The sequence below is a fragment of the Quercus lobata genome, chromosome 7 (assembly GCF_001633185.2).
Source record: "Quercus lobata isolate SW786 chromosome 7, ValleyOak3.0 Primary Assembly, whole genome shotgun sequence".
Lineage (NCBI taxonomy): Eukaryota > Viridiplantae > Streptophyta > Magnoliopsida > Fagales > Fagaceae > Quercus > Quercus lobata.
This window is the reverse complement of record NC_044910.1, coordinates 40,767,413-40,911,591: the sequence shown is the minus strand read 5'-3', so window position 1 is coordinate 40,911,591 and position 144,179 is coordinate 40,767,413. Positions and strand designations below refer to the sequence as shown.

Here is a 144,179-nt window from a genome sequence, read left to right as displayed (position 1 = left end):
AACTGACCTTCTCGAATTGTGCCGAGAGCGAGTTTACTTAGACAACTCCTTCTTGCTCTTGCTTGATTGTCTTTTAAATTCATTATAATCGTTATCCAACTCATTAGGGTTTAGTTTCCAGACCCACTATCTATAAATTCATTGTATTGGGCTCATTGGACCAATATCCATTTACACTTTGGGCTTGGGCTCCAAATCGTGTCCTTACAATCCCCTTAAGTTTATGCCATGTGTCCACTTAAGTTTTTTAATCTTTGTGCCAATTGATTAATGAGTGCAAAATACTAAGAATTTAATATTAATGAACTATAAATTAAAAAAAAAAAAACTAATCATATATACTCAATAAAAATAACCATACAATAAAGATCACTACACGTTCTATTTTATTAAAAAATTTGAAAAAAAATGATAATAAGTAGTATTAAATTTAGGCGAGAATTTTAATATGTGACTAATTATGTTTACTTTTTTAAAAAATAATTTAACTAATAATTTATAGTTTTGTGATAAAACTGTGTTTAATTTTTTTTTTAAAGGAAAACTGTGTTTAATTTTAAATGTATCTATACATATGCACGTGTTACATGTTTTTTTTTTTTTTATATAAATAATTTGACTAATTATTTATGTTTTTATAATAAAAATTATGTTTAATTTTAAATGCATTAATGCATTTGCATGGGTTATATGCTAGTTTTAAATAAAAGTTGTGCTATGGACAAGTTTTATTATATTGAGCTTACAAACTAATGCATCACCAATCATAAAGAAATAATTCAAATATTCAATATTAATCACATTCATTGCCACATTTGTAGTATTTTTAGCATTTTCATTAAGAAAAATGTTAACTAATACTCCTTTTGTCTTACTTTATTTGTTTTGTTTGAAAAATCAAACTTTTGAAGGGAACATCATTTATTGTTTTGTTTGTCTTATAAAAATATATAAGTTTACAAAATTACCCTTAAATAAATTTATCAGTTTTTTTTTTTTTTAAAGAGTTATTCTTAATGAGGCAACTAAAAAGATGCTCCAATTAGATTGAATTTTTTTTTTAAATATTTGTTATTTTTTAAAAATATTTTTGAAAATAAAGTAGGGGTATAATAGGAACATTAGTAAACTAATAACTTTTATTTTTGGAAACAGGACAATATTTTGGGACATTCTAAAATGGAATAGAGGACAAACAAACCAGGACGGATGGAGTACCTTAATGACATTGATTTATGAATTATTTTAAAAAACATTTTATGGAAAATGATAAATCAATTCCCTTTTTTTTGTGTCAATTTTTTATATTTTTCATGAAAGTGTTGTTAAAATTTTATAAATATAGTTTAGGCACTCAATAATATGACCATTTTATTAAAATAAACTATCTAATTTGGTTGCATTATCACGTTTGTAAGTTTTATATAATAAAAATTGTAATATTTTTAGCATTTTTTTAAAATAAAGGGTTTGGTTTACTCCCAGTATTTTTTAAACGGGAGATCTCCTTTTATTTTAATGAGAAACTGTTACATTATCTACTAACTAAATAAAATATAGGAATTAAAACTCACTAATTCTTATTATTATGTATTTAAAACAAAAAGAAATCTTTAATTAAAAAAATATTAAAAGTAAGCTAAACAATAAAATAAGCGGGAGAATTTGGTTGCAGTAATAACTTGTAGCCTAGTACCTATGAAAGTTACTAAAACTTTATATTGACTTTTTGCCAAAAGTTAAATCCGTGGTGCACTATTATTATTTTAATAATTAAATGACGTTATAACATTTATGATAAAGTTTCTAGAAATTTGAAACATTGATAAATGATCATAGAGTCTATTTATTTTAATTTATAATATCAACTATATTTTTTTTTTCAAGGAAAAAAAAAATTCAACCTTGTTTTCTTCGCTTATTTTTGACCTCGATTATTGGGATGGTTGGCTGTGTGATTGCACCTGCACCTTACATTCATTATAGCCACGCATACCCGTGGACTTTGGGTTTGGGGAGACATGTAGCGGGCTTGGCAATGTGTTTTGGGGCAGACAACAAGTGCTGCTGCCTGATTATAACGTTGTATGCATATTCGTGTTAGCTAAGTAATGTGTCAATGACAATGACATTGGCATCAGCTTGTCCAAAAATTTGTGTCTAATTTTTAGGACAAGAAAGTTAACAACCTATTTTTATATTTAAAATATTCACTTTTAAAAACATTACATGTTATATTATTTATTTTATATTATATTTTATTAAAATATCAAATTTTAAAAAAAAATTTAGTTGTTTCTTTTTTTTCTTCACACACAATAAGCATCATCCACTCTTTTATTTCATTCTCGGAGATACATAAATAAATGATATAAAACTAAATATAAAATGAATATTGCCGGTGTAAAACTACACACTTACTGTAACAATAATGTATTTTACACAACTTTGCATGAGCTTAGTTGGCTAAAATGTGACACTTATTCTGTTATACGAGCACTAATGTGAATGCCCTTAGTCTTAACTTAGTAGGTTGTAGACTATGTGTATGCTTTAAGTAACACATGTACATACACTGCTGCCTACGTTAGGTGAGTTGGTACTTTTCTAATCCTTAGAGGTTTGAGGGGTTCATAGACCTCAGTTTGAATGGTCCCGAAATGAGGAAAGATGGAGTTATACTGTCGATTGTCAAAAAAAAAAAGAAAAAAAAAAGAAAAAAAAAAAGAAAGGTAACACATGCAATAATAAGCCGTGAGAACCTTGCTAGGCTTGGCCATGGGCAAGTGATGAGGCGATGGGACTTTCTTGGGCAAGACATGGCTAGGTTGGTATTCTGTTTTAAGTTTAGGCCTTGGCGTGTTTGGTCAACTCATCTGCTTGGTGTGCATGCCCTAAGGTGGAGTTAATGGGCACATGCTTGGGTTGATACGTGCGCTTACATGGCCTTATTGGTTAGATGGGCTGGTAAAACAAATGGCATTAAGAATGGTAGAGCAGTTACCAAACAGTTTCATGTAGAGACAACCTTGCTGGTGTGTTGATAGCGTGAAAATGCTTTAGGAAAGCAAGCAATTGTGTCCCAAAGTCAGCTTTTAAATTGGTGCAGCAATTCCAAGGAAAACTACCTAAGTAATTACCATTCACAATTCCTAAAAACTGATATGCGTGTTAACATCATGTAAGAGGGAGGCAAAGCATGTCTATTTAAGCCTGTTTGGTGGAGAAGATTGAAAAAGTGAGAAGATAAAAAATAAGAATGATATGGAAAAGTAGATAGGTGAAGAACATTTTTATTTGATTGATAAGAAAAATGGAAGAATAAAAAATAAAATTTATATAAATTTATTCATATACCTTTATTAAAAAATTTATGCTTAATTTTTTAATTTATTTTAAAGGTAAATAACCAACGAAAAAAAGAAAATCACCTCACTTTATTAAAAAAGAAAAATCATGGCTAGTATAAAATAAATTTTTTTTTTTTTAAGTCCAACTTTTTAAAATTTATTTATAAACTATGTCCCGTTAAACCCAAAACAAGGAAAAGAGAAAGAAAGAAAGAAGAACCCAAAAAAAAAAAAAAAAAAAAAAAAAAAGGGAAGCAATGTATCACACCTAGGGAAAAAAAAAAAAAAAAAAAATCAAAACATGAGGCAGGGGTAGTTCAGTCATTTGACTACAACTACTCTTCTTCTATTTATTTTCTCCTTAAATTAGAAAGATAGCATTTTAGGGGGCTCGAGGAGAAAACACCTGAGTCCCGCCAATTTTCCCTCCTTAAAATCCACCCAATCAAACACTAAAAATAAAAATACAAATTTTCTCTCCTATTTTCTCTCATCTTTGAAATCCACCCAACCAAACGCACCCTTAAGCTCAGAGAGTTTAGAGGGAAACAAGGTATTATGTGTGTGTATGTGTTTTTTTTTTTTTTTTTTTTTTTGTAATTTTTGGTGGTTAGTTTTAACAAATGCATATTTTGATGCAAGGGAGCCTCAATATCATATGTACCTTTTGGTAACATGAAAATTTTTGTTAATGTTCTCCTATAATTTTGATGTGTGTTAGGCACTTTTAATTTTACCTAAATAGATGGTTGATTCCTTAGTGTTTATGTCGGGATATTGGCTTTGACTAAGAGTGCGTGTGTATAAGCTGTTGCAAACAATGTTTTGGGTTTTGAAAATGCACTTTTAAGCTCTTAAATCGCCTAACCAAATAGACTCTAAAGTATGACATACCTAGCTCCATAATGAATTAAAAACTTTGGCTTATTGGTTGAGACTAAGAATGACATATCTAATGCTATTATGAATTAGAAGAATTAGGTGAGAAATATGCAATTGCGAAAACAATATTTTCCTCATGCATCCGTCATATGTATTATCTCTCTCATAATATGTTGTGCACATGTTAGATAAATGTTATACCTTCTTCTACTAAAGGCAACTTTAAATTGGTACAGTAATTCTAAGGACAATTATTTCTTTCATTATTATGGGTGTGTTAACATTAGGTGAGAGAGAGAGAGAGGCAAAGCATGTTTGCTAAGGCTCAAAGCGTGTTGAGAGAGTAACAAGGCATTATGTATATGTTTTTGTAATTTTTGGTCGTTAATTTTGACAAATGCATATTTTGAGTTCGTATTCTAGCAAGGGAGCCTCAAAGTCATTTGTACTTCTTGGCAAGGCAATAAATGTTGTCATTGTTCTCCAATAAATTCGATATGTGCTACACACCATTAATTCACACAAATGGGATTCTCAACCAAAAAAAAAAAAAAAAAATTACACAAATGGACTATTGATTCCTCAGTGTTTTTGTTGGGTTCTTGGTTGAGATTAAGTATGATACACCTAGTGTCATAATCAACTAAAAAAATTGGGTTATTGATTGAGACTATGCATGACGTACCTAATGCCATCGTGAATTAAAGAAAAACGGTGATAAATATGCCACTATTAAAGAAATAGTGTCTCATACATTAGATATACGTATTATCTATTTTGTAACATGTTTTGCACATGTTAGATAAATGAGATATCTTATCGTACCAAGGGTCCCATTAGTCTCAATACGGCCGGGAACATGATAATTTTCACGTTTGCTTACATCTAATTGATTCATAATAAAACTAATATATATTAACAACGACAACAATAAAAGTAATACTTTTCAAATCACAACCGACCATGACAACAATAATGAAAAATATTGTCTTTCCAATTTTTTATGTAAAAAAAAAAAGTCTCTCTCTACGACAATTCCCTTGCCCTCTTGCATGCACCAAAATATTGATAAAATTACAATTTTATACAATAATTTATCATCCCGATTATACTTAATCTCCTAAATGATTGAAACACATAAATAACTCCTTATAGTTAAATTTTGCATTATATATGAAATATTTTAACATTGAAAGGCCCATTTACAACAAAAGGGGAAATTGAGTTTTAAATGTTAAATTTCATTAGATTTAAACAGCAAAATTGGTTTGGAAAAAAGAAATAATAATGAAAAAAAAAAAAATTATATATAATAGAGTGACAAATTTCAGCTTCTCTCATAAGGGTCCCACACAAGCAACCATTGCGTTATGACATTTACTTAACGGGACGTCACAAAGCCGTGACGGCCCATCCCACACGAACTCACGGTCCGTCAAAACACCTCTAGTCCCCCGTTCCAATTCATGATCCATCTCCGCTAACGTCGTCGTTGGCGAAACCCCCCACCCTTAACCCTAACTGACGGTCCCCTCTAAAATGGCTTCCTCCTGTGACGACTTCTCTCTCCTCGATGACGATCACGATCACGCTCACCACCACAGCCACCAATCTAACCCTAACCCTAACCATCCTCACCCTAGCTCTCATCACCTCCACCAAACCTACGCGCCTCACCGATTCTCCACCAGAGCGACGACTCAGATCCACGCGCCGCCGACGCAGCAGCAGACTCAGTCGATTATATCCTCCTCCATCGCCGCGAGTCCGCAGGGAATCAACGGCGGTGAGCAGCAAGAAGGGGATGAGGAGGAGGAGGAGGAAGAGGACGATGGCGAAGATTACAATGACGCTGGTTTTTGTTCGAATCCGTATGATAATGGCGGTGCTGAGCCGAATCGGGTTAGAGTCGATGTGCGGAGCGAGAAGAGGAAGGATCGCGATGAGCTCAGCGATGGAGCTAACAATTACGGGTATAACAAGAAATCGAAGCCCTCCGGCAGTGCTGGAGCTTCCGGTGGAGAGTATCGAAAGGACAGGGAGGAGTGGAGCGACGCGGCGATCGCGTGCCTTCTCGATGCGTATACGGATAAGTTCACGCAGCTGAATCGAGGGAATCTGAGAGGGAGGGACTGGGAGGAGGTGGCGGCGACGGTGAGCGAGCGGTGCGAGAAGCAGACGAAGAGTGTGGAGCAGTGTAAGAACAAGGTGGACAATTTGAAGAAGCGGTACAAGCTCGAGCGCCAGAGGATGACCAATGGTGGCATTTCGGTTAGCCACTGGCCGTGGTTTAAGCACATGGAGAACATTGTCGGGAATTCGCTGCCGGTGAAGGCTGCAGCCGGCGGTGATGACGACAAAGGCGGTGGATCTTCCGCGACCACGCCGAGGCAATCAAAGAGGTAGTTGTGTTGTTTGTAAATGGCAGTGTTTGTCAATTTGGTTGCCTTGGCCTTATTGATTACAAAAAAAAAAAATGATGCCTTTAATTGATAAGAATGGTGGGCACAATGATGAACATGGAGCTAGATTGAAGCCATGCTTAGTGTACAAAAATATTAGTCTTACCAGCTCAGGATTTATTAAAAATAGGATAGGATTATAGAATAAATCTAGTTATTGTTTTAATTTAGAACTCCATGCTTAGCTTATAATATAATTACGAACAATTGAAACGAAAACTAATTTGAGGAGCTTGAATTTGCCATCAAACTGTCCCTTTAAATATTGTTTGTACACAGTCGTGATCTTTAGAGATTGGGTCTTGGTGTGATGGCAAGTGCCTTCCACCAAAAGAATCAGCCTCTCCAAAAAAAATTGGTGGTGAGGTTGCCTACTAATAACCTCTGATAGACCCCATAAAAGTGGGAGTTTTGTGCACTAGGTGCAACATCATTGTGATATTTGGAATGTTTACAATTAGCTACCAGCAATCACATGGCAATTTAGAGGTGCTTGCTTACTTTCCAGTTTTGCCTATAAAAGTGGATGAGCTTAGATGGACATTGCAATAGCACCTAGCAGCATCTAATCTTAAAGGCTGGAATCCAAAAGCTTAACTGGCTGCCTATCTTGAAAAGTATACATGGCTGGTCTTCTTGTGCTCCTAAAATTTATAGTTTCCTTGTTTGTTGTTTAACTACAAAGTGGTTGCAATTGGCATCCTGGTTGTGGTTGATGAACTTGTTGGAAATCTTTATCTGCCTGTCCAATCATATTGTATAATTTCATATTGGTTGTAGCTTTTGTTTCTAACTAAATGTAACTTTCACAATTTCTGATCATACTTTTGTTGACGTGGTTGATATACACCAATGGAATTGTTTTTACATGTAATTAATTTGTGTTGTCATGTAAGTTTACATTTATAGGTGCTTATAAGATAGGAATTCTTTGATCCTTGACTTCATGCTTTGAGCTTGTCACATTCTTCCTGAAACTAAAGCAGGGATAATCTAATTATTCTTGTATCACCATGGTGAGTTCTGTGCATCATGAATCCCTGTATCTTCTCCTACTTGATCAGTTCATGGGAGTGGTCTTAAAATGTAGTGAAGTGGAACCAAATAGAAGGGTTTTTTTTTTTTTTTTTTTGAGAGAACCAAATAGAAGGGTGATTTGATTTTACTTTCAGTGTTTCATCTGTATTTTTGAGCTTAAATTTGTGTTTGGATAGATTTGAATTGCACAATTCCTTATGTGATACTGAGCCAATCTTTGAAGTAGTCCTTCCTGTTCTGGTTGTAAGGTGATCTAAGTTCAGGTAAATTTTATTTGTAGAGTTTGGTTGTTTAGTAGGCATGGACTTCCATTGTAATTGGTTGTATCACCATCATTAGGATGGGTTTAATGTAAAGTTTCATTTGTGCATCCCAAGTTTGATTGTTTGTATATTTAATGTTCTCTATCTCTGTCTTTTATCTCGAATATTGGTTTCCTAGTTTATATATTAATTATGTCAGTTTGAATAAAGAGCTATATGTGTGCATTTGTCTTTATGAACATCATAAGGTTAACGGTACCATTTTAATACTCTCTATATATTATATCAAATTTGCTGTTGCAGATCTGCAATTGCAATGCCTGGTCCTGTGGGTCCAATAAACAATGTCAAATCAAAATCAATGTCAAATCCTAGATGGCGGAGAGTAGTCTTCAAAGTTAGTGGTGTTGCTCTTGCTGGCACTGGCCCTAACAATATTGACCCAAAGGTTTGTTGTTGTGGGGAAATTTTAATAGCATAAGCATGGATATTGATTTTTTGTCAAGTAAATCGTCCCATCTTACTATGTTATCTGTGCTGTAACCTAAATTTAATTGTTATTTTTTTTTGACAGGTGGTAATGTTGATTGCAAGAGAAGTTGCAATTGCTTGCCGCCTTGGTGTAGAGGTATTAATTTTCGCATGATTATTCTTTGCAACACGGGATGTTTGCTGATGGTTTGGGTTTTGACACCTAATGTACTTATTTTTTGTAATATCCCAGGTGGCAATTGTTGTTGGAGGTCGTAACTTCTTTTGTGGAGATACATGGGTAACTGCAACAGGTTTAGAAAGATGTACTGCATACCAGATAGGGTAATGTTGCTTGGTGATAAAAGCTTTGCATTCTTGATTTATAATGTCTTTTCCTTTAATTGTGGTTATACCAGAAGTGAAGCATGTGAGGTGAAGTTTTAGGAAATTTTTTTTCTTTAACTTTTTATCTTTTTTGGGTGTGTGTGTTTGTGTGTCTAGTAACGATAATTTCTCAGAATATATGATATGCAATCTTATTGCATTTTTTAAAGAAAGTTTAATGAATTTGGTTGAATGTGCTTTGATGCCCATTTTCCACTGCTTGTTCTGTTGCTGAAAGTTACTTGTTCTATTTATAGAACTAGAATAAAACTGTAGATGGTGTCTCAAATGACAAAGCTTTTAAAAATGCACTCAACAAGATATTGGATTTTTCTTTTGTTTTAGGACTGTTTTGTTAGCAATATGTGACCCTTTGTAAAGCTGAATTCTTAATTCTCTTACATCTGTTTCATGAATGGTCCATATGTACATTTAAAAGTTCAGCATGTAACATTCTTATAAACTTGTTCAGCACAAAGTATGTAAAGGTATAAACTTTTTCCAGCACAAAGTATGTAAAGGAATAAACTTGTTTCAGCACAAATCTCATACTTGAGCAGTTCTCGCAAGGAGTGTTGAACGGGCGTATAATGTTTGAGGGTTGGTTGTTGGGGTGTGATATGATTGAGGAAAAAGGGTTGTTGTCAATGTCATTGATTTTGCTCTCTCTCTCTCGCTCTCTCTCTCAGTGTGTGTGAGAAAGTGGGGTTTTTCTGTTGCCTCATGATAAGGTGGGATGGATAATACTAGCATGTTAGTAAGCTCAAGGAGGATTTATATATGACCCAGTTGATATTGCCTCCCTAACACCTCCTCAACTTCATCTCCTCCCCTTATAAATGCTAGGTGAAGGGGTGAGGTCGTGAGTTCAAGATCCATTGCCTCCTTGGCAATGAGGAATATTATATTTTTGAGTTAATGTCTTAAATGCTATGATTTTATCATGTGACCGCCCTCTCCTTTTTCCCTTTACCCTATATGTTTAGTATATTCTGGTCTCTCTCTCTCTCTCTCTATATATATATATATATACATATACATATATATATATTTGTGTGTATTTTTTTCCCTCTTGAAGTCTCATGGCATGCTATAAGTATATTAAAATGATTAACATTAACATTGTTTACTCTAAAGAAAAACTCTATTACCAAATTTTCAAGAAATTTAAAAATACTAAAATTAAAATTATATTACTAGAAGTTTAGTTTCATTAATTTTTTTATGTTATTTTAATAATCTACCATTTTATTTTAAGAAACATTGCTGAGTCTTACACGTACATGCTTGGATTGTATGGTTCAATGTAGTATCACATGTACAACATGCATTTGTCATGCAGTACTTTATACCTAGATTTAAAATTATTATGGCAAAAATGTTCTTTACACTTTCTAAGTTTGATGTTGCTTCGACTCGTCAGGGTGCAACCTAGTGGTTGGAGGCTTGGGAGTTGGGATGAGTTGTAGACCTAGACATCTTGGGTTCGATTCCCCCTAAGAGTTGCTCTGGATTACCTAGTACATGGTTTTGGTGGGTAGGGTCGTGTATTCGTGATTTACTCCCTAGGGGTGGATCCAAAGGGCCATGTCTTGGTGAGGTTTCACATCATCAAAACAAGTTTGAGGTTGCTTTTAAATTGGTCCTTTACTTTCAAAACTTACAATTTACACCAAAGGCCTTACAACAATGTAAATGTACCCCTTTGTTATGGTTTGTTAAATTTTTGTAGTTAGCTAGCCTGAAAACGTCTTCCCCCCTCCCCCTATTTTTCTGTCCAAATGATGTTGTTTTGAGTTCGTTAAGAGTAATATCCCAATGGATGTTACTAGTGCCTAAGGCTGAGCGCTTCCCTCTTGAGGAAGGGGTGGCGTGGTATTCCACGAGAGAGGTTTTTGTTGCAAAATCATGGCGCACTATCATGATAGTGTGATAGGCGCATATTACCAAAATTGGGGGACACCATGGCCTCTCTACTATTCTAGTCTTTGCAGCCAGAGCGAGGGGTTGTCCCTACATTTCTCTTACCACCATTATTCATAATTATCTATAAAAAATAAAGATTCCAACGGATGTTTACGGAATGGGTACATTGATATTGTTATTATGCTCAAGTGCGTAATTATTTGTTTTCTTAGTTAAGAGACCAATTTATAAAATTATGTTAATATTTATTGACACAATTAACTTTAAGTAATATTTTATTACGGAAGTTTTTGGAAATTGAAAATACTACTTGGATTAATTACCAAAAGTTCCAAGAAATTAAAAAAAGAGTTTTCTTCTCACCAGCCCCTTCCCCCAACCTAGGGAATTTTTTTTTTTTTAAAGAGTTTTCATCATTTATTATAATAATCTATTATGATTTTTGGTTTGGGTAAAAACTCAGTTTTTCCTGTGTTTCTCATCGTAATATTTGTTCTTTTATTTTTGCTGTCTATTTTGTTGTTCAATTTCAATCTTACTATTAAACTATTTTCTTTAATTTATATATGATTTTGTTTATCAGTTCATTGCATGGGCATATTGCTACTACAATAATAATTTTTAGTTGCAATGAAGAAATTGTCTCCGATTCATTTTTTAAACACACACATCTTGCATGTTCTCTATTGTTTGTTTTCTGTGTAATGAAACTATGTTTTATGATTTTAACTTGTGATATGCACCAGAATGATGGCAACTGTGATGAATTCTGTATTGCTCCAGTCAGCATTAGAGAAGTTGGGTGTTCAGACGCGTGTACAAACTGCATTCACAATGTTGGAGGTTGCTGAACCATATAGTAGGCAAAGGGCCATCCGGCATCTTGAAAAAGGCAGAGTTGTAATTTTTGGTGGCATTGGTTCTGGTTTTGGACACCCAACCTTTTCCACTGACACAGCTGCTGCTGTTCGAGCTTCAGAAAGTATGTCTCTATCTCTTCCAAAGTTATTGTATTTGTTTACTCAATTAAAATTTAAATTGTACTAGTGTACATTCTCTCTCTCTCTCTCTCTCTCCCCCATGTTCACACACACACACACACAGATATGTAAACTTATGCTGACACAACAGACATGCACACACACCCCTTTGTATCTTTTGTGAATGTAGTTTTCTTTTTCTCAGTTCACGCCGATGCAGTCCTCAAGGGTACCAATGTTGATGGTGTGTATGACTGTACCTCCCGTGACAACAATTTTACCTTTGAGCACATCTCTTTCAGTGATTTGACCGCCAGAGGTGCCACCTCCATGGACACAATGGCACTGAACTATTGTGATGAGAACAGCATTCCTGGTTTGTGTACTTTGTTGTACTTGTTCTGGTTTAGGGTTCATTTTTACATTGATTCATGCATTTTTGAGTTCATTGGGTTACTTATCACAGTGCATCATTTTGAGGCATAGAAAATTAGTCTTATCATTTTAACAAATGTCAAGTGTGCTCAATGTTATCCAACTGTTAATTTTTCTTGTGTGAGTGGGTGAGTTTCAAAAACCTAGATGTGTTGAGTTCTCAATAGTAATAGAGTGAACTGGAATGTACTTTTGGGCTATCTTTGAGAATTGAATCTCATACCAAGTAAATTATATTTCTTTATGTACAGTCGTGGTCTTTAATCTTCTAGAGCCTGGAAACATCTCAAAAGCGCTATGTGGAGAGCAAGTTGGTACACTGATTGATCAAAGTGGAAGGATTAGCTAACATTTATGAAACACTGGCCTGATGCATTATTAGGTCTTGTAACCTCAGATGTATGTCAAGTCAGTAGACCTTAGAAGAATTGGCGGGCACCTTAATTCAGCTGCCAGCTACTATTTGTTGAGGCTTGAATGGTTCTCTTAATTTATAATTTGCCACCTAAAGTATACATGAGTGGTGTTAAGGTTCCGACATGCCAGATGCTAAGCACTGATTATTTCCAGTGGTTGCTTTGTTTGATACCTGCATCTTAGTGAGGTGCTATTTCTCCTGTATTTTTATAATTGTAAATGTTGTTAACTTAACAGCAGCATTAGTTGGAGTAGAATAGTTTAGTAACGGTGAGTGTACTGGTAGTGGTTTTGAGAGCAAGATATACAGTTCAAAGTCATGAGTCACATTATAGATTGAAATTGTTTTACTGTATCATGTATTATGAAATTCTGATATATTTAATGTGCTATTAAACTGCTAATAATGCTTCATATTGTTATATCATTGGTGTTGAAAGTGGAATACAAAAATTGGGAGGGTTAAGACAACTGCTGTTAGCATGCCTGCAATTGCAAATGGCACATTCTTGTAAAAGAAGTAAATAGTTAGGTAGTATTTGATTTCACTTACCCTACTCCAGTACTAGGTATTAGGTTGTCTGTGGAAGAATATGAGTTATAATGCTCCTCTTCGTGTTGGTAATGTTTTTCTTTGTTTTAAGAAAGGTGGAAACTAGCCTAAGTGTCTTCATGAGTGTTTTGACCTTATGCTCAAACACAATTGAAGCAAATGGCATGTGTTGTCTGGAAAAGGGAAGAGATAAAATAATGAAGATGAAGCAATAAAGCCATTCTTGGTGAAACCAATAGATGCCAGCTGCCTCCAATAAGTTATAATTAGACCGTGTAACTAACATTATTGGAACTTATAAATGTTGACTATGGTCAAATGTTATGAATTAAAATAAGGTCCGGTTAACAGGGTGTTTTTTGGGCATTTGCTTAGAGATTATTTTAGAAAAGTTCTGATATTATTTTCATGAGAAATACTCCCTTTGTCCCACGTCTTTTGTCCTCTATTTTATTTTGAGATGTTTCAAAATATTGTCCTGTTTCTAAAAATAAAAGTCATTAATTTACTAATGTTTCTATTATATCCATATTAATTTATTAATTCAATTTTTTGATAAATTTTTTTAAGGGTAGTTTTGGAAATTTGTACATTTTTAAAAGGCAGATAAGACAATAAATAATGTTCTCTTAAAAAGTTTGACCTTTCAAACATGACAAAAAAAATGGGACAGAGGAAGTATAAAAAATGAAATATAAAAAACTAGAAAAAAAAAAGTTAGTAGTTTTTTTCATTTCCATGGAAGGTTTTCAAAAATATTTTATAAACTAATATTCTTAAGATATTTGTTAACTTTTTTCATTAAAGAAAAATGTACAAACTGATGTAGATAAAGAGGCTAGGAAGTAGGACCATAATGGAAAAGATCTTTTGAAATCAATTTAATGGTTCAGATTACATATAGAAAATAATCTTATTTTCTTGGCTATTGCTAAAAACTTAGAGGAGTAATTAGGCCATTGGTCGTGCAAACAAAACTGCTTGGACTACCACACAACTCTTGAGACTTTTGCACTGAAAGCAATAAAACTGCTTGGACTACTATAACTCTTGAGACTTCTGAACTCAAAACAATAAAACTGCTTGAACTACCATCACTCTCGAGACTCTTGCATTGAAAGCAATAAAACTGCTTGGACTACCATAACTATTGAGACTATTGCACTTGAAACAATAAAACTGCTTGAACTACCATCACTCTCGAGACTCTTGCATTGAAAACAATTAATGATGAAACTAAATTACATTACAGAGGACTAAATAGCACTATCTTGTTGGGTAATGGACAAGACCATCAGGTCTTTCTACCAGCAACAATGGAAACATAAAACTTACAAATATTACAAAGAAACAACAAAATAGGGTCTGATAAAATAGTCTGCTGACAGCCAGAATTTGCAGCGAGATAATGCAAGTAAAAATAGGAAGATTAGCATAGAAACAACCATGGGATCAACAACTGGTAAATACTGAGGCAATGCAAGATGAGCATCAAGCCAGCCCATCTTCTGTGGTAGCAAGTGAAGGAGAAAGTGAATTGCGCGATTCATCATAATCCTCTCCTAAAGGAGATTGCTCCACCCTGATGTCCTCTATCATCTTTGTCACTTCCACCATTGTTGGCCTCTTTTCAGGCTGTGGCACCACACAAGTTAACCCCACATGAAGCATTGACACAAGTTCTTCCTCAATGTTCTTATACCTCAAAAGTTCTTGATCAAACACTTCAGCAGTCCACTCTTCCTTCACAACCGACCGAACCCATTTGGGAAGATCCACAGCCAGTTGTTCCTCTTCATCCATTCGAGGCCGAGTTGGTGAAGGGTATTGAGATGGAGCTTTCCCTGTTAGAACTTCCAACAATAAGACCCCAAAACTATACACATCTGCCTTTTGAGACAGCCTCTTGATTTCTGCTTGTTCAGGAGCCCTGTACCCTCCTAATCTTGCAATGGCATGAACCGGGTTCAAAAGCAAGGAAAGCCCAAAATCAGAAATGCAAGCTACACCATTCTTGTCAAGAAGTACATTCGAAGATTTCACATTCCCATGTGGTATTCTCGATCCTTCGTACTCTTCATGAACCTTTGCAAGTCCTCGAGCCGCTCCTAGCACCAAGCTGATCCTTGTAGTCCAATCCAAAGGAATTCTCCCCGGACCCCGATTCCCTAATTACACAACAACATAAAGTCTTAGTCCAAAATTCCTTAATCACACATTATACAAGATCAAGAACTACACTGATACACACAAATCAAGTTAAATTCAAACATTAAAACTATAACAACATCAAACTAGAATTACTAACCATGAAGAAGCGAATGCAAGCTCCCATTAGGAAGATAATCATAGACAAGAAGCTTCTCTTCCTTGGCATAGTAATAAGCTCTAAACCTCACAATATTTGGATGCTTAAGCTTCCCTATCAAGTCCATATACTGCTCAAACTCCTTCCTCGCACAAGGGTTCGCATCCTTGAGCCGCTTCACAGCCACGGTTGCTCCATCATCAAGCACCGCCCTATACACCGTCCCCAAGCTCCCTTTTCCAAGCATCTCCGCCGAAGCTCTAAGCAAATCCTCAAGCTCAAACTGCTTCCTCCTATCGAAAAACACCAACTTGCTTTGGTCCGTGGCGGTAGTCCCATCACTATCTGCACCCCCATTATTTGCATACACTTTCTTCTCACTCCCATAGCTACTCCCACTCCTCCTCCTCTTCCCACTCTCACTCCCGGCTATTGAGCCCGAGCTATACCCTCGATCCCTAGCACAATAATGCGCCACCACGAACGACACCACCACCAACAAAGCAACACAATTGGCTATCACAATAGCCACAATCACACCAGTACTTAACCCTTTCTTAGAAGGCAATTCTCCTCTTGCTTGACTCATTACAGGCGCTTCTGGTAACGAGCTCGGGTTCGATGGCACCGTCTGACTCTGAGCCGATGCAGTCGCTGGAGATGTATTGGAGAACGAACAAGCAGGCAAAGGACTCGACCCACATAGCCCTTCGTTCCCAGAAAAGCTTTCTCGACCAAACTTTTTCACCAACCCATCAGGTACATTTCCATAGAATTCATTGTTGGTCAAGTTCAGTTCTTTGAGGTTAACAAGAGAGACAGAGAGATCAGGAATCGAACCCGAAAGCACGTTGTTCTGTAACCGTAGCGTGAGGAGCCGAGTCAAATTGAACAACTGCTTCGGAATCGAGCCACGTATGTTGTTATCGGAGAGGTCGAGACGGAGGAGCCTATTTAGCGAGTCGATCTGTGTTGGGATATCTCCAGAGAGGTCATTGGCAGAGAGGTAGAGAAGTTTGAGGTTGGTGCAGTTGGTGAGAGGAAAAACGGTGCCGTTGAGGCGGTTGTTGTGGAGGTCGAGGAGTCGAAGCTGGTCGAGATGGGCCAGAGAGTCGAGAGGTCCACGGAGGTTGAGAGATGGGAGTGAGAGAGAGATGACACGGTCTTTGTTGGTGGAGCAGCGGACACCACGCCAGGAAGAAGTGCAGGCATCGAGGCCGGTCCAGTTCGAGTCGAGGTTGCCGTGAGTGTCGGTTTCGAGACGAAAACGTGTGAGAAATTGTGTGTCATTTGGAGGAGTGAGAGAAAGGGAAGGAGAGATGAAGAAGAGGAAGAAGAAGAAGAAGAAGAAAGGTAAGGGAAAGGGATAAGGATAGTTGTTCATTGTTTGAGGTTTTTGGAGTGGTGTAGGCGGGAAGAGTGGGTATGCCTAATGAGATATGAGAGAGTGTGTTTTTTTAAAAATTATATAAGTTTCTTTAGCTACTCTCTTTGTCTCTTCTTCTCTCCCTCCTCATCTTACCTCTATTTTGTTCTATTTGTTTAAAGAAGTTCAAATTTGGGAGCTTAAGGGAGAGTTAAATGGTAGAGGCTCTAGAGGGGATCAGGAGGATGTTACAAACACAACAGTTTACATAATAACTTTCATAATTGTTGTGTAATTATTAGGTGTTCTCGGAATATTACTAAGATTTACCATAAATGTGAGAGGAGGGAGTATCATGTCACTGTGTTTCGGGAGTGCCAAATAAATTTTCTAATTGTTGAGTTGACATGTTATTATTTATTATCACATGTATTCATCGCATACACTATTTCATTATTCATCAATTACTATTAACTACTTGATCCTTTAAGCAGTTGTGAAATATGTTGCCGACTCTAGAGTTATTTACATGCGTTGGTTTCTCATATGGGGCTGGTATGATTAAAGGGTGGGGAGAGAGAGACAAGGTGTGTGTGCTTATGATATCTTTTTTAGCTGGACTTTTGAGAATTGAGAGAGTATGATTAAAGGTGACAATAGGCTATGGGGATGAGGGTGGGGTGTGTTGGATGAATGATTGCACTTCCCCCACTACTCTCAAAAGGGAATGAGTGGAACGTTTTTAAATCAGCGTGTTTCCCTTTCTCTTTTTCTTTACCAATTGAAAATTTTGGGTTCTTATCCCAACCAAAAATAAAATAAAATTGAATATTGAATATTTTGGGTACCACTAATCTTACACTTTTGCATGGTAGCCTAGGAGCGCTTCCTAGGGATTATAGTGAAGATCACGCATAACCTTACTTAAAAAGAAGATTATGGGTTCATCCAAAAAGAAGAAGAAGAAGATAATGGCATGGTTATTAAATTAAATAATTAATCACTTTGCCATGTGACTCATAAATTACTATTAATCCTGCAATTTCGAAGTGCTCAACAAAGTGCCTACGTAATTGAATTGATTCCAGAGTTTGACTGAAGCTGATATTGGTATAGAATTAAAAGGACTCGATTGTCACTGTGTACTAATCCCTTTTATATCAGACTCTCAATTAGCTGCAGAATTCACTGCTTTATTGCTTTTACCAACAATCAATATCTATTGCAATTGTATTGATTCTCTCTGGTGGCTCTTGCATTGGTTTTTCCTTTCCCTGAAATCTCAGTGCCATTTTATCTAAAATTGAGGTAGAATTGGTTGACAGTACGAGCAATTTTAGACATATAGTATTTTTACAACTTTTTAAGACGGTAAGTTGTGCTTGAAATAATATCACTTTTACGTGGATCTTTTATTAATATTATTTTTTTATGCATCGATCACAAGTTCGAAACAAATCATTGTGAACAAAATATTTTGAGATTTATTAATATAAATCCATGCCAGCTTGTGACAGACCTATTGAACAATGAACTTGAGTTTGATTCATGGGATGTGAATGTCTCCTATGTCTAAAATAATGAGGGTAAATATACTTTTTATACTTGTTTACATTCACTATTTTACATCGATATTTACAATTGATTCAAAAATATCTACATTCTTAAAATGTCTATATTTTAACATATGAAAGTGGATGAAAAAAAACAAGTGTAAGAGTATAAAAACCCAAATAGTAATTCTATTTACTTCTGCACGCGGATGAGTTTTTATGTATAAACACACCTAATGCACTTACTCATATATCGGACTGAGATTCGGTGCACTGTGCGATACTCTTTTAAGGGATGAGATTGAAACTTAAAAAGCTTATTTCTAATTTTAGTCACTAAATTTAAACCTTCAACTTTTTACTTTTAAAATTTTTTCACCTTCACCTTTTTGCATTTTCACTTCTCTCTCATACATTAAGTGTTAATTGGACGGTGCACCGAATCCAAATCCATCAATCCCCTCTAGATGATTGGGCAACCAACTGTTAGCTCTGAGAAAAGTACCAGTTTATTACCCCAGATTTCTTATAGTTTACTCACAAATTTGACAACAATATTCCCATGACAGGCAGCATTATGAACTTTTACCATATATATGGCAGAAGCTCTCTGTCAAAAGCAATATTGCTTTACAAATATGGCTTTTCTTTGAGCCTTTCAGTCACCTGAATGAAGAATGATCAAAAGACATCTTATTCATATGCTATAATTTTGTTTTCCTGATCCTTATATTTAATACTCATCATCAGCCATTATAAGTTCTCAACATGTGTTTCTATCGAGTATACTATTCCTCAATAAGAGCCAAAACGAACTCAAATTTTTTGAGGCAGATATTTCACGTGAGTATATGTTGGTGGTATATATTTTTGCTAAAAAAAAATTATTAGCTAACTATAATTATGGTGTAGGACACAATTTACTATTTAATTATTGTAATTTATTAATTTTGGCATTTGATTTGTAACTTTCTTTATTTTAGGTTTAGGGTTATTATTTCATTGTTTTTAGGTGCTCTTAATGTTTTTTAGTTCAAATTTGGTTCATGTTATGGTTAGTTATTAATTAGGAGTTATTTCATAATATATTAAATAGGCCCCTAATTCTATAAACGTTTTTTGAACAATTATTCAATTAATAAAATTCAGACTTTTTGTCTCTCTTTTTTCTAGTGGATTCCAGAATTCTTTCTTTTTGTGGATTCAAGAAACCCGTGTGAATTTAATGTTATTTTCAGAAGCAAACGTGTTTTGTTTCTTGTTTTTTAAAAGTAGACGTGTTTTGCTTCTTAACGCTTTTGTATCCTGCATCAAATTATTATGTTATATATATATATATATATATTTAAAAATAGGAATAATAAATTATCATTGAGAATTCTCTATAATTCACCTCTTAATTTCTATCTTTCAGGCAGAAGTTATTAACCTATAAGTATTGGAGTGTTTAGGTCGATGTCGTATTGGTGCCACCTAAGCCATCCTTTTTTTCTGTTTTAGGCATTTAGAGATCTTTCTTCTGCTAAGAATACCATACCATTGCAAGTCAGCCGAGCAATTACTGATTCATTATCACTCAACGTAATGAAGCACCTTCTCTAGCGTTGATTACAAGTATCATTACACTTTGGATTCATATCAAATATGAATAAAGTGTTGCCTTTTCCCCATGTGTTCATTTCCTCTAAAGGTTGACCATGAAGAATATATGATCTACAACTATATGATGAAATGAGTGTTAACCAAATGTTTGTTCAATCACTCCAATTTTCACAAACCTCTCATTTGCAAAGAAAGATGAAGATAATTAAAAACTTAAAAATTTGACAAGAAAAGATGATAATTTTGGAGTAAGTCCCAAATATGCAGTGTTCAATCCATATTGGTAGTTGAATTTATATTTACCACCTTAAACTTTGTTATTACCAGCAATATTAAAGCTTTCAAATTCATATTTCAATACTTTACAGTCACTCATATATACACACGCATAAGTGGTGATAATTTCACTCTATGCAAAACAGCTGAAATCATGTTTTGAAAAACACGGCTTCACAATTATAATGAACAATGTGCACTATGCAATAATAATTAGCATACATGTAACAAGGTGTGTATATGGTACCATGTTACATACTGTATGCAACAATAATTAGTGTATATATAACACCGACAAGTTGTTACTTGGGCTTTGAGTCAACATTTTAAGTTAAGCCTCGCCTCTGTTGAGCTGTGGACCACTAAATTGGCATTGCTACTTGCCCAGTGGAAAAACACATGGTTTGACACTTTGAATCTATGATACTCATGTGCAGCTTCCCTCCTGATAATTTTTAACCCAAAACAGTCGGCAACTTTTTTAAGTTTTCACATAAAGAGTTATAGGGAAAGGGGAAAATAAAAAAGAGAAGGAAAGAAAAAGCATAAATAATTTGATTTTCCTGTTGAATTCCATTACTTTCCATATCGTGGAAGGAAAAAGTGCACAACTTTAAGTCATAAGAAAGCAAAGTTTGGTCTACCAACCCCAGCATGATGATCAGGAATATTATCATGTAACCAGACAAGGGTAAACAAACTGCTCCATAAAATTGACACTTAATTTTCTTTATGTAGAACTTCCAAAACCACTTTGATAACATTTATTATATTCAGCAAGAATACAATGTCCTGCACCTTCAACGTTGATCTACTATTGGGGCCTGCCTGATGCACCGAAAAGCTATATATCTTTTACATAGTGTCCTTTTTTTTTTCTTTCTTTTTTATTATTATTTTAAATATGATAATTATTTTTTGGGATGATTTATGATTATATTGCTATTGCTGCGCTTATCTATATTGTACAAAATATGAACTAGTTACCTTTTTTATATATCGATAGTTAAGAGTGAGGATATAACGTGCCAATTGAGTTACAAGACTCTTGACTTGAACTAATTACTTAAAAGAAAGGAATTCGGAATATGCATTATTTCACAACTTAGATTAACATCATAGCGTCATGTCACAAAATAATGCAGTATATTGTTCAAGAGGGCCATTACGCTCAACCATAGGAATAGATGATTAATAATGAGGTGTTGGTTTGAAAAATATAAATCAAATTTAAGAATATTACATAGTCTTGCACTCTCTCAATCAAAAAAAAGTATCTAATGTTTCGGATGTGTATAGTATCACACTCATAATAACATATGAGACTCACGCAGACCTATAAGACCCACATGTTATTATGAATGTGATGTTGCGTGGATTTGAAATACTAGATATCACCTCGAGTCTTACTCACATAAGTATGTGCGGCTTTGGATTTTCAATTTTTTTTTTTAAAAAAAATACTAAAATATGGTCCTCACTTTTTCAATTCTCACTACATTCAAAAGAAGCCAAGCCGAAGTTACTTCAACATTCTAAACAGGTTGACCAAGCAGCACTGCAAACCCTCATAATTTTGACCTCTCCAGCTGGAGAATCCTCTATAAAAGTCTTCTTCTTCTTCTTCTTCTTCTTCTTTTTTTTTTTTTTTTTTTTTTTTTTTTTGTTTCTGTGATAAAATCATTTGTTTAAGTTTTCTTGATTTTCAACGCCACATGGTAGGGCTCATTGGTGGTACACACCTCAATCCTTAGCCTTCATCTTCACGACTCACAAGTATAGTAATGCTGTCGCAAAAAGTGAAGGAAATGCTTCAGCTTTCTCTTTTCTTCGATTTCATTACGATGCGTTTTGCCCTTCACTAACCAAACATGCAAAAAGTGGCAAAAGCAGAAATTGAAGGCGGGATTAGCGTTCTAATTTTCTGTCGCTCATTCACATAGTTAGTCAGCACAACTCGATCAAGAAGAAAAAGTGGACAAAATCAAAGTGTACTACTGCTTGAAATACGTTAGTAATTATGATTACAATTATAATTATTATCATTTGTCCCTTATGGTGGATCATTGGAATATGAAACGAAGTCCAGGAATTTCATGTTTAACAGTTTAAGAAGTTTCTTGATCCAAAAAAGAAGAAGAAGAAGGTTGAAGTAAGTGGATTTTAGTTAGTTTGTTCAACTACTAAACTCTGTTTTCTTTGAATAGGGAATCTAAGTTCAAATCTCGCCTACATAAAAAATGAATTAATTGATATTTTAACTTGATCCTTAGGCATTAATGACTTTTTTTGCGTGGATTAATTAAAGAGAGTGCGTCCTTGTTTTCTAGAACAATCTCTTCTCCATGATGTATCTGTTGCTTTTACTTCTGAGTGAATTTCATAGTCTTCCTATCAAATAAGAAGAGAGAAATCATCATGGAATAAATATTATAGGTTCAAATCTTTTCATATTAGTTAACCCCCTCCAAAAAAAAAAAAAAAAAACCAAAGCAGAAGGTTGAGTATGGAATTAAATCATTGGCTTAAGATGATGTTAGGAACTTCAGATCCTGTATCAAGAAAAAAAAAAGGAACTTCAGATCCATGTGATGGAGTTAGGAACTTGAGTTCCATGTGATGAAGTTCTGTAAAATTAGGTAATTGGCATTTTGGAGTTTATTTTTAATTTTAATCCCAAGTCATTTCAGCTTTTCTGGGTTTCTGATCTGTCCAGCTTGAGACTTAAAGAGTAAAGACTTGCATCTTAAAGCCTTAGGCTGAGACAAAATGTGACAAATGAAGCTTTATGCACTTTATATATATCTATAGTTTCATGTTAATACTTTGGCCCTTCGTTGTTTGATCCCAGCGGGCAATGCCCTAATGGGGATGTTGGTTGACTCTTTCGGTTGTTACTTACAGTTAGTAGGGAAAATAACCAATTGGCTAAAATAGTGTGATGCTTAATAATAAGTTAGGTACACGAGTACCTAAACATTTCTACCTTGAAAAAAATGAAGCACAAAACTAAGCTCAACCTCAGGGCTCAAGTGGCTTCTTGTTTTTGGGACGATAGGCTTTCGGTTGAATTGCCTTTTGTAACCCAATTTTGCCACTATCTATTTCACACGACAATATCATTTTCTGAGCAAAATATTAAGACAAGATAGGGCAAAACAAAAGTATCTAGTACCATGGTAAACTCTAAACTCTCCGGAACCAAAAATTTGAGCAGGAAAATTGCTTGTGTATAAATTGCCCATGTTCTATTCTTTTAGGTACGTATCAGTACCTCAAACATTATGGTCATCATTATGTTTCTTCTTGGTGTAGGTGAGATTGGATCCTAGTCTCTTATTCATTGATAATACCATTAAGTTTCTTTTTAGTGTAAATGAAATTTGAGCCAAGTACCTTATTCGTTCTATGATGATTGGTGTGTGGGTTTTTTTTTTTAATAATAATTTTTTAGTATTGGTGAGATTCAATTCTAGAGATCTTATTTTAATATCAAGTTTAGACATTAATAGTTTTTAGTTAAATGCCATTTCATATCTCAACTGTCTATTTCACACGACAACTTGATCTTTCAAACTAAATATTAAGGGAAAGAAAAAGCAACCAAAGACTAAAAAACAAAAAAGTATTTAGTACAAGTACCTGACTCTTGTCCTAGGCACTCACTTGACAAATGACACCAGAGAAATTTTGCTAAAATAAACCAAATTAGTGTATAAGAAATCATAAGTAGGTGAACATTAACATAAAAACTCCCATTAATATCACATGGCTCTTTCTACCAAATATGTCATCTCTAATAAACTTTCGGTCCTAGAAGTTACTCAAAAGTGAAGACAATATGGTAACCATTCTTTGTCTTTGAGGGAACCTCACCATTTTAGATTCTTCTCTCTCTCTCTCTCTCACACATATATACATACACACCCAAAAGGAAAGTCTGATTGTTAAATAAGTAATATATTCTTTATAAAGAAAAAAGTAATTTTGTAAAAAATAGGAGTCGAAGGTCTATGCCTAGGTAAAAGGCTTGATGACCTTGTGTAATTATCTTCCAATACTTAAAAGAAATGTAGTTTTTCAGGTCTTTCAAGGTTGAGAGGGAGTGAGAGTTGTGTATCAAAAAGGAAAAAGTTTACCCTTAAACTAGTTTGAAGGAATTTCCCTCCAATCCACTATTTGATAGTTGAAAAGACTATCTACTTGTATTTTTAATCACAGACATTTTTAATGAGTTAAGTGACTCTTTTTTTTTTTTTTTTTGATGAGAAGCAATGTGACATTCGAGATGACATATTTGGTTGAAAGAGTCATATGATATTAATGGGAGTTCGTATGTTAACATTCACCTGCTTATGATTTCTTTTACACTAATTTGGCTTATTTTAGCAAAATTTCTCTAGTACCATTTGTCAAGTGTGAGTGCCTAGTATAAGAGAGTTGAGTATTTGTAGTAGATACTTTTTTTATTTCTAGCCTTTGGTCAATTTTTCTTGCCCTTAGTATTTGTACTAGACATTAGAGATGACGTTTGTTTTATAATTTGCCACATAATGGATTAGAGGAAATTTTATAATTTGCCACATAATGGATTAGAGGATTTTTTTATTTTTTTATTTTTTTATTTTTTTTAAATCTAAAGAAAAACTTAGTTTATAAAAAGATTACTTGCATGTGACAATTTATGAAACTATCTAAACCGGAGGAATTTTTTCTAATCCATTACGTGACAATTTATAAAACAATCTACACTTATTATTTAAATAAGTTACATGATTCACTAAATAAATTATGCAACTAAAAGTACAAGTGAATGGTTTTATGACGCATTGGGTTAGAGAATTTTTGGAAGTAAACTTTTTCGTAGTTCCTACCATAGTAACTTCTTTTAAGAAATCTACGTGATACAATGTGGAACTTGGGCCTGGCCCAACCAACAAAATCCACCATTTAAGCAAAAAGATGCTTTAAAAATGGGCAATATTTAAGCCCAACTTTATTTTTTTCACGACAACCATTATCATGTAGAGTGCATCAAAACTAAAGCACGATTGGTCACCACCCCAATTCATATTTCCCAACTCAGTGACGAATGACACGTGTGAAACACAGATATTTCAAGTCCTAGTTCGCACACACATGTGATGACATATGAAAGAAGGCAACAGAAAGACAGGTTCCTAACCAAAACATGTCAAGCATTTGTCATAGTCACATAAGTCAATTTCAACGGACGAAATGGAAAATTAGCCATAATTTCCCAACTATCTAGTTAGTAGTTCAGGTTTACAAACTATATTATTTATTAGCATCTCGAGTCTAAAAGACTCGATTTTGGCCTATAAATTGATCATCAAAGACTCGATTTCTATGCTCTAATTACGTCCAATGTGGCATATTTTTTCAGGTGACGATTACATGGAAATCGAGTCTCTAAGACTCGATTTATAACCCTTATAAATAAGAACAAATAGACCATAACATCAGAGGACAACCAGAGAAAAAAAAACCAGAAACAGAAAAGAGAGAGAAGATCGAGATTGGAGAAAAAAAACCATCAGAACATCGGAGAAGATGGATATCGGAGAAAAAAAAATCACCAGAACCCAGGCCGCGTGAGCCCAGGTCGCGTGCAATCTAGGCCGGCGCGCGAGCCCAGGCTGCGTGCGACCTAGGTCGGCGCGCGAGCCCAGGCTACGTGCGACCCAGGTTGCGCGCGACCCAAGCCTTCGCGCGAGCCCAGGCCGCGCGCCAGTGAGGTGAGCTCTCTCTCCCTCTGATCTGAGTCTCTAAGTTTGGGATTGTTGTGTTCTGGGATTTTTGAAATTTTTTTTTGGGTATTTTGGCCGGTACATGATACTTCAAATTTTTTTTTGAAATTTTTTTGGTTTATAAATCGAGCCTTAAAGGCTCGATTTCTAGGTGGTTCCCACGTGGCAAAAAAATTCCACATCAGATATGATTAGACCATGAAAATCGAGTATTTGAGACTCGATTTATAGGCCAAAATCGAGTCTCAAAGACTCGAGATGCTAATAAAAAATATAGTTTTGAAACCTTAACTACTAACTAGATAGTTGGAAAAATTAAATTAGTTACCTGGATTCCCCAATTTCAACTCTAAACTAGGTTTTTATTTATTTATTTACTTAGTGCAGAATAACTACGAGAATATTTACAATATACAGCTTAAATTATAATTACTTTCTCATTATGCACCTGTCACCAGCCGTCACTATGCACTACATTTATTTATTTTTATTTTTGGGGTGTTTGATGGAAGAGAAATGCTATATTTCTAGTTGTTTAGGACTCATTGCCCATTGGTGTATTTATCTAAAGTATGTGAGTTCCAGTTAGCTTAATTAATAAAGTTTCTGATGGTCGAATAGGAGATCTAAGGTTCAGTCTTCACTTACACAAAAAACCGATTAGTGTCTTGATCTGATGATAAAGAGCATAATTATTAAAAGTAAACATCATAAGTTAAAACTCAAAAAAAAAAAAAAAAAAAAAAAAAAAAAAAAAAACCAAGGCAGACCCTCAAGGTTATTACATTGGAGAAAACATTGTCGACATCAATCAAAACATTGTTGGGTTAATCACACATAGATAGAATTAGCTATAACCCAGAAAAAACTAATTGCAATAGTAACGTCACAGACAAGATGACAAGGGAAACCCCCAAAATCCCTCAATAGCATAATGCCAAAATGTATAGTTCTATGCAACGTAACCTACAATTCATGCAGTAACAAAACTTTGACAAAACCTAGTTATCTTAAGTCATTCTTCTAACAGGACACATGATTGAATAACTATGTCTATATGGGATGTTGTCACATGTAAAAGCATAAACTGTATAGGACCTAACTGTAGAGGATATTTCCCTGCTTGATAAATACACCACCATGGGCCATTCTAAGCTCTCAAATACTTCACATGCATACCTGAGACCTCAAAAGAATGGCTTGCATGTGGTGGCAATTTGCCAGAGGCGGAGCAAAGAAACCCCCCCAGGACGTTCCTCCAGGTCACTTGGCTGTAAAAGTGGGAGAAGCTAGCAAGAGGTTTGTTATAAGAGCGGATTACCTGAACCACCCAGTAATTCGACAGTTGCTAGACCAAGCTTATGAAGAGAATGTTCATAACAAGAGTGGCCCTCTTGCCATACCTTGCGATGAGTTTCTTTTTGAAGATATAATCCAGTCCCTTGGAGGCAGTAATAATGAGAGTCAATTCACTTGCCATGGGGCCGTGGAAAAGCTGGGATTGAGCTCATTGAGGGACTCTAGACCACTTCAAGGAATTGCAAGAAAATCAACATGCTAGAGATACAGCTACAACAGTCGGGGAACGAGAAATACAGCAGAGACTGCCTCCTGCTGAACCAGGCTCTGTACATTAAAGACTGACAAGCAGCAGCATTGTTAATCAATTGCTACTCAACAGGTTCATAACATATTACCGAATTATATTGAAATAAAGGATTACAATTTTATGCCTTTCGCTTTTTTTTTTTTTTTTTTGATAGGTAACATATTTATGCCTTTTACATTCAATGAATGTTATTCAGAAGAAAAAAAACATTCAATGAAGGTTAAGATTTTTCATGAGAAATAAACAGCTATTGTGATGCACACAGGAAGACTGGAAGCTACACATATTAGTTACATAGCCATGAGCCATACAATAGAGCAACAACTCAAATCTTTTTCTAATCAATTAGATCACCGTCAAAATTTCTGTGATCAAGTAAAAAAACGAGAAAGAAAACATGTGGGATAAAAAGCTGATAGGGTGCATCAACATTTGCCTATGTTCCCATAAACTTGTTTCTGAGCTGTGAAAATATAGTGTAAACTGAAATATTTTCCAGCTAACCAAAAATTAAGAAAGATGTAAAATCTACAACATAGTTTATAGATTAATCTATACCATGAATTTATATAGGAACCTAAGTGAAAACATGTGACTGGTCACTTGAACTTGCAATAAATGTATAGATCTGTAATATAATCCAAATCTAGAAACAGGTAACTCTAATAGATGCTTTTTTCAATTAATTTTAGTATTTGTATTGAATTAGACATACTGAAAATGCTTAACTCTCAAATTTAAAAAAAAAAAAAAAAAAATTGTAAGTGGTCCCAAACTGAAAAATGGAGGTACTGCATGATCTGTTCTCTTACCAGAACATAAAGAGAAGAAAATTGATTGGCATGTACCAACAGAACTAAAATAGCATTTCTGGAACTGAAATATATATACCAAAAGCAGAATCTATTACCTTCTTCATTATCCAATGTCTTTTAAGCTCCCAAGCTTGCAGTTCTAAAGAGCAGGCAAATCAAAAGGTTCGCTACAGCCAAACCCTTTGACACCAACACCATAATGGATGTGAAAGAGGATTATATCACACCTTGAAGCTTCCAACCACAAATTTCAAAGTACCAAAACTTCTCAAATTACTTAAAAAAGGGAAGAAAATAATTCCCTTATAGTTGTATAATTTTCAAATGCAGCCTTTTGAAGTAGGTAGAGACAAATGAAGAAACAAACTGTCAGTGCAAAAATACATAAATTTCATAGAAACAGATGCAAAAGAATATGTTCTGTACAAGGTATAAAAAAGACATGAGCTGTAATTTGTATTGCATAATTATCTTTCTATTTCACTCAAATCCAGGCTAGATGCAACTTTGGTACAGGGTAACACTTGATTACAACACCACTTAAATTTCTCTTTCACCTTCTCATATGGACAAAAGTTGATGTCCAAATTGAATACACCCACTGAATGAGATTGTATAGATCAGTGTGACTTGAAAGATACAGCTAGAAAGGTTGTGCCTAGTGTGTGAAGAGCCATGACAGGTTCCAGACGCACTAATTAGCATTAAATTGGTAAGTACTTCATTGTTGTAGAATAAAACAGTCTTCACCTTCACATTACTTTTGTTGCATGTCAGTCTTGATTAAGTTTCTAACAGAGAGCCTGATTTAAAACATGGACATTTAGCAGACTCCAAACATTGGCAACAATACCAGTGGACAAAGCACGAAATGCTTGTTTTGCAGCCATGCGGCGTGCTTCTAGAACTTTGGCATCACTGAAGAGCTCCTTGAGCGCTTTCTCGAGCTCTAATTTTCCAGAAACCTGAATGGGCAGTTACAGTTAAAGATCACAAAAAAAATTTAATAAAATTCACAAATGAAAAACTTAAAGAACAATTGATTTTCTGGGAATGTAATGATTCAGATGCCCTTATGGCTAGTTTAGATGAAGGGGGAGGGAGGGGGAGTAGAGTAGAGTTTGCAGGAAATTGTGAATTTCTGGCCAACTCTACTACTTCCCCTTTGTCGAAATTGGCCATTAATAAGATCTAAGAGCTTTCTAGTAAGGAGACCGTATTTGACTGAGCTATCTCATATTATGATTTCAGCATATAGTAGCCCTTATATATTCAGATTGAAGTTCAGCACCAATACAGTTCAAAGTATCTTCTTGAATTATTTCATAACTTTCTCAAAGAATTAACTGAAGCAGGAAATACGTGTGTTTCAATGTCAATAGATCCTCTACTTCCCACTAATTAACTCAGGAACCATCCATGCGGATCACTTCCTTACATCAAAATCCCCCAATCTGGCAAACAAAAATCATCCACAAATATCTAAGTCAACTGAAAAGTTGTAGCCCTGTACGCTACAAACAGAAGATGGAACAAATCATGTTAACAAATAACCTTAAGCCTATGAAGATTAGTACAGACTCAAAAATCAATTGAATACTCACAAGACACCTCATATCTCTTTATTTGTTCTAGATTTTCAGAGCAGAATTATTATTTAATATTGTCGAAACATTATAATCATTTTGGAGATTGAACTACAAAAAGAGTTTGAAAAAATGATCTTAAATAATATATATTAAAATTTGAAATATAAAATATTAACAAGGAGAGAGTTCAGCAAACCTGCAGAACTGACAAAGGATTTAATTGTTGCATTTCTAGTACCATGTGTGAGAAATGCCCAACATGACGACCTGATATAAACAAAAAAGAATAGCTTCTAAAATAGTACCTTAAAACATGACAATTTAACCCAAGAACGTATGAGCGAACAAAAGTTTACCTGTCAAAACAGCACAGCCAGCTGCAGCAGCTTCAAATATGTTATGGCCAGCCAAACCAGAGAAGAAGGAACCTCCAACTACAGCTATTGGAGTTAACCTATACAGGTATCTCAACTCACCTACAAAACAGATTCAAAGAGGACATAGCAATATTATCATTGTGGACCAAATATCCTTTAAATCAAGCATAAAAGCCTACCCATGCAAGGTTTGATATATGCATGGAATGGTGCCTCATAAGGTACTAAGTTCAGTATCATGTTATTGACTTCTATGCAAGCCTCAATTGCAGTCACGACTGCCAATTTCATGAACACCAACAGGCTCAACAAAATGTCTACATTGGCTATTCTTCAAATCTACGTACAGAAAATTGGGGGGGGGGGTGTGGAGTGGAAGAGAGACCCAGGATGACAAAATTCAACCCAGGTCTGTCAAAAACAAAACCAGGCACCAGTTGATATAAATATATGAGAATGGAGCAGACTAAGCTTTCATTGTTCACCTGTGGTGCAGTGTAAGCCTCAAGAGGAGCGGCAGGCATGGGGTACAGAAATGTTTTGATTTATTAAAGAACACAGAACACCAAATACAGTGAAAGCAAATTATATGAAAAATATAAAAGAAAGATCTTCATTCCAAAGCATCTCCCATTATACCTAATATGCAACATAGGATTTGAAATGAAACCTATCCTTCCAGGTGCACAGCATGTGCCCCATGAATGACCCACACTTTTTAAGTGTGAGTTTAGGAGAATTGCTGATGAGAGAAAGTAACTTTGGGGCATTATCCTTGAACATATCCTTTGAAGCAAACATGTAATCCTTGGGAGGTTTGTGACTTACATTTTGGATGATGTATCTAATGGAGAAACAAAGGAAACCCAACAGCAAAACCGGACAAAAGTTGGCTCAACTAATAAACACTCATCATTAATTTGGGGTTTACATGAATAAATCCTAATTCATCAGCTGCTTCAATAAAATGAACCATTTCACTCCTGGTACAATTCATTCTAATGCTCCTTTTGTTTCCACATCAATATATTTTCTAAAAAAAGTTTTCCGGTGTTTAATGCAACTGAAAATGTTAAGTCAACAAAAAAATGTTTTCTATGGTCAACAACTAGTTACACCAAAATGGTGGAAAATGGTTTAAAAATGTAAACCAATTTCCAGAAAAGCCTTGACTTTATCCCTACCACTCTTACCCCTTTCAACTCCTTTATGGTTGATGGTCACTACCATCTCCCTCCACCCCCCCTTCCCCAACTACCAATTGGCCATTGGTTGCCGGCCGTTGCCACCACCAGCTGCCACTCTCCAGCCACCACAACCTATCACTGACAACTAGCTGCCGCCTTCACGGCCATTGAACTCTGGCTGTAACTCAACCTGCCTGCTGCTACCACTCGCCCACCATCATCAATCACCTGCCATTGCTGCCTCCACCACTTTCCTCTCACAACTGTCATCATCATTGGGAATTTTCAGTGTAATCAAAAGTTAGAAAATTATTTTCCAAGTTGCAAACAAACAATGGAAAACAATTCATTTTCTCTGAGACCATTTTTCATTGAGAACATCACCAGTGGGAAAACATTTTACACTAAAGTAAACGAAGCCTTGGTTGAAAGTCGACAACCCATGCTTATTAACTCCCTCATTTAACCCCCAACTAGAGTTCCCCTCAGCTAGGCCCCAAACCATTCACCAAAGTATTAAGTTCTGTTTTGTCCTTTTTTGTCTTCCCATTCATCTGTCTAAACGATCTTATTTGAAGAAACCTTATTTACATCATGTACCATGTGGGAAGTCTCAGTTTTTTGAGATCTTTGTTTGCATATTGTACTTTGATTGGGGGAGGGTGTCGTTTAGTTCCATTTTTTTGAATTTTTGGACCTAATGAGTGTCCATTTGTAATTCTTTAAGGGCAACTGCATTTGAGTGTACCTTCTTTCTAATAAATTATTCTCTTATCCAAAAAATCAAGTATGTACCAATCATGCAACTCTCTAAAAGCATCTTACTTCATCTAGTATGCTTCAAATCTATGAGCTACATACTAATAATTAATCTTACACATGGTTAGGTCTGGATAATGGAGAAATTGCTGTAGACTTCAAAAGCATCTTGACTAAAATGGTGTTTTAAGGTAAAGCAACATGGGTGAGATGCTTTCAATTCTTGGAGCACTTTTCACAGAAGTAAACATGCATTGTAGGGAAAAAGTAAAAGACAACAAAAGAAGTAGAGGAGAAAGAAAATACAAACCTAATGTGTCCACAACGTATATATTAGTTCCTGGCTTAAGGTTCTCCTGTCGAGACCTCAAAGCTACATTTTGCCCTGCTTTCTGCAATTCCTGCACCATTTAAGGCAAACGCATCACACACACAGAGAAAGGTATGTTAAGGTGTAGACTCAGATGTGATAGATCCAATGCAGCTATGCATTAGAATATTAACTAAATTAGAAAAAGAAAAAAAAAGTTATTCTATTTTGAAAAAGATAAAATCTAACCCATGTGGACCATAAATTCAAGAAGAATACACATGTTACTAATACCATGAAAACTTCTAAAATAGATTTCCAAATTGCATTACATTATGTATCTACACATTGGTAATCAATTGCACATGATTACTTTTACAACCCAGATTGTTAATGTCTTTCAAATACTGTTTAATGATTACTGTACTACCATGAACTCAAGTAGTATCTGGGTTTAGAAATTTCATCCATCTCTTATAACAAGATTGTTGGGAACTTATTATGAATGACCACCAGGAGCAATTATAAAGAGGGGAACTACAATCATATTGTTAACTGGCTTTGCATCAGAACCATACTTGAGCAATTTCTAGTCCATGTTGTGGATTGCGAGGCACAAGTATAGTGACTATATCTGGATGCATTTCCGTGAGCACTCTATGAACTCCTAGCATTACTGCAGAGAGAACCAATGGCACTTCAGCTTTTATTTTCAACAAGTAAAGAAAACTAAAACAACAATAAAAGTTAAAGGAAACTGAAGACCACTATAATACATCTATATGTTATGCCCCAGAGATATTAATATTGAATCTGTTAAAGTTGAACATGGTAACTAAACAAAAAGAAGTCAAACGTCAAGAACAATTAGTTACTTCATTTTGGGTGGATTTGTTCTACTTTCCCAAAAAATGGACCTACAAAATATGAAAAGAAAAAAAAATGAAGGCAGCAATTTGAAAAATTGGCAGGTAATACAAATTGAGTAGATAGAACACGTTGACATTTTTGCAATGAGAAAAAAATTCTATCCTTAGTGACATCAAACTACCCTAATATGTCAATTGTACCAGTTGCATTACTATCATGGACTCCTAGACTTATAAGTTAAATCAAACTTTTATAAACCAACACAGCTATTAATGTGGTATAATAACACCACAAAATGGAGGTGAGGTCTTTACATAAATTTGACTGAAAAAGGACAAATGAATTTAGGTCACTGTACTATGTTAGTATTGGAAGCAAATGACTGGGAACTGACTTTCTTCTTCACCCCTATGTATGGAAGAGGCCATCCAAACCTGCCTGTGGGCAAGCTGTAACTTCAGATCCTGTATGCTTCTTAACTCTCCCTCTGAAGCATCAAATTCTTCTACCGCTGAATGGAAAGAATACAACACCAAATTAAGATAGACTATATTCATCTTCTTCAACTACTTTCAAAATTTAATTATTGGAAAATTGCAAAAGATAAAATAAGGGATTCAAATGGTAGCAACTGAATTATCAAAAGTACTTCAAAAGAAGTATAGTCCAACAATAATCAATAAAAAAAATTAGGGGAAGACCACTTTTAAAAATCAACATTTAAAAATACTAAATGGATTTCAACTCATATTTGATGAGCATACCATATTTTAGGTCACCGGAAAATTTTATGATATAAGGAGAGGCTTGTAGTAGTTGGAAGTGGATCGCTTGCATAGTGCTCTGTGTCATACAACAAGATCAGCAACAATGGAATACAAATTACTGTCATTAAAAATAACGGAATACATACCAAGGGGACAATCAAAGAAAACTTTGACAGCATCAACGAAATCATTGGAAGAAGCAATGGTCCTGAAAATTTTTTAAAGGATTTTGAAGACATTCGAGCATTCAACAATGCCAGCACTATCTGAAAAGCAAATAGATGGGAATAAGTTAAGAGAATCACACAAGGTAACTGAGAATGCCTGCTTTAATTACAGAGATGCATGCATGTGTGTCTATATATATATATATATATATCATGAAAGGCATATGATCTCAAAAATGACTTTGTAAGATACGCAATTATGCACACATATAGAATAACGTTGCTCAAGAAAAACACAATATCTTTAAACAAATAAAGGGTGGTCCTAGATCTAATTGAAGAAAATAAACATATATTACATGTGTGAATATGAAGGACTAACTTACACCATTTTCTGAGGCACCCATAATAAGATTTGGCCATAGTTCACTCTCTATTAGGATGATTGCATTTGGCTTCCAATAGTCAAGGAAAGCACCCACTGCAGAAGGAGTATCAAGTGGGGCAAACTGGTTCAACCAGAAAGTTTGAGCACATTAAAACAAATGTTACATCAATTTTTGGTTAAGCTAAAGCGAACAAGTAATGCATTAAAGCTTAAGACATAGACATCAAATGCAGTCACAAACAAAATTTTCAAGCCATGTTGCCGTTAAAGCCCTAACTTAAATAGGCAGCAGTAGCAAGAAGCAGGACACCAAAACCTAGCAAGAAAAGCTCCCTGTGCAGCCACAGCTACCAAGCTATTTTGATAGAATGGCTCAGAAACTAGCTTAAAAGGCATTGGTGTTAATATTGTTCCCATTCAACCTTGAAGTTTCTATAGATCCTTTTATTTCATTTGGAAGATAGAAATTTTTTTTTAAAGGTCTACTAACAGAAAAATTAAGGCTGAAGCAGCATCACCATTAAGTTCTAATTATTTCAATAATAACATCATGTGAAGTCAACAGTTTTCTGGGTTTTGACCATCATAGCAGTTGAAAATATCAAGAAGCTAAACAGCATGGTGAAACATGCAGTTCTAAGCAACCCGATGCTTTATGGCCAACAAGAACAAGACATGTTATGCTACTTCTTACTTAAGCAAAGCAATGAAATGCCACCGACTTGTCAAGTCACATAAGAACAGAAATGTATTACAGAATAATCTATAGAAATATCAAAATGAATCTGCACAAATTCAATTTTTCATAGTGAAGAGAACAAAGTAAATGTCGACTTAATATCCCGAAGAGTACCTGATATATGACACCACTTGGAAGCCGTTTACTTATTACTTCGCTGCACCAATAAAGGGAATTCATAAATTTAAGTACACAAAGGTCAGTCACGCTTATTAGTGCGGTTCTTCATGTTAGATTAAATTATTGAACTCGCCATTTCCTAACGGCTTAATAGCTAATTCATCACTTCAAATATGCAAATCAAGAACAATCCCTAGGAAATTTATTTGGACTTTATAAGCTTTAATTAAATGGCACTCTACCAAATCAAATTCACAATAATAAGCTACAATTAATAAATTTTTTTTAAAAAAACCATAATTTCTTACAATGCAGACACTGTTGTAGTAGTCATCAAAACGTTCACATCAGGCCTCTGCTTCATGCACTCTTTGATTATCGGAATCGCCGTAATTCCTTCACCTACAATTTCAAATTCCAAATTTATAGTAGTATGGTAATTTGATAAACCTTTAATTTTGACAGAACCTAATACAATTTTTCAACAACTCATTGAGCAGCAGCATATAGAGAGTTTGAGAAGTTAGGGGAACCTAGAGAGACGGCGTGGAACCAGAGGAGTGGGCCGGTGGGCCGAGAGAGAGAAGGAAGGCCCAATCGCTCGGTCCAGCGGAGAGAGTGTTCGCGGCCACGAAGTCTGCGCCACCGTAGGTGAAGATTCACCACCGGCTCTGCACCGTAGCTCACTGCTCTGTATATTCTGTACGCTAACTTTCCTGCTGCCTCCGTTGCCGCCATTTCTCTATTCTCAAATGAGTCAAATTCAATTTTTTTTTTTCCCCAAAATTGTGTTTTTGATCTGAATGAGTGAGAGTGTGACAGAGTGTGTGTGGGGGTGTGGGTATAAAAAAAATTGGGTGGGCTCGGTGGGCCAAGGGGGAAGTTGCCTGAATGGGGCCTACTAGCCAAATCAACTTTAATTTACAATTTACACTCACCTTCGTTATCTGATTTTATTTTATGTTTTGGTGAAGTAAAACATTTTTGTGCATAATACCACAAATTGGAAATAACCATTGGGGTCTCATTCTCAATCTTGATTGTTATGAGAGAGAGGGTGGGTGGGTTGGGTGATTTTGTAGGATATTAGTTAGGGTAAAATACAATTAACACTCTTGAAATTTGAGTTAACATCAGTCGGGTTCAAAATTTTTCAAAACTAATCAATTTGATCCTCAATTAGTCTGTCCTCTGCCACCTTAGGCAAGCTTGCAATGAACCGAAATGTGAGAGGCAAGGAAAGGCAAAAAAGAAAAAAAGGCAGCTTTCAGCAGACACAAGCTCTTGAGACTTGACACTGACACTAGGAAGCTTGCCCCTTGAGACTAGGTCCTTCATTTGGAACTTCCCTTTTCCTTTCCACATTTAGGGTCTGTTTGAATATAACTTATTTTGCTGAAACTGAAAACTGAAAACTGAAAACTGAAAACACTATAGCAAAATAATTTTTTAAATGTATGAATAGTACCGTGAGACCCATTTTTAATTAAAATTTAGGTAAAAAAAGATGTTTGTGGGTCCCGTGAACAGTGCACAGGACCCACAAACAGTGCTATTTCAGACCAATATGTGGCCGTCCAAGTGCTAGTGGGTCCCGTGCACTGTGCACGGGACCCACTGGCAGGTTTGTCCCCCACATGAAACCAACTTCAAGTAAAAAAAAAAAAAGGACAAAACGTGAAGGAGAAAAACGCAACGTGGATAAGTGCAATCCAAACATGCACTTAAATTTCTCGTTGCTTTCAATCACTATGAGAGAGAGAAGAAAAATGAATAACAATTTAGAGTTCAAATTGGTCAATTTTGAAAAATCTTGGACATGATTGACATTAACCTAAACCTCAAGGAGGTCAACTGTATTTTACCTTATTAGTTAATTAACTTATACTTTGTTCTAGGCTTGTTTAGACCATAAATTTATAAATATTAAAAAAAAAAATGGTATCCTTAGAGAGATGTTCTTGCAATCCATTAGCAAACTATTTGAGCATGACCAAATATGGTATTAAAAAAAAACTATTTGTTCGTGCCTTAAAGCCTTTCTATTCTTAGAGCAACCGCATTAGTCTTTGCAAAATTTCTATCTATTTTAGCATAAGAATCCACTTTTTCTATTTTACATAGTCACTTTTACAAAACACACACACATCAAATTATCTATTATACACTCTACTTTATTTAAATAATCATTTTATTCATTTTTTTTTTATTATTATTCCACTCTCAGATAACTCTCACTTCTCACACTGATCCTCTCACCTCTCTCTCCTCTCAAACCTCTCTCTCAGCCACTGTTGCTGCTCTTCGCCTGCATCGCCACTGCTGCTGCTTCTTCTTCTTCTCTTATCCCAAACCAAAACCACATCATCTTCTTCTTCTTCTTCTTCTTCTTCTATAAACTACCCAGCAAAATAACACAAATCATATCCAAATCTTCTTCTTCTTCTTCTATAAGACAAAGTGAACCTGTTAAGTTATTGTCCTGCAAATACAGTGTGTATAGTCGTTGGAGTCTGAGGAGTGAGGTTGGGATCTGATCGGAGATCTGGTTTCTGGCGAGGGTGACGATTTTTAAGTGGTGGAGATTGGAGATTGAGTCAGGGAAGTTTCTGGAGAAGTTGTTGAGGAAGAGAGATTTGAGGTTGAGGAGGTCAGTGAGGTCTGGGATTGGTCAGAGAGAGAGTTTCCTTTGAGGTTGAGGACTTTGAAAAGGGAAAGAGAAAATCAAGGAAGAAGGTCAGCAACGAAGTGAGAGAAAAAAAGAATTAAAAAATCATTTGCAAATGAACAGTAACTATAGATATATGCACATTTACTATAGTAATTTTGGATATATATAAACTTATGCACCCACTGACATGGGTGTTTTTTTGGTTAAAATGTGTAAAACTAACCATTTTTTCTATTTTGCAAACTTATGCAAGCACTAATACAGTTGCTCTTATGGTCTTTCTATTGTTTAGCTCGTAATCCCCAACATTTGAAAGGCTAACCAGTCTATAATATAGCCCTTCTCTCATGGTGGGAAGGTCGAAAACTACACAAACTCTCTATTAATGGTTAGGCCAAGATTTTACTTTGGGGAGGATAAAATTTATATGCGCTATATGTATGTGTGTTACATAATATAAAAGGCAATTCATACTTTATATTAAGTAATATTTTAATGAAATAATACCCACAAAATAATACTCCCTTTGTCCCAATTTGTTTGTCCTGTTTGAAAAGTTAAACTTTTTAAGGGAATATCATTTATTGTCTTGTCTGCCTTATAAAAATGTATAAGTTTACAAAACTACCCTTAAATAAATTTAACAGCTTTTTTAGAAAGAGTTATTCTTAATGAGGCAACTAAAAAGGTGTCTCAATTAAATTGATTTTTTTTTTTAAATATTAGTTAGTTTTCTTTTCAAATAGTTTTGAAAATAAAGTAGGGGTATAATCACTACAAAACATGCGGGTCTTAGGCCATGTTTTCAAAAATGCGGCTATAGCCAGCCTATAGCCGCGTTTTTAGAAATGCAGCTAAAGTTATTCATATGAAGCTGCGTTTTATAAGTGCGACTATAACCCATGTCTAGAGCCGCGTTTTTAGTGTGTATAGCCACATTTTTGGGGGTGGAGCTATTGCCTTGTTTAAAAAATGCGGCTATAGGACCTTCCTTTTTTTTTTTCTTTTTTTTCTTTTTTTAAATCTTAACCATGGCCACATTAAAAAAACCCTAGCTCCATCTTGCCTAAAGCCGCGTTTTATAGATGCGGCTTTAAATTTAGTCTGAAGCCATGTGTTTAAAACGCAGCTTTAGTTTGGGATGGAGCTGCATTTCTTAAACGCGGCTTCAGATTTTGCCTATAGCCGCAGGTTAAAAACGCGGCTTTATGCAAAGTATAAATAAAACCCCTAAAACTATCAGACCCTTTGTTCGCCTAATCGCCTCGCTCTCCAATCACTCTCACTCTCACTTTCACTCTCACTATCTCTTTCATTCACCAGCAGCCTCGACTTTCCGATCACCGGGTCCACCACCACCGGTATTAGCGATTCCAGCACCAGAACACAGGTCCAGCCCAAATTGTTCCCTTTCTCACTCTTCTCCACCCTCTTGTCCATCGGAAACACCTCCGATATCAATTCGAGCACGAACCTCACCGGATCGAGGCACTCAGCTAAAGAGAAAGGCATTTGAGCTCTCAACGACTCCAACTCCTTCTTCTTCCCAGTCACAAACCTCCAAAACCCTAGCGAGTCCATTTTCATGCAAAACGAGTTCAGCACAAGCAACAGCCCTTCGCTGTCGTCAACCCCGCCGTTCTCGTTCTCATCGCCAAGCCAAGGCAAGTCCTCTCTCTCTCAACCTGAATTTAGCTTCAGATCTTCATAATTTATGTGAATATTTCATTCTTTGCGTTTTTACTTTTTTGATTCTATTACAGCGATCCAATTTTATTATTATTTTTTTAATTTTTTAAAAATTCTCGATCTACATTTCTATTGTCAATTCGTGAATTGAATAAATGAATCGCCTTGGAATTTGGATCTGATTGGAATTATGCAATTCTGTTACCTAACATCAATGTAGTTTTTTAGTTTAAGTGATAATGTCCGCTCATGATAATTGCACTTTATTAAAGTACAAAATAAATTCGTTAAAGTTACAAAGTAACTTAGAAATCTTAAAAGGAAAGGCAGTAAAAGTCACGTTCGTTGTGGATATATATAAAGTAGGTTATAATGAAGGAAGTCTTAATTATGAAGCATAATTGCACCAAGGAGAAATGAAGCTTGAATGAGCAAAGAAGTTATTAAAGAAGCAACTTGCTTCCTAAGCAGGTTGCTTCTTTAATAGCTCCGTTGAATAGGAGGGCAAAGACTTTTTTTTTTTTTTTTTCGATCTTGTAAATGCATTAAGCAAGTTGCTTCTTTAATAGCTCCGTTGAATAGGAGGACAAAGACTTTTTGAAAGGCAGTAAAAGTCACGTTCGTTGTGGATATATATATAAAGTAGGTTATAAAGAAGGAAGTCTTAATTATGTAGCATAATTGCACCAAGGAGAAATGAAGCTTGAATGAGCAAAGAAGTTATTAAAGAAGCAACTTGCTTAGGAGGGCAAAGACTTTTTGAATTTATTTTTATTTTTAAAATTTTTCGATCTTGTAAATACAGCTGATAAGCTGCGCGTCTGGGTCCTGCGTTTTTTTTTTTTTTGGAGAAGCGCGTATCAACTTTTCCAGTGGGTCCTGTGCACAATTTACGGGACCCACAAACCTCTTTTTTCAACAAAACTTTCATTAAAAATGGGTCTCACGACACTATTCACACATTTAAAAATTATTTTGCTACAGTATTATCAGTTTTCAGCAAAATAAGCGGTATCCAAATACACTCTAAATGTATTAAGCAAGTTGCTTCTTTAATAGCTCCATTGAATAGGAGGGCAAAGACTTTTTGATTTTGATTTTTTTTTTTTAAATTTTTCGATCTTGTAAATGCATTTTTTCCCCCTATTTAGAGAGAGAAATGATCCCCAAGATTTTAGGAAAAGTCGTACAAGGCAGGTCACATACAGTTAAATTCAAGAGCCAAGTTCCAGAGGTTTTGTGCAGAACAGATTCACATGGTGATTCAAAATAGTAAGTTAGGAACAGTTTGAAAGAATTTAGAAAAGTAGTATCTCGAGTTTTTAAAACTCGAGATCCATATTAGAACTCGAGTGCTAAAGACTCGCGTTCTGAGTGGGAAAATGCCACATAGATCTCGAGTCTTTAAGACTCGAGTTTTATGCAAAAAATTTCACCTATAGTGGCGTTTTTAAGCCTTATAGTGACGTTTTAAAGTCCTATAGCGGCGTTTTTCTGCAAAATTTTTTTTGTAAGTACCAGGTTTAGGGTGCCCTATAGTGGCGTTTTTAATCCTTATAGTGGCGTTTTTAATCCCTATAGTGACGTTTTAAAGCCATATAGCGGCGTTTTTTGCAATTTATGGAAATCGAGTCTTTAAAACTCGATTTTCAGCGCACTTTTTTTTCTCCAAATCGAAACTTAAAAACTCGAGTTCCAAGATGGAACTCGAGTTTTAGATACTCGAGATGTTATTTTTCAAAATTGTTTTGAAATATGACAATTAACTAAATTTTTTAATATTTATTGTTATTTTAAAAAAAAATTCCCAAGTTCCATATATCATAGATTCATAATCAAGGGCTTAGGTCAACTCTTACATAATATAGCATGAATTGTTATGAGTGTGTAATATTTTTCTTTGTTTTTGCAAATAATTAAAGTTTTGATTAACGGATGCCCTTAGGACATTTGTTATTAGATTTTTTTTAGAATGCTACTTTATGAGAAATATAAAAATTTATCAAATTAAGAAATCACTTGTTTTTTTTTTCTTTACTCATAAAAAATTTAAAAATTTTTTTTATTTATAAATCAATACCCTTTAGACATCTGTTAGCTTTTCCTAATAACAAATATGCATCCTGCCCCTCTTCTGCAGAGAGATTGAAGGAAGAATATATAAATATATATATATATATATTTATTTATTAACGGTATTCCTACTTTCATTTCAGTCATTGGAAAAAACTAACTGTTAGTTTAATTGTTAATAGTTTTTCCCCATCACTTACCAAGCAAGATTACTCTGAGCAAAGCATATTGCAAAAGGTTGACCTCTTGCTCTTAGGGTGTGTTTGGTTGGGGTGAAAACAGGGAGGATGGAAAATAAAGAAAGGAAAATAGGATGAAAAATGCTGTTTTCCACTGTTTGGTTGGGGAAGGAAAATGGGGAAGACGGAAAACCCGGGAGAAAGTTTTCTCTCCTGGGCCCACATTTTTTATCCTCCTAAATTGGGAGGAAAATCTGGGAAGAAAAGTGCTTTGAAAGCACTTTTACACAAATACCCTCTCCCACCTACCCTTATTCATGACCTGATGACCCATTCACCTACCCCACCTAATGACTTTTGCTCACAAATCATCCTTATCACTTTTGCCTCTTCTCATCTTACCTTCACAACACACCAATGTCCAACAGTCCAGGTTTTCTTCTCTTTTTTTTTTTTTTTTCAACGTGACCTGATCAAAATCCTTTGCCCAATTAAATTTATATATACACTATTGTAATTTTTACATTATAAAAATAAAAATAAAAATAAAAATTTATATATATGACGTGGTAAATTTTATATTATTTAATGAGTACAAATAAATCTATTTCTTACATATTATGTAACAAAGGTATAATAGTCAATTTATATAAATTACATTTTCCATTCTTTTCTTTTTCTCTCCAACCAAACAAAAGAGTTTTCCACCCTCCCACTTTTCCACCCCTCCAACCAAACACACAAGAGGAAAAACTAGATATTTTACATCCTCCCACTTTTCCACTCCTCTAACCAAATGAACCCTTAGTCTCTTACCAAGGTTCAATAATAGTGTAATAATTAGCTCAATTTGATGAAGCTCACTTAAAGCACAATCCTCATGTAATTAGGGCCAATCAAATAGGGATCGATCATCAATGAAAATACAGTTATAAAATATGGGAAAAGTTAATAAATACTCTAACAATAATATAAAATAAGGTTGATTTGGAACTTGGATTTAGGTTTGGATTTAAATTTTAAATTAATAGATTTGAAATGCCTTGATTTGAAATTCATTGATTTTTGGAATTATTTCAAATCCAAGCATTTTAAAGGTTTAAAATCCTTTGTGGATTTTTCAAATTCAAATCATTGACATTTTTTAAACTATCCAAATAAGATATTTGGATTTTAATCACCCAAATCCAAATCCAAATGCCCAAATCATGTCATCCAAACGCACCAAGATATTAGTTTAGAAAATATTTTTAGAAACTTTTTATGATAAAAAAAAGACAATTGATTATGTTGACAACTTCTCATATATTTCTCATGAAAGTGAAATCAAAAGTTTACTAAAATAGTCCATTAATAAATGCCCTAAGGATACTCATTAATAGGACACATAAAATATTAGTGGTCCTCAAATTTTTTATTTATTTTTTATTATAAGATTTTTAAGGACAGTGGTCCCCAAATTTGATTAAGGACCAATGGGATGGTGAGTTCCTTAATTAGTCAAATTCGTATTGTTTTAGTAATTAGTCAAGTCCGTATTAATTTGAAATTAATCAATGAAATTCAAAATAAACAAATTTTGTTTAGGAAAATGGGAAAAAAAGATATATAATTTTGTTAACAACTTTTTACATTTTTCATGAAAGTGGAATCAAAATTTTTCTAAAATGATTTATTAATAAATGCCTAAGAATATTTATTAAATGGACACATAAAATATCAGTGGTCCTCAAATTTTTTTATAAAATTTTCAAGGACAGTGGTCCTCAAATTTGATTAAGGACCACTGGGAGGGTGAGTTCCTTAGTCAAATTCGTATTGTTTAATTTGTTTTAGTAATTAGCCAAGTCCGTATAATTTGAAATTAATCAATGAAATCCAGAATAAACAAATATTATTTAGGAAAATGATCGTTGGAGATGGCCGATGGGCACGGGTTGAACCAGCCAATCGGGCAAAGGGGTTTTCCTCACTAGGCCCGCAAAAGTAGTAATCATTGTCACCTGTCAAAAAACAATTCCTAGACCTCATATATTATATCTATATAAATAATTTTTTCCGTACTTTTTTTTTGAGAATCTTTTTCCGTACACTTGATTATGCAATTTTTGTTTGTAATTAGCTAATTATACGACTTTGTACAATAGGATAAATTGATAATATCCACATCATATCCATCATATGTCATCTCGTGCCTTCGAATTTTATTGTATTTTCGGTATAAAAAATGCGAAAGAAGATGTACAATTTTGTTATACATTATATATGGTCCCCCATTTCAAGAGACTTGCCCACTCACCCTTGGCCGCTAATGATGAGAAGCAACTTAGGTTAGAAGGACCATTTCAAGAGACATGCCCACTCACCTTTGGCCGCTAATGATGAGAAGCAACTTAGGTTAGAAGCAGGGGCAGAGCTACGTGTTAGGGTGCAGGGGGGGGGGGACGGGGCGGAGCTACATGTTAGGGTGGTGGGGGGGGGGGGACAGGGCGGATTTTGAATTTTTTTTTTCTATATAGAAATATTTAATATTTTAATAATTAGCCTTCAAAAATGAGACTTGCCCCCCCCCAACTATTTGAGTTGGTCCAATAATGTTCTTAAAAAAAATTGTCCAATTTGTCTAGTAGTTATAGAGAACATATTGTTTCTCAAATTCATTTTTTATGGTAAAATGTGTTTTCATATTTTTTAAAGTTTTGGATCATTTATGTCTTTGAACACTTCATTAATTTAATTGAATTTTTTTTACTCACAACGATAGACAATTTGGTAACTTATATTGAAAATGAAAATTGTAAAGATTTCACTATAAAAGATGGTGAAAGATTAATTTAATTCTATGAAACGTTTAATTTTAAGGATTCATTATGAAAGCAACTAATTTTGTGTGTGTGTGTATAGATACATTTGTTTGTGTATGTGTATAAAAGTTTGTATAGACTAATAAATTAGCAATACAAATTGGCCCCCCCAAACAAAAATTTCTGGCTCCGCCCCTGGTTAGAAGTGTCATAATCTATAAGCATAATAGCAAGAGCATCTAGTTTAGCCTTGGTTAACCACGGATGGTCTCTACCAATTGGATGCTTGGCTCTAGACTCTAGAGTATGGTTTTAAAGAATTGGATTGGATGGCCCGGCCAATTTAATTGAGAATCAAACCTTAAACTGGTCGAGTAAAAAAGCCAAAACCAGTAAAAACCAAGAATTGAATCTTTTTTTGATTCTTTGATTATTTCGGTTTTTAAAACCGTGCTCTAGAGTCAATTAGACATTGAAATCAAATGTAGTATAAGAAAAATTGATGTTGTCTTCTATTTATTTTTATTTATGTAAAATCGATGTTGTCTTCTATTACTTGTTTAATTTTTGCTCATAGTATTTTATGCAGTCTCATGTTGTGTATGATGTCATTACTCGTTACATTAATAATTCCTCAAGTTATATGTGTTAGTGTATAAAAGTGATGAATAAGTGGGTTCCAGTTAGCTCAACTGATAAAGTCTCTGATAGTTGAATAAGATATTTAGGATTCAATCCGCCTACACCAAAAACTGATTGGTGTCTTGGTCTGATGATAAATAGCTATTATTTGGAGCGGACGTCATAGGTAGAAGCTTTTTTTTTTTTTTTTAAGTGATGGATAATGACATTATAATATGATATACACCGTCACTCGTGCAATAAGCTCCAATTAATGGGTGGTTGGCGTTGCTTTACTTATAACGTTTCAGTAGAAAATATATTTAACGTTAAGATAGTTATTAAATAAAGAGTTGTGTCTTTTAAATTTAAACTTACATTAAGAGCTATGTCTATTACCAAAAGACAAGAAGAAGTCTATAAATATTGGGATCTCAAATTTATTTGATATGTTGAATTTATTTGATACGTTGAATTTATTCTTTCTATTATTACGTTGGTAATTCACACCCTAATGGGATTACCATTCACACCATTGAGACCAACAATACGTAGATTGAAAATGAAAAAAAAAAAAAAAAAAACTCACAACTAGAAACTCAAGGATAAGCTCATGAAGAGAAAATCAAATATAAACTCTCGGTAAGGAGGGTTTTTTTTTTTTTTTTTTTTTTTTTTTTTTTTTTTTTTTTTTTTTTTAAGTTTAGGCTCAAGGAATTAAGACCCTCTCAATGTTATTGAAATGACTATCTCTCCCTGTGGAAAATTTGCAAAGTGGACCCTTTTATAGGTAGGCTAAGGTTAGGGTTGATAATAAAATAAGTAAGGAAAAAACTATAGCAAATTTACTGGAGCGAGGGTCAAGCAAATTAACTTTAGCGATGTATCTGTTTTGAGGTCTTAGATGATCTGCATTCTACTGAAAGAAGTTTCACTAAAAAAAATTATTATGGCATAAAAGATATTGAAAAAGATCATTAACTCATCATATTTTAATAGATCATAACCTTATCATTTTTGAACAGATATTATGAACTAGCCTTAACCCTAGCGCAATTTTATTAGTACAACTCAAATTTGATATGTTTTGGCAATAGAATTTATCAACATATCTTTCACTAAAAATGTTTGTCATGGTGTAAAAAGATATTGGAAAAGATTATTAACTCATCATCTTAGAGCAGAAACCTCATCATCTTTGAACAAATTATGAAATACAAGCTAGATTCAACTCTAACACAATTTTATTAATACGACTTAAATTTGACATGCTATGTGATTTATCAACATATCTAAAAAACCCGAACTCTAAACTTTCTGCCATTCCATTTACGTAATCAGAAATTCCTGCGAGGTCAAAGAATTTGAGAAACAACGATCAAATCAAGGGAGAAAAAAAAAGTAAAACCAATCGCTATGAGATTTTCTTCATATTTTTTTAATACTATTTTATTATGTTGTTCCGTGGACTTGCTAATAATACAAATTTAATATTACGAAATATGAGGACCAATGACTAAAAGAAAAATGCATTTAGATTAAGGCCCATTAATATCTTTAACAAAGATTGCTTCATTTGCTTGTTTATTTCAACTTGTCACATGCTCTTTGATTTATCAACATATCTAAAAAACCCTAACACTAAACTTTTTGCCATTTCATTTACGTAATCAGAAATTCCTGTGAGGTGAAAGAATTAGAGAAACAACAATCAAATCAAGGGAGAAAAAAAAAGTAAAACCAATCGTGATGAGATTTCTTCATATTTTTTTAATACTATTTTATTACGTTGTTCTGTGGACTTAATTACTAATAATACAAATTTAATATTACGAAATATGTGGACCAATGACTAAAAGAAAAATGCATTTAGATTATGACCCATTTAATATCTTTATCAAAGATTGCTTCATTTGCTTGTTTATTTCAACTTATCTTTTCCTACATAAAATAATATAGGGATTCCTAATAAACAGTAGTGGCTCTGGGATTTTTTTTTCAGGGTGTTCCTTAAAAAGTATAAATTATACAATCTAATAAAAAGAGAAATTCATATATTGACAACAACAACAATTAAAAAATCACGCAAATACATAAATTTTACAATTGTCTTCTACGAGTTTTCATATTTTGAAATCGATACATGATAGTCTCATTATCAATACTACAAGTTGTATCTCTTTCAATGTACACAACCAAACAATCATTTATCCATTGAATATAGAACATATTATGGAGCAAAATTTAATTTTATTGGCATTAAAAAAACTCAGGGTGTTTCCAAATTTTTTTTAGGGATAGACAAATAAACTTTTTTAAATTATTATATATAAAAAAAAAGAAGAAGGACGAGTTGTTCTTTTACACTAATTGTTCCCAAAGATTTGTCACGTACTCGGGTAGAACTACTATAAAAAAACCCACCAACCTAGCTAGTTTCAACCCAGTATATCCACCAACCAAACTAAAAAAAAAATATGGAGCAATTAGCTCTGGGATTAGTCATAGCTCTAGTGCTATGGATTGCATCGATAGTGCTAATAAGAGAGAGACACCGCAGATTAGAGGAGATAGGTCAGCTTCCACCAGGGCCTAAATGTTGGCCAGTGGTTGGAAACATTTTCCAACTGGGTTGGTCACCCCACGAGTCATTTACAAAGCTGGCTCGTGCTCACGGTCCTATCATGACACTTTGGCTAGGGTCAATGAGCACGGTGGTGATCTCGTCCGATGAAGTGGCTAGTGAAATGTTCAAGAAACACGACGTGGTTCTTGCCGGCAGGAAGATTTACGAGGCCATGAAAGGGGACTATGGTAATGAGGGCTCTCTGATTACGGCTCAATATGGACCTCACTGGCGTATGTTGCGTCGCCTTTGCACCACCGAGTTTTTCGTGGCACGCCGCCTTGAAGCCACGCGAGGTGGTATACTAATTAATCACTTAATCTGATATGTAGAGTGTTATATATTCATCTGTTTATATTTTCTAACCATTATGCTAGTTGTTCATATGATCATGTACTGTATTTTTTTTTCTTTTTAGGTTGGTTACTCGTAAATGTACCATGAATGTTTACTTTTGGGTTTTGAACTTGCCAATTTTTATTCATTTTAATTAATTAATATGAAAATGCTACAACGGATAACATTTGGCTATATAAAACTGTATAAGTTATTGTTTATATATATATTTTTTATACCTTCCAACAGGTGTACGTGGGAGGTGCATCGATCACATGGTACTCTTCATGGAAGAAGCTAGTGCATCTGGTACCAAAGCCATCGACGTTGGGAGGTTCTTCTTCTTGATGGGTTTCAATCTTATAGGAAATCTTATGTTTTCAAAAGATTTGTTGGATCCCAAATCGGAGAGAGGGGCAAAGTTTTTCTACCATGCAGGCAAGGTGACGGAGTATGCTGGGAAGCCGAACTTGGCTGATTACTTGCCAATTCTAAGGTGGGTTGATCCACAAGGTTTAAGGAGGAAGACCCAATTCCATGTCGAAAGCGCCTTTGAGATCGCGGGAGTGTTTGTCAAAGAGAGGATGGAAGGCATGGAATGTGGAATTACTGAAGAGAAGAGGAATAAGGACTACATAGATGTGCTTTTGGAGTTTCATGGTGATGGTGTGGAAGAGCCCTCAAGTTTTTCTGCAAGAACCATCAATGTCATAGTCTTCGTAAGCCTTCTTATTATTATTTTTTTCTAATTTCAATTTAATAGTTAAAAGAAATTTATATTATTTCTAACTTAAGATATCATTTTCATAATCTTTATTTTGTAAGATCTAATTTCCATGTAATAGCCACAAATATTGCGTATGTACCTAGGTTATTGACTTCGGGCGGGTTGGAAATGTTTAATAATTCTAATGAAATTGCTCCAACTTTAATAAGATAAAAATAAAATATAAAGAAAGATTATAACTATGAGAGTACTAAAGAGAGAAATAAGTGAAATATAAAAAAAAAAAAAAAATACATTTTGCGTGAAGTGGGATGGGGTAAGTTGAGACGGGAGCAAAACCCATCCCTATCTCTGCCAACACCGTGTCACTTTTTTGAGACATAAAAAATCTACATAGGACGAAATAGATTAAGACCCATCATGATGTGCAAGTCATTTTGGTCATCCCTAACTATGAGAATATATGTAGAATTTTTAGGGCATGTGGCAAGGGTTTTCATACTCGGATGCTAGTCAGAAATCCAGTTAAGGGCTTTTGCTTGTTTGTTTATTTATTTTTAATCAAGTAAAATTTTATTAAAACACAAGCTGAAAACCAGCACAATTACAAAATTCACACAACCCAAAGTACTTGAGATACAATCACAAGTCCCAAGAAGAGACCAACAACAGATAGCAATATCAAAACATGAAAAAAAAAAAAAAAAAAAAAAAAAAAAAAAAAAAAAACACTTCATAACCAGAAGCAACCGAGCTGTTGTTTTCTTTGTTACCCACTATCTTTACCACCCCCGCCCCCCCCCCCCCAAAAAAAAAAAAAAAAAAAACCACTCATACAAGCAGACATGCACAGAATACTAATTAAAATTACTACGTTTTCAGGAGATGTTCACTGCGGGGACTGACACAACGACAAGCACTCTGGAGTGGGCAATGGCAGAGCTCTTCCACAACCCTGAAACCTTGAAGAAAGTCCAAGCTGAGCTGAGAAGCACCATAGATCCTGATAAGAAGCTCCAAGAGAATGACATTGAAAACCTCCCATACCTCAAAGCTGTCATAAAGGAAACACTAAGGCTACACCCACCTCTCCCTTTCCTAGTACCACACATGGCCATGGACTCTTGCAAGATGCTAGGCTATAATATTCCAAAAGAAACACAAATCCTAGTCAATGTTTGGGCAATTGGACGAGACCCCAAGACGTGGGATGAGCCTTTGGTTTTCAAGCCAGAGAGGTTCATGGAACCAAATATGGTGGATTACAAGGGGCACCATTTTGAGTTCATACCCTTTGGTTCTGGGAGACGAATGTGTCCAGCTATGCCACTTGCCTCTCGTGTGCTTCCACTGGCTCTAGGGACTCTCTTGCACTCGTTTGATTGGGTTTTGGCAGATGGGCTTAAGCCTGAGGAGATGGACATGACCGAAAGGATGGGAATAACTCTCAAGAAAGCTGTCCCATTGAAGGCTATACCAATTCCATACCAACGTGACCGTGTTCACAAGTAGATGATGTGTTAAACAGGTTGTTTGGGCTGAAAAATCGCAGCAAGCTAGCTACCCGCATTTTTCTTATATTAGTTGTCTGTGTTATGGTTTTAAAAACTAGAATGGTGAAAGAACCGGAATAGGAAGTATTTATTGGTTTTATGGTACGGTGAAAGAACTGGAATAAGAAGTGTTTACTGGTTTTATGGTCCGACCGGCGTTCGACTACCAGTCGAACTGATGATGTTATAAATAATAAATAAATAATTATTAATTATAAAAATAAATAAATAATTTTATAACTAGTCATTTTAACTAAAAAATTAAATAATAGTAAAACATTAAATATTAACTTACCAACTTTTGGACACCATTTAACAAAATTCAACCCAAAAAAAAAAAAAGGTAAAGTGCAATAATTACAAATTATTTTTAGTTATTTTTTAATTTGTCAAATAACGAAAAGTAAGTTACCAATGGGTAACGATATCATTGCCCACTTGATTTTTTTTTTCCACCTATCCTACACTTAACACATTTATGTCACACCCGGCCCACACGTTTATTCAAACTTTCAAACAACAACTCTGAACTTACTTTCCTGTGCTATGTTTTTCTAAATTTTTATTTTCCCCTTTAATATTCTCTCCCTCTCTCTGTCTCTCTCATCAATATGGGTATGTGCAAGTGCAACTGTGCAAGAGCAACAAACAAAGGTTGAAGCAGATAGATCAAATCATTGTAAATTTGCTTCATTTTTGGGCTCCTTCCTCAATACAAAGATAAGAGATTTGATATTTTTGGGGTCACTGTTGGTGTCTTAGACTTCACCACTTTAAGCTTGAGAGCATTTTCAAAATCAAAATCTCTCCTCTCAAATTTGAAACAAAATCTCTCTCTCTCTCTTTTATTTTAAAAAAAACACAACATCTGAAGTTTTATATATTGAAGAATTGCTAAAAACCGGTTTATCCGTACCGATTTTCGGTTTTGCTGGTTAAACCAGCGGTTTCCGGTTTTTAACGATTTTTCTTCTATTTTCGGTTTTTAACAATAACCGGATCGGATTAGTGTCCAGTTTCCAGTTAAACTGGTTGAACCGGCAGGTCCGGTTCGGTTTTTAAAACCATGGTTTGTTTTGCAGTGTGAACAGTGAAAAACTGAAAAATCATAACTATATATATGATGAAAGCTGTATTTCTGTTTACACTTGTTTGATTATATCAAGTTAAGTTGGAAATGTCCTCTCTCTCTCTCTCTCATATCGTACGCTAGATATCAATTTTTATATCTTATACTTCCTATTGCAAATAGAATTCACAAAAAAAAAAAGCAAACAAAAGCCAAGTCTTCAACTTATGGTGAAAAAATTAATTATATGAAATAAAAGGAAAAAAAATATGTAAATTAATTTATAGCATCTTTTTGTTTAAGACTTTAAAAGCATGAAATTTTAGCTTTACAAATTTGATCTTACGTACAGCCAGGACTTTATAATTCGTAGTGGCACTCTTTTCTCTGTGAGAGAGAGAGAGAGAGAGAGATGGACCAAATGGATCGAAAGTGGAGTAAATGACTGTTGTGGACTGAATTGACTAAATTAGATCGAAGTGGACCAAAAAGGACTGAAGTGGACCGAAATATGCTGACGTGGTTCAATAAAAGCGTAGTAACAATAAATGCTATATATGCTTTATGTTTGGTAGTCCTTTTATATATATATATATATATATATATATATTAATATTCTTGAGGGGGTTAGTTTTTAATACCCTTGTCATGTTTGATGATCCTGATTGGGGTTACGGTATCATGCCCACTCTGTTGAAGCTTGAAACGGGAGATAGGAACCGACTCTATTTGTCGCTACCCAATTATTGGGTCCCGCTTCAAGGAGATGAAATCTCATTTTAGGAGGGACATAACCTCAAAAATGTTGGTTTTCTTCAAGGGTCAAAACCCTTGAAAAAAGTTATTTTTAGGGCCAAGATGCCACTTGAAAAGCCTTAAAAAAAATACCGTAAAAAAAATGCATCTAAAAATGTGCATATGGAGTGAACATAACAAAATTGTTTAATTTCTTTCACGCATTACACGTTTTTGTTTAACATGTTTATGTGTAACATATATTCCTGTTCAAAACAATCTTGGTTAAATTTGTTAAACTTTTACAAATAACTAAATGCAAGTTGGTACTTTAATTTATTGTTTGATCTTATTTGTAAAAGTTTAAATTATGTAGAGTATAAATTGAAGATCATTTGATATAATATTTGTGTCAATATCTAAAAGAGTAGTTAATAATTTTTCATTTAATTGAGACTTAAAAAAAAGTGACATATTTAGTGCGTATTAGGTATTAAGATGTTTACAAAATTTTGTCTACAGCTGGATTTTGATGGAATTTAAATTAATTGTTTACATGGTTTAATGGTCAAACCTTATTATTTTCATTAATTTTAATAGGATTTACTAAATCTGGGTGATCAGTTTTAAATAAACTATGACCATTTGATCAGATTAATTTTGATCCTATATTAAAAATCATGAAATTCATGTCAATTTGATTGTTCATAGGCAAAAGATCATGCTTAAAATTGAATGAAATATCATTAAAATAGGAAATTACTAAAATACAGTTTACACTAATCATTTTAATTTAAAAATTTTCAATTTTGTTAATGGACGAAGATGATATATAAATAATGTGATTAGAGATTAATAATTTATACCAATATATGCTCAGATGTTGAATTAGCCATGTCGGCATGCTGTCATGACAACCATCCAATGCCAACTTGATTTAACCAAAAATAATAAAATTTAGTTAAATAAAAATAAAAAATGAAACGAACAAATATACACAAAATTCAATCAAGAAGAAGAAATCACCTTTTTGAATTGTACATGCATAATGTATGAAATCAGTTGGTCTAGGCTTGCCATAATGCCATACGAACGAACCATTAATTGTTTCTCTAATATGTTTAGATCTAGAGGCGGCCTCCTTCAGATAACGTGGCGCAGCTGTTGATGCTAGTCCCAAGCCAAGAATTTGAAAAACTATACAATATATTCACAACAACTTATTACTATGCCAGAGCCAGCAACCCCGGCAATATAAAAATATTAGACAATCATACCTATTTTTTTAATGATTTCATTAAAAAGAGTCAAGCTAGTAGGAAAATTCAAGTCTCAAACATCTAATAGAGATTTAAATTGAAGTTCAATAAAACTAATAGAGTTCATTTAAAAAAAAATGAATATGAGAGAGAGAGAGAGAGAGAGAGAGAGAGTTCATAATAATCAAGGGTGTAAAAATGGTCCTAATATGCTAAGATTAATTAAAAAACATTGAATTTCAGGCAGAGAGAATTTTGAAACAAATAATAACATTGATGTCAATACGTACAATACAAAATGACAAATACAAGTCTTACTAGTATGAGCATCCAATAGTGGAATGTATATTTGGTAACTGTCAAGCGAAAGAGGAAAAATGCGCATGGAATGAACATAACTTGTTTAATTTCTTTCATGTGTTACTACGTTCATGTTTAACAACATGTTTAATGTATAAACATATTGTCCTGTTTAGAAAATGTTCATTAAATTTATGAATTTTCAAATAATTGAATGCAAGTTGGTACTTTTGTTATTTGAAATTACTTGTAAATATTTAAATTCTAATGTGAATAAGTTGAACATCATTTGATTTATGACTTAAATTTATGTCAAAATTCCAGTTTAAGCTTTAAAAATCCCAAAAATTGTATTTAACCTGAATTTTTGAGGAATTGCGTAAAATAAATTAATTTATCTTCATCTAATGTTGGATACATTAACTAAGATATATAAAGTTATGTACATTTATAAACATCTATAGACATACGTATATATACACACATTATGCACATGCACAACGGATACATTTACATTATATATTATGAGCCTGCTTGGATAAGCTGTTTCAAAATGTGCATTTTAAAAACTAGCATTTTTAAAATGTGCATTTTGAAAACTCCATTTTAAAAACCACATATAAGCGTTTGGTAAAAATGTGAAAATATGCGTTTTCTATTTTTAAAACCAAATTAAGCGTTTGGATAAACTGTTTTAAAAATAGCTGTTTTGAGTGTAAATTCCAAAAAAGAACTTAACTATATTGTTAAGGCTATCTTAATTTTTCTGTAATTAGAATAAGTCCTTTTGCTAAAGACCAAACTCAAATTACAAACTAGTTTTTAGAAATTATAATAGGACAACAAAAAACATTTTGCTTCTCCTTTAGGACCAAGATAACCCCCAATTATTACACAACATTCTATTAAGAATTGAATTACAAATAGGTCTCTTTGTAGCCATCCTAGCTTTTACATATCTACAAATATCTCTTACCAACTACTCCTCTGTTTAAACTACCCATTATGTACCATATTATTCCTTTGGATCTAGATGTTATACACCATTGCACATCAAGCCATCTGGAATTCACAAACACTAGAAACTAGAAACAAGTCAAAACTTAATCACATAAGCTCTTAATCCGAACAAAGAAAAGTTCCTTCCCAAAGATACCCATTGCCAAGAACTAAAAGCCAAACCCAAAATTTCTATTGAAGTAAATTGTTAAACCCACCATGCAAAAGCTCAAATCTATAGTAAAAATTCAAGAATAATGAAAGAAGAATATAATTACTTGCAATGTTCTGAATACCATTTCGGAACCCGTTTTGGTTTATTAATTGGAACGAAATATTTCGATACCTTTCTATTTCGGTATGCCATTTTGGGTTATAGCTATTTTTTATATATTGTAGGTTATTCATCAAAATCCATATAAATTTTTAAGAATTTTATAATTATAAGTTCATATTTCAACTAATATGTCAAACTTATTAAGCCCAAATCCCAGATATCACTCAATAATAATAATAATAATTAATAATAACAATAATAAATTAATAATTATTTTTTAGATCATAACAAGATTAATTGTTAGGTTCTAAATGTTTAGAACAATTGACAAATTGTGAACACAAACTTGTCTAGATATAGATCTTAGAGTCTATAGATATTATTAGATAATGCTCAAGGTGATTCAAGTCAAGATTCAAGAACATACAAGCTGCAGGAAGAAGATTTCATAATTTGCTTGGTTCGATCGATCGAAGAACAGGCTCGACAGATCGAAAGTCGTATCTGCAGAATTTTAATTAAGCCCAAACAACAGTTCAAGCCCATTAAGAATTAGGGTTTCAGATCTACTTCTCCCGGTATATAAAGGAAACTCTAAGCACGTTTTGATAAGGTTTTTTAGAGAGAGAAGAGTGTGCCATTTTTGTATTTAATTAGGGTTTTGTACTTAAAAAACTCTCTCATATTTTCTACTAGTGTTATTACTTGAAAAAATCTCAAGATCCGGTGTTGTAGAAGTTGCCGCCTTCTCTAGTCATAAAAGGTGCTGATGATTTAAATATTTAAGGGTGGTCTTGGAGTCACAAACAGGAGAGTTTGTGTTACTAAACCTTTGAGTGGGATCTCAAAGTCACAAACATGGGTGTTTGTGTTTTGCAAAGGCCAAAGAAAGAAGTAGTCTGTGGACTTGGAGCTATCATAGGGTCGTGGTAGTAAGTTTTCTACTTGAGGTAGCAATAGAATGTTAGTGGTCTAAGTTCTATTGTACAAACTTCAATTCTTTCTAGTGGATTTGCTTTTTACCTTGAGGATAGTTAGGTTAAATCCTCCCTAAGTTTTTTACCAGTTTAGTTTTCCTGGGTTATCATATCGTGTGTTTTTTATATTTTCGTTGCTTTACATGATATGATTGTTATTGTTTTAACCTAGATCTGAATAATGAACCTAAGTATTCACTTGGTTAATTAATTAAGTTAAACAATCTAGTTTTACAGGGGTTTAAAAACAAACAATAATGATAAAAGTAAAATTAAAAGAGGAAAAAAAAATGGTGAGACATAGGTTAGCCACGTGGAGTGGGGTGTCTTAGGAGTCAACACAAATGACTAAAGGCTGAAACTTTCAGCTTTCCCAAGTGACTCATGTGTGAAGGGCTCACAAAACTAAAAGAAATTAAAGTATTAACTATTAAACAATAAATCAATACAAGGCAGTGAAGGCAGACTACACACAAAGGATAAGGGAGTCAATCTCGTATCGGAGGTTGTATCGGTTTGGTCAGCGAAACGATATATTTTGGTACCAGTCAATACCATTGTACCGTTTTGAATTTACTGCTATTTTATATATTTTATATATATTATAAATGTGCTAGTGTGCTACGTCCACAATATTTTCTCAACACTTTTACAACAAATCATATGTGGCTATTTTTTATTGGTTCTAATTTGAACTAACCACTAAAATAAATTTTTTTCCCCACCATTAAAAACCCATAACAATCTAAAACTTAAAACTTGTTGCGAAAGTATTGTAAAAACATTATAAATAATTTTTTTTGGTACACGTATCTCAATTTTCCACTACCCTCTGCCAACAAATTTTTTTTAATAACTCACTTTTTTTCACCTCCACTCATTCTCTTTTACTTTTACAATTTATCTTTCTTTATTTTTATCTTAATTTTATCTCCTCCACTGAGTCTTGTCTCATTTCAAATTTCAAAAAGCTAATCTTATCTCCTTACCTTCGGTTAGTCATCACGTGGGCACCTAAAGCAAGAGTCTCTGAGAAACAATTAAGACATAAAAAAGCTAAGAAGAAGAAGAAGAAGAAGAAGAATAATAAGAAGATTAGAGGAACACAGAGTCACAGACATTGCAGAGACCACGAAGAAAAATGGAAAGCTAAGCAGAAAAGAGACTGAGATACAAGAGAGATGCATCAGATCGTGAAATTTGTTAAGAAATTATCTTAGGTGAGTGACAAACTACAAAGAAATCTGTTTTTTTTTTTTTTGGGGCCAGTATCCATTATCAACGAAGTAGAGGTTACTAAGGGAAATCGGTGAAGAGTGACTATTGAAAGAGAAAAAAAAGGGGATAATATAGCCAGCTATTTGGGGGTATTTATGGTTTTTTGAATGAAAAAAATAGTGGTGCGAAAACGTTCTATTTGCTCAATATTGAAAATGCAATTGTGAGTTCCAGTTAGCTTAACTGGTAAAGTCTTTGATGGTTGTATAAGAGATTTGGGGTTCAATCTCCACCTACACTAAAAACTGATTGGTGTCTTGGTCTGATGATAAAAAGCTATCATCAGGAGCGGATGCCATAGGTTGAAACTCTCTAAAAAAAAAAAATGCAATTAGATACTGCTTCTTTGAAGCCACGGATTTGTGCGATTTGTAAACGTGATTTAGCTGAAACAGCTTCTCCAAACGATGGTGTATATTGCGTTTTGTATCAAATTGTGCATTTTTTTTCTAGGAAAATGCCTATCCAAACGGGCTCTATATAATAATTAATAGCAAAGCTTTGAAGCCGTGAATGTAGTAAGTGCCTATCCTGTTTAATTGCCAAGTGGTTGCACCAAATTGCAACAATTTTTTAGATATAAACAACTTAATTATTCTTATCAATTTTTTCTCTACTACTTTATCAATTTTTTTGTAGGCACAAAAGCTTAATTGTTGATATTTACTTTTGTTACTTTTCTACCTTAATAAATTGCTTACTGTTTTTTCTTTTACTATTAATTTTTTATTAACATTTTTAATATGGGGATCTTTCCTTCTTATCCAATTTTGGCTTTTATTGAGATATTCTTATTAATTTGGTAACAGTTTTTGCTGTTATACTTTACCGCTCTTTTTTTTGTGTGAGGTTTTTCTTTTCCTTGATCAACTAAATCTTTTGGTTGCTGCCTTGCTGGGCGTCTGGTTATATAAGATATCTTCTTTTATCCTAGTCATGTGAACATATAACATAGTCAAATTAATATAAGATAGTCAAATAAAGCTTACATCATCTGCTTTTAGAGAAAATAAAACAAAATTAGATTGTGTTAATGCAACATTAATTTATTTGTATAATGCTAGTAGTGGCTATATAATCTCTCAATAATACATCACATTTAACTTTGAAAAATAGATTAAAAGTAATTATTGCAGTTTTCTTTTGGTGCGATTATGAAGGGAAATAAACTAGAATATGTAAGCTAATTAATGGTTCGAAAATACCATTTGGGATTACTCTTAAATTGATTTAAAATATTCCGCACAAATATATTAGGTTTGAATACACAACAAACATGTTAGAAAATTCAAATGGGAATATGTGATTTGTTAATAGTCGCATAATAATAAGAAGAATGAATAATATAATTAGGGGGGACAATTCGTGTTTACGTGTCGAGTTCGTGTTGTGTCAACTCATGAATATCCGACTATATAGGTCAACATTAACCCAACATGTTTATTAAACGGGTGAATATTCCTCAATCCTACCACGACACATTTATTAAATAGGTCAATCGTATCGACCTGTTTATCAGATTTATCAAAATGAAAAAAAAAATTAAGAAAAAACAAACAAATAAATATTTTTAATATAAAATTCAGAACTAATGAGTAATTGCATCACAAATAATCATTCAAAACAAAAGCATATCCCAATATCACAAATAATCAATCACAATATATCACAGAAAATAAAATATGATATAAATAAAATTCCTAGACCTCATATATTATATCTATATAAATAAAATTTTCCATACACTTGATTATGCAATTTTTGTTTGTAATTAGCTAATTATACGACTTTGTACAATATGATAAATTGATAATATCCACATCATATCCATCATATGTCATCTCGTGCCTTCAAATTTTATTGTATTTTTGGTATAAAAAATGCGAAAGAAGATGTACAATTTTGTTATACATTATATATGGTCCCCCATTTCAAGAAACATGCCCACTCACCTTTGGCCGCTAATGATGAGAAGCAACTTAGGTTAGAGGTGTCATAATGTATAAGCATAATAGCAAGAGCATCTAGTTTAGCCTTGGTTAACCACGGCTGGTCTCTACCAATTGGATGCTTGGCTCTAGACTCTAGAGTATGGTTTTAAAGAACTGGATTGGACCGGCCGATTCAATCGAGAATCAAACCTTAAACTGGTCGAGTAAAAAAGCCAAAAACAGTAAAAACCACAGTAAACACCAAGAATTGAATCTTTTTTTGATTCTTTGATTATTCCGGTTTTTAAAACCGTGCTCTAGAGTCAATTAGACATTGAAATCAAATGTAGTATAAGAAAAATTGATGTTGTCTTCTATTTGTGTTTGTTTTTGTGATTTTGAAAGGGAAAATCATAAATCTTTGGTCATTGTTCATCCTTGATTTCCTAGTGGGTCTTTTTATTTTTCAAGTTTTCAATTTCATTATGTGATTTTCTTTGCTGATCCTCAAATCTTTATTATTTTTCAACAATTTTTGTATGTAGGTATTTCATTCTTTGATTTTCTCTACCTAAGTATACTCCTGCTAGTATTAAAAAAAAAAAAATTTATGTTTTCCCAGATTCAACCCTTGAATTTGTCAAACACATTTTCAAAAATAATAAATCTGGGCAAACATTTTTTTTTAAAAAATTATTGGGCCATGGTATAAAGGCTTCAGGCAAATTTTTTTTTTGGGGATTGGGCCACGGTTTAGGCCCAAATCGTGGCATGGCTGGAGAGGCCCACGGGTGCCCGATAGGTCAGGTTTGGGATTAAGAAAAAAAATTCCGTTTAATAAACGGGCCAGGTCTGGGTTTTCAGGGCAGACCCACGGGTCGGATCCGAGTACGAAAAAACCTGGCCCGAACTCGACCTGTTACCATTCCTAGTTCCGTGGACTTACTAATAATACAAATTTAATATTACGAAATATGTGGACCAATGACTAAAAGAAAAATGCATTTAGATTAAGACCTATTAATATCTTTATCAAAGATTGCTTCATTTGCTTGTTTATTTCGGGTGTGTTTGGATACTGTTTATTTTACTGAAACTGAAAAATTATTGCTGAAAGTACTGTAGATAAATATAAAAGTTAGTTAAAATAGTACAGTGAACCCATGAATAATGCCAAAAAGTGCAGTGGGATCCATGAATAGTAGCAAAAATAAGTTGAATAGTAAAATAATTTTAATTTTTAATCCTAACCCAAACGCACACTTCAACTTGTCTTTTCCTGCATAAAATAATATAGGGATTCCTAATAAGTGGTTTAAGGAATTTTTCTTGGGATGTTCCTTAAAAAACATAAATTATACAATCTAATAAAAAGAGAAATTCATATATTGACAATAACAACAATAAAAAAAACACGTAAATACAAAAGTTTTCAATTGTTTTTTACAAGTTTTCATATTTTGAAATCGGTGCATGATAGTCTCATTATCAATGTTACAAGTTATATCTCTTTCAATGTACATTATTAAGCAATTATTCATCCACTGAATGCAGAACAAATTATGGATCAAAAATTAATTTTATTGGCAAAAAAAAAACTAAGGGTGTTCCTAAATGTTTTTTGAAGGGTAGACAAATAAAAATTTTTAAATTATTATATATATATATATATATATATAAAATTCGCCGGCCTAATAAAGAAGGACCAGTTGTTCTTTTACACTAATTGTTCCCAAAGATTTGTCACGTACTCGGGTAGAACCAGGGGCGGCCCAACATAATTTGGGGCTTAAGGCAAAAAATTTATACGGGGCCTTTAATATGTAAATATTAATTAAACAAAATTATTTAATACTAATCAAATTAAGGTTAATTTGATACATAAAATACATAAATAATACCAACTAGACTAATATTAATTTTATATAGAGAATTGAATATCATAGTTGAATTATAAATATTAATAAAAAGAAATAAAAATATATTACGATTGAAAAAGATACTTTATTTTGGATATAAGATGATGCATAGTTAAATAAAGTTGTAATCTAATTTTTTATTTTTTATTTTGATTTAGAGAGAGAGAGATAGATATTATTTGGTGTACGGTTTTGTAGGATATTAGTTTACAAAAATCAAAGTCTCAAACTATTAGGGGAGATTAATCTATAATTGATGATTTAACACATTTGCAATATTTTTTTGAAATATTTTAGGGTTTCAATTGAATTAAAGTTCTATTGGTCTCGTACTTTGAGAGTCTTAATAGAAATGAAAAAGAAAAATGCGCTAATTAAAAGCATTATAAAATGTTCAAAATATAATGTAATATTGTTTCTCATTGATGAACTTCATCAATTTAACTAATAAATGTTTATATCACGTTTTTTGTGATTAATAACATGGCAATTTGTAAGCCAATAGTAAAATTTGTACATCACTAATAAAAAAAATGTACAACCTTTAAAATATATATATAATTTTATAAAAATTTAGGTTTTTTAACTATAAAAAGTGGAGATTTTTTTTCAAAGAAAATTTTGTTTTTTGGTGGGGCCTCAGGCCTAGGCCTAACTTGCCTAGGCCTTGAGCCGACCCTAGGTAGAACTGCTATAAAAAAAAACCACCAACCTAGCTAGTTTCAACCCAGTATATCCACCAACCAAACTAAAAAAAAAAATATGGAGCAATTAGCTCTGGGATTAGTCATAGCTCTAGTGCTATGGATTGCATCGATAGTGCTAATAAGAGAGCGGAGACACCGCAGATTAGAGGAGATAGGTCAGCTTCCACCGGGGCCTAAATGTTGGCCAGTGGTTGGAAACATTTTCCAACTGGGTTGGTCACCCCACGAGTCATTTACAAAGCTGGCTCGTGAGCACGGTCCTATCATGACATTTTGGCTAGGGTCAATGAGCACGGTGGTGATCTCGTCCGATGAAGTGGCTCGTGAGATGTTCAAGAATCACGACGTGGTTCTTGCCGGCAGGAAGATTTACGAGGCCATGAAAGGGGACTATGGTAATGAGGGCTCTCTCATTATGGCTCAATATGGACCTCACTGGCGTATGTTGCGTCGCCTTTGCACCACCGAGTTTTTCGTGGCACGCCGCCTTGAAGCCATGCGAGGTGGTATACTAATTAATCACTTAATCTGATATGTAGAGTGTTATATATTCATCTGTTTATATTTTTTAACCATTATGCTAGTTGTTCATATGATCATGTACTGTATTTTTGTCTTTTTAGGTTGGTTACTTGAAATGTACCATGAATGTTTACTTTTGGGTTTTGAACTTGCCAATTTTTATTCATTTTAATTAATTAATATGAAAATGCTACAACGGATAACATTTGGCTACATAGAACTGTATAATTTATTGTTTATATATACTAGTATATATTTTTTATACCTTCCAACAGGTGTACGTGGGAGGTGCATCGATCACATGGTACTCTTCATGGAAGAAGCTAGTGCATCTGGTACCAAAGCCATCGACGTTGGGAGGTTCTTCTTCTTGATGGGTTTCAATCTTATAGGAAATCTTATGTTTTCAAAAGATTTGTTGGATCACAAATCGGAGAGAGGGGCAAAGTTTTTCTACCATGCAGGCAAGGTGACGGAGTATGCTGGGAAGCCGAACTTGGCTGATTACTTGCCAATTCTAAGGTGGTTTGATCCACAAGGTTTAAGGAGGAAGACCCAATTCCATGTCGAAAGCTCCTTTGAGATCGCGGGAGTGTTTGTCAAAGAGAGGATGGAAGGCATGGAATGTGGAATTACAGAAGAGAAGAGGAATAAGGACTACCTAGATGTGCTTTTGGAGTTTCATGGTGATGGTGTGGAAGAGCCCTCAAGTTTTTCTGCAAGAACCATCAACGTCATAGTCTTCGTAAGTCTTCTTATTTATTTATTTTTTTTTCTAATTTCAATTTAATAGTTAAAGAAATTTATATTATTTCTAACTTAAGATATCATTTTCATAATCTTTTGTAAGATCTAATTTCCATGTAATAGCTACAAATATTGAGTACGTATCTAGGTTATTGACTTTGGGGCGGGTTGGAAATGTTTACTAATTCTAATGAAATTGCTTCAACTTTAATAAGATATAAATAAAATATAAAGAAAGATTATAAGAGCATCCTAAAATTTAGCTTTTTAGCTCCACCAAAAGTTACTTTATCTATTTTACCTACACACATGCTGCAGCAGTGGATCTATTTTAGCTTTTAACACAATAAAATAATATAAACATCACAATAAAATAATATAACCACTACAATAAAATAATATATTCCACTACCCAAAAAAACATCCACAGCACCAACCACAACCACTCTTCCATCAGCCACAACCACAGCCACAGCCACAACCACCACCACCACCACCAGGGAAAAAAAAAAAACAAACAAACAAACCCACGGCACCACAAAACATGGCACAATCACCGCCAACACAGCAGCACAAAACAAACCCACAGCACCACAAAACATGGCACAACCACCGCCAACACAGCAGCACAAAACAAACCCATAGCCACAAACCACAAATCGAACCCACGCCGATACGACCCACCACCACCACCATCTCCACCGTGACCCCTGAAATATAGCAACCCAAACGCCGAAACCCACCAAATCCAAATCCAGTTACCCAAACGTCGAAACCACACACCGATCTCAACCCTGATACCAATGCACACTGGAGCACAACCACAACCCAATGGCGGAGTGGAGGTGAGGGAAGCCACTTCGATCCATGAGGTCGGAGGCGATCGGCGGCGTGGGTCTGAGGCGGATGGCGGCATGGGTTTGAGGCGATCGGTGTTGGGCAAGGGCTTGGGTCGGCGGCAAGTGGAGAAGGAGGAGAAAGAAATAAAAATGGCAAAGGAGGAGAGGAGCAACGGGTAGAAATGGGGAAGGAGGAGGAAGAAAAAAAAAAATTTACCTTAAGCTACAGTGCACATCTATCTTTAGATGTGCATTGTAGCTGAGAAGCAAAAAATTTTGCTTATAGCTCCACTGCTGTGCTCTTCTTTTGTGATTAATGGTGCTTAAAAATAGCAATATAGCTATTTAGCACCACTGCTGTGAGTGCTTTAACTATGAGAGTACTAAATAAAGAAATAAGTGAAATAAAAATTAAAAAAAAAAAAAAAAACATTTGGCATGAGGTGGGATGGGGTAAGTTGAGACAGGGGAGCAAAACCAATCCCTATCTCTGCCAACGCCTAGTCACCTTTTTGAGATATGGAAAATTTGCATAGGACGAAATAGATTAAGACCAGTCATGATGTGCAAGTCATTTTGGCCATCCCTAACTATGAGAATATATGTAGAATTTTTAGGGCATGTGGCAAGGGTTTTCATACTCGGATGCTAGTTGGAGATCCAATTAAGGGCTTTTGCTTGTTTGTTTGTTTGTTTGTTTTTTTTTTTTTTTTTAATCAAGTAAACTTTTATTAAAACACAAGTTGAAAACCAGCACAATTACAAAATTCACACAACCCAAAGTACTTGAGATGCAACCACAAGTCCCAAGAAGAGACTAACAACAGATAGGAATATCAAAACATGAGAAAAAAAAGGTAAGATTTGAATTTAGTGTTCAGTTGCACTAAATCTGTAGAGATTATAACACGTATCCACTTTTAAATATATGCCACAATCTTAACAGATCTAGTGCACTACATGCATTGAACCTAAACCTCACCCAAAAAAAACACACTTCATAACCACTCATACAAGCAGACATGCACAAAATACTAATTAAAATTACTACGTTTTCAGGAGATGTTCACTGCGGGGACTGACACAACGACAAGCACTCTGGAGTGGGCAATGGCAGAGCTCTTCCACAACCCTGAAACCTTGAAGAAAGTCCAAGCTGAGCTGAGAAGCACCATAGATCCTGATAAGAAGCTCCAAGAGAATGACATTGAAAACCTCCCATACCTCAAAGCTGTCATAAAGGAAACACTAAGGCTACACCCACCTCTCCCTTTCCTAGTACCACACATGGCCATGGACTCTTGCAAGATGCTAGGCTATAATATTCCAAAAGAAACACAAATCCTAGTCAATGTTTGGGCAATTGGACGAGACCCCAAGACGTGGGATGAGCCTTTGGTTTTCAAGCCAGAGAGGTTCATGGAACCAAATATGATGGATTACAGGGGGCACCATTTTGAGTTCATACCCTTTGGATCTGGGAGACGAATGTGTCCAGCTATGCCACTTGCCTCTCGTGTGCTTCCACTGGCTCTAGGGACTCTCTTGCACTCGTTTGATTGGGTTTTGGCAGATGGGCTTAAGCCTGAGGAGATGGACATGACCGAAAGGATGGGAATAACACTCAAGAAAGCTGTCCCATTGAAGGCTATACCAATTCCATACCAACGTGACCGTGTTCACAAGTAGATGATGTGTTAAACAGGTTGTTTGGGCTGAAAAATCGCAGCAAGCTAGCTACCCGCATTTTTCTTATATTAGTTGTTTGTGTTGCAGTGTGAATGGTGAAAAACTGAAAAATCATAACTATATATATGATGAAAGTTGTATTTCTGTCTACACTCGTTTGATTTTATCAAGTTAAGTTGGAAATGTCCTCTCTCTCTCTCTCTCTCTCTCTCTCACTCATAACGTACGCCAGAAATCAATTTTTATATCTTATACTTCCTATTGCAAATAGAATACACAAAAATAAACAAAAGCCAAGTCTTCAACGTAAGGTGAAAAAAAAATGTAAATTAATTTATAGCATCTATTTGTTAAACACTTTAAAAGCATGAAATTTTAGCTTAACAAATTTGGATCTTATAGCTAGGACTTTATAATTCATAGAGGCACTCTTTTCTCTCTCAGAGAGAGAGAGAGAGAGAGAGATATGGAACAAATGGACCGGAAGTGGAGCAAATGGCTGCAGTGGACTGAATTGACTAAATTAGACGGAAGTGGACTAAAAATGACAAAAGTGACCAAAATGGACCGCAGTGGATCAAATAGGACTGAAGTGGACCAAAATACACTGATGTGGTTCAACAAAAGCGTCGCAACAATAAATACTATGCTTTAAGTTTGGTAGTCTTTTTTTTATTATATATATATATATATATATATGCACACACATAAATGCGGCTATAGACCCCAAAAACGCAACTATAACCCATGTAGGTCTATAGCCGCGTTTTTATAACCGCGGCTAAAGGTCAGACCTATAAGGATAGGATATCCTACTCTGTCTAATTGAATATGCTAAGTCCAATAGATCTGATGCAACTTAGTCTTTGTTCATAAAATATATAGAAATAGATAGGAGCTTGATGTTGGTCAGGTTTGCGAAATGTTAGAAATTGATAAAACCTGCCAACAACCTTGTAGCTAATGAAATGGCACTTTCTAATGTTTCCCCACCACTAACCCTTTTTTACTTCCAATTCATCCTAGAAAATTAAACTGCATTTAATGGACATTTTCTTATAACCAAAAAAAAAAAAAATCTATGCATTCAGTATGGGAGCTTCAAGATTTTTGACAGCAATGTTACAGATGTTGGAATTATACTTAAAAAGTAATAATTCAAGAGAAACAAATATAATACATCTATCAATTAACAATTATATCATGTGCATATGTAATAAAAATCAACAATAAGATGTGAGAAATTTACATACTAGATTATGTTATTCAAGGACCTCACAAGCAATCAGGATGCTCTCCCCAGCTGGTCAGGATTAACAAGAGCTTTATTTTCTCTTTCACACCCCCTTGCAAGTGTGGCCTTGACAATATTTATAATAGTCAGAAAGGACATGACCAGCCATAAAATCCTTCCTATCGTAATAACACTTCATGTAACAGAAATGTTACATTTGTTAATAAACAACTTTATTAATTAGATTCATTAATGAAGAAGTTTATTAATGTGATATTACTTTTGTAACTCCATGCTAATACATGGATTCATCTATCGTTCATATCCAGAACTACTATAATGACAACACCTTTAATAGGAGTTCAAGTTACTGGTATTGACACGATAGATTTATTAAAGCCAACACTCAACGTGCATGAATCTCATTATGGAAGGACTTCCGAGATTATTATGCACTAACCATCGAAAGACTAGCCCTTATTGTCTTCCATAGTCTGAGCAATTTTAACTTGCACCTCCCTTCCATCATGGTCCAACAATGTACCTATCAGAATAGGCTACATCATGATGGATATGGTCAAGTCAAGGACTACAATGAATGCATTCATAATCTTAGTCTACTAAATCAAGTAGACCTATTTCAATATATCAATATCTTACATCATAAAAATATTGCATAATTTCACAAGAGACTGAATATTTATTTGTTAATAATAGAGGCATCATATATATTATGTTGGGCCACATTATTCTAACAACAGATTGAATGTGATAGGAAAAAACAATAGGGGTAGAGTTTGGACTTTACACTTAGTGCCATCCAACTCTTGGATATAGTCACAGATATGGACAACATGACAACCAAGTATTGTTGCTTTCCCATATAACTTAGATATTAACAGATGAAGATAGAAAGACAATGATACAAATTATGATTGCCCTAGTAATAACTGGGAAATCATGACTGCAAAAGCCACCAAAAAAGGACCACCACCACTCCTCTCTTCTCTCTTGCAGTAATATGACAACAAGACATGTTATCGAAAATGACATAAAAGAAACATTGAATTAGAATGAAAAATATAAAAGATAGAAGGCATGCTATCAACTTAACAATTGGACCAGCCAAGCGTCAGCATTGATGACATAGTGAGGATTATAGACCCTTTCTTCTTAACTTAATTAAAGTTTTTTAATTGGAAGTCAAAATATAAATTACTTGCTAAGCATGCCAATTTAGCTGTCAAGTCTATGTATAAGCGTTAAGAAAATTTTACAAAACCTTTCTTTTAAGGAAACTATATGAAAATTGACAATAAGACCTTAGCAAGAGGATGAAACAAGCTAAAAAACATGCTTGCACGCATATACGTGCCCGATGTCATGGTACATGTGAACTTTTTTCTAGATGCGCATATTACTAAGTTAACCAAATAGAGAAAATTTGTGGAAAAAACAGATTGAACCCTTTTTATGTCATGAAATTATAGCTGCAAGAAGATTTTTTTTAAAAAAAAAAAATGCAATGTTCTGCGGTAGGTGAACAAGTTAGACATGCATGAACAAATCAAAGAAGTAATTTTCATGACCCTCTTCTCATGTAGAGAGCATCACAAAAAGACATAATTGATGAGAGTTGCACTTCAATGGCCAGTTGATCCTCAAACATGTTCCCATGGTTGAGATCACTGAAGCCTTGGATCTAAGAGTTCTTGTCACTAAGCAGTAACATGGGACCAAGGCGTTGAATATTTTGGCAAAGTAACAACTGAGTTAAGAAGTAATAACCTCATCATCAGTGGGACGAAAATGAAACACCAAAAGAACCTCAACCAAAGAAGATCACAAAAGAATCAATAAAACCAAAACCCCCCATGAGCATCAAAAAAAGATCCAAGAGCCATATGGTCAATGAGAAGAAGACACCTCCTACATAGGAATATAATTAGCATTGTTCACCCTGGAACAGATCAATTGAAATGACGTTCAAGGGAAAAGAAAACCAATCAGCAGCCTAAGTAAGAGTTACTAGAACATAAGTGTAATAATAGATAGATGATACATTTTATTCATAGCCATTGTTAGATTACCATAATAAGCCTAATGTATTCCCATATATACCATATTTTAACATACAATTCAATATAACAAAGACGTAACCATAAAAGTCAAGGGTGATGTGAGTGCTTGCTTCCTATTGGTTCATACTATAGTCAAAACATGGCAAAACAATGACTTTTAAGTAACAAAGTTTTGAAATAAGAAGGCTGATTATAGAGAACTCATTAAAGGTCCAAGATGCAATCGTACACATCATTTGGAACATAATGAAACTTAAAACATTGATAAGACACAATCATAGATTTTGTGACTGAATGGTATTAAGAATTTTCAAATGTAGACCAGAAATAAAAACAAAGAAAGTCAGATTTCATTAAGCTCAACAACCCCACCCCCAAAGAAAAAAAAAAGAAAAAGAAAGAGAAAACGAACAAAAAGAGAGCATGCATGCATTCATTGCACAGATCAATACATCCCTTTTGATCTAATTACATTTATTCTCATTTTAATAGACAATCTTCTATCACATACTGCATTTCCCTCTAGTTTAATTACCATATATTCATCTATAAGAGAGGTCATTCACATTTCCACTCTCTCAACTTTACATGTGAATAAGCACAGATGCATGTTTGTTGATTTTGTTAGATATGGGAATTTTCATACAAACAATACCATCTAGAACACAAGGATTTACATAAGAATTCTAAATATAATCACTATTCACTACTTTTCTACACTGATAAATTTTTTATAATAACTACCACCACCTTGGAACCCAATTAATAAGAATTTAAGAATGGTTGGCCTTGCATTCTGATGCTTTATGCTAGATAAAATACGTATATGAAATTATTGGAATAAGATGAACCTGTAACTGAGGCAGTTCAATTAATCAAATGACCATGCAATTTTTGGTTTATTGAATTTGCTATCTATAACTTAATTCTTCTTTACCTAATAAAGTTTGGAATTTTTGTATGTAATTTTTTTTTTCAAGAAAATGAATAGAAATCTCCCTTCATGTTCATGCTCATGTTAATGTTCATATTTGTATCTTTTACAATACTCAATAAGTTGTTTACTCATTTTGTGAATTATCAATTGTAGTTAAAAAAATGTATAAACACAATACTATTCAATTAAACTAACGTGAAAAATTAAATCTATTAGATTAAAAAATGGACATGAAAATGAAAATTTCAAGAATAATTTTTAAATAGAATTAAAATAGTTTTTACTCAATATTGTTTATCAAGCAATCATGTACTAACTAACAACATTCCAATCATTATGTGCATAACGGAGTGATGAAATGGTTGTTCAGTTTATTTAAGAAATGTGATCTAGCAAATAGAAATTAAAAAAATACAATAACTTTCTTGCGTAGTCATGAATTATACCTTTACATATATCTTATGCATTTCATGAGTTTTATTTTATATAAATGTATTTCATAAAATTAACAAATTTGATCATAAAACTCTTCATTGTATTTTTTAAAATCACTACACAAAAATGAAAAAAGTTTTTTTCCCAAAAAAATGTTCTCCAGTCATAATATTCACCAAAAAAAATCATACCAAAAAAAAATCGTGCAACGCACGGGCCAATAAACAGTCTATATATATAATTAAAGTCAAAACTGAGAGAAAATCCAATTAAATTCTAAATTGGATTCCAATTATTGTCTACTTTTGCGCCATGTGTCCAATTTAAGGTTTTTTTTAAAAAAAATAAAATAAAAAATGATTCCAAATACCGATGGACTCGCCATTCCAAAAACATTGCAATATACTAACCTTTTTATTTTTTTTTTTTTTACGAGATTGTATTTTTGATGAGATAGTGGCTCCTAAAAAGGGCCATATATGGAACTGTGATTTCATGAACAATATGTAATATATATATATATATATATATATGTGAAACTGAGAGAAACTCAAATTAGAATTCCAAATTAGAGTTCTAATTTTGCGTCACGTGTCCTAAATTATTTATTCTTAAAGAATTTTATAATCAAATGTGGAGCCACATCATAAATATTCATCCAAATAAGTTATTACGTACAAAAACATAAAGAGTGTAGAATAAATGAATCATAAAAAAAAAAAAAAAAAAAAAAGGTACTTCACAATAATAAATAAATAAATAAACATTGACAATTTACATTTTATACCTAATAATATCCTTACAAATTTTTTTAAAGAGTTAACAAAATATAAAAATGACTATCAATAGTATTTAAATTATATATTGTAGGGGCACAATTTAGTAACCAAGTTCTTGCTGTCACAAGCCTGGGTCCAAAAAGCCCAACACAATGAATTCTTGTAGAGTATGGGTTAAAGAACTCGGTGTAAGTAAGTTTAAACGGGTTGTTGCATGGGTTAAGGGTACACACGAACAAGAACGAAATGCTATTGTGTGGAAAGGTCACCCGGTCATGATAGAGCTAAAAACTTGATTAATAGATACAGATCAATGCCGTAAGACTTCTCTCCAGTCTTCTTTCCTTTTTTTCGTCTCCTTCTCTTGGGGGACTTTTACATATAATATAGGCCCTTTCCAATCATCTGGGTTTTACACTTGTTGATCATCCAAACCCCCACTTGAGCACCTGTCCCATCAGACACCTCTCTCAGTTCTTTGTGAGTTGCGGTAGTCAAGGTAGTACTGTTCAGGGGTCTTCTCCTCATTAATGCGGCCATGAGAGTAGTTGTAATGCATTTAATGTGGTGGTGGCAGCCTTTGTTGAGATATTTCAAGTTTCCTTCCTTTTTACGTATTCGGAAGATGGACTATAGTGGATTGGATGTACCTTTGCTCTGGATTTTGCAGTATCCGAGGAGAAATTACTCCTCAGACATGTTCTCTTTGCCCCAGTGGGCCTGAATAAGGATTGCTTGGGCCCCGCTGACTTCTCGGATGGGCTGCGTCCTCGAACAGGCCTAGAGCCCAGCCAGCCTATTATTTTGGGCCGGTCCCCACATATATATATATATATATATAGGAATTATATTATGCATATTATTGTATATCTTTAAATGTATCCATGCATATGCATAAGGTTACAAGCTAGTTTGAAATAAAGTAATGGTAGGTTGCTATACGTTTATGTATTGGAGTCTAATTTTGCGTCATGTGTCTTTATCTAATTTTTAAATTTGTGTGTCAAGTGAATTATTAGGTGCAAAAATCAAAGACTCTAAATTCAATTAGATTCTAAATTGAATTTTAATTGGAGTTCAATTTTGCACCATGTGTCCCATCTAATTTTTTAATTTTTGTAGCAAGTGAATTATTTGGTACAAAAACTGAAGAGTCTAAATTCAATTAGATTCTAAATCATATGTATAATTGTAATTGTTTTTAAATGTACATATGCAGATGCGAAGGGTTACACACTACTTTTATTAAATGGATGTATCAATTTTTAAACACAAAATAGAAAAATAATTAGGAAATTGATTTATTACCTTGTTGACATGACACTAATTATATTCATTACCATGTTAGTTTACAAGATTTTTATAATATAATTGGTAATAACTTTAACTTCTTAAAAAAAAAAAATGATAATGTAAAAAATTGACATTTGGCTTTTTTTTTTTTTTAATTTTAATTTTAAAATTTGGTAAATAGTATGTTTTTTAGATGATGTTCATGAGAACTTTAACTAAAAAGTCAAGACTTAAACCCCATTTGGTTGCTGAGAAAGCAAAGGAAAAGGAAAGAAAAGAAATTTTCAATTTCTGCTAATAAAATGACATCTCATTTACTTATGGAGATGCAATTAATATATTTTCAAATATTTTATTTTATTTTCTAATTAAGGACACATGATAATTCGAAGGATAGCTTAGATGGCATAAAAATATTATTTTGATATTAATGTTAGATAAATCAATTCTTTTCATGTACCACTTAATAATAAGGATTATTTTGACACAATACCAAAAGTTTAGAAACAAAATTGACACGTTTAAGATGTTAAAAACCATTTTGATACTTAGTACAAGTGTTAAAGACTAAAACGGTAATCAAACATGGTTTTTACATATTTTTATTAAAGATTAAATTCTATAAGGATGTGGTTTAAAATCTAAGTTTTACACCCTTCAATCCCAATATGCCACGTCATCTTATCACGTATTAAAGAATAAGCACAACCACACTCAATCAATCATAATAGTCATCTAAAAATTCAACCAAATTGGGAGTTTATTAAGATGTTATTAATTGTGGTATTATATACTGAATTTTAAGTAAAAAGCTTATGTGAGATCTCTTATTGGATGGTGTAAAATATAAATTTTACATCCCATTCTTACCAAATTCAGACTCTTTTTATTAATATACTCAAAACTTTTTTTTTATTAGCTGAATTTGGAAACTAAAATCCTGTTTGGTTGTAAGGGAGATGAAAAAGAAAGAAGAGAGGAAAAAGTAAGGGAAGGGAAAAGGAAGAAGAAAGAGTTGTACATAGAAGGATTGCATTAATACAATTTCTTCAAAAGAAAGGTCTTCTTTGAAAAAATAATTGGACTGTCTAAAGGATTGTGCTAAGAAAATTTCTAAAACACAAACTTTTCTCAAAATTATGGATTGTGAGAAAAGTATGAAACTTCATTAAAAAAGAAAAAGTATGAAATATTGGCGAATTGGCCAAATTGTATATTCTCACTTTTTAATAGAAAGCTGAAAAAGTGAAAATGCTTGAGATCATCACAGCACATATTGATATGGTAAAGCTTATTGAAAGAGGTAAAAAAAAAAGCTAAATGTAAAATTAGAGCGCCACTTGGTAAGACCTCATTCACTCCCGTATAAGGTTAGTGTATAAGGTCTCTGCTTTTATATATATTGATATGGTGCAGTATAATAAACATATTATATCAATTAAAATTACTAAAATGGTTTACTTTAAATGAAAGGTTAAGTTAACGAATGCAGGGCTTTAGATTAGAAAATATTTTTAGAAACATTTTATGGAAAAAGAAAAATTCCATTGATTTTTTTATTGCTTTTTATATTTCTCATAAAAGTGGTATTAAAACTTCCTTAAAATGATACTGACAAAACTTAGGTACAGTACCTTAAATACTGTTTTTGTTTTTGTTTTTTTTTTTTTTTTTTTTTTTTTGAGAAAAAAACTGATGGATTTTATTAATAAAATTCAACTACATCCAATTGTAAAATTGAACCAATATGAGATTGGACATCTTTCATCCATACTTGAAAATCTGGTATGTATAATGCATTTTTAGCCAGACTATAAGCAACTCCATTGTCGTTTCTCTTAATGTGAGAATACAACAATCCTTCTCTACGAATATGTGAAAACCTAATACAATGAAATAAACTTGCAAAACATTTAACATCACGACTAAGTAAACCAAAGGATTCCAAAGACTGCAAATCTGCATTCAAAGTGTTCATTGCAATCTCTGAAACTCCCTCAGGGGTGACATCTTCCAAACTCAGATCAATATCAAACTGTAAAGCCTTCGATATAGCCAAAGTTTCAAGCTCTATGACTGTTTATTCTTAAGATTTAGCCATGTGAGTATTTAATTAAAAAATATACTTTCATCTCATAAGAGAAAATCCACATGAAAGAATCTTAAGAGGACCTAAGAAAGAGCATCTAAATACTATACTTAAGTCTTGCCCAAAAATTCTAAAAGAAATCCCATTTTTTATCATCTATCAGCTTACCATGAGTGTCACATCCTGCAAAATGTTTTCGCCATATAGTGCATTGATTAATTATTAAAAATTTAAAATAGTTATCTGTGACACTCTTTCACAAAAATTCAAAAAAACCTAGATTAACTAAACTTATTTTAATTTTACCGTAATATTTTGTCTGAATGAAAACCTGGTCTTACACTGATTCTAAACCCTTTTCAAAAAGTAAAGTGCTAGTTCATGTAAAAATAAAGAAGTTACTTTGTGTAAAGCTATGTAACTGAGATAGGCACGATAGCGACGTACTCGTTTTATCTTTTTTGCTAGCTTGCATTTGTCTTCTTTTAAATATTGCAAGAATGTAAGGATAACATAAAAAGGCAAATGTGGTACTAGTTGTTTCTAAGGCTCATGAGACCCTAATTTCAAAACTTCTAACCAATATATTGGAATCGCCCCCACGAGATTTCTTCCACTAATTACCTAGTGTGAATGGAATAAAGAAATCATACACTTGAGGGAAGAATCAAGCGCTCCAAGAGTCCTCCACATACATGTTAAAAGAAAAAAGAAGTGAATGGCTACCATCATCTATTTTATTTTGTTCAGTATTGACGATCAAAACAATAATTTTAGGCCGCTCACAGTTTGTCATCATCATGATGGCTGAAATTTCAAAATTGTCATCCACCAAAATATAAGAAATATAATTGGTTGTGTTGATCAGGTCAATATTGAATGTGCTTATGCTTCAGTTATCCTTCTTTCTAAGACAAAATCTACAAGCAGCAATACAAATGGAAGCCTTTCTAGCAAATTGTTAACAAAACAATAATGATGTGGTGAAAGAAGACAAACAGTAACATCCTGCTTTTCCAGCACTACTTCCACAAAAGGCACAACTTCATGGGGAAACCCAAAGCCCAGAAACAAACAAGTTCAGGTAAATCTATACATTCGGAAAGAACAGGGATTTTAGGGAGGAGCCATTGCCTTCAATGAAGCAGATATCAGATAAGGGAGCCTTACTAGCAGAGTGAACTTTGAGTTGATCTATGGCTTCAGAAGACAGTTGTGTCACCAAACATGTCATGCAAAGTAAAGCTGTGCAGCCACATCAGAATCAAAATAAAGATCCGCAACACGAGAGGAGGAATGCTATTTTACTGCAAAATGTTTATAAACTAACATGACAAGAAATGTAATTGGTGCCCACTTCAACAATATAATAAATGAATATTTTAATTATTTTTGTGATTGGTTACACATCAATTTGTAACTTGTAAGTCTATATAGTAAAATTTGTATTATCAATAACATTGCTCATAAGGAATAGAGGAAAAATCTTGATTCTGTTATCATGCAAAGGAAGAATCGTGAGAAAAAAAGGGAGGACGGGAGGTGAGTTACAAAGCAGAGGAAAGCTCTCCTTCCATTCAACAGACATTATGTTAACATCACAAACATGTTAAAAGAGCGATTTAAAGATGCCTTCCCTGAGACCATGGGAGCTTGATGTTACAAATTACAATACTGAATATGCTTTACATGGAAATGGCAAATCATCCACTATATAATGTAGACACAAATAAAAGAATCTCTAAATCCCTATAGATGAACTCAATTAGCAAAACAAGCTCCAATGCAGGAAAAACAGTAAGTTAATCGGAAGCTCAGAACAATACCTCAATAATTGAGGAATGCCTTTGCTGCTCTGAAAAATAACTGTAATCTCCGGGAAGCGCTGTCTGGTACCGCATCCCATTTGAACAGAACACTGCTCCATACCAATCATGTACATTTTACAACAACTACAAGAAGTCTGATGTAGTTCATAAAACATCATAAGCAATGCCATCACTTTTCAACATATTATCACTACAAGCACTGCTGCCAGAAGACTCATGCAAGTCTTTGTCATTAACTTCTCTACCAATCCTGCATATATAGTTCAGGCCTACAAGAAGTTCGGTAATCGCAGCTTCAGTTTTAGCTTGATTTGCAAAGTAAAGGGTCTGGACCAGTAGCACATTTGTTCTGCAATATGCTTGCTGCTTCTCAAAATTCCGCTCAGAATGCCACCTTACCATATTATGAGCAAGTGGAGCAAGCCAATCCAATATCCGCACTAGTGCCAGACTCCACTCTGCTGCTAGGGCAGCATCATAGACTGTTGAAGCCATGGTTTTGGTATAGGACTTTAGCCTCGCCCTCAGAGCCTTTCTTATAGTTGTGGGTAACATATCGTACAGGTCATCTCTTGTGTCAAGGCCAATTAAGTGAGGTGACAAAATTAGTTTTTCAATCAATATAATCACATTTGCATAGTGGAGAGCTAAAGCAGCATGGCCAAGAGTGGATGGAGGTGCAATCCACAACTTACACTTAGAGTTGACAAAGGATAATTTACAATAGATCCTGTCACTGCAAGAGACAGATTCCATATTTTTGTTATCTGTTTTGTAACCATTCTTCATACGAACTCCAGTCAACCTCATAGAACCACCACCAGTGGGCTTGCAGCTTGACAGAAAAGGAGATTCGTTTCCACCAACCATGCACCCTATGAAAGGCCCAATATGACCTAACCGTTTGGTTTCCATATTCAGGTGGTTTCCACATATGGTTGATGACTGATGACGATCTTGTCGTTGCTTGTCCTTTCTTCTACTCTTGTCAGCATTTCCTGGCTTTGAAACTGGCCTCTCAATGGGTCCTGAGTAGAACCCAAATGGATTATTCTCAGATGGATGATTGGAATAGTGCACAAGACCAGAAGAGGAACGGCAACGAGGAAAAAATTCGATATTCCTAAGCTGAGAATCAATGCTTCCGTCTATACATGACACTGGGCAAGTTCCAAAGACATGTTTTATCCTCTCTAGTATTGTAAAAAGTGATCGCACCAGAAGCCGGACAATGTAATCATAAGTTCTATTCCATGGAGACATGTCCCTCAGATTTCTCACTTCCTGACGCTGACAGATTACCTTCTGCTGAAACTCGAGCACTTTTATCTGATTTGACTCAGAATTCTGCATTCTCCTTAGAGTTTGTTCAAGATCTGCCAGCACCTCAAGCTCTTGTGACAATTGTGACATGGCAGCAACAAATCTCTCCATTTTTTTTACTTTCCTCTCCATCTTCTGCCATTTATATTCCCAGCCTACCCATTGAAAACTATTCTGAATTGGGTCATTAACAAATTGTTCAAAACGGTGGTACACAGGATCTCTACACTTCTTCCCAAACCTGGCCACAGACCTTGCCAGAAATATGAAATTCTCAATTATCTCATTCAATGCAAGTTCCATCAAGTAATCATCATCTTCGGATATCAGCTTTTGAAGCCCAACCAAGTTCACAATATCTTCCCTCAACATAGGAACCTCCTTGTCATTCAAAGAATGCCATAAATTAACCACCTTTAACATCAAGCTAGCAACTTCATATGCCAAAATTTCAATCGCCCCCTTGTTAGTGTCCGACGAACTCTTCCGCGAAATCCACCTCAAACTACCAAACCAAGACTCACCCACCCTCTCACCCCCCATTAAAGTGCATACACTACAAAGCTAAACCTACAAAAAAAAAAAAAAAATCTAAATAAATTCCTGTAACAAAATTAAACGCATAACCAAAATTAGAAAGTCAGAAACCACAGCCAAATAATCAAATCACACTTTAGTTACAGCATTGACTAACTATTGAGCACTTTCATGCTGCATCAAATTCTAGAAAAGAAAAAGACCCAAAAGTCAACTTCGTTAAAGAATCAGAACGGCAAATGTGAAAAGTATGAAAAAAAAAAAAAAATGACACAAAAACTACCAAATTCTCAAGCTTAATCTCATACAAGAACTAAGAATCAGCACCAAAAAACAACCCATACCCCCAAATGCTAAACTTATTAACTTAACCCTCTTTTGGTTGCCGAGAAAGCAGAAGGAAAAGAAAAACAAGATTTCAAATTTAAACTAAAAAATTCAGTTTAAGCTCACTTGAGTGGACAATTCAGTAAGCTTAAGCCCAAAACAATTTCAAAAACTCAATCTTTACTTCTTTTCTTGTCTCTCCCCTACATTTTCTCAACCCCAAATCTAGCCCAAAAAAAAAAATTTCACAGATTTGAAAACCACAAAGAATAATTACTAACAGAAGTGAAATCAAGAACTACTAGAAACAAAAAAAAGAAAGAAAGACAACTTACCGTTGAGATAAAAGAAACTCTGGGGCGTATATAGTATAACTATAACTCTATAAGTGTGTAACTATCCAAAGCAAAATGAAGCTGAAGAAGAAGAAGAAGAAAAACGAGTAGGGGTCCGCAGATTTATACAGTACGCACCACCGGCGTAAAGTTGTGGCAACACAACGGACTGAAGATTTATACAGATGAGAACAGCCGAACAGGACAAAGGGGACAAGACTAAAGTGAAGAGTGACTCCGAGTGGTGAAAAACAGTGAATAAAAATCGGTCAAAACGAGGTAAAAGGATATAGGATTTTTTTTTTCTTGGATATAACTAAAAAAACTAATGCAATGTTTTATTGGGTCGACTAGTTTTTGGACTGTAATGTTTAAGTGTTTGGTTGTAAAAGGAGTCTCTCAGTCTCTTTTCAGAGTATGTTTGGGCCTTTTGGAAAGTGTGAAGGGCCGTATGTGTTTCGCTTTGTTGAGCCTGTGTTGTTATAGTCTTGTCTGTTTGCTGGGTCGTTTGGTGGTGAATGGATATGCTTTGTTTGAAGTTTGAACCCAAAACACTTAAAGCGTATGCTTCTCATTCAACTATGTTAGTCCAAGAATTGTACAAAGTACAACTGTATTCACTATTCAACCACAATAAGTTATAGATTATAGATTTTATAAATCATAGTCTTTTCGAGGTTGAGTATAATATATATGATTAGTATCTTGCATGAATGTATTTGGTAGAAAATGACTAAGGCCAAAAAAAAAAAAAACAAAAGCCGGAATTTCCTTCGGTTAATGCTTGAGAACCTCAGTCTAGAAATGAAACTTAAAACAACCAAACAACAGCCTGTTTTACTAAGCAAATGGTTTAGCTCAAAACTGAAAACATTTTCTAAACATTTGCTAGATAGAGTTGCAATATTGTTTTTCTTTTATTCTTGTTTCTTGGAGTTTGCCCTTTTGCCTCTAATGTGGTCCAATGGTGTTTTCTGAACACATTTTCTTTTGTTTCTTGTATATGTATGTCAGAACTTCTAGAATCTAGACAAGTCCTTTGCAATCCTCCTCTTGCAGGGGCTTATTCTATGAAAGTATATTTTGATGTAGCAATCTCATATTCTTCTTTCATCTGTTTGTCGCAACCATAAAACTAAAATTTTATACTTATGGTTTTTTTTTTTTTTTTTTTTGGTACTGACACATGTGACTCTTAATGGGGCAGAAGCTAAAGCAACCCTTTTTGTTGTGGTTAAGAATGCTCTGTGAGGGTTTTAGCAGTTTCATTTCGGAAGGCAATACTTTAAATGGTATTAATCCTATTGCCTTCTCCTTCATTTTTCCCCATTGTTTGTAGCTTCTATTATTGTAAATATTTGAACTTTATTATTTCTGTTTCCTTTTGATCTAAAAATTATGTTGTTAGAGAAGCTAACTTTTTGACTCATGATATTGCTCTTTGGCCTTCTATGTCTATTTGCCAGGGTAGAATTTTCATTTTCTCAATCTCATTCTCTTTCTTAACTTTATTGGATGATGAAGTAGTCAACTAGATAATCTTTCTTCCTCAAACCTCTGTATCGGTTTTCATTAATAAATTAGTGCACTATTTACCATTTTGAGAGGTGGTTTAGTGGTAGGAAGCCCTTATGACTCATCACACCTATAAGTCTAAAAATTGAGTTTGAGTAAGGACAAAACCCATTAGGGCTCAAGTGGTCTCACATCGTAACACAATACGAGAGTTTAAGTGGTGCGGAAACAATACCCACCCAAACCCTTTTTTTTTTTCTTAATAATAATACTAAAAAATTAATGTTATTCAAAAAAAAAGTTTAAATATATTTTACCATTTTCCGTGTACCTACTCCACTACTTTATTGACAATTTGATTATCTTTTGACAACTTAACACTGTAAATTACTCCACAACACCTAATAGCTCCCATATTAATACAGTTTTTTAGCCTCCACAACACCCCCCCCCCCCCCCCCCCACCCCAAAAAAATTCAATTGCTAGGTTTTATTTTTTTATTTCCAGAAGAAGAAAAAAAAAAAAAAAGCAAGGGCAAATACTGTCTCTTTTGGACCATAGGTCAATATCAGAATGAGTTATATTTTATTCTTACAAGCTATGGATACTTTCAGCCCCCCTCAAAAAAAAAAAAAAAGCTATGGATACTCTGAAGTCTGAATCATGAGGGCTTTTTTTTTTATCCTACAAATCCTTTGAGCAGCGGTCCCTACTGGACTGGGCCAGACCAATCAGCCCAAATCTCAATAAACGTGCTACAAACCAGCCCTACTACCCAAAATCATTTGGGCCAACTGTCATTCACGTTTATCCTGCACAAATTGCTTAACGCTCTCTGGTTTGCTAGTACATACACTGGGCATCCTTACTCATCGTTTTTATTTATTTTTAAATCAAAAGAGCTATCAATCTAAATTGAACTTGTTTATAAGAATATTTTAAGTATTTCCATTAAATATAAACAGTAAATACATGCCCATAAAACTTTGCCTTTTTCTGTGCATCTTATTGTGCTTAAGGACTTGTTATTTTTTCAATAGATATGAGCATAATAGATTAAGTTAGTTATTTTTTTGTCTTTAAACCGTACTAAAAATTTGTTTTTTATCCTTAAATTTAAAAAAATTCTTTTTTCATCTTTAAACTTTGTAAAAAGTCTTTATTTATTTATTTTTTTAATTTTTTTGAGAAACAGGCCAAGGAGGCCCAATTTATTGAAATGCTTGAAAATCAATCAAATAACAATTATAAAAGTCTGGTAGAACAAACTTCATCTAAACTAAAAAAAGGAAAAAAAGACCTTGCTTGCTTAGCCAAAACATCCGTTAAAGCGTTACCTTACCTACAAATATGAGAGAAAGAAAAGCTCTAGAAAGAGCTAGTAGAAAACCAAATGTCTCTCTAATCATGTGACCAAATGTCTTCTTCTTTTTTTTTTTTTTTAGAGACAAAACAAGGATAAATTTTTCTTTTCAATAGTTTAAATACAAAAAAAAAAAACTTTTGGTAAATTTCAAAAATATAAAGTAATATATATTCAATAATCTATGTATAAAAAATGAACTTTTCAATAGTTTAGAGAGGAAAAATAAATTTTTTTTTAAAAAATATTAGAGATGAAAAATAAATTTTTAATAAAATTTAGAGACTAAAATAGTATTTTATTTTTATTTATTTATATATTAAATTCGCTGTACTATCTATGGAAAGGCTATCGTGATCTTACCATAATAAATTAACTTATCTACATACAGGAACGTTGATAATTTGATGTCAATCATCTCAAATTAAAAAAAGAAAAGAAAAAGAAGAAGAGTGAACGAGCATCATCATTAATGGTTCATTTATGCAATTGTCAAATTCATTGTTGGTGTGCGAGACCAAACGTACTTGTAGTCTGTAGATCCATCACTGAACAAACTTCAGGGGTTTTTTTTTTTTTTTTTTCCTAATGATGATTAATTTGGTTCAAATATGCTCCAGTAAACTTGTTCTTTCTTTAGTATGTCATTGAATGGTGTAATGCCATCAAAATCCAGATATTAAAATTTTACAATTTAAAACTCGAAAAGATTTAGATTTTAAGTAGAATCTTAAACTCATAAGATCTTATTAAAATCCCAATTTGGATTGTGAATCTTGATTTACAATTGGACAAAGTTTAGTTATAAAATTAATTGTAACTTTAGGTTACAATATTATTCAATATTTTTTTTATTGGAAATGAATTTTAATAAATTCACCATTGGATGAAATCTTCTTTTTATATTTTTCATATTTGCAAAATTTCTAGAAAATTAAAAATCAATAGTTATGTCATTAATAAATTGTTTAGAATGCAAGTTTTTGTATTTTAAAATTATGCATAAAATATAAGCTTATAAATCATAAAGTAAATAATATCCGACTGATACAAATTTTGACATGTATATTAAGAGTGTAAAAAACATACAATTCAACGGTTAAATTTTCAAAATATATATTAATATTTATTTTATTGAGTAATGTTGTAGCCTAAGGCTACAACCAATTTTATAAATAAACTTTGTACTTTACAATTTTATCAATCAACATCTATATTGTGGGGGGTCCAAGGAGCATAGAGGATTAGACTAAGGAAAAGCTTGTATAAGCTAGCCCGAGGAGATGCGTAGGATCCGAAGAAACCACCTGCTAGAGGATGGAAACAGAAACAGAGTATTTAGTATCTTACAAAGACTTGGGAAGAGAAGGAGGAACCGTGGAAGGAGAAAGGGACGTGGTAGGAAGTTTCCTAAAGGATATACCTCCCACCTCCACATTGAATGCTTCACACCAATCATATCAGTTGTATTAATATGGAAATGACACCAGAATAGAGATTTCACAGTTAGCAACTCCTTCAACCACCATTTGTAGAGCTGTGATGGGACAAGTATCCTAAGAATGTTTTAAGGCGTACAAGTGGACGTCTATGATGGATGGAGGAGAGATCTAAAAGGGGAAGCAACCTCCCAAAAGAGGGCGCTTCTTACGAAAAAGGGGAGAAAAATAGGAAAGTGAACAATGTATTATCTAGTGTTAATAGGCCAAGAATGTATTGACCCCTTTAGTGAATTAACCAATTAATTAGCTAAGTGAATTAATTAGGTTCAATTACATGCAATAAACGTGGTAGCACAACAAATCACCAATTAAACTAAATGTAGCGGAAATTAAATTTAACACTGGTGATTTGTTTACGAATGGGAAAAACCATCGAGGCAAAACCCTACTGGGTAAATTTAAGATCACCACTCAAGAGAATCCACTATTATCAAAACAAGCGGTTACAAGTAAAAGAAATCTCAGTACCTAATACCAACTTACAGTTGAACTCTTACCTCAATACACAATTGGACTTGTAATGTAATGACAATCTCTCCTTTCAATGCACGGTTCCAAGTACATGACTAACCAATCGATGCATGGATCCAAGTACGTGACTAACACACCAACTTAAGAAAGATGTTGGCTGTAAAGTTTTCCAGCTCATCTAAACGATGAAGATCAAGAAACTTCTTGGTTACAAAACCCTTAGCACAAAGGCGCAATAGTTTCTATAAAGAATATGATGAACTAGGGCAAGAATGTCTCTGGTCACAATATGCATTGTAACAACAATTGCAACAACCTTTGCATCACTTTGCATCACCTTTGATGGCCCTTAAAATAATCCTTATATATGTCTAGGGTTGTGAGAAAAGAAACCCTATACAAATACACTTGGATATGCATGAAAACAGATCTGAAAATCTGAATTTCATAATTCTCGAAAGATACTGTTTCTGTCGAGCAGCTGTCAAGTATAAGCATTAAACCTCGATAGATATTATCTGTCAAGCTTTAATGAACAGCGCTTCTTCACCTGTTTCTTGGACAGATTTGCATGGTTTCAATACTAGACTTGAACTCTTGTTCCTTGAAGTATTAAACTCATCCTAGATCTACCTAATTACAAGTAAAATGCGTTTTGTCAAAGGATTAGCCAATTTACGTAACATATGTCTCTAACAATATCCACATATGTCCTAATAGGTGTAAATTTGAACTAGACATTTCTAAAGAACTTATCCTTGGACCAATCAGAGGAGAGCTTTACTTATAATTTTCACTCTAGTTACGTTTGTCAATTAGTTAGGGAATTTTGGCCATAAGCTAACTTTTGACTTAGAACTGTTTTTGAAGTTTGTTTTCTCACTCTCTAAAGAAATTTTATTGTTTGGGCTTGATCCAAAGGATAAGGCACTACTGTTCTTAGTGGCTTGGGCTTTTAACATTTTGAGCACTTACATATATACATACATACATACATACATATATATATATATATATATGGGCACCAAATACAGTTCTTGCGCTCATACTTGGTCCTTCAACTTATTTATAAGTGGGCTTTAACTCAATCCTACAAATGGGACTTCAACCTTAGCCTGGTCTGTCTTTACCAAGCTTTTATCTCTCACTCTCTTCCTTACTTTCTCTTGGTTTCCCAGTGATTTTTCTTTCTCTCTTACATTCCTCCCTCCCTCTCTATTTTTTCCACCCCCTATAACCATTGCTTAGACCTCCTTTTACAGCCCTCCATGAGTGGAGTGGCCATCATTTTTATTCCCACTCACTCACATATTCCCATATCTCCTAGAATCCCAAGGGATCCTCACAAATTCAGAGGATTCCCTTGGAACTTGCTCTAGACGCTGGATAGTGCTCGGGAGTGGATTTCTTTCAGAATCGTTAAATCTCGGTTACCAAACTCTTAGAGATCGCGTACAAACCCCCTTTGTGATCAATTCAGACCCCCTTCTTCCAAAGGACCCCTCGGGGAGGGTCGCACTAATTCCCAGTACCCGGCCAGTGATCGGGCCCAATGTGATGAAGCCCTAGGGTTACCTCTCCATTTTGTATCGAGCCCACACTACCTAATGGGCCTTGGGCTTCATGTTAGGCTTTGCCTCGACGATCGGTCTGGTTCATCAAGCCCAGTTCACCCACAATAGCCCCCACGATCCTATTCTTACGAAGTAGGGATAGGATCGGGGTTCAACTGTCTCATGGTTGGTGTGTTGGCTCTCGTTTAGTTCCCAGGAGTGGAGCGTTTGCATCTTGAGAAGTCCAACGGACCATCTTTTAATACGATGGATTGGACAGCCTGCCCCATCTGAAAAGACATGGTAGGACTTGGCACATCCAACGACCTAGATGATCTGACACTTCATTTATCAAAGTGCACATGACACGTAATGATGGCACGCATTTATTGCCATGCAACAATTACCATTAAAGGCTCTCCTGCCTCTATAAATACTCTTCCACGACCATTGTATTCTTCTCTTTTCTCTTTCCCTTCATTTTTTGTTTACTTTAGTGCTGTCATCTTTCCTCCATTCTCGAGCCCTCATCTTCCTTAAGAGACCTTACTCCCTCCTCCTCAAGAAAAAATTCTGTAAGTCTCTCTTCCTTTTCCCATCTCAACTTATATTTCGACAATATGCCTTTTGCTTATCTTTTAAAAACTAAGGAGAATGTGGCATCATTCAAGGCTAGGTTTAACATCCCTTGATATGTAGAAATCTCATACTATGATGAGGGTGACATAGAAGACCAAAGGCGTCCACACATAGTATTCTTCCCCTTAATGTCTATTTTAGAGGGAGGGGTTAGGTTCCCAATAAATCCCTTATTACTTAGGACTCTTAGTTCCTACAATTTAAGCCTCGACCAGTGCTTACCTAACTTTTATAGGGTAGTGAACTATGTGAGGCATCTCAACCGTTTGTATGGTCTGAGCCTTACCCATCAGGATATTAACTTCATGTACTCCATTCGAGGGAGTTTAGACCTCGGGTACTACCTTCAAACCCGAAGCACCATGGTCCGGCTGATATCCTGCTTCCCCGATTCCAATAAGAACTTGGTAGGGGAATTTGTGAAGGTGAGCAGCAATTGGCTAAATGGAGAGTTGACTTGCCCGACCTCACCCCGCCAAATAGGTCAGTACCTCCTTCTTCCAACTCCCAATCCTATAGCAACTTGTTCCCTTCCCGTAATTTACTTGTATATTTGAACAACACCGAATAGTGACTATAATTTATTTATTCTGTTAGAATATATGTGAATCATGTTAGGAACATATGTCAATATAGAATTGACTAATCCTTTGACAAAACGCACTTTACTTGTAATTAGATAGATCTAGGATGTGTTTAATACTTCAAGGAACAAGATTTCAAGTTCAAGTGTTAAAGCCATACAAGTCTGTCCAAGAATCAAGTGAACAAGTGCTGGATTTTAAAACTCGAAAGCTAGTATCTATCGAGTTTTAAAAGGTTGTTTAAGCCCGATGCTTGATAGTTGCTTGATGGATAAGCTATCTATCAAGATTTAAGAAAATCAGTTTTTTAAATCTGATTTCACTCCAATCTGTGTATAGATGCTTGAGCTTTCTTATCTTACAACCCTAAACATATATAAGGATTGTTTTAAGGGTCATCACAATTGATGCACATCAATGCAAAAGTTTTTCACAAGCATATTGTGAATCGGAGACATATGCCCTAACTTATCTTCTTTTTCAAGAAGCTGTTGTGTTTGTACACCATAGGGTTTTGTAACCAAGGAGTTTCATGATTGTCATCGTGTTGATAAACTGAAAAAATTTGCAGCCAACATCCTTCTCAAGTTGGTGTGTAAGCTGCGTACTAGGATCCATGCATCGAATTAGTTAGTCACGTACTGGGAGCCATGCATTGAAATGGGAGATTCTCACTATAGAACAAGTCCAATTAGACACTGGGATAAGTGTTCAACTATAGGTTGGTATAAGGTACTGAGATTTCTTTACTTGTAACCGTTTGTTGTGATAATGGTGGATTGTCGGGAGTGGTGATCTTAAAATCACACGGTAGGGTTTTTGCCGTGTAAGTTTTCCCCATTCGTAAACAAATCACTGTGTCAATTTATTTTCCGTTGCATTTTAACTTAGTTGGTGATTTGTTTGTGCTACCACACATATTGCATGCTAATTGAATTAATTAATTAACTTGGCTAATTAATTGGTTAATTCATCACAAGGGATCAATACATTCTTGGCATATCATATTCCTTTTTCTTTTTTCTTTTTTAAGTAAGAAAAACCCTTTCTAACTATTGATTGTCCTCTGTTGTAGTTTCCAAAAAATTTCGACTAGATATCAATGTCGTGCAGGTCAAGAAGCTTAACTTTATCCTCCTTTCCAAGATATTTGTGTACTTCAACAGGCAGCTGAGGCTTCCCACCTAATTCTGGGTTGTGTACCTTCCTACACGAGTTACCAGGATTCATCAAGCGCCCTCACGGTTGGCAACCCATTATTGTCATACTTAGACGTTCAGCTGCCGGGATTCTTATCTAGAGGACTTACTTTTGGGGAAGCCAGGCATTTAGGTCCCTAACTAGTTAGACATGACTCTCTTGAACCCATTCAGGACGGTTTGGGAGACACCGTCTTTCAAGGTTGAGCAGGGCACATTCCCATGGAGGCTCCTCCCCTAGAAGATCCTGACGAAAATGGTCCAACTACCGAAGAGAAAAATTTTGTACTCCTAGACCCGTCAATAGAAATGGTGAAAAAGCAAACAATGGCCTTAAATCACTGGTTCATGATCGCTCCAACCTCGGGGGGCCCAACTTCCTCTCAGTCTACCCCTCAACAAACCACTCCCCCCGTGCCCAAACAACAAAGAAAGTAGCATAAATGTGCTAGCAGTGTTGTAACCCAGGAAGGCACCCCTCCGGCTGCTCACTTACCAACTCTTATTTCAGGTAGGTCGTCAATTCCACTGGCCAGTAAGACTCCACAGGAGACATAGGCCCTGAGCCAACCTGTCATAATTGGCTCGCAAGTCATGGCACCCTCCTTGGGCTCGGCTACCCCAAGGGAATGCACCTTCCAACTGGGGGACAAAGCACTGCCCTCCAACTTTTATCTCTGAACATGGAGAAGCGGAGATGGAGGCCAAGTATCCGACAATCTAAGGCAGGCCCTTCTGCTCCCGACTGACATGGAGCATTACGTCGGCTGCCGAGATAATGACTTGGTGCTTAAGTTGAAATGACACACCATCACAGTAAATTTTACTTCCTCCCGAATCTTTGTTAGTGTCTGTTACTAGTTGGTTCGGAATCATCTTAACCTTATCTTTTGGTTATTTAGGCCGCCCAATTGACCTATGTGGTGGAAGGTCTACTAAAAGATGCCCAAGAGGAGGCCGACAAGGAAAAAACCCTCAAACAAGTAGCCGAGGCAAGCCTAAAAAAGAAGACCTCTAAGATGAATGTAATGGAGCGACGTGCAACAACTGCCGAGAGGGCGTTGGAATAGGCTGAGTAGAAAGCCACCGAAGCCCTGAGCACGCTCGGGGAGGCCGAGCTTAAGCTCACTGAAACCACCAGTGTCCTCTTCGCCCGGGATAAGGAATTTGCTGATTATAAGGGGGAGAAAATGCACAGAAGCAAGCCTACTACAACAAGGGTTTCAAGCATGCCGAGGACTCGGGAGCCCCATGATCTTTTAAACCCAAAAGTTTGGGTTTATGGAGGGGTGGATGACGGCTATTAACTCCATCAGGCTCTCCGAGGACTCCCCATTTAGGAAGGCCGACCAGGTGCCTATGCCTGAGGACCTTGCAATTGGAGTCCAAACTGAAGGGCAGAAGGACAGTTGTGATGACGAGGAATGCGGCGAGAGCCCCAAATCCCGAGAATTGTCTCTACAGATTAACTCCCACGTTGTGGTGCTCAATGATGAGCAGTCGAGAATTGGGGCCTTGGTGTCCGAACAAATAGCTCAACCAATGGTGACCTCTGATGCCCTGCCCAGCAACCCACCGACTAACCAAGAAGCCCTTGTTATGAATCCCACGGCCATTGTTACCCCAACAATTTAGCCTTAAAGATATTTGGATTGATTGTTTTGTTTGTTTGTTGTTGTTGTTTGTTTTTTTTTTTTTTTTTTTTTTTAATTTATAAAATCGACGTCTTTAACTTCCTCTTTAATGTATTGAATTTGTGTGGTAATAGACAACGCTTTCCATTTATTTTTATCATGCTTCTACCAACTGAACACTAAACTAAGGGCTTTGATACTGGTGCAGGGAAATGTTTAAGTGTAAACGTTCGGTAACATTACAATTCGGGTACTCGGTAACTAGACCAAACTTAAAATTTATGATAAAAGTTTAGCTTAAGTGTTTTCATTTGGTAATATCTCGTCAGTGCTTAAGCATTACTTTCCCAGGTGTTTTCATTCAGTGTTAATGTTTGAGATACCATCTCCGTGCATGCTAGTTAGTTAACAAAAACTTAGGGCACTCCTCCATCATTCTTCGAAACGTAATGTCACCGTAATTAAAGAACAAACGTAAACTATTACTTGTATTCGATATCAAGTGTAGCCAGAACACATCCTTATAGAAAGGTTAAGATTTCCAGTTATCCTTAGGAAAAACATAAGGTTTCCTTCTGGTTAGTGACTAAGTTAGGCAAAGGCCAAACTTCTGTCCTTAGAAAAAATTTAAGGTTTTCATCTGGTTAGTGACCGAGGTCAAGCCGAGGCCATACTTCTGTCCTTAGAAAAAGAAGACACAATAAATGCACAAACACTTCATTATGCATAGATGCTAACTAGAATTTACTCAACTCCCTTGTCCTTGTTATTTCATAACTTAAAACAGTCAATTCTTACAACACATTACATTCACTGATAATACTTCCTTAAATTATAGATGTTCCATGGTCGGGGCAAGGGTCTTTCCTCTTGGTCCTCTAAGTAATAAGCTTTTGTCGCGGTTGTTGCAGTAACTTGATAAGGCCCTTTCCAGTTCGGAGCCAATTTTTCGGCACTTTGATCTTTCATACTTCAAACAGCCCTTTGTAAAATGAGGTTACCCGGCACAAATTCCTGTGACCTTACCCTTTTGTTGTATCCTTGGGATAACCTTTGTTGATAGCTAGCAAGTTGTATAGACACCATATCTCTTCGCTCTTCCAGCGCATCTAGACTGCCGACCAAACCTTCATTGTTATGACCATGCATAAAGCAGGCCACCCTTGGGCTTGACAATCTAATCTCAATAGGTATTACTGCCTCGGTGCCATAAGTCACAGAGAAAGGTGAAACTTGTTTGTTTGTTTTTATTACATTTTCAAAGTGTAGACTAAACTCCTTTATATTTGTGCTATTTTGTTTATTAGCAATACTAGGACTTGTATAATTTTATAATTATTGAATAAGTATTAATAATTGATTTGTTGATTTGAGCTCTTTCTTAACATAGGTGAATGAGTATCTCAATCCTGGTTTTAAGATCTTAGGATCTTAAGATCTTAAGATCCTACATCCCTAAACCGTCTTGGATCTCTCTAGGATCTCTACTATGGTCAAATTTGTGTGAGATCCCGATTCGGATCTTATGAGCCTATAGGATCCCAATCCCATAGACTAAAGATCCTATGATATAAAAGAAAATTAAAAAAAAAAAAAAATCTTTTGTGAACCTCCAAATGGAGCCCGAATGCCCCAAATTGATTAAAAAAAATGCAATAAAGATATCAGCCCAATAGCCCTAGCCCAAACCGATAAATATATATATATATATATATATGAAAAAGGAAAAAAAATAAAATTCTAAGGCTCACATTAGTAACAAGTCGTCACCTTAACAACTTAACCTAATAAACAAAATCACATAAGACAGAAGGGAAGAGAAGAGTCTAAGTGTTTCACTTCTACAATATGAATGGCTATCTATGTTTCCAAGAATTGCTCAAGGGAATCAACAATCACAATGTAAATGGGTTTTAAATTAGAAATTTATACAAAAACTTCTACTTTTTATTTGCACAAACAAAAATTTAAATATAAACTTTCATTTTTCTTTTTTCTATTTTTGGCTAAGTGACAATGATAAAGAAGTTTATGCTATTAGTGATGAATCTGAGTTTGGTGATGCCAATGAAGGTGAAATAAATGAACCTCCAAATGCAACATTAAGAGATTTTGATGATTATCTAATAAATGATGTAGGCTATGTGATTGCTAACAATAACGATAATGTTGTTTATAATGATCAACCGCATTTTGAGGAACTCATCCAAGATAAGAAAAACTGTGGTCTTCATAAGGGCCCGTTTGGCAGGGCATTTGAAATATCTATTTTCAGTTTTTAAACAATATTACATACATTTTTACACACTTTTTCACTCACATGTATTTCAAAAAACTACAAACAACACTACTCAAACTCCTCTACCAAACGCGCCCTGAGAGTGTGTTTGTGGTGTTGTTTGAAACATTGTTTTTTGCTTTGAATTTTTTTTTATTGAGACATTTATTATGCTTTGAGTTGATTTGAGTTGTTTAACTTAGAACTTGGAATTTGTGAGTTGTAACTTTTGCATTTTGCATTTTGCACTTTGAAATTTGTTTATGTATTTGTAATTTGGTACCTTACTTTTTATTAGTAATTTCACTAATTTGTATCAAAAATTACATTTTTTTTTCACATTTTGTTAATATATATTATGAATTATAATTATGGGTTTTTTTTAGTATTTTTTTTAATCAAAAAGTAGAATCTTACGATCCTACAATCTGATCTCTAAACCCTCTCACCGTTCCTTTGTAGGATCTCGATCCTAATAACTTTGTTCGAATCCAAATTAATACATTTCACACTAAGTAATTTGTTTCATAACTTACCAAGTGGTAAATAACACATAATTAAGCATTCATTAAAAAAAAAAAAAAAAAAAAAAAACTTTAAAATTTGAATAAATTATCATTTAGAAAAAGTATTGGTTTACCCACCTTCCAAATTAAAAGATACACTTTGAAGATTATGCAAAAATCAACATCAGCCAGATTATTTAAAACATCGGAAATTCATTCATGATTCAACCGCACATTCTCCTTTAATGCAACCACAATTCAATGTTAATTTACATAATTACATTAACCGTATATAGCAATCGTAGTGGGAAGGCCAACAAGCGCATATTTTGACAATGATAGTCCCAAGAGATAGGGGCACAGACCTCTAGATTCACTACCCGCATCATGAGAACAGAGACCACTTTGATTCTATGAAATTTCATGGCCCTGAAAGTCAAGGGAAAAAAATTATTACAGTAAGAAGCAGTATTTACATAAATCTGAACTCAAAACCAACTTATAGAGGACCACCAGTATCTAGTACTAATTAAGAACACAAGTCACTATCTGTCTCAAATATACAACTTCATCACTTAACCAAGGATCGATGGGTCACTATACCAGTAGTAAGAGAACATTGCCAAATACATTGACACATATAAGTACAGAAACAATTCCTTCCTCTGCATATATTGAAGCAAGATCATATCTACATGAACCAAACCAAACGCCCCTTAACTGTGATACCACACATTCATTATGTGGCAATAATCTTCATTGATACATAGCAAAATGTTCCATGACCAAATAAACGTGGTTCTACATAATTATTTGAGTTTGACAATTGACAAAGTAACCAAGCTAATGCAATATGATTGCAGAGATGACCAAAGGGTTTAATTAGTGTCCATGAGCATGAGAATCTACAAAAATGTCCAATACTCAATTAAAGGCAAGAGGAGGATTGGATCTGCTAAAAGGCAAGAGTTTGGAAAAAAAGGCAAAGAGTATGATGGGATACTTAACTTTTGTTTGAAAACTACGAGGAAAATCAACCTATAATTAAAAAATGAAGCTAAGTTACCAACTTGATATTCCACCTCATCAAATCACCATCATGATTTCATTTAATTGTTCGCACTTTCTATATAAGATAATTTTTATATATATGCCCACAGCATCGAGGTGAGTCAGGTGACACTGCACGAAACATAAGTGGTGTAAAATATCCCACTATAGGAAACTGATACATTATATTAGAGCTTTTTTGATACGTAAAGGAAAAACTAGGAGTAACATGTAAGTAGCAATACAGAGTACAGGCAAGGAATGGAGATACAGAGAAGTGCTGGTTCAGAGTTTCAAGATCCAAGCGATCATCAAAGCAGGTTTGTTTGTTTATGTTTCTTCATTTTGTTGTCTTTACTTATTGTCACGGGTCACCACCACGTTAATATTACTTTTTTTATACAAGATAGAAATTATATTCTAATTTAATCAAAGTATATATGTGTGTAAGGTTCCTCCTGGAGACTTGAACCTCAGCTCTTCCTCCTACACTCTACAAATATTTAAATGCTCATGTTACTTAAATCATCATATTTCACTCCTAAGTCGTAACTAGTTTATATTTTATAATTGTAGCAGGTCACTTCAGACCTTAATGTTAACAGTTTCTAGGATTCAATTTCATGGTCCATTACCTTTTTCTTTTTGAGAATCTGATGGTCTATTACCTGAAGGATCTACTTAATAAATAAAATCATTAAACACACACACAAATTCTTACACATCACCCTTATCCATATTCCTACACAAATGACAATGAAATGGAGAATTGCCATTTTTGTTTCTCATACAATCAATCCCTTGAGTCAAAAGTCATTGGAGACTCTCTATCAATTACTTAACGGTAAGAATTATTTTGACATGATATCAAAAGATTATATAAGAACTAAAATGACTTATTTGAAATGTAAAGAACCATTTTAATACATCCAACAAATGTTAGATAACAAAAATAGTTATTAAAGCTATTTCTAATTAATTGAAATTTGCTATCTAAATTCTTATTTTACATTTTGTTTAAGAGCATCCATATTGGTGGAGCCATAAATTTAACAATATGGCTCCACAAAAAGCTACTTTATCTATTTTACCTTTTCACTTTACAAAACACCCAATATCAGTAATTTTATTTTAGCTTTCAACACAATAGAATAATATAAATGACACGATCAAAAAATATATTTATTACAATAAAATAATATATTCACTACAAAACAGTGTGAACACATGAACAAAATAATATATTTAATATAAAGCAGTGTGAACACACAATTTAATAATACTTTTTTTTTACTATGAGCTACCGTGTACAGCCACTTTGGTTGTGCCATGTAGCTGTGGAGCCAAATTATTTGGCTTTTACTCTACTAGTGTAGCCATAAATTTGTATTTGGTGGTGCTAAAAATAGCGATATAGCTTTTTAGCACCACTAATATTAGAGCATTAGCATCCAAGAATGCAAAAAAAAAAAAAAAAAAAAAAAAACATATTTTGTATCCTCAAACACTACTTTGTCTATTTTATCAACTCATTTTACAACTCACCTTACATCCCAATTTTTATTATGCATACAACCTAATAAAATAATAAAAAATATTATTCTCTCTCTTTTTCTATACTCACTTTTTCTCTTCACACACAACCACATATTAAAATTATATATATATATATATAAATATATTTTTACAACCTATGATCAGTAAGGTTGCATATATGCAACTTTAATTCATAGGTTACAAATTTTTTTCAATTTACAAACCCAGATGGAGTAGGTTTTAGGTGGCTTAGGTTGTAAAATAGCAACTGAAAGGTGTTTACATCCTCCAATGTTAGTGCTCTTAATGCTCTAATTCAATTTGATATTAAATTTGTAGAAATTATATTTGTATGATGTTCTACTTCCCAAACATTTTCCTCCTATTCCCATATCACTATCAGTATTATTATATATCATCTAAAACAACTCTAAGATTAAATATACCATTATCACGCATCGATTTAGTCCTATTATTAAATAAATAAATAAAGAGTATTTAAAGCCCTTTAAAAAAAAAAAAAAATTGTTTGCAAACAAATTAACACACTAAGCTCATATGACATAATATATGATTATTATTTTTTAGCATCTTATGGCATAAGTTTTAGGGTAAACTGCATTTTTCTATCCTAAATTATCACCTCAATTATGCTTAATCCCTTGAATTATCGAAACGCATGATTGACTCCCAATTTTAAAAATATGTTACACTTTATTTTGTTGTTCAGCTTGACGTAATTTAGTATTGAAAGAACAGTTTACCTATTTGCTATATGTTTTAGAGAAAGAGATAAATTAATATTTCAATAATAAATTATATCATACTTAACAATAAAACAAACGGCATAAGAACATTGAAATAGGGTTATAATTGTGCAGGATCAATCATGTGTTCCGATAGTTCAAGGGTTAAATGTAATCGAAGTGAAAGATTAAAGTGGAAAAAAGTAATTTGTCCTAAGTTTTATGTCAACAAAGACACTGCCATATTTTTTTGTTTAAAGAGAGAGGCTAACACGTTGACTACTATTAGTTCATGATCTAGACACTTAGGCCGAAGCCTGTCCAAAAAGCCCAATAGCAAATCATTACCCATTTCAAACTAACAAATTACTCTTGAGCAATTTTTACCGTCTTTTATTAAAATAATAATAATCAAATTAAATAGTGTCTATGGTTATTTATTGGATTTTTTAATAATTTATTTATTGGAATTTGGCTTCTCTAATTCCAAAACAAGAACTATGCCCTAAACGTATGAATTAATTTACGGATATAGATAAGATCTATAGTTTGGCTAGTTATGGACTTAAGGTTTGTATGGATTATGTTATAAGTTGGGAAAGTCAAACTCAATGTCTTAGCTCTTTACTAAAATTCCAATATTTGTAAGTTCTAATTAGCTCAACCAATAAAGTTTCTTGACTTCAAGCATGAAATTTGGAGTTCAAACCCCATCTATAAGGAAAAAAAAAAAAAAAACCAATGATGATAAAGAACAATTATCATAACCATTTCAACCATAAATTTAGTTTGGATGGAGTCTATTCCATCTAACCACTTAAATAATGTTGTGTTATTGCTGCTGATTTACCATCATCTTAATAGTATTCCATGAATCTTTTTCTCAAAAAGAAAGTAACAATTCATTTCTCATTTATATGGAAAGATAATATCTTAACAAATAATTAAGGATGGAAGCATAATGTCTTAACGAATTGTTTATCTCTTCACTTAGTATTGCACTCATTAAGATTGATTTGCTTATGGTTGGAAAAAAAATAAAAAAAATAAAGAATTTTATTTTGATGTGTGTGCACCAGTGAAGAAGAACTCAAATCCTTCACAGCATTCCACAAGCCTTTTGTCTTCCTCATTTCCCTACTGGCTTCCCTGGTTGGACTACACTTTCAGGTCTTGGGCATCTCCCCACTCAAAAGACACTTCACAATTATCTTGCTTCTTATTATGGCTACAGTCGTCTACAGCAATGCCTATATGAGAATAAATTTACAACCTCAAAACAGAGAGTACCTTCCCATATTCAGGTGCATTTGCCTGATTTCTGGAATTATTGCTTGTGAGCTACTTTTAGCAATGATCATCTCTCTCTTCTGGTTGTTCATAATCAATTTATGCACAATCCTAATTGTAGAAATATTGCATCTTTGGTACCAACAAATTTACAAGTATCTCTATCGAACAGCTAGTGTAGTATACAATGCAGTTCGAGGCTTGTTCCAACAAATATTCCAATCAATTCATCTAACAGCTTCTCATGTAGTTTCCTTGACTCGTCGCTCAACAGAACGACAAGATGTAGATCAGACTGCAGGTAATGTATAAGTGATCCGCTCTTGTTCAAGAGGAATTGAAACAACCCTTATATACTGTATAGGAAGTTAAATTAGTAGAATTTGTGCATCTTTTTTCCCCTTTGAATGTGGGTTTATTTTCACTTCATTGAAACAAAGTAGGGTTAATTATAATAGCATTGACACAAGATTTTGTACTTCACTAAAATTTCAAGGATCCCAACATACAACCGGTTAGATAATAAAATCTTGCAAATGCAAATTTTCAACAAACACAGGAAAGCAAGCTGCCAGAATTAAATGCCACAAAATTATCTCATGCAAAACTTTTAACAAAAACAGAACTTCAACTGCAACCCACGGAAAAAATACAGTAAATACATTTAATATAGGGATTTACCGGAGCTCACTTTATATAGTGAACATGGCAGTGCAAAAAATATATAGCCAAAACTATTGAGAAATGGCAACAAAGAAAGTACAGGCTCTGACAAGGAAGACAATAATTTCACTAGTATAATTTCATTCACTTTGGTTTGCTATCAATCAACCATAATGATAACCTCAGAATCACGAGGAATAACTCATTTAATTTTACAAGCAAATTACCAAGATTTATAAGTGTAAGGTTGAATTTAATCAACCATTTTGTTGGTTTTATTCCATGTCAATTTGCTTGTAATTCAACACTTAGAAACCCTGTATTTAGGTGGGAATCATATAAGGGTAGTGTGTAAAAGAGTGTGAAGAAATGCTCAAGAATGTGCACTAAAGCAGGGACTCGCGACTAAATCTCGCAGGTGGCTCGCAACTGGCAAGCCGCCAGATGATGCACATGAGTGAAACATGCAGAGAAGCTGAACCGTCATGCCAACTGTAGCACTACAGGACAAAAAGTTCAGACTGGCCATTCAGTTAGCTCGCGACTTGGACTCGCAATTCAATCAAGTCGCGAGGCTAAGTCACCAGTCCACTCTGTTTCGGAAAAACTGACTCTTCACATTCATTTCTCACTTCAGTATAAATACCCCTTATACCCACGAAATATTGAGAGCTTTCAGAGAGAATTTTGAAAGAAAAATTATAGAGAAAAACAAGATTGACTCATTCACAATCTTTACATAGTAACTCCTCAAATTCCTCAACTCTCATTCTCTCCATTATTAAATCCTTAAGAGGTACATTAGTCAAAACATTTTCTCACCATACCCATATCTGTGAGGAGGCTGTTTGGTGCTTGGGAAGCAATTAGGAAGAGAGCAATTGATATTGGTCGATGCTATGGGTTATAGCGGAATCCAATAAATTAAAGAAGACAAAGGTTCGGCGTAACCTCGTTGGAGCAAGAAACTTGGAGGGCTTAGATACACTAGGTAGATTAGGCTTGGAGGGTCTTCTACTGTTCATGTATCCCAATTTCATTCTTTAGTGGATTATTGACTACTTAGAGGGCAGCGGAGAGATTTTACACCGAGGACTTTGGTTTCCTCTTCGATAACACATTGCTATGTTGTCCTTGTGTTTGCATCTCTCTTCCCTTAATCTTTACCATTTAATTTCTGCTGTGGTTGTGATTTTATTTTGTTTAAATTGTTTTATCAATTCTGTTTTAGCTTATGTTCATGTTCCGCACATATATTGTTTGATAATAAGCTTGAATTGGTAATTTGTGAATTAAGAGTCTAAACGTTCAAGGTGTTTTATACACTAATTGAACATTCAATAAGCAACAGAATAAATGAAAGGTCTGCTCTCCCAGGATATCTAGGGAAAGGAATAACGTCTTTGATATTCTCAATGCTAGTGGCAAAAAGAAGCATGCGTTGAAAGCCAAAACCAAAACCACTATGTTTTACTGTTCCATAGCACCACAGGTCAAGTTACCACTCATATGGCTCAAGAGGCGGCCCCCATCTCTTGTATAGAAAATAATGCATCCCAACAAAATTGCTTTCACCAATTCAAGGAAAAATTATTTCTGTGGATCAACATCTAATTGAGGAAAATAAATGTCAATTTTTTAGGGAAAAATGAGTAGTGAAACAAATTTAGCAGCTCTTGGATATTCCCACCTCTTAAAGTCACAAATCAAGCACAACAATTCTCATACCTCTGCAGAATAACCTCATGATGCTTCTCCCTTTGGCTTCCTCCAATTAACTCTCCCACCTGAAATAAACGACAAATATCAATTTGTTCATGTACAAAGATGCTGCAAAAATTAAAACTAGAATCAAGTACATGGAAACCAGACAATAAACAAGTAGAATAAGACAATGTACCTTTGGTACAAGGACATCCGTAGCAGCCACTGTCTTACAGTCATCATTAACCTTCATGTTAGAATGCCTTCATATCTTTTGGGTGATTATAGAGGATGACAGGCTTCTGAAACTCCACCTCTGTCAAGTATTTGCAAAATTAGAAAACCCAGGACATCAGCAACCGCTATTCAAGCACAAGGAACCCATAAAAGACAGTCACAGACCTTTCATGTTCGGATGCTAAATCAATCCCCCATTCAATTTTATTCTCAAAGTTCCTGCCACTTTTCACAGCCTCTTCTAGAAGTTCAACAGCCTCTGTATATGAAATCTGCTAAGAGGGGGTGGAAGATACCATTCTTAGGCGATTTATGCAAGTTTTATCAAACATATCAGCCATAAACTCCATATCATCAAGGCAATTACCAGGTAACCACTGACACAGAAAATTCACATATGCCTCCGCATGGTTCATATCATTTTACAAAAACAGGAAATTTAATTTTACCAGTGTACTATATTTCACACTACATGAATATATGTGCACCTCAAATAGATAAAACAAGGACATTTCAAATAATATTTTCATGGATTTCTTAACAGCCTATAAGCCTATTGCATAACAAAGCATTTTAACATAACAGTTTGCATTGCAATCCCAACACGTAACAATTACTGATAAAACAGTGTAAACAGATGAGCAAAGGGGTGTGAAATGAACTCATTGGAACAAAATCCTATTATCTTGAAATTCCATCGCTCATACAAAGCCATGTCAACGTTGATGCATTCAACAACAATTAATTTATTAAATTATTAAAACGGAGCTGGCCACACCAGGATCTTCCACACATGCAAACACCTATGCACATATTCATTTGAAGCATTCGATTGAACTTCCAAACTCCATTAGTCATCCTTCTCAAACATGATAAATATCAATGAGCAATTGAGCATACTACATATAAGTTTCACATACCTTGAGTTCTGCAAATGCCTTGATGTGTGAGTGTTTTCACATTTCAGCTCTAAAAGTCGGCCCAGACGTATAGACACTACTAAGAGTATATGCATAAGATTCAACTTGTAATTGGCCAGAGACAGTAAAAAATGCTTGGCGGGCAAAGAAATCTTGGGTGTAATCAATCTTCCAGTCCTTTATGGGAATACCAGGTTTAAGCTTTGATCTCTCCTCCAGCTTTGCCAGGTTCTCTTTTGCTATTTTTAGTTCAGCCACAGAAGCAAGAATGTCCTCCTTTCTCGCTTTATCAGATTTCAGTTGAGCGACAACTTCTCCTTTCTCCTTGACAAAAAGCTCAGCAGCTTCTATATCGGCTGCTGATGGAGGAGGATTCTTGATCAATTCCTTTTCCAACTTATCAGCTTCACTAGTCATAGTTATAACTAGAAACATTTCACCAGCACCCTCACAATCACTAGTGGTGATAATTAGAGTGTGAACATAAAGGAATCCTTGCTTCTGAAAGAATGTTTGTGTTGCATATGCAAGAGCATTGCCGATTCCAGCTACTGCAAATATCTGTAATCACAGCAAAATATATTTAGATAATTACAAAATGGTAAAAAAGATGGACATCAGAACCCAATCAGCATGTAATATCCATATGTTATCCTGAAGTGGTAATCGATAAGCAATCAATTTAAATTTGCAGAGTACTAGTTCCTTATATAAACATTTCATCCTTGTATTAAGCGAAAATACAGCCTTAGAAATATATAAAGAAACAAAAAAAAGCCCTACACTTTCTTGTCTCTACGCAATGATTCGTTTAAATTCAATATCAAACCTCCAGCAACATTATATGTCAGCCAAATATTTGTGGAAAGGCCTTATGCCATTTTTCAGATTAAGATTAAACTTAACCTGTGACATTCAGAACAATATCTACAGTTAAACTCAGAACTTGAAAAATAAATTTCAATTTTCAAATGTTAACCCAAGTGTAATTTGCTTTGTAATTAATTTTTTTTTTCTTCAATGAAATTATTGCAAATCAAAAACTTAAAAAGAGGACAACAATTTCTTCAAGTTCCTTTCCTTCTTGCTGTAAAAAAACTTAGGCAATTGTCATGAAGCAAGACCCAACTGACATTTAAATGTGAATCAAACTCTCACATGCATAACTTCTTTCTTTTAATAAAATATACATGCATATAACAAAAACCCATTCCAGAAATTCGCCAAATTCAACACACTATTCTAACTCCAGAGTTTCTCTACGACTCTACCAAAACCCAATAACTTGCTTACTATCAGAAACCAACGCAAAGAAATTTCTTTGTTTAGTGTAAACTCTAAAAAAAATAAGCATATTCAAGAGAGAAAAAGAGATATATACCATGTTGATTCTGGAACGAAGATGAACGAAATCCCTGAGAAACTCCAGGGTGAGCCTAGTCTTAGGCAATGGGTACTTTGGCCACATGCACCACTTTCTCCACCAGGTCCCGGAGCTCCAGCTTCTGCCTGGTCCCCGCCGGAGGCAGTTTCAGAACGCCGTCTACGGCGAAGCAAGTGCTTTGTTGAACTTGCGTTAGTCTTGTCTGTTTGCTGGGTCGTGAGGTGGCCTCATTGGTGGGATACGCTTTTGTGAACTCAAAACACTTTAGAGCATATGCTTTTCATGCAACTATTCCAGTCCAAGGATTGTTCAAAGTACAACGGTACTCACCTGTGATTTTTAGAGTCTTCATGGAGCATAAAGAAAGCTTGGAAGGAGCAAAATGAGAGACCATCCAAAGATGTGGTCTGGTCTCCCCCTCCAAAGATCAAGCTAAATCTTGATGCTGCAATCCGTGAAGAGAAAATCACCGTTACAGTTGTGGGAAGAGATACAGCTGGCAGCCTTTTGTTGGCATGGTCAGAGCAATTCGAGAGTGAAAATTCCCTGATAGGGAAATGAGAGCAGCTTGGTATGCCATTAAGTGTGCTGTGAATGAAGAATTTCATAATATAATCTTGGAGGGAGATACAGGAATGTCATTGAGCCGCTGAAAAAGTAAGATGTAATCCCATATTGGAGTATCAGGTCTACTTTAGAAGATATTTTGTTATTTGCTAATTGTTTTTCAAATGTTGAATTTTCTTTTGTTGATAATGTATCTGCACATTTGCTAGCCCAATAGGCAGCCCTTGTAAACAAGTCTGGCCGGTTCCTATCTCCAATATGCCTTCTCATGTTTCTCAGGCCTTTGTTAGAGATGGGTCTAGGCCCAATCTTTTTGTTTCTCTCCTGTTTCAAGTTGAGTTTTTTGAGCAATAAAGTTATTATGAAGGGATTCCCAACCCCCGCCCCCCAACAAAACACAACACTAAGAAACGTACTTATAAAATGCCCTTAATTTTAAAACTCTACGGTAAAATGTTCCTATTTTTTAAATCTGATTTTAACAAAATCGAGTTTTGTGTATATTTTTAAGTGTAATTCGACATTAACAATGTTGAGTTCCACTTAAATTTTCAAAAAAAATTAAGTGGCAAAATATGCATAGAATTCAACATTACTAATGTCAAGTTTCAAAAACAGAGATATTTTATTAAATAATTTCAAAACAGGAATATTTTGCTGTATAGTTTATAAATTAAGAGCAAATATCATTTTCCCTAAGTAAGGGACCACATTTGAATATGATACAGAGAACTTTGAAAAATTGGCCTGGGAAAAATTTCCAAAGCTTTTTCTTGACAGAAATTAAAGTTCAATTTTTTGAGAAAGTCAAACTAGATGCTTGACACCTCCAGAAGCAATACAATGAATCGGTATTGATAGAAGTCTAGGTGTTAATGTTGTTGTCAGGAGACTCAGGACTTAGGACAAGAAAGATACATATCAAATTCTTCAGATTAGGTTATTTAGATTTCGCTCATGCCAAAATAATAAATCAAAGATCAAACTTCATTTTCTTATCAAATGTGCACTTTTTTTTTTCTTTTTTCTTTTTTCTTTTTTCTTTTTTATGGCACATATTGAATTGGAAATAATGACTAATATTACCAACCTTTTTCGGACCGTATGAACCATCTAAATATATGACTTAGTTTTTATTTTATTTTATATATAATAAAAAACATATGAATAGTTGACTACAATATTGCAACAAATCGCAATCTCTTATTGAAGCATTCTAAACAACCTTTTTCTTAATCAATTTTTAAAACTCAGTTTTCTTTATTATATGAAAAACTCGTTTAATGTATTTAACATAACTTATTGGAGCATAATTCGCAATATTAGGAATATTACAATCACCGCACGATGGTCACTCCACAAGTATAAGTATTTGTGGAGTATGGGAGGGAAAAGGGCCGGGGTTTAAGTTGCCAAGAGGGAGGCTTCACATACATATATACTTAGATTAGGTTAAAGTAAAAATTTTATCTTGTAATAAATAAAAAATAATAAAAAAAGAAGAAGGAATATTACAAAATTTACATGAGCCTTACAAATTGATGTGCAACTTGCAACTTTTTTTTTTTTTTGATAACCTACAAACTTCGTCGAATCAAATAGAGGTACCTACAATAATCCGATCAGCCTTGCATACATCCAAGATGACTTTAGGGGTTTCATGCTTTTTAAAACCAAAAATAGCTTTTAAGCCTAATAGCAGGCTTGGCAACAGCATGGGCTGCAGAATTTAGTTTTCTCCTAACCCAATTAAATTTACAAATAGAAAAATAATTTTTAAGTTCAAGAAGATTACAACTTGTAACTATTTCCAAAATTTATTAACATGACGTCAACCACATTCATTTTCATGTTCACTTAAAATGCACATTGGGAGCATATATGAGGACCTTAGATTGTAAAACACGCCTAGGCTATGCTTGGGAATTTCTTAACAATTCAATGGCCAAGTGAAGTGGTCTATGCCAAAGAATTGAGATTCATGAAAGGCATCCAATTCATCTTTGACTGAGAAAGAATATTTTGCAATGTCACCATCAATGACAACAGAGTTGTGCATTTCAAATGCCATGTAAACATCAAGTGAGCCACTCATGGCCAATTGCACATGGTGGATGTCCCAATGTGTGTCTATGCATGTAAAGTTGCCTAAATTTAAACATGAATTTGCACGTTGCTAATTAAGAGATTCACAAGGACAATACAGATTAGTGAGTATTTAGATATTGGCACTACAAAGTCTACAACCAGCATCGTAGCAGTTATGGGCTTTTTTAGATGGGCTGCATATGGCAGCCTAGCTATGCTTTGTTGTGTTCAAGCAAGAAACCAAGAACAAACAAAAAAAATGAGTATTTGTATGTGAAATTGTGAATAAATGAGAGAGAGTATGTGTATAGTAGAGTCTCTTGTTGTCGAACAAGAAAAATGGAGTTTAAGAGAGCGTTTGGATTCGGCTGAAAAAAACTGCATTTGCGTTTTGTCTGCTTTTTTTTTTTTTTTTTTTTTCACGCGTTTTGGAGCGTTTTGGGTGTTGCGGCTACTGTTCATGCACTGTTCAATGAATAGTAGCCGCAAACTTTGACTTTTCAAATTTTTTGGACCAATCACAGCACATCATGTACTGTTCACGGACCCACAAATTTCACTTTTCAGCAACTTTTTCATTAAAAATGGGTCCCACGATACTATTCACACATTTAAAAATTATTTCGCTACAGTGTTTTTCAGTTTTCAGTTTCAGTTTTCAGTTTTCAGCTGTATCCAAACGGACCCTAAATACCGTTTAAACAAAAAACTGATTAATATCTTAGCCTAAAAAATGAAAAAAAAGATAACTTTTTAATTTTTTAAGGAACCCTCCTTTGTTAACTTTATTGGACAGTGAAGTAGATAGTCTCTCTTCCTCAAACTCCTCTATTAACCTTTTCTTAAAAAAAAATGGTGTTATTTAAAATAAAAATCAAATATATTTTACCTATTCTACCCCTTTGTTGACATTTTGATTATCTTTTAACCACTTAAGAGTACAACTTACTCCATAATAAACAATAGCTCCCATAATATTACAGTTTTCTAGCCAAAACAAAAACACTCAAGATTATCAAAAAAAACAAAAACACTCGAGACAAATTTTTTTTAATGATTCAATAGGATTAGGTATTTTTCTTTTTTCAAATTTTTTTTTTTTAAAGTAAGGACAGTGCTATAGTAGCTTTTGAATTTGAACCATAGGTCATTATCACATCCACAAGGAGTTAAAGATTTTATTTTTACAAAGTTAACGGATTCTCTAGTAGAGACTTGCCTAGTCTTCCCCCCCCCCCCCCCCCCACCCACCCCCAAAAAACCAAAAAAAAAAAAAAAAACGTTTCTCTGTCAGTATCCTGTCCCTGAAAAGCTGGGCCGGCCCAACTTGCCCAAATCTCACTAAATAGGCTACAAAGCATACCCAAATGCCATTCTCGCTTATCCTGCAGTCTGCACAAATTGCTAAACGCTCTCTGGTTTGCTAGTGCGTGCACTTGGGCCTTAGCAATTGGCACCCTCATGCATCTTATTATATATATATATATATATATATATATATATTTTTTTTTTTTTTGGTGATGTCTCAATTTGATTGATTCTGTGATATGTGTGGATGTGTGATGAGTTCCACATCGGACATTTATTGGATAGATCTAAGCTTTATTAACAACTACAATGGGTCTTAATTTTGACTAGTCATTTTAAGGTAAAGCGCAAATGTGATTAACGTTTTTCCTTGAGACTAACTATTGTAGACTTTAATCCATCACTTAACAAACTTCTGGGTTTTTCTATTACGATGATTTGGCCAGGATTTTAGTCTAGAGGAGGCAAAATTAAAAAACAATATTAAAAGTAAAATTAATCTAAAAAATATTAATCAATAATAATAACAAAATAAATAAACAATTGCAAAAAAATATGAATATATTTCATAGTATTAAAATAAATAAACAAAAATAACCAATTCATAGTCATAGCTACTACAAATTTTACAAACTAATGTGGTAAAAATATGATTAGTGCTACTTAAACAATATAATGAATATATGTTTGAAATTATTTTTTGTGGTTGGTGAGATGCCAATTTGTAAGACATAAGTAGTAAAATTTGTAATATCTCTAGTATCACTTAATAATAAAATGTTGTGAAAGATATCATATTAAATAAAAAAGAAAAAAAAATAGTGAAATAGGTGCAATACTGGGATAGACAAAAGCTGCTTATAAGAATGGTGAAATTGGTGAAAAGGTACACGGTTTGGTCTTTGAGAGTAACTTCTTTCTCTTGTGTCACTTTCAAGTGGGAGTTCTTTTTTTCTTTTTCTTTTTTTCTCTATGTCAAGGAGTAACTAGAGTAGACTACATAAGCAAGGATATTTTAGGAGTCAGGGGGGGCACCTCCCCCCCCCCCTCTCTCCCCCCTCTGGCTCTGCCCCTAAGAGCACTCACAGCAGAGGAGGTATAAAGCTATATTGCTAAAATTTAGCTCCACACACACAAAATTCACGCTGCAGCAGTGGAGGCAAAAGCTAAATTTTTAGATGATTTGCTACAGTGCACATCTATATATAGATGTGCACTGTAGCTGATAGCAAAAAAAAAAAATTATATTTTATTCAGTTAATTGATTAAAATATACACTTTCCGTTTTTTTTTTTTTCCATTCTTTCATGCCTCTCTCTCTCTCTCCATTCACTCTCATCTCTCAAATTCTCTGTCAACTCCGGTCTCACTCTCTCAACTCCGGTCACCGATCCATGAAGCTCAACTCAAGCTCACTCTCTCAACTCCGATCACCGACCCACGAAGCTCGCCGCCGATCGGAGTGCCTGACTGGGAAATCCATGGAGCTCGCCGCCGATCGGAGTGCCTGACTGGGAAACCCATGGAGCTCGCCGCTGATCGGAGTGCTTGCATGTGGATATTGGTTCTTTCACGCCGCCGATCGGAGATTTGGGTTTTTTTTTTTTTTTTCCTGCTGTGGACTGCTACGGAGTGCTTGCATGTGGATTTGGTTCTTTCACGCCGCCAATGGTTGTATCACGCTGCCGATCGGAGATTTGGGTTTTTTTTTTTTTTCCTGCTGTGGACTGGTGGCCGATGGTGGTGGTGGTTGTGGATTTGTGGGTTCGATTTGGGTTGAGTTTTTTTTTTTTTTTTTTTTTCCTGCTGTGGACTGGTGGCCGGTGGTGGTTGTGGATTTGTGGGTTCGATTTGGGTTGGTGTTTTTTTTTTTTTTTTCTTCTTTCCTGCTATGGACTGGTGGCCGGGGGTGGTGGTGGTAGAGGAGGATGTTTGTGCTGTGGTGGTAATGGTGATGATATATTATTTTATTGTAGTAAAAATATTATTATTTTATTGTAGGAGAAATATTATTTTATTGTGATGAATATATTATTTTATTGTGTTGAAAGTTAAAATAGATCCACTGCTGTAGTATGTATATAGGTAAAATAGATAAAATAACTTTTGGTGGAGCTAAATTGCTAAAAATTTAGCTCCACTGCTGTGGATGCTCTAATGGCCTGTTTGGAAGTTCAGAGAGGGAGGAGAGTAGAGGGGAATGGTTCCCCTCTACCTTGTTTGGATGTTTTTAAAATTAGTAAGGGGAAAGAGAGTAATTAGCCCTTCCTCTTATTTGAATGTTTTAAAAATTAGGATGGAGAGGAGAGAAAATTATTTAAATAGAAAAATTTACCCCTGTTTGAAAATGGACTTGCAACATTAGTCTATAATTAATTTATCAGTTTTGTAAAGTCTTGAACTTGATTATCGTTCATCCAAATCTTAGAATATAAACACGAAACCACGATTTTCAACAACTAGTGCAATTTATACGTACAAACGTGTATCTAAAAATTCTATTATTATAGATCATACCCAAAAAAAAAAATTGCTAATTAAAAAAATACAAGAGAAATTACAAATTATGATTTTTTTTTTAAGTACTAACATATTACGAAAAATCATCAACCAAATTAGCCTACTGTATCTGAAATTCAATAATTAACATGTTAATTTCTTGAACAAAACGCACATAGCAAGCCAAAGTTGAAGCAAATCCATAAACTTTAGCAGATTTTTCGTAATTCAAAAAAAAAAAAAAAAAAAACCGAAATGCTTAGTAGACGGTTTGGTTGCCGAGAAAGAAAGAAGAGAAAAAGAAATGATAGAGAATTTGACGGACCAGCAACGCCAGCACCAACGATGATAATGTTAGCGTCGGCGGCGTTAGCAGATCTACATTCTCCGTTAGCGGCCGCCGCCGCTACGGCGACGCAGTTCACCGCCTCGATTCGCACCTCTCCAGCGACCTTTTTCTTCGCGGCGATGAGCTATAAATCGCAACGACGAGTGCGAAAACCGAGACGACAATTGCTCCCAACGCATACTGATCCAAAGCCACCGCCACCGATGAATGTCTGAGCCCCAACAAATGCTCAATCTCGTGCACAGCCACCAACTCGAGATCGATCGCCGTGAGCGACATGGACGACGGCGTTGAAGAAGAAGAAGTAGGCAGAGGTAATGGGAACGATAGTCTCCACTAGCAACGCATTAATCAATTTGGGATTAGTATCGACCAATACCAACTGGGTTGAAGATCAGAGCATATTCATATAATCGGAGCATTAATTCCAGTCAACACTTTTGTTTGTTTATTTTTAATTTTCTCAGGAAACAAACAAAGATTATTTATATAATCGGTTTGTAATTTTGTTAATTTAAAAAAGATAAATTGGAGAATTCATTTGGTCAATAATTTATCTACTCTACTGTCCCTTCAAATCTCTCCAATTTGAGGGAATTAAAAATGAGGGGTTAGAGGTAGTTGAAACCCCTCCCCCTCCTTCCTTAAAAAACTTTCAAACAAGGTAATTTAATTACTCTCATTCCCTTTACTTTACTCCCCATTTTTTTTAAACTTCCAAACAGGCTATAAATGACCATCATTATTAAACTCAAAATTCAAATATTTAAATCTTACAATTATACAATTTAAAAACTCAGAAAATCAAACTTTATAGGTAAGATGGACTCACCAAAGCTTCGGCTATGATTCAAATCCCGCCTCCGACTATTTAACAAGGAAAAAAACATTCATTCTTTATTGGCAAAGCTTATAATCAACTGAGAAAATAATTTTATCTCCTATGTTAAAGAACCTTGTGTGTGCTGTTTCTTTATTCTTTCTAACAAATTGAATATATATATATATATATATATTTTTTAAAGAATTATCCTTAAATTCAAAAAATATAATAATCTAATATTTTATTGTTACATTACTATTAGTTATTTTAATATTTGTAAATCTTATGATCTTGATTAAATTTTAAGATACGAACATAGAAGCCCTTCCACCAATATCAAGTAGAATTTTGATTTTAATGACCTTGGTGTTGGTGACTCTATAATTTGATCATGGCTTATGTTTATGAAATCTCATTTTACAAATAAGTAGAGCTGAGTGTCGAATGATTGATGAGAACTTATCAAATTGTTTTACAATATCAAATATTGCACCCTATACTAAATTTTGTGGAATGTTGGGTATCAGTCATCACCCATCGATATCAATATCATAAATGTTATCTCTCTTTCTTCGTTTATTAAAAGATAATGAGGCCTTAAAGGAGATCTTATGTTTCTTTGTTACTATCATCCTTGTGTTCCCATGTTACTATCATCTATAAATAGAAGCGGGATTCTCTCCAAATATTTCATAATAAAGATTTTATTTCTTGAATTTAACAGTTTACATACTATTACATCATTTAAAATTTAAATAATGTAGCACTTAATATACCTTTAAATTAATAATATCTCATCTAAACCATAAAATAGCTAGATGCATTTCAAATGTGAAGGATCATTTCCGGAAAGATGAGTGCTCATCTTGATCAAAATATAGGATACTTCTTTGTTCAAGCAGAATATCTCATCTACTTCTCTATTCCTAACTATGCAACTTAATTCTCATCTACATACCTACAGTAAGTAAACACACCCCCCCCCCCCCCCGCGGGTCTCACCCGAAAGCACTATATGTTAGAGTTCCAAAATGATAGGAAACAATGATTACAAGGATAATGTGACATTGAGACATGTATTAAATACTATCTTTTACTTGATCTTGTCCTCGCTCAAAAGAGTTTGCTATCATGTTAATTCAAAAGAATTCACCTTCAGGTCCTTCGTGATTTATTTTCAAAAAATTATAGTTTATTTTTGTATAAAAATAAATTTGTTCATATACTCTCAATAATTTTTTTTTTTTGTTAGTATTCCTGTTACTATATGTACCCTTCAAAAGCTTTGTAAATCCTCTATGTATGACGAGTCTTTAAATATTTATTCACATCATTTCCTTCCATATCACAATCTACACAATATTTTTTTAACATCAAGCTGGATGTTTTGTTACATCCCTTCTAAAGTACTCATGGGATCAAGCATTTGGATGATAAAAGGTATTGCACAGAATGCAATTGAATCCGATCTCAGAAGAAAAATGTTTAAAAAATGTATTTTTTCTTTTTCTTTTTTCATTGAATACCCTTTTACAAACATTTTGTATGTGATCCAATGGTAGAAGGAAAAAAAAAAGTGAAAATTTTTTTCCCTCTGCCATTGGATTCAGTTGCTCCCAGTGCACTGGATCTCAATCCGAAAGATAACTAAGGCATATTGACTGACGCATAAGGCAATGATACGTTGCACCCTGCAGATAACCAAATTGTTTTACCTAATATCTGACACTTAGCTCACCTATATGTACTGTGATGTGGATAAATAATGGGGTAAATGTAAAATCACTTTTGACCTTTCAGTTTTTTTGACTAATGAGAAAATTACCTAAAATGATATACTTCTGTTATATGGATACATTTGTTTTGCCCATAAAGATTATACCTTGAAATGCCTCTGTGACCACTGAACTTTCCTCCATCTTTTTGGTAAATATAAGCCGTGAATGCTGTCCAGGTTTTGTATATATAGACCAATGTTAATTAATACAACTTCAATATTCCATTGAAGCACGGGCCTTTTCACATTTTGGTAGCCATCCAAAAAGTAGGGTTTCGTTGTACACTATATTTTTTACTTACAAGTTATTTCACATCTATTAACATTGATTATTATGATCGGAACAACATCACTTTCATCTTATTTACCGTTTGGTATCGATTTCATTGTATACCAAAATGTAGTGAAAAATATTTGTTGTGTTGCCATATACTTATGAGTGATGAATTAATGCTTGTGCCTCTGTCAGGGACGGAGCTGTTCATTGACTATGGGGGGCAGTGGCCCCCCCTAGATTTAATAAAAAAAAAAAACATAGTAGTATATACATTCTGAATTTTTTTAACATTTAAGTCCAAGATAATTACTTTTGGCCCCCCTCTCCCCAGCAATTTACAAATTGGCCCTTAGAATCCAACCAAAAAAAAGTCCATCACTTTAGTTGATGGCCTCTCCATAGACAAACAAGCAAAATCCCCAAAAACAAGTAACAAATCCTTGAACTGTGAGATATATATATATATATATATAAAAGCTTCTTTGGCATCTCACTCTGCGTTGTTCTTGAGGAATGAGGAGGCAGCTCAAAGAAATTTATCAAACATTGTAATATCTAAAAAGTCACTCACTCTACTCTGTTTAGAATGTTTATTTAAGAGAGACGAAGAATTTGTACTTAGACTACCCTTGCTCACTCTTAGCTCTTTTCTGTGTGGCCATAAGCTATTGAGTGTGTTACTAAGAGGACTATGTGTGTGGCTATTAATTTTTAAGGGAATGCAACTATTTGACTTGCTAAGTTAGTGGGCTACGTGTGTGGCTATTTAGTTTTAAGGAAATACTTCTAATATTTAACTGGTTAAATTGGTTTAGCTTGAAAGTTGATATGTTTGAGGTTTTTTTTTTTTTTTTTTTTTTTTGAAAAACATTTGAGGTATGGACTTTTCTTATCTTCTCTTTGTTTACTTTTTTTTTTTTTTTTTTAACTCTCAATCAGTAGAGCTATAAGGTTTGAAATTGATGAAATATTGGAAAATTAATTAAATAAATAACGAAACGAACTAATGGTAACATTAATTTTTATAAGATAGTCTCATTTAGTTACAAGTCAAGAAATTTTTTTAATGTATTTTTTGCCCCCCAAGTCTAAAGTCTGGCTCCGTCCCTTGCCTCTGTGTTATCAGAACCTCGGGATTTCTAGTGGGAAGGTTTGGTGATTATTTTGTCTCCAATGGAGATACTATAGGCAGGTAAGCTGTGGTAAGTAAACAGCATCATTGCTTTTTGCTATGGGAAGCATTCTTGAATAGCTTTTCTGAAAACTAGATCGCATTCCTTTTAGATGGTTAAAAAGTCCTATAGGTCTATTGTAGAGCTTTCAAACCATATGGTCGAGTATCACCCAAATGGAATTGTTTTGGCATGGTGAATTCATCATTAGGAGCTTCTAGTAATGGTATATAACACCAAAATAACTTCTTCTTTTTTGAGAAACAAACACACACAAAGAAAAGGAAAAGAAATTCTAATAAATTTCATGTCACTGTTTAGATGGATTTACTTCTAAAATATATATCTATAATTGTTCGAATGATTCAATTAGACAATTCACACCTCTTGGCATCCCATGTCCTAGGACCATTGCGGGGTATGGCTTGGTGGTAATAGGTAAGAGTTATCGTATTACTTCACAAAATACTTGAGAGGAGTTGAGTAGTTTGAATTTTGAACAGTAGCACTTCAGCGAATATATTGTGCCCACAATGATAGTCTCATCAAGACTCTAGTGGTATGAGTAGTATATTATCCATTGTCGTCACGTGGTATGGCGATAAATCCACATCAAAGACTTTTTTTTTTCTTAAAAAAAAAAAAAAAAAAAAAAAAAAAAAAAAACTCACAAAATATTTGTGCATAAGCAGTGAGAACTCCTGCGTCCCATGTTTGTCATAAAATTAATTATTTAAATGGGAGAATTGGAATGACAGCGTTTTTTTTTTTTTTTTTGAGAATCTAGAATGACAAAGTTGTTTACCGACCGGAAGGTATTCTCAGTCTAAGTTCTTTTTCTAGAGTCAATAAAATTTGGCTTGCTTCATTCTTTGTCCTATCATCATCTTGTCTTGTCCTTTCTGTACATTCACATTAGAAATGTATGACATTCTATAATAACAAAATGGAAAAATCTGTGTGCATCTAAGTCAGATTAATTGAGAAAATGAGCATCTTTCTTTTTATATTTTTTAATATCTTTCCTTTTTTTTTTTTTGGTGAGTGTGAAAAGGCCTGGTTTTAGAAAGAGAAAGCAATTATGAGAGAACAAAATATAAATTTACTGGCTGCTTAGGAATTTAGGATTGTGGAAACGATTCTGTTACCAAAATTTTCAACAAAGTTTTTACATCCTCTCTCGCGTAATATTGCCACAATGCCACTTCAACTCGATTGGACCCACCACAACACAAAGATAGAAGGAAGTGTGTGAAAATTATAGCGAAGTGTTCAGTATCGATATTCGATAGACGAATTGTGGTGGAAAATAAGGGAAAACAAAAGAGAATAGTAGGTTCATCATTCCTATAATTGTTTAGATGTCTTTTTAAGACAGGAAAATGAGCACAATGGAATCATAGGTTTCCTTCCTTTCTCTATTTCAAGTTCCATTCAAAAGTAGACGGAACCATAATTACATTTTCTTAATTAGAGAAAAATATCACTTTTGACCCCTATTTGATTAAAGATATAAAATAAAATAAAAAATGTGTAAAATTATTAAAGTCTTTTTTTACTTTGTAATTGTGATATATGTATAATGAATTGGATGTTGGCAATCCGTGACAAAAAGGTTGAGTCTTTAATATATATATATATATATATATATTTGTAAGTCCAAGACGAAGACTTAAGATCTACTGAAGAAAATTAAATTTTTGGAATCTCGACACCTGCTCGATTTCTTCTCAATTGATTGAGAATCACAAAACCAGATTTTGATCTAATATGTTTTTTAAGTTAGCCATGCAAGTGGGTTTTCGTAACCCTAATTGGTATGCCTTTATACATGCCCCTTAAGCATGAATTTTACTAATGTTGCAGAGGTAAAAACCCTAAGCTTTTTAGAGAGAAGATCTTAGCCTTCACTCATTTAACCTATGAGTTCATAAGTAAAAAGAGATTCATCTTCCACGGTGTTTTTGCCATAGTGCAAATATAGTTTGAATCCATAGAGTCATCCCAAGGTTTGTTATGGAGTTCAAATCTCCAAGTGGGTACTTGAAGTTGTGAGTGGTAGGTTCACGTTCAACAAAGGTTACTTGCAAAAGAGTCCATGAATTCGAAGATAAATTGGGTAATGTTAGTAAATTGATAAGTTCTAAATGAGATAGCACATTAGAATAAGGTTGCTTTATTTGTAAACTTCAATTCTATATGGTGGGTCTGTTTTTATCCTTGGGGTCTGTAAGTCAAGCCCTTGCATTGGTTTTTATAATGGGATAATTTTTCCATTGGTTTTTCATGTATAATCATATTTTATTGTTCTGTTTCCACTGTTGTCATTCATATTTACACAATAATGATGTTGTTTACTTTAACCAAAACCAAATCATAATTTAACTAAATAATTACTTGATTTAAATTTGGTTAACTTGTATTTTTGGAGTCTAAACAAACCATTAACTTTGCTTAAAACATCCACACCAATAAAAGAATCAGAAAACTTAGGTGTATTTAGGTGCTGTTCGTTAGGTTCTCTTCTTAACATTCAATCATGTCATTACTTTATTAAAAATACACTTCCACCTCATAAGGAAAAAACCTCAAAGCTGAATTTTAAGAGGAGAACATAAGAAATTGCATTTAAGTTACTCTACCTAAGTTTTGTCCATAAAAAAAAATACATTATTTTCCCTTTTTTTTAAATTATAATATTTCTTTTTTCTTCTTTTATTGACTTTCAGGGTTCAACATGTTTACGAATGATTTATCCAAAAATGATCAATAATAAAAGCAAAAAATAAATAAATAAATAAAATCAGACCTCAGATTGGTCAATACTAAAATAATTTATAAAATGAACCATGCGTAGGGGTGTGAGACTTAGCATTATCAACCCACATGGAGAGAAGCCAAAAAAGGATTTCGATTCTATGTATATGGCTTTAATTATAACTCTGCAGCTTTATTTTCATGCTTATTCATCCAAATTGTCATGGAAGAAGAATTAAAAACGTGCTCAGTGGTCCCAACACTTTTCCCAGCCTCTTCTCCCAATTCTCAAATCTCAAGTCACAACAAACACTCAAATCTATTTTTCTTCTTCAATCTCATCCTGTTTCTAAAAAAAAAATATAAGACTATAATCTTTCTGAAGATTTTTTCTTTTCTTTTCTTTTCTTTTGTTATTAACTTATTATCTTTGTTCTGACCCTTCAAGAGGTTGAAAACTTGAAAGTTGTATATTTGAGGTACTCCTTTTATCAAAGCACTTATTGGAATGCCCAATTGTTTAATTTATTAGCATTTCCTTATAATATATATAAACTGTGGAGCCCACTTTGAACTGTGCTTGGAAAACAAATAAATAAATATTTTATTACGTGTAGCCTTGAAACTCTTTTAACCCACCCACCCCCCCCCCCCCCCCACGACTATCACTAGGGAATCTCCCTTTTTCAACTTTTTTTTTTCTTTTTAATTTTTTATTTGGGATTGAAATTTTGAAACTCAAGTTCTTCGCGCAATGAAAAACCATTAGGTACTTTGAGATTGTACTGATATATATTTCTTTCTTTCATATTTATGATAAATCTTACAATAAATGTAAGAAAAAAAAACTTATCATGTCAGTGAAACCAATAATTACTCATTTACAACCTACATTAACAATGATAAAATATGTAATTCTATCATATGTAGGCCTGCTGTGGAAAAAGTAGAGATAAAGCTTTAAATTGTACTACATGATCATGCGAAACTTTTGAATTTGCTTACATATCTCAAGAAAACTTCCGGTTATGGTGGCTTTCAGGTTAAAGATTAAATGCAACCAGCAAATGAATCATATATAACACAATATGTAATCTTATTGTTTGTTTCTTTTTTCTTCTTTTTATGCTGGACAACTCATTACATAATCATAGTTTAAGATGATTAAGTAACTTTTAATCATCTGCCTAAGTCAGCTTTAAAAATAAAAATAAAAACACAAAGATGTAGGCATGCGCATAATTTCAACCTTAAAGAATTCTAAGCTTTGAAAAATGAATTTGAGCTTTATTAATTCTGTAAATTTGAAATAATTTGGTGTAAGCGCTCATTTCAAATCCAAAATATCATAAGTGCCTTTTTTAATTAGGTAAACTTTTTACAATTCATGTCATCATATGCTGTTAAATTTATATTAACATCATCTTTTCAATCCTTTAATTTTAAATTCTCAAATTCAAAACATGAATATCCTTTTAAAACTTTCACATAAGCAGAAGAATTATATATTTTTAGTAAGAAGTTTTTAGTTTTATATGTGTCAAAACCTTTTTATTTCTTATTTTGGTTTACTTTCAGGATTTACAATGCAGATTAACCAAAATGGCTTACACTGTTCAACAAGTCTAGGAATATAAATTTTTTCGTAATTGTTAACATAATTTGTTGTGATTAATGCTTAAAAAAAGTATGTTGTATTGTCTATATATATATTCTTGTATTAATCTACCCATTTACCTCCCCTTTTTTTTTGTGCCTTAGGTAATATTCTTGTATTCTTCTCCAAAAAAAAAAAAAGAAACCTGAGACGTTGTGTTTATTATAGGTGGACTTGGTTACCAATATTGGGCATAGCTAGCTAGTAGTTGAAATGGGCTGAGCAACCACAAACCATAAACCATAGAAAGGGCTAGAGAAGCTGTGCCTGTTTCTACAAATGGAATATGCTATACTAATAAATTGTTTACATTCAACTGTGACTTGTTTTCGATTACAGCATATTGCAAATTTGCAATTTACTCGAGATCTCGATTATAGATAAAGTAACATATTTACAGGAAAAATAAACAATAAAGCATTTACATATCTTCCTTTCATTTCAAGCAAATTATTTCTCATTAATTTCGAAAAAGTTATAGCTACTTTTAGTCAAGTTGAAAACTTCTTTCTCCATATATTATTTTTGCTGCAATAATTGTTTTTGGAACTATAAATGGATTTAAATGGTCCCCATTGAATGACAATATTCAATGTTTCATAAATACTGTAGCCTTTTGCTTTGATAGCTCCTATATGCTTTATAGTCTAACATTTGTCTAACTAAGAGCATTCACATCAGCTCATCTAAAAGATTCCGTCTATTTTACATCAAAAACCTACTTTTTCTATTTTACACCATCATTTTTACAAAACACCCACATCAGTTCTTCTATTCTATCACCTCTCTTATTTAAATAATCAATTTTCTTAATTATTTTATTATTTCTCTCACCTCACTCATTTTACCCGTTTTTATACGCTCTCTCTCTCTCTCTCTCTCTCTCATATTTTCTAATTTCTTTCTCTCTCTCTTCTATCTCTCCATACCCAGTCTCTCCCTCTCGGTTTATCTCTCTATACTCATCTCTCTCCCTCTCGGTCACAAACCAATCCACATCATCACAGCTCCGATCACAAGCATCGATCCACAGCTCCGATCACCGATTTACAGCTCCGACCACAAGCATCGATCCACAGCAGCACCGATCCACAGCTCCGATCATAACTCCAATCACAAGCATCGATCCACAACAGCACCGATCCACAACTGCACCAATCCATAGCTCCGATCACAAGCACCGATCCACCGCTCAGTTCTCCCTAGCTCCGATCCACAAGCACCGATCTCCCTAGCTCCGATCAAGCAAGACCCATACCCACGAGCTCCGATTGTTCCGATAAGCACCAATCTGTCTCTTTTTTGTTTTTCCGTTTGGGTTTGTTTATGTGTGGGTGTGTTTGTGTATCTCTTTTTTTTTTTTAGCAAGTATATCTCTGTGTTGATTTTTCTGTGAGGATGTGTTTGTGTGCACCTGAGGAAAGGAAGATGAGGAGTTGAGGTCGTTGTGCACGGAGAAGAGAGAGAAAAATTGGTGCGAACGGAAATTAATAAAAAACTAAATACACATGCTACAGTGCCTGTGTAAATTTACACGGGTACTGTAGCTCGTTCAAAATTTTAGATGATTATACACGATTTTAAATGGACTGATGCAGTGTGTTTTTTGGTTCAAAATGTGTATTTTACACATTTATACAAGAGCTGATGTGAATGCTCTAACCACGAAATGGATCACAATAATTTCTTTTTGCTTTTTTTTTTTAAGAAAAATATTAAATAATGCCCTAAAGACATTGGTTTAAGAACTTTGTTTATAGGAAAATGATAAAGTAATTTATTTTTTTTTGACATTTTTTTATATTTCCCATAAAGTGATGTCAAAATTTTCATAATATGATTTATTAACAATTGTCCTAAAGACACCTGTTAACATGATTATTTTTTTAATCTAATCACATAAAATCAATGGAGAGTATCTTATTTTAATTATATGCTTTTTTTATACAAGAGAATTGTTATTATATAAAAAGAATTTTTTTTTTTTTAAAGGCTACCCTATTTATGAAACATTCGATATTGAATTTTATATCAAATTAAGAGAAGAACACATACCCAAAAAATAAAAAATAAATAAACCAAGCAACGACTTTCCCAGAAACCAACAAAGAAAAAAATTGGGTCTCTTGTTGGAACTGGGGTGCTTTGACTATGGCTTGAAGCAAATCCGACAACCCAACTCTCGACCTATATCGGATTAGAGAGAAAGAGAAAGCCAAACACGACCTATAACAAATTGAAGAGAGAGCTCATCGTGACCCATATTGTAATTTGTGACCCAACATAACCTAGTTCTCAACCTAAATTGTGACCTGTAACAACTAGCTCGTAACCCAACTAGCTAGTTTGTCACTATAATTGCAACCCAGCGTATTAGATTTGAGAAAACATAATTGTCACACAAATTACAAAACCCTCAAACAAAACATAATAATCTTTCCTCTCTTTCTCCACTTTATTATCTCTCATTTTCAATCACAATAAATGGATTCCAAGTTCCATGCATACCTCATCTCAAAAGATTCAGACTCATGCAACAACAACATAGAGACATCAAGGTGGCCTTGTAATGCCTTCCAACAAATGACAAAATTAAACATAATAAACATCTTGAATAAAAGTAAAAGTTATAGGATTGAATAAATAGATAAGAAGTCACATGACTTAATTGAATTTGGGCAAAATTAAATAATGCATGAATTTGGATTGTGTATGTAAATATTCAAAATATATCAAATTATAACTACTTATAATTTATTAATGATATAAATAGTCTATTTTGTACTAAAACTTATATGTAATTTTTTACAATACAAAAATTGGTGAATATAATTTTTATATGTTCACAAATAAATATAATCCTATATAATTAACTCAAATATTATAAATTTCAAATATAATAAATTTGTGAATGGGTAAAAAATTATAGATATAATGCTTACTAGTATATATGAGAAATAAATAAATAGTTAATCAAGTGATTTATGAATAAGTTTGTATTTATTTAATAATAAAATGAATTAAACTTGAACAAACAATAAAATTTGGGGATAATTTATTCACTGAAAAGTGACACATGTCATGCATAGGAGCATTAGAGTCATTAGACCCGTCGAGAAGCGGACAACGGGTCTAATGCTCCTATGCACCGACCCAATCGTTACCCCTAGACTACATAGTACATCCTACTTTGAGTCCTTTAAACTACTTTTAGCCAACATGTCATAATTAACGATGATCACGCTTTCCTTAGATCTCTGCCGTCGGTTGGACAGACTCAAACGAATGAGTAATTGAAGCAATTCGAAAGGAAAACATAACACAAGTTCCCTTCTTTTGTTTATGTTATAAATGATTGCGTGTTTGGGCGTGGGTCGTCAACGGTCTTACACTCTTACCGACAGCTTTTGTATCACTGTTCGCTTTTTGCAGTTTTATTTGGAATTTTCCGCTTGCCTTTGTTTTCTTTTACCCTTTAATTTATTTTTATCATCATCTTTTAAGCCTTATTAAAAATAAAAATAAAAAGGGAAAGATGATATAGGCACTTTTTTTCTTTCTTTCTTTCTTTACCTTTTTTTTTTTTATGAATTTCTTTATTTATATTTTGGGGTAACTATTCATACAAATTTAATTTAGAACTTCATAAGGGCGAAATCAAAAGTTCTAAAAATATTTTTTCATAAATATACGTGTTTATGTTTGTTATATGATATAATTTTTGCTTAACACTTCACTTTATAGCTCACCTATGATTTACTAATAAGTACCCGTTTGGGTACAGTTGAAATAGACTCGCGTCTACGTTTCAGCGTTTTCTTTTTTTTTTTTTTTTTTGGTTGAGAACGTGCATTGGCGCGTTTCTGTTTTTTTCAATAGATTCTGTACACTGTTCATTGGACCAACAGACCTTTTTTTTCACCAAAATTTTTATTAGAAAATGGGTCCCACGGCACTATTCACACATTTAAATTTTATTTTACTATAGTGTTTTCAGTTTTCAACAAGATAAGTAGTATCCAAACATACCTAAATTATGTCACTGATCTTGTAAAAAACTAAAGCGCATAGACCATAGGGAGGTTGTCAATAATTGGTTCAAAATTTTTTGTTATGGGTTTAAATAAAATGAACATTTGTTAATAAACTATTTAAAGAAAATAGTAATACCACTTTTATAGGAAATATAAAACGTTGTCAAAAAAATTAATTAATTTTTTTTAATTTTTCCATAAAAAATTTCTAAAAAGTTCCCCAATTAATATCTTTAAGATATTTGTTGATTTTTCCCATAAAAATATAACTTCTTAACTCTCTCTCAACATATATATATATTCACACACAGGGACGGACTCAGAATTTTAAGCTAACGGGGGTCGGAGTATAAAGAAAAAAAAAAAACTCCAAATGTACATCCATATAGTATTAAAAAATTATAAATATACAAAATCGTTATTTCTAAATATATTAAGATGCAATCATCTGCCAACAAAGACAAAAACAAAATAATTTTTTTCTACTACTAGGTTAGTTAGGATTTTTTTTATTTTATTTTTTTTTAAGTTAGAACATTCACAGTGGTAGTGCTAAAAAATTTAATTTTTAATACTTCAAAAAACTACTTTATCTATTTTACCACCTCACTTTACAATACACCTAATATCAAATGTTCTATTTTTTAAATCATTTCATTGAAAATAATATAAACAACTCATTAAAATAATAAGGAAGAGAGAGAATTTGAGTTTTTTAATTAAAGGATGAGATATAATCTTAATAAAATATTGTATTTTATTTTTAACAACTTGCTATAGTCAACTAGTATTTATACCAGCTTACTGTAGTTGCAAAAAAATTAGTTTTAGTTTCTCCAATAACACATGATTTTTTTGTTCTTTGGTGGTAAAATAATTTTTTGGCTAAAACACAATCACCATTGTGAATATTTTTATAGTTTTTGTTAAGTTTTTGGGTTGAATAGTTGCTATTTGGGTTAGACTAATTAGATTGATTGGGGAGAAGAGGGGTCATTTACAAAAATGAAATATAGAATAACTAAAAAAAAATTGGACCCAGGTGGGCCTAGGCCCCCATGGGCCCCTACCTGGGTCCGTCCATGCACAAACAAATATACAATGTTACTTTTAATGTAGGGTTATACTAACGAATGCCCTTAGGGTAATGGTTAACAATCTATTTTAAGAAAATTTTGACACCACTTTTATGGGAAATAAAAAAAGTTGTCAAAATATTAATTGTTTTTATTTTCTTTTCCCATAAAAATTTTCTTTAAATAGATTGTTAACCAATGCTCTAAGGGCATCCATTAGCATTTCCTTTTAAGGTCTATTAATTTTTATATTAAAATACTATTTTTGTGACTAATTTTTTTTTTTTTCACTCATAAATTAGTTTTAACTTAACAAAGTTGTGCTCTACATTTTTTTTTTTTTTAAATAATGTCAACTATAAATATTTAGGCTAAAATGCAAAATTGATCCTCTAACTTTTTTTCAGATTTCATTTCAGTCCTCTAACTTTACTTTCGTTCATTTGAGTCCTCTAAATTTCAGATTTATTTAATTAGGATATTTTCGTTAACTTTTGTTAAAAAAAAATAATTAAATCTAGAAAATATTTTTTAATCATTAATTGAATTTTTTTTATTTAAAAAATTTGAAGAAAATTTTATAAAATTGAAAAATTAACCACAACATATAACAAAAATTGATGGAAAAGTCTTAGTTGAATAAAATTGAAAGTTAGAGGATTGAAATGAACAAAAGAAAAGTTAAAAGACTAAAATGAAATCTGAAAAAATTTAGAAGGTCAATTTTGCATTTTACCCAAATATTTAGTATCCATAACATAACATTGTGGAGGCTCATGCTCTCTGTGCATCTGAATGTGACAACTGACCTATTACACCTTTAAATGAGTGAAAAAGGGATATATAATCCTAAAGGTAATTAAATGAGTAATACTTAGATATTCTTGAAGTAAGGAGAATGATGCTCTATCCTTTCACATTCATGATGAGGTCTACTCATTAAATTTATGATGAGGTATATTATGAATATGAGAGGAGGGAGCACTATTTATTTATACTCCGAGGGTACCTAAGAATTTTCCTAATTAAAGAAATTGACATGTATTTTATAATTATATTAGGAGAGTAATTATTTGGTATTTTTTGGAGTACAATGATTCTGTATTATATTCTCTCACATTTATGACATATTCCATTAATTAAATTCATATTAGTGGTATAAGGACTCAATTTGTAACGACCCCAAAATTGTATTGGGTTCGTACATTAAGGGCCCAAATAATATAATTTGTAGAGCTTGGACTTGGAAGGCTAGGTCTTGATCACCGGGCGGTGGGTGATCGTGGTACTCATAAGGGAATGATCCTTGTTTGCTCAAGAAGTCTTTCTCCTCGATATGGCTTGGGAGGCTCTGGTTCTTGGCCTTTTTTCCCAGCCCCTTCTTCTAGATTGCTTACTTCTCATTTTATATTAGCCTTTACCCCTCCTCCAACGTCCACGTGTAGGTTCAACTTTCTAGGACTGATACTTATCTCATCAGCCCATACCCAAAGTGGTTGGGGGTGGTTGTAAAAGCTGAAAAGTATTTCTATGTCTGACGCAGAGTATTTAATTGCAGTAATGACAGTCTTTCCTTCATCCTTTGTCGCCATATTGTCCAGGGGTCCTTTCTCTATCAACATGTATGTGTTCGGTTTTTCCCATAACTATTCTCATACCGTTCTTACCCTTTCTTTTAGGAGTGCTTTGAGATGCCGAGGACAGAATCATCATCGGCTATGTTTCGAGGATATTTGGGCTTTCATTGTACGTCCTCGGTAATTCCTCTCCTCGGCTCGGGCCTTGGGCCCTAAAGCAAAGTGGGTCGGGGTCACAAACTCTTTGGCCCCACAATAGCCCCTCAAAATCCTGCTGTCCAGCCCCTCAAACGGAGAGGAGGGTTTTGGTGACGTCAGGCCTATGTCACTGCTCGCCAAGCTTTGTCCTTCATTAATATCGGTGTCTTCTCATTTACCTGGAAAATGCTCCCAGGTATGAGACATTCCTTTAGTTTTACTCTCGTCGTGCTTCTGCCGTTTCAGTGTACGAGGCGCACTTTTAATAAGTTTCTTTTACTAGGCAACGCCAATCCAACGGTTGTAGATGACGTTGGGAGTTAAGTGGGAATTATCTCGTTTGTAACTTTTTCTGGAAATCTATATAGATTAAATGCCACCAGACTTGCCTTCCATATAATAAGCAAGGTAGGAGGTCATTTCCTTTACGTACAAACTCCTCAATCTTTTCAAATTCCTAAACCACCTGTTGTGTTCTAAGTCCTCACTGTCAGTGGGATTAGGCCTTAGGGAGTAACATGGTTGGGGCGAAGGGACCATACCCTCTCCAGAAGCACTAGGTCACTCCGAGACTCAAGATGACGTGGTCAGGGCAAGGGAGACGGAGACTCAAGACAGCTCTCCCCTTTCACAAGGCGGGGGAGAAGCCTCCTCCTCCTTCAGCCAAAATCCGAAGCAGGTGCTGGTCGCGTCAGATTTTTGGTGCGACAGCAATGGGGTTTCTCATTGTCGGTACCATCCGCTCTCTCTCGAGCGCTGCTAATATGACACCCGCGTGTTAGGAGTCAGAGCTGATGCGGGGATTGGGTATCCTCGCTTCCTCCTCTCCTCCTTCTCTGGTGCCTCTTTTTTCCTTCACTTCTTCTTCTCTTCCATCACTAGGGACATCCTGGTGTTTCTACTTCTTCTTCTGCCTCTTCTCCCCTTCCGTCAAAAGGGCCATCCTGACACGCCTAGTTGCCACAAGAGCAAAATTTTGAAGGATTTATCGTTCCCTTGTATTTTTTTCCTTTTTTGCTTTTTCTTTTTGCCTTTGTAGTTAGCTTCTGGTATAGGCTCGCTTAAGCCCCTCATTGTACGCTGTACTATTTCTTGGTATTAATAAAAGATGACTTTATCTTATTCTAAGTATTCTTTATTTTCTGCAATAGTTATGCTGTGAATGAATGTGCTATATATATATATATATATATATTATTTTTTTTCTGAACGATACTTAGGGCCGAACCCCCTGTTAACAAAAAACTATTATTTTGAACTTACTGAGACTAACAGGCACAATAATGCCGACTTGAAAAAAGTTATACATATAAGACTAACCGAGATAACAGCTGAACGTTCTGTATTGCATATGAGGTGACCATCCGAGGATGGGTAACCCAAAATGAACTATCCGAGATGGTCGCTGTGTACTAGGATGCTTTACCACGTTCCTAACAACATTCATGGCCTTAACCATTTTTGGCATCTGGTCCGAGGACCGAGGTATGACTGTACCGGGCCTAAATACTAGTTTACATTAGTCTCCCTAGAGATGGGAATCCGAGGACGGGACGGGATTTCCATTCTGTCTAAGACTTAATCCATTTTCTAATGATTAATCTCCCTATAGGTTTGAGTCTGAGGACCATGCAATACCTTGGTTCTGTCCAAAAATTAGAATTTCTTTAAGTAGTTGGTTTCCCCATAGGTTTGAGTCCGAGGACCATGCAATACCTTAGTTCTGTCCAAAAATTCGAATTTTTTTAAGTAGTTGGTTTCCCCATAGGTTTGAGTCCGAGGACCATGCAATACCTTGGTTCTGTCCAAAACTTAGGTTTTTCTTTAAGTAGTTGGTTTCCCCATAGGTTTGAGTCCGAGGACCATGCAATACCTTGGTTCTGTCCAAAACTTAGATTTTTCTTTAAATAGTTGGTTTCCCCATAAGTTTGAGTCCGAGGACCATGCAATACCTTGGTTCTGTCCAAAACTTAGGTTTCTCTTTAAGTAGTTGGTTTCCCCATAGGTTTGAGTCCGAGGACCATGCAATACTTTGGTTCTATCCAAAACTTAGGTTTTTTTTAAGTAGTTGGTTTCCCCATAGGTTTAAGTCCGAGGACCATGCAATACCTTGGTTCTGTCCAAAACTTAGATTTTTCTTTAAGTAGTTGGTTTCCCCATAGGTTTGAGTATGAGGACCATGCAATACCTTGGTTTTGTCCAAAACTTAGGTTTTTCTTTAAGTAGTTGGTTTCCCCATAGGTTTGAGTCCGAGGACCATGCAATACCTTGGTTCTGTCCAAAACTTGGAATTTCTTTAAGTAGTTGGTTTCCCCATAGGTTTGAGTCCGAGGACCATGCAATACCTTAATTCTGTCCAAAACTTAGGTTTCTTTTAAGTTTGGGGGGATTAGCCCTTCGGCTAGGGTGTGGGACGTTGATCTGACATTGGAAGCCCCTAGAACTGTCCGTGCCACTGGTACTTCAAAGTGCAGCCCCTAGTGGAACTTTATATTGGGGCAACAATAACAGGTTGCTGGAAGTGATGGAGGGGCTTTCGCAGGCCTTTGTTTGACAGGAGCTCGAACCACCGCCTATGCCAACGCACAAGCCCTTCCCACAGACAGCGCCAATTGTAAGGACTCAATTTGTAACGACCCCAAAATTGTATTGGGTCTGCACGTTAAGGGCCCAAACAATATAATTTGTAGAGCGTGGGTTTGGAAGGCTAGGTCTTGGTCACCGGGCGGTGGGTGATCGTGGTACTCATAAGGGAATGATCCTTGTTTGCTCAAGAAGTCTTTCTCCTCGGTATGGCCTGGGAGACTCTAGTTCTTGGCCCCTTTTCCCAGCCCCTTCTTCTGGATTGCTTAATTCTCCTTTTATATTAGCATTTACCCCTCCTCCAACGTCCACGTGTAGGTTCAAATTTCCAGGGCTGATACTTGTCCCATCAGCCCATACCCAAAATGTTTGGGGTGGTTGTAAAAGCTGAAAAGCATTGCTCTGTCTGACGCAGAGTATTTAATTGCAGTAATGGCAATCTTTCCTTCGTCCTTTGTCGCCATATTGTCCGGGGTCCTTTCTCTATTAACATGGATGTGTTCGGTTTTTCCCATAACTATTCCCATACCGTTCTTGCCCTTTCTTTTAGGAGTGTTTTGGGATGCCAAGGACAGAATCATCATCGGCTATGTCTCGAGGCTATTTGGGCTTTCATTGTACGTCCTCGGCAATTCCTCTCCTCGGCTCGGGCCTTGCGCCCTAAAGCAAAGTGGGCCGGGGTCACAAGCTCTTTGGCCCCACAAGTGGGATCCACTATAAATGTAAAAAATCATGGACTATCATGTTATGGCCCTCTACGAGGGAAAATTCTTAAATATTCCCGGAGCACAAAAAAATAAGTACTCCCTCCTCTCACATTCATAGTAGACCCTATCATGATAATAATGTATACACACTTGTAACTATATGGCATGAGAAAAATTCGTCATTGCATTGTCCTCTCTTTAGAGTGTGAAAAACCCACACTGTAGAGCAAGGGAGTTAGTGGGGTCTTATGATGGAGACATTTTGCCATGTTAATTATACTTGGTATGCGTTTGACATTGGCTTAAAAAGCTTTTTTTTTTTTATTTACTATTCAGCTTATTTTTGCTATTATTCATGGGTCCCATTACATTTGTTGGTACTATTCATGGGTCTCATTGTACTATTTTAGCTATCTTTTAACTTTATTTACGGTACTTTTAACAAAAAATTTTCAATTTCAACTAAATAACTAAAATCGATTGGCTTGCTATACTTATAAAAATATGTTGGACAAAAATACAATTATAATTACAAATGATCAAACTTTACATTATTTGATCAAAAAAAAAAAAAAGTTTATAACGTATTAAAAAAATCATATGCATGTCCAGGGGGGAGACCTTTTTCATGCTTTTGAATTTATAAAATCGACATTGCCTTTTTTCTTTTTCTTTTTTCTCTCTCTTAAAAAAAAAAAAAAAAAAAACTTTTTAGACAAGTAACCATAGGAGAATGAATTAAGGATTCGAATCACAGACATAGAACACCCTAAAAGATATAATCATAACTCGGTTATCTCTTACACTGCCTTCTATCTTGTCTTTTTGTTTTTCATTGCTTCTATTTTGGTAATTACATGGAAGGAATATGTTAATGGATGTCAAGTGCTGTCATTAAGAAGGACTTTAATGGATCCCATTTTGTTGAAAGGGTATGGTAACAGGTATTTTTTGGAGATTTTTTTTTTTTTTTGGAGGGAAAAAAAAAAAAAAAAAACTTACCACTTTAATGGAAAATAAAAAAGATTTGTCAAAAGATCAAAATTTTTTTTGTTAAATTCTATTAACATACCCTGAAGTTTGGGTTAATGCCAACCAGGTCCAAGTTTTTTCAAAACTTACCAATTTGGTCTCTAAAGTCAACTTAGTCTCGAAAAACTGTTAGGCCAGTTAGTCATTTTTTTCGACTGTCTTAAGGATTAAGTTGGCTTTAGTGACCAAATCGGTCTATTTTGAAACATCTTGGACCTGGTTGGTATTAGCACAAACTTTAGGGTATTTGAATGGAATTTACCTTTTTTTCCCCATATAAATTTTATAAGAGTTTGGCTTACTTTCAGTACTTTTTTAACTGAAATTGTTATTTTGTTTTAAATACACAATAGCAAGTAGTAGTAAGTTTTAATCTCCATATTTTATTTAGTTAATGGGTGATGTGCTAGTTTCCCATTAAAACAAAATGAAACTCTTGTTAAAAAAGTATTGAAGGTAAGGAAAATTATAAAATTATTACCTAAACCAATAGTCTTAGATCATTCGTTAATTTGTCCCATATTGAAAAGTAGCATAAAAATAATAAACAAATATTCATTTAACTTAAAATTGGCTCAATTGCCTAAAAAATGTCTTTTTTTTTTTTTTTTTGGAGAAAGTCAATTGATAATAAAAAACTCAACATTAATTAATGTACTTTGATACTCATTGTTGAGGTCTAAAAGGGGTCATAATAAAAATAAGCCCAAGAAAAAATGGAAGAGCAAGTCAAGCCTAAAAGGAAGAATCTCAGGCTAAGCCCAAAATAATAGGCACGGATGACCCATGGGGATAAAAGGAAGGCCCAGAGGATCCTGCAGCCCAGAAAAGGAAGAAACATCCCAAAAAAGACCACGACAAAAAATATAAAGAAACAAGGATCCTCAAATCCCTTCAAGCACAAATAAAAAAGGAAGACTGGGACAGATCGGTAGAAAGAAGACAGGAAAAGAGAAAAAACAAGAAACGCGAGCGACCTTTCATGGCACAGACAGCAAAAGGGCCTCGGGAAACCAGGACAGGGAAGAAAGAATGGCAACGAATGACTTTCAAAAATGGCAGAACAGGATTCCGCCCAAATAGGAAAGAAAGGAATACGCCAGAAATGGGGATACCGAAAAGGGCATACCTCAGTACGTCCCAAAGAGGATGGCCAACCAGAAGCTTTCGAAGGAATCAGAACCAAGAGAAGGAAAGAGTGAGAGAAAACGGCAAAGGGACTTACCGAGGCGACAGAGACAGAACATGCTCTGTTTGCAAAAGAACAAAACAGGGGAACCCGGGACACCTAGAAAAACTCCATTATAAAAGGAGGGGACGGGTTGTGAAGAAGGCAGCGAGAAAAAAAGGAAAGAAGCACAAAAAAGAAGAAACTCTCTAGAAAGAACCATCAGAAAAATCCACCCAGAAAGAAAATACTAAGGAAAGAACGAAATACTTTTTTCCCGATATCCTGTAAAGGTCACTATTGCACATACTCGGATCCAACGAGAATCAAACTTTGCAAGTTTTGAAGGCTGAAATAGCCATTCAAGACTGCAATTTTTGAGCTTGATTGGACATTGTATCACGTCCTAGTGAGCTTTCTGTAATCAAACAGACAATTTGTTAATGAAATACTGCTTCATAACTCCCAGGATCCCACAACACCTTTTCTTTATTGTTTTGCTAATCTTGTCTTTCTTCTGAATTTACGTTGTTAACATTTTTGGCATTCTACGATATCCTTGTTTGTCATTTTTTTTTTTGTCAGGAGTACTCTCTGCACCTATTTGATTCTTAAACAGCTTGTTAGCTGCGGTGAGTCAAGGCCCGGTCCACCAAATCCCTCTCTTTTATTTAGGCTCGGGATCCTTGGGCCTGAGTATCCTAAAAAAGGGCACTCTCACATTTTGGCGACTCCGCTGGGGACTGGGCAAAGAAGAAGGAAGAAGCAACCCTTCACAGAGAATGCCTCCAAGACAAAGAAACAGCAAGGGAACTAATGTGCCACCTACGGCCTCTGAGCCTGTAGGAGAAAACGAGGAAGTCTCCAGGCAAGGAGGTGGGATACCCTTGGTAGAACAGGAGGTGGTGTCAGAACAAAGACACGCAAGGCAGGAACCAGACCTAATGGCCAGAATGACAGCAATGTTAAAGGATCTGGAGCAAGAAGTTCGTCTTCTCAAAGAAGGCAGGACACAGGAGGTCAGAGACAATATTCCCCCTACTGGTCACCAAGATGGGGCACATCCAGAAGGAGGGTCAACAGTGGTAGGAAGGGCCAACCTTCAGTACTTGACGCTGGCAGACGTCAATGCCCTCCTGGAGCAAGAAAGGGAAAAACTCTCAGGGATCCCCAAGCAATTCTCTCGGGATCCCCCGTTCCCTCCAGAACTTCTTGGCAAACCATACCCTAAGGGGTACGAACCCCTAAAGTTCCATCTTTTCGATGGAAGGAACGGAAGTGCCGTGGAACATGTGAGTAGGTTTGTTCACACTATGGGCCCCTATGCAGGAGACAAAGAATTATGTCTGAGAGAATTCGCCAAATCCTTAGTGGATAGGGCGTACACTTGGTACACCACACTGAGACCCGGGTCCATTAAAACCTGGGATGAGATGATGGAAAAGTTCTGCGCCAAGTATTACCCTGGTGAAGACAAAATCACTTTCCAGAACCTGCAAATGGTGAGGCAGAGACCTGGAGAAGATCCTGTTCAATTCATTAAAAGATTCGAAGATGTGTCCTTAGACTGCTATGGAGACCATGAAGAAAAGGAGCTCGTGGAAACTTGTGTAGCCAACATGCTTTTTGATTACAGGCTTAACCTTGAAAATTTATGTATCACACAATTTGCTGACCTGCTACAGAGAACCAGAAGGATAGCGCAAACCATGAGAACAAAAAGGCTGCCTGCATCCCAAGCTATGACAGCATCAGCAGGAGAGAAAAGGAAGAGACCAGATGGGAAGGTGTTTGAGGAACCACCAGTAATCCCATGTACAGCTAAGGAGTTAAGCCATGTCCTAGACAAGTGGATTGGAGATGGGGTTGTCAGGCCATTCACTGTGTCCAGGCCACCAACAGAAGAAGAAAGGAATAACCCTTTATTTTGCAGAATCCATAATTATGTCAAGCACTCCACCAAGGATTGCTGGACCCTTCGCAGACTCTTCCACAAAAAGTTGAGAGAAGGAACCCTAGAGCTCACTCAGAAGGAGCCGGAAGTACAGAGGAACCCCTTGCCTAACCACAAAGGAAAATGGGTGGTAGCAGTGGTAATATACGGGAACCCGGCAGAAGCAGGAGAATCTGAAAGATCCTTCCACCCGAGCACAGTCAGGACCCTCCAGAAGAATCCCAAGTTCAGGTCACTATTCAATCAATTAGGATTCGGACCAGAAGCAAGGAGGGTGGCCACAGAGTCTCTCATGAGCATAGCAGCAGATTCAGGGATGGAATGCTTTACAGCTGAGTCACATGCTAGTCGAGCTTTCCTAGAAACGACTAATGCAATAACCTTCACTGATGAAGACATGGAAATTGAGCACCCAGACCACCGTAGACCGCTTTATCTAATGGCTACCATAAACGGCGTTCAAGTCAGAAGAGCACTGGTGGATACGGGGGCATCACTCAACCTCATAGCCTTAAGTACCCTAGAAGCTGTTGGCTTGGTTGACAGAAGGATCCTGGGGACTCCCATGGAGATAACAGGATTTGGAGGATCAGTAGAATCAACAGAAGGATACGTACAGCTAGCTTTAAGGGTGGGGCCGATAGTAGCTTTGACAAGATTTCATGTGATTAATACAGAAGTTTCTTATCACGTGTTGCTGGGACGCCCGTGGCTTCATAAACATCGCCTTATTCCATCCACGTTCCATCAATGCATTAAAGGGAGACTGAATGGGAGGCCCATAAGAATCCCTGCCAATCATAATCCTTTCAGCCAGGGAGAAGTGAACTTTGCAGAAACAATGTTTTATGATGAGTTGGAGCCAGATGATGAGAACCCTGCCCCGGGGACCCCGGGGGCACCTGTCCTAGAAGAAGAAGAAGGAGGAAGGGGCACCCGTGACCTGAGAAACCTTCTAGAAAGAAAAAGACAAAAGAGAGAGCCCAGCTCTTCAGGATCCCGAGAATGTGTGGTGGTGCGGGAACCTGGGGGAAGGCTAATTTATCGTTTGTGAAGGTGCGCGGGACCTGAATGCATTGTGCAGGAAGGTCCCGGACCACCAAGCTGCATGATGGCCCAAGAAGAAATCCCAGAAGAACCAGTTAAGGAGGCTCAGATCCAGCCTGAGGAAGAATTAAAGGAAGTAGACTTGGGAACAGAACCAGGATCCCGAAAACCTGTGTTCATTAGCAGTCAATTGGTGGCTCAAGAAAGAGAACAACTGGTAACCTTACTTCAAAAATACAGAGATGTGTTTGCATGGACCTATGATGAGATGCCTGGTCTAGACCCAGAATTGGTAGTCCATTCTCTTAATGTGGACCCAGGGATGAGGCCAGTAGTCCAACCAGCTAGGGTCTTCCACACTGAGGTAAAAGCTCAAATAGTCCAAGAGGTCAAGAAATTACTAACAGCTGGTTTTATCAAACCCATCCAACATCCAAAATGGCTTTCCAACATTGTACCTGTGAAGAAGAAAAATGGTCAAATCCGTTGCTGTGTAGACTTTCGCAACCTGAACAAGGCATGTCCTAAAGATGAGTTCCCCTTGCCCAATATCGACCTCCTTGTAGATTCAGCCGCTGGAAACTCGATGTTCTCATTTATGGATGGGTATAGTGGATACAACCAGATCCGCATGGCAGCCAAAGATGCAGAGAAGACGGCATTCAGAACTCCGATTGGGAACTTTTACTATACTATAATGCCCTTTGGCCTAAAAAATGCGGGGGCTACGTATCAACGGACCATGACAGCCATTTTCCATGATATGATGCATGAGGAGATGGAAGATTATGTAGACGATATTGTGGTCAAGTCAAAAACCAGAACAGGACATTTCTAAGTACTTGAGCAAGTCTTTGAAAGATGCAGGAAATACAAGTTACGTATGAACCCCATGAAGTGCGCCTTTGGAGTGTCTGCTGGAAAGTTCCTTGGGTTCCTGGTGCATCACAAAGGCATAAGCGTGGACCCAGCCAAGGCCACAGCTATTGCCACGATGAGAAGACCAACTACTATTAGGGAACTCAAAAGTTTCCTGGGAAGGGTTTCCTATATCAGGAGATTTGTTCCTGGTTTAGCCTCAGCTACAGCAGGCCTATCCAAACTATTGAAAAAAGGAAATGAATTTACCTGGGGAACAGAGCAGCAGGAAGCTTTTCAAAAAATTCAGGGCATTATGAATCATCTGCCCACCCTCCAGGCACCAGTACGTGGGCGACCTTTGTTGCTATACCTAGCATCAAACTCTCAGGCAATAGGAGCTTTGCTGGCACAAGAAGATGACCAAGGAAATGAGCAGCCCATATATTATGTAAGCAGAACACTCAAGGATACCGAGACCAGGTACCCCAGAATAGAGAAAGCCTGCCTAGTGATCATTTATGCATCCCAAAGGTTGAAAAGGTACTTCTCAGCTCACCAAATCCTCTTGGTAACCAAGTCCCACCCCATAAAGGCACTCCTGCACCAGCCCCTTCTCACGGGAAGGATAGCACAATGGCTAGTGTTGCTCTCACAATATGATATAGGTATAAGAACTCTCAAGGCTGTTAAGAGCCAGGCCATAGCAGATTTGCTAGCTCAATTCCCAGGAAAGGAAGAAGGCCCGCTGAGTGAAGAAATCCCTGGTGAGGTAGCAGTGATGGAGATCCCAAGGAAGAAATGGACCATGAGGTTTGATGGGTTAGCTACAGCAACTTCAAATGGGGTAGGAATTGTACTAAGCCGCGAAAATGGGGATATCATGCCCCTGTCTTTCAAGCTTGGTTTCTCATGCTCTAATAACGCAGCTGAATATGAGGCATACTTAACCGGGTTGACTATAGCACTCAGCATAGGAGTGAAACATATGAGAGTGTTGGGAGATTCTAATCTTGTAATCTCCCAAGTGAAAGGTGACTTTGCACTACGAGAACAAAGCTTAGCAGCCTACAGGACTTGGGCACAAAGGCTGGAGATGGAATTTCAAACCTTCAGCGTAGAATACACTCAAAGAAGTGAGAACAAGTTCGCAGATGCTCTCGCCACCCTGGGATCCCAAATACCATTTAATGGGAGGGATACGCTGATAAAAATAGGAAGGCAGGAACATTCTATTGTAAGGATCCTCCAAGGGATGTACCCCGGGGAATCCAAACAGTGGGACTGGAGGGATGAAATCAAAGAAAGGATGAAAGAGGCAAGCCCCAGAGGAAACATCAAAGAACTAATGGATTACACTCAGATAGAAGGAGAGTTATATAAGAGACTGCCAGGAGGAATACTGTCCAGATGTATCACCGAGAAGGAAGGGAAAGCGAAACTAGAAGAATTACACGCCCAAGCATGTGGAGTTGCAGAAAAAGTTAGTCTATACAGAAGAATGCAACGCATGGGATATTACTGGCCGGATATGGACAAGGAAGCAGCAATCATACAGGGGAGATGCCAGGAATGTCGTTTGGCAGTAGACAAAGAAGAAAGCTACGCGGTGTTTATTGCAGAAGATTGGCGGGTTCCTTTCATAGGATACCTGGCTCGGGGTATCCTGCCAACCGACAGGGAACTGGCCCACAAGCTCAAAAAACTAGCAAGCAGGTATTTCTTGCAGAACGACATTCTATTCAAAAAGGGATATCATGGGGATCCCCTCAGGTGCCTGGGACCAAAGGAAGCTAGAGAAGTAGTCAAAGAGGTGCACTTTGGAGATTGTGGAAGTCACCCAGGAAAGAGAAGACTGTATAAGCAGTTATTGCTGTTGGGATATTACTGGCCAACGATGAAAAGAGACTCTGAGGAGCTAGTCAAAACATGTCATGCTTGCCAAGTCCTAGGAGATGCAATTCACACTCACCCAAATGTCCTACAGGATATGACGACGCCATGGCCTTTTCATACTTGGGGGCTCGATCTCATAGGGCCCATAAATCCTCCATCCAATGGTTATATATGGATCCTGGCAGCCACGGAGTACTTTACAAAATGGGTAGAGGTCATCCCTTTGAAAAAAGCTACTGGATCAGCTGTGGCAAATTTCATTCGAAACCACATCATTACAAGGTTCGGGATCCCCAAAAGATTGATCAGCGACAATGGAACCCCATTCATAAACAAAGATATGAAGGGATTAACTGAAACATACCACATCAAGCATGGAAGATCTACCCCATATTACCCACAAGGAAACGGCCAAGCTGAAGCCACTAATAGGGTAATATTAAAGATCCTTAAGAAAATGAAGCATGAGTATGGAGGAAAATGGAGTGACCATCTGGCAGATGTGCTTTGGGCATGTAGGAGCTCTGTAAAGACAGCCACAGGATTCTCCCCATTCTCCCTGGTTTATGGAACAGAAGTCATCAGCCCTGTGGAGTTAGTCATTCCTACACCAAGGGTAGTTTTAGAGGAAAACCAGGGAGAAAGTGAGGACACAAACAATGAAAAGAGGCTAGCAGATCTGGAAGGAGTAGAAGAAGAAAGAGAACTGGCTAAGAAAAGAAGCCAGAGATACCAGCAAAGAATGACCAGAGCATATGCACAAGCAGTACGCCTAAGAGTGTTCAGTAAAGGGCAATTAGTGCTAAGGATGGCGGAGCATGTGAGGAGGAACCTGCCAGGGCCTTCCAAGTTCACCCCAAAATGGGAAGGACCTTACATCATCAATGCAGCTCATGAAAGTGGGTATTATTACCTTGCCAAAGAAGATGGAACAGTCCTGACAGAGCACATAAACGGGAAATGGCTGAAGCAATATTATGCATAAGGACAAGGGGATCCCGGTACCTCAGGGTCCTTTCACCAGCTTCACTATCTGCTAAGTTCCTTTTATTTTTTGTCTTTTTCAGCCTTTATCATGAATTTTAGTCTAAGATAATTTTGTTCAGGAACATGTGATAGATTGACACTTTGTGGTCAATACTGCACCAAAAGACTTTTCTTTGTTCCTTGAAAATGACTATGTTTTAATGAAATTCCTGTTTCTTCAACATTTAAGTTTTTCATACTACAAAAAAAAAAAAAAAACAAAGTTTGGATAAATTTAAGGAAGGATACCTGAGTCAAAAAAAAAAGGGGAGAGTGTGTAATACCCTTTTACATATGGCCCAGGATTCACCCCATAAATAATTTCAAATATCCCACAAACAGTCCCAAGTGCATAGGTCTAGGATCACAGAATAAAAGCAAAATATCTAGGATACCTAGCCTAGCACTTGGCAAAAGGGGAACCTGTCAAAGTTCATGAACTGGGACCGTATCTCAAAAAAAAAAATGTACATAAAGAAGGATACCAGTGTACCCAGTTCAGTACTTACACAATAGATTACCGGGTACCTGGACCAGAATTTACAGAGAAACCTGTGAAGACCATGGTCCAGGACTCAGGAAAGAAAAGAGCCATAGGAAAGAAAAGGCAATATACCAAAGAAAAAGGTAGATTCACATACTGAAAAAAAAAGAGAAGCAGTTTTGAAACACAAAAGAGAAAGAAAAGAGCAGAACAATGTTCAAAAAAAAAAAAAAAAAACTTATACAATCCCAAATTGTTTATGTAAATCTAAAAAAGAAGGCTAAGGAATGAGGCCGGCCAACAGGGAGGCATCCGGAGAAATAACAGGCACAGTCAAAGTAGAAAGGATCCTCTGCCGCTTGACCTTCAAGTCTTGTAAAACCTTGTGAGCACGAGCCAAAGTTTCCTCAGCAGCAGCTATCTCAGTGTCTATACTCTTGAAAGATTGCCTCTGAAACAGCATATGGGCCAGCAGACGCAAGTGATCCAGTAGAAAAGACAAGTTAAACTTGGCCTCTAGAAGGTCTTGCACCACCCCTCTCCACTCCAGAAGCTTTTCTTCAGACAAGGAATCTACAGAGGAATTCCTTAGGGAAATCAGCACAGCACACAGCAACTCCATTAAAATATTGCCTAGAAAAACGCCTCCCCTGAAGCCGCTGGTGAAATCCCCGTGACTCTTAAGCAGACTCTCTAGCAGCGGCAAGCCTTCCACAGGAACAGAGAAACGCAGGAAGCTGCCATAAGAAGACCCAAAAACATGGAAGTGGTTGGCAGGAAGACTGTTGAATTCCAAGAGATCAAAGCGAGCCAGAAAAGAAGAAAGCCTTGAATCAAGATCTGAGGCAGTCATCTTCGAGGCATCCCCCATCACTGTGTCACCACTTGCAGAAACAGGGGGACTTGCAGCCTTTTGCTCTGGACGAAGGTCAGCAACTTGAACAGGTCTCACAATTCCTTCAGGAATAACAGGCTCAGAACCTGCAAAGCCTGTATCAATATTCAAAAAAAAAGAGGAGAAAAGAAAAGAAGAGGAAGAACAGATTTAGTCTTAAAAAAAAAGGGGAGAAAAAGAAGAACAAACCGGTTCCAGCTTCTTGGGGCAGAGCCTCTTCTTCCTGATCTCCTGACTTCCCCGAAGATTCTGGGAAGGAACATAAGGCAAGTTGAAGAAAAGGTGAAGGACCAATGGCAAAGTGGCTAAAAGAAGGGATAGATGCAGGGGGCTTCGACATATATAAAAAGAAAAGGAGGAGAAAGAAAGGGAAACACGATTGGAGTAGCTTGCACTCACCTTCTGAGCTCTCTAATTCTAAAGAAGAGGCAACACTGGGAGCGGATTTCTCACTGGTTTGACCTAAAAGGAAAAGGAAAAGGAGGAACTCAAGAAAAAAAATTGGAAAAGAAAGAAGAATATAACGTCATTCCAAGGAAACAAGGTTTACCTGTTTGTTTGGATAAAAGAGTATCTCCCAAAGCACCTTTATCTGACAAAGACTGAGGAAACACAGTCCTAATAGGACTAGGAGTACGCTCAAGATGGGGACTTTGAGATGACGGGATCCTAGAAGCTTTGGGATCCTGGGAATCCTGGGAACCTTGCATTGGTTGCCCAGTTTCTTCGGCTGGGTCATCAGTAGGGGGCTCCTCCCCCATAACAGGAAAAACAACAGAAAGAGCTGTGATAGTTTCCTTCCCCAGAGCCTTGTCAGTCATAGGAGGGGATACCTCCACCTAAAGGAAGAAGAAGAGGAGAAGGCAGTGTCAAAAGAAAGGAAAAAAGAAAAAAACACAACAACAGGAAGTGCAGACAATACAATGACAGAACAAAAGGGAAAGAACAAAAGAAAAAGGGGAACACATACCACGTCGTCTCCAGAAGATTGGCTCTTACCCGTCTTGTGATCAGACTTGCGCTTGGACTGCAAAGGAAATCACCACTCGTCAGCAAAATAGAAACAAGTGCAACAAAAAAAAAGAGAGAAGAAGGAAAGAAGTCTTGCCCTTCTCTCTCTCTCTCTACAGATTCTCTGGAAGTCTTTTGCTTACTACGAGTACGCCCAGAGGGTCCTAAAGGAGGCTGGGATACCAAACCAGAGGATCCTAAAGAACCATGGACTGAGCCAGTCACAGGAACCTGGGGAAAAGAAGGCTCTACCTTAGTCTTCTTCCGGGTCCTTGAAACCAAAGGTTCCCTGACATCCTTGCCTTCCTGAGATGCCAAGTGTGTTTGAGATTTCCCCGATTTCCTTCTTTTCGCCTCAGAGCCTATCTCCACACCTCCTGTACTTTCGCCAACATCAGCAGCTTTCATTTTCTTTGACTTGACATCCTTACTTTTACCCGGAGCAGTGGCAGCACTTATTGTCTCTGTTGCACCCCTTTTGATGGGCACCCCAGAGGAAGCACCAATGATGAGGCTATCACCTAGCCAGGTCTCAGGAAAATCCTGTCCATAAACCACCCAACCTCCCCTGGAGGCATGCCACTCTGCAAACCCAGTCTTACTGCTTGCAGCAGCAGAAACAATCCCAGCAGTAGGAAGGGATAAACGTCTATTGGATGTCGGAGCAGAAACAATGCTAGGATTCGGGACATCCCGAACTGTGCCAGTGCCAACATAATCAACAAAGGACTTTTGCACTCTCCTCCAATAACTCGTATAGCCACTAGAAGCAAAGACTCCTCTTTGGGAGTTAGGCACTGCAAATTGGGGGCTCCTTCGTGACCAATAAGAAAAGGCCTGCAGCCTCAAGAAAGGATCCAATGAAGGAAGGGATGGCACCACATCCTTAAAAACTGGAGGAATGTCCTGATCAAAACCAAATTGTCGGAGCACCCGGTGTGCTGAATAATGAGTATACTTTGGGCCACTTGAAGAAGGCACAGGAAGCCAGGAAGGGCTAATGCAAGCAAGATAAGCCAGGCTGCCCTCATCACCACGGCGCAAGTCAAAGGTATTACCTGTAGAAGATAAAAAAGAAGACAACACAGAATCACACGCAAAGCCAGGACCAAACTCACGAGGGGATCTCCAACATAAGCTCCCTGCTTGGTCAAACAACTCCACAAGATTGAGACCACCACCCTTCAAGCTGATCCAACGAAAAATAATGGGAAAGGCATCGGTAGAATTGCCACAAAGACCCTTCACTATGTCGGGGGATCCTTGGAACTTGTCTTTCACAAACTTCAAATTCCTGCACTTAGCCAAAGTAGCTGCAGAACGGTCCCACATGAAAATCTGAAGGATAGCACAGTGAAGAGACGAAGTGATCACATAACAAGAGTCACCCTCAGCCTCATCTCCATGAAGCTGGTCCAATTGAGAATAAACATGACCCAAAAACAGAGGGGCCAAAGGATACTGGGTACCTTAAGCCAACTTGATTGCCAATGGAAAAAACGAAGACTTAACTCCGTACCCAGGGAACTCACTGAACAAAAACTTACTAAGCCAAAAAGCCAGGAAACCGGCCCACCTCACTTCCTTATCTTTTTCACGAGAGAGGGTCATCACCCATCTCCCCATCCTAGCCGGCTTGCCACCAGAAGAAGCGGCGCGACCACCAAAATGACCAAATAATTTCTCTTCTACCATGAGATCCTCACCAGAAAGGTCAATATCAAAGGGATTCTCTTCGCCAAACACCGGGAGGAGGAAGTTATTAACCACATCCTCCAAGGTGACTGTTAATTCACCAGTAGAAAAGAAAAAAGTATGAAGGGAAGGGCACCAATGACGTACTAGATGCCTGAGCCCTTTGGCGTCTCTGAAGCCCTCAAGGTTTCTGGAAATAGCCACTGCCTTTAGGATACCGGCGCGCTCCAAACGACCCACAAACTCAGCATCAGACAGTTCTTTGTCTACCCATATAGGCCAGCCCTGAATCTTTCCTAGAACAAAATCAAAGAAAATAGGAACCGCCTCTCGGATTCCTTGTCTGATCTGGAGATCAAAAATCTCTCTAGGGTCAGGAACTTGGGCGGAACCAGCGAAACCCGCTTGACCAGAAAACATCCAAACGTGAGGGGATGGAGGAGCCTCACCATGAGATATATGAGGAAAAAATGCACTGAGAGAATACCAAGGATCCCGTAAAGGGAAGGCCGGACGTTCAGTAACCTCGTGAGAATCACTTGGAGCAGAACCAGAAGAACCTTCACCCTCAGAAGGACTAGGAGTACGCTCTCTCCTCTTTCGAGAAGAAGAAGAAGCCATCGAAACAACACGCGCTCTGAGAAGAAAAAAAGATTGAAAGTGCGAAAGGGAGGAAGACCAGAGTAACGGAGAAGAAGAAAAAAGAAAGAAAGAGAAACACAGAGTGAAAAACTCAGAGAAGCAAAGTGATAAGGTGAAACGGCTACAATAAAGGCGCAAATAGCAGTTGGGAAAAACAGTTTATGGAAAGACGCACCAGTTGCCAAGAAATTTAATTTGAAGTGATCAGCAGTTATTAACGAGGAATAACGGGAAACGAGAAAAGTGGGTAGAGGAGTTTTACCTCAAATACCCAACTGCCACGTCCCGTATAAAGAGGAAGCTGCGAGAGGTAATAATTATAAGGGAATGCAACACGCAAAAAGGAGGTAACTAAAAGCAGCAGAAAAGGGCCGGGATCCCAATTAAAAAGGAAGGAAACCCAGTAGAAGTCGAAGGAAAGGGGGATACCATGAGAGTCCTAGGAAACCTAAATCACTCACGCGTGGGTTTCAGGCAACCCACGAGCTCGGGGGGCTAAATGTTGAGGTCTAAAAGGGGTCATAATAAAAATAAGCCCAAGAAAAAATGGAAGAGCAAGTCAAGCCCAAAAGGAAGAATCTCAGGCTAAGCCCAAAATAATAGGCACGGATGACCCATGGGGATAAAAGGAAGGCCCAGAGGATCCTGCAGCCCAGAAAAGGAAGAAACATCCCAAAAAAGACCACGACAAAAAATATAAAGAAACAAGGATCCTCAAATCCCTTCAAGCACAAATAAAAAAGGAAGATTGGGACAGATCGGTAGAAAGAAGACAGGAAAAGAAAAAAAACAAGAAACGCGAGCGACCTTTCATGGCACAGACAGCAAAAGGGCCTCGGGAAACCAGGACAGGGAAGAAAGAATGGCAATGAATGACTTTCAAAAATGGCAGAACAGGATTCTGCCCAAATAGGAAAGAAAGGAATACGCCAGAAATGGGGATACCGAGAAGGGCATACCTCAGTACGTCCCAAAGAGGATGGCCAACCAGAAGCTTTCGAAGGAATCAGAACCAAGAGAAGGAAAGAGTGAGAGAAAACGGCAAAGGGACTTACCGAGGCGACAGAGACAGAACATGCTCTGTTTGCAAAAGAACAAAACAGGGGAACCCGGGACACCCAGAAAAACTCCATTATAAAAGGAGGGGACGGGTTGTGAAGAAGGTAGCGAGAAAAAAAGGAAAGAAGCACAAAAAAGAAGAAACTCTCTAGAAAGAACCATCAGAAAAATCCACCCAGAAAGAAAATACTAAGGAAAGAACGAAATACTTTTTTCCCGATATCCTGTAAAGGCCACTATTGCACATACTCGGATCCAACGGGAATCAAACTTTGCAAGTTTTGAAGGCTGAAATGGCCATTCAAGACAGCAATTTTTGAGCTTGATTGGACCTTGTATCACGTCCTAGTGAGCTTTCTGTAATCAAACAGACAATTTGTTAATGAAATACTGCTTCATAACTCCCAGGATCCCACAGCACCTTTTCTTTATCGTTTTGCTAATCCTGTCTTTCTTCTGAATTTACGTTGTTAACATTTTTGGCATTCTACGATATCCTTGTTTGTCATTTTTTTTTTTTGTCAGGAGTACTCTCTGCACCTACTTGATTCTTAAACAGCTCGTTAGCTGCGGTGAGTCAAGGCCCGGTCCACCAAATCCCTCTCTTTTATTTAGGCCCGGGATCCTTGGGCCTGAGTATCCTAAAAAAGGGCACTCTCACACTCATTAACCCTGACATGAAAGCATAAAGAAAAAAGCTATAAATTGTAGTGAATTTTGTAATTATATATATATATATATATATATGTGTGTGTGTGTTTGGATTTTACGTATGCTCTTAGAGTATACATTAGTAAATCATTTTAAATTTTTTTTTATGAATGTGGTTGTTCAAAAGTGGTGGACCCATTAAAACAGGAGTGAGTAAAAAAATGTTCACATTAACATGTTTTCTGGAATGAGTTTCAAACACATATATATTTATATTAGACTAGAGAATAATTATTTCTTAAATATAAAATTAATTGTGTTCCTAAAATTATTGCTAATGTAAAAGCCCTTCTACTATAGGTGGGTTGGTCTAGCTCTACACACCTCTATTATTAAGGGGTGGAGGGAAAAGCTGGTTGCTCCATTCATCAATACGAAGAGGTGCCCATATACTTTTTGGAAATTAATAACATATGCATACGAAACAAATTATTATTCTCAATAAAACAAAACAAAATAAAATTCAGATTCTAAATTAGAAGTTCGGAAACGTAAGTTAGGGTTTTTGAACTTTATTTGTTTAGCGTAATATAATAAAAGCATTATTTTAAGGCGGGTTTATAACTTTAACAGCACATCAGCTGTTGAATTTGACTGAGAGTGGATTTTTAATCCTGTTTTGGTGATTTCCATAAAACCACCGTATAATTACTCCTGTCCTTATATACGCAATGCCCAAAAGAAAGAACTTTATCTTGCAATTACAAAACTACCCTTCAATTGTAAACACAATTCCATTGAGGTCCTTTGTTGATGTTTCAAAATACCTTTTTCTATTTCATTTGTCCAAACAAATAATCCTCATTAAATATTTTTTTGTTTGAGAGAGTTTCAACCTATAACTTTTATAATAACTTTTATAACAAGGTCAAGACACTAATTGGTTTTTGGTGTAGGCGGAGATTGAACCTCAAATATCTTACTCAATCATCAGAGACTTTACTAATTGAGATTACTGGAACTTATTATCTTCATTAAATATTTAATTTAACTCATATATGTCAAAATTGTTCA

The 144,179-nt window shown here is 35.1% G+C and overlaps 7 protein-coding genes and 1 pseudogene across 12 annotated transcripts; 4 read left to right on the top strand and 4 right to left on the bottom strand.

Moving 5' to 3' along the window:
* Nucleotides 1-5,620: 5,620 nt before the first annotated feature.
* On the top strand, nt 5,621-13,015 carry LOC115953201. The gene is made up of 7 exons (XM_031070733.1): nt 5,621-6,634; nt 8,299-8,443; nt 8,570-8,623; nt 8,720-8,811; nt 11,526-11,761; nt 11,965-12,135; nt 12,446-13,015. Exons 1-7 carry the CDS (start codon nt 5,772-5,774, stop codon nt 12,541-12,543), a joined length of 1,659 nt encoding a protein of 552 aa, XP_030926593.1. The 5' UTR covers nt 5,621-5,771; the 3' UTR covers nt 12,544-13,015.
* Nucleotides 13,016-14,278: 1,263 nt separating this feature from the next.
* Nucleotides 14,279-17,009, bottom strand: LOC115953773 (leucine-rich repeat receptor-like protein kinase PXC1). The gene is made up of 2 exons (XM_031071568.1): nt 15,473-17,009; nt 14,279-15,332 (listed from the first exon to the last, which is right to left on the bottom strand). Exons 1-2 carry the CDS (start codon nt 16,854-16,856, stop codon nt 14,656-14,658), a joined length of 2,061 nt encoding a protein of 686 aa, XP_030927428.1. The 5' UTR covers nt 16,857-17,009; the 3' UTR covers nt 14,279-14,655.
* A 9,858-nt stretch (nt 17,010-26,867) lies between these two features.
* LOC115953339 (probable 3-deoxy-D-manno-octulosonic acid transferase, mitochondrial) lies at nt 26,868-36,644 on the bottom strand. Of its 4 annotated transcripts, XM_031070948.1 has the most exons (13): nt 36,271-36,568; nt 36,046-36,139; nt 35,732-35,774; nt 34,877-34,999; nt 34,470-34,589; nt 34,321-34,399; nt 33,951-34,067; nt 33,265-33,362; nt 32,687-32,777; nt 30,410-30,529; nt 30,250-30,320; nt 28,560-29,429; nt 26,868-27,680 (listed from the first exon to the last, which is right to left on the bottom strand). In XM_031070948.1, the coding sequence occupies exons 1-12, from the start codon at nt 36,473-36,475 to the stop codon at nt 29,256-29,258; spliced, it is 1,335 nt and encodes a 444-aa protein (XP_030926808.1). In that variant the 5' UTR covers nt 36,476-36,568; the 3' UTR covers nt 26,868-27,680; nt 28,560-29,255. The 4 variants fall into 4 exon arrangements, with proteins under 4 accessions (XP_030926808.1, XP_030926809.1, XP_030926810.1 ...); XM_031070949.1 differs by lacking the exon at nt 26,868-27,680 and having other exon boundaries at nt 29,336-29,978; nt 36,271-36,637; XM_031070950.1 differs by lacking the exon at nt 26,868-27,680 and having other exon boundaries at nt 29,336-29,918; nt 36,271-36,637.
* LOC115952052 (auxin-responsive protein SAUR71-like) lies at nt 27,236-27,601 on the top strand. The gene has a single exon (XM_031069143.1). The coding sequence runs from the start codon at nt 27,236-27,238 to the stop codon at nt 27,599-27,601; it is 366 nt and encodes a 121-aa protein (XP_030925003.1).
* An 11,602-nt stretch (nt 36,645-48,246) lies between the features above and the next one.
* LOC115953588 (iridoid oxidase-like) lies at nt 48,247-51,166 on the top strand. Its single transcript, XM_031071324.1, has 3 exons — nt 48,247-48,696; nt 48,986-49,455; nt 50,346-51,166. The coding sequence occupies exons 1-3, from the start codon at nt 48,252-48,254 to the stop codon at nt 50,973-50,975; spliced, it is 1,545 nt and encodes a 514-aa protein (XP_030927184.1). The 5' UTR covers nt 48,247-48,251; the 3' UTR covers nt 50,976-51,166.
* Nucleotides 51,167-62,522: 11,356 nt separating this feature from the next.
* On the top strand, nt 62,523-66,282 carry LOC115954036 (iridoid oxidase-like). Its single transcript, XM_031071890.1, has 3 exons — nt 62,523-62,970; nt 63,265-63,734; nt 65,635-66,282. The coding sequence occupies exons 1-3, from the start codon at nt 62,523-62,525 to the stop codon at nt 66,262-66,264; spliced, it is 1,548 nt and encodes a 515-aa protein (XP_030927750.1). The 3' UTR covers nt 66,265-66,282.
* Nucleotides 66,283-75,951: 9,669 nt separating this feature from the next.
* LOC115953794 lies at nt 75,952-79,757 on the bottom strand. 3 transcript variants are annotated; one of them, XR_004083783.1, is made up of 3 exons: nt 79,464-79,757; nt 76,939-78,834; nt 75,952-76,357 (listed from the first exon to the last, which is right to left on the bottom strand). XR_004083783.1 is itself a non-coding variant. In XM_031071590.1 (2 exons), the coding sequence occupies exon 2, from the start codon at nt 78,805-78,807 to the stop codon at nt 77,086-77,088; it is 1,722 nt and encodes a 573-aa protein (XP_030927450.1). In that variant the 5' UTR covers nt 78,808-78,834; nt 79,464-79,757; the 3' UTR covers nt 76,740-77,085. The 3 variants fall into 3 exon arrangements, 1 of the variants encoding a protein (XP_030927450.1); XR_004083784.1 differs by having other exon boundaries at nt 76,343-76,419; XM_031071590.1 differs by lacking the exon at nt 75,952-76,357 and having other exon boundaries at nt 76,740-78,834.
* Nucleotides 79,758-99,311: 19,554 nt separating this feature from the next.
* On the bottom strand, nt 99,312-109,328 carry LOC115952051 (annotated as a pseudogene).
* Nucleotides 109,329-144,179: the final 34,851 nt, after the last annotated feature.

Excerpts from the sequence above, each read along its gene's own strand:
- LOC115953201 (XM_031070733.1), top strand. The coding sequence starts at position 5,772 with ATGGCTTCCTCCTGTGACGACTTCTCTCTCCTCGATGACGATCACGAT. Across the intron at positions 8,624-8,719 it reads CTTGCCGCCTTGGTGTAGAG|GTGGCAATTGTTGTTGGAGG; the intron begins GTATTAATTTTC and ends GTAATATCCCAG. Across the intron at positions 8,812-11,525 it reads TGTACTGCATACCAGATAGG|AATGATGGCAACTGTGATGA; the intron begins GTAATGTTGCTT and ends GATATGCACCAG.
- LOC115953773 (XM_031071568.1), bottom strand. The coding sequence starts at position 16,856 with ATGAACAACTATCCTTATCCCTTTCCCTTACCTTTCTTCTTCTTCTTC. Across the intron at positions 15,333-15,472 it reads CTTGCATTCGCTTCTTCATG|GGAATCGGGGTCCGGGGAGA; the intron begins GTTAGTAATTCT and ends TTGTGTAATTAG.
- LOC115952052 (XM_031069143.1), top strand. The coding sequence starts at position 27,236 with ATGGCTTGCATGTGGTGGCAATTTGCCAGAGGCGGAGCAAAGAAACCC.
- LOC115953339 (XM_031070948.1), bottom strand. The coding sequence starts at position 36,475 with ATGGCGGCAACGGAGGCAGCAGGAAAGTTAGCGTACAGAATATACAGA. Across the intron at positions 34,590-34,876 it reads TGGGTGCCTCAGAAAATGGT|ATAGTGCTGGCATTGTTGAA; the intron begins GTAAGTTAGTCC and ends TTTGCTTTTCAG. Across the intron at positions 32,778-33,264 it reads ATGGACTAGAAATTGCTCAA|GAATTGCAGAAAGCAGGGCA; the intron begins GTATGGTTCTGA and ends TAAATGGTGCAG.
- LOC115953588 (XM_031071324.1), top strand. The coding sequence starts at position 48,252 with ATGGAGCAATTAGCTCTGGGATTAGTCATAGCTCTAGTGCTATGGATT. Across the intron at positions 48,697-48,985 it reads CCGCCTTGAAGCCACGCGAG|GTGTACGTGGGAGGTGCATC; the intron begins GTGGTATACTAA and ends ACCTTCCAACAG. Across the intron at positions 49,456-50,345 it reads CCATCAATGTCATAGTCTTC|GAGATGTTCACTGCGGGGAC; the intron begins GTAAGCCTTCTT and ends CTACGTTTTCAG.
- LOC115954036 (XM_031071890.1), top strand. The coding sequence starts at position 62,523 with ATGGAGCAATTAGCTCTGGGATTAGTCATAGCTCTAGTGCTATGGATT. Across the intron at positions 62,971-63,264 it reads CCGCCTTGAAGCCATGCGAG|GTGTACGTGGGAGGTGCATC; the intron begins GTGGTATACTAA and ends ACCTTCCAACAG. Across the intron at positions 63,735-65,634 it reads CCATCAACGTCATAGTCTTC|GAGATGTTCACTGCGGGGAC; the intron begins GTAAGTCTTCTT and ends CTACGTTTTCAG.
- LOC115953794 (XM_031071590.1), bottom strand. The coding sequence starts at position 78,807 with ATGGGGGGTGAGAGGGTGGGTGAGTCTTGGTTTGGTAGTTTGAGGTGG.